The 120,042-nt window shown below is 39.3% G+C and overlaps 2 protein-coding genes across 15 annotated transcripts; one reads left to right on the top strand and one right to left on the bottom strand.

The window, feature by feature from the left end:
* Nucleotides 1-17,950: 17,950 nt before the first annotated feature.
* On the bottom strand, nt 17,951-114,176 carry KIDINS220 (kinase D interacting substrate 220). 14 transcript variants are annotated; one of them, XM_059891831.1, is made up of 33 exons: nt 114,018-114,176; nt 108,070-108,213; nt 99,797-99,895; nt 98,536-98,634; nt 94,529-94,627; nt 93,533-93,634; nt 89,996-90,094; nt 88,335-88,532; nt 86,531-86,629; nt 84,346-84,444; nt 83,233-83,331; nt 81,932-82,109; nt 78,928-79,092; nt 77,742-77,921; nt 76,587-76,752; nt 74,778-74,929; nt 74,329-74,618; nt 73,050-73,190; nt 71,983-72,226; nt 71,728-71,816; nt 70,137-70,281; nt 68,043-68,205; nt 49,170-49,348; nt 47,840-48,066; nt 45,441-45,554; nt 44,657-44,713; nt 38,356-38,388; nt 32,717-32,845; nt 28,210-28,308; nt 26,271-26,504; nt 23,851-23,931; nt 19,465-19,522; nt 17,951-18,406 (listed from the first exon to the last, which is right to left on the bottom strand). In XM_059891831.1, exons 2-32 carry the CDS (start codon nt 108,175-108,177, stop codon nt 19,466-19,468), a joined length of 4,224 nt encoding a protein of 1,407 aa, XP_059747814.1. In that variant the 5' UTR covers nt 108,178-108,213; nt 114,018-114,176; the 3' UTR covers nt 17,951-18,406; nt 19,465. The 14 variants fall into 14 exon arrangements, with proteins under 14 accessions (XP_059747814.1, XP_059747813.1, XP_059747815.1 ...); XM_059891830.1 differs by having other exon boundaries at nt 17,951-18,333; XM_024999548.2 differs by lacking the exons at nt 17,951-18,406; nt 19,465-19,522 and adding an exon at nt 113,331-113,426 and having other exon boundaries at nt 21,232-23,931.
* Nucleotides 92,141-92,942, top strand: LOC784521 (small ribosomal subunit protein eS6-like). Its single transcript, XM_059891833.1, has one exon. It carries the CDS (start codon nt 92,146-92,148, stop codon nt 92,824-92,826), a length of 681 nt encoding a protein of 226 aa, XP_059747816.1. The 5' UTR covers nt 92,141-92,145; the 3' UTR covers nt 92,827-92,942.
* Nucleotides 114,177-120,042: the final 5,866 nt, after the last annotated feature.

The raw sequence follows: 120,042 nt of genomic DNA, 5'->3' as shown, positions 1-120,042 counted from the left end.
ATATTGTAAAGTAAAATAAATAAATAAACAAAACTGAGATAAAAAAAAAAATCCTACCTGAACACGATGTATTGTTACTTTTTATAGACACTGTCGCGTTCTGTCAGCCAATATTTTGCTTGGAATTTTTGAGAATGAAATAGAGCTGTGGTATCTTGTGCAGACCTTATCTAATTTTGGAATCAAGGTCACACTAACCTCAAACAATAAATGTCAGTTTACATTTACTCTTAGTCCTCAAAGTCATGGATAAATCCTCTGAGGTAAGCAGACGTAAATCTTCCATCCTGTGGAAACTGGGTTCAGAGATGTGACTTGAGTGAGGAAAGATGCACAGCCGTTCGCAGACAGAGCAACTCGGCCCAGTGTTCTACTGAAATGGAGAAGGGGCTTTTGAATTTAAAAGGAAATAGCATTCTTGTCCATAAAAAGAATGCTTGTACTGTGGAGCTTTTCTTTAAAAAAAAAAAAAATTTCAGTGTTAATTATTTATGGGGCTCGCTCTCCACAGTGTGGGCATGCGGCTCCAGGACCACGCGGAGAGTCAGTAGCCTGACTTGCCACCCACCCTCCCTTTTTGTGCTGATGGGAAGGCGCCTCCAGGCTCTGAATGTCTTTGTTCTGGTTGATGACGCTGCCAAGACTTCGGATGTCTTTCTGGTTCATCATAAAGATCATCTGGGACAGGGGCCATGAGATGGGTTGAGAAGCTCAGCGCAGATACTGTGTTCAGTGCCAACCACGGACACAGGCACTCTGAGTGGCACCAGCCCAAGGTCACAAGAATGCCAGGGCAGGCTGCAGAGGACACGTGTAGACAGAGCTGAAGCAGAGTAGAGGGAGGAGGGGAGTGCCCAGCGCTGTGGCCGTCCTGGCTGGGGGCGCCAGGCTCGGCAATGTAGGGGCACTGGCCCAACGGGGATGGGGATCAAGGTTTGGAAACCATGTGGAAGCAGGACGCTGCGGCTGTGACCACCATGCAGAACCCTTGAAGGCCCCCTCAGCTGAAGTATAGACTAAAAAAATACATTGCTCACTAGATCCTGAGAAAGTCTATTTGTCAGCCTGAGCTCAGGCTGGGAAAGAAATAGCTCCCTTGAAAATTCATGTAGGTAGATCTGCCCTCAGGTTCAAATATATACTACCCAGTTAGTTTCAGAAATTCTACTGCCAGTGTGTGTGTGCTCAGACACACAGTCGTGTCTTACTCTTGGCGACCCCGTGGACTGTAGCCCTCCAAGCTCCTCTGTCCATGGGGTTCTCCAAGTAAGACTACTGGAGCGAGTTGCCCTCCTCTGGAGGATCTTTCCAACCCAGGGATCAAACCTGTGTCTCTTGCACCTCCTGTGTTGGCAGGCAGTTTCTTTCCCACTGTGCTAATGCCAATAAATTAATATAAAGTGGGGTCCCATCTAGTGATGCTTCTGGGGTGTTTGGCAGTAGCAAGTGCAAAACTTCTCTGGATGGAAAAGTCCTCCATATAGACCGCATACAATTCTCATATTTAATGGCTCGCTGAAAGTTTAAAGTAAATTTTTTTTAAACCACTGGAAAACAATTTACTATGAGCAAAAGAGTCAATAGATACAATGAAGAGAAAGATTAGGAACCAAAGAACTATAAAGAATGAGAATGACTGAAATGATTAAAGAAATCAAAGAACTAATTGAAAACATAAGACAATCCCAAGATATTGAAATTGAAAACGATGCAAAAGTTAAAACCCAGATGAAAAACCACTGGAGCATTTCTACACACTAACAACAAACAATCTGAAAAGGAAATTAAGAAAACAATTCAATTTACAATAACATCAAAAAAGAATAAAATACTTAGGAATTAACCAAAGAGGCAAAAGGCACGCACAGTTAAAAGTATAAAACATTGCTGAAAAAATTAAAGAAGACATTTAGAAATGGAAAGATTTCCCATACTCATGAATTAGAGAACGTAATATTGTTAAAATGACAATGCCATCTAAAGCAGTCTATTAGATTCGAGACCAATCCATGTCAAATCAAAATGATGTTTTTTGCAGAAATAGAAAATTCCATCCTAAAGTTCATATGGAATCTCAAGGGATCCTTAAGCTAAAACAGTCTAGAAAAAGAACAAAATTGGAGAGCTAATGTTTCCTGATTTCAAAACTTACTATAAAGCTCTAGTCATCCAAGCAGTGTGGTGTTGGCATGACCACAAACAGAGTGATCAATGGAGCAGACTAGAGAATCCAGAAACAGACCCTCACATATGTGGTCAAATGATCAACAAGAATACCAAGACCATTCAATAGGAAAGGCCAGGCTTTACAACAAAAGGTACTAGAAAAATTGGATAGTCACGTGCAAAAGAATGAAGTTGGACCCTTACCTAATACCATATACAAATATATTAACTCAAACTGCACTAAAGGCAACAACATATAAGACCTAAAACTATAAGACTCTTACATGGCACAAGCCTCACAACACAGGATGTAGCGATGGCTTCTCAGACATGACACCAAAGGCACAGGCAAAACAGATGAATAAAAACAGACAAATCGGACTTCATGAAAACTTAAAACTTTGTGCATCCATTTACGCATTATCAACAGAGTGAAAATGCAACCTATGGAATGGGAGAAAATATTTATTTGCAAGTCATATAACTGATATAGGATTAATATCCAAAATATGTAAAGGACTTTTAAAACTCAACAACCACCACCAAAAAAGTAAAAAACCAGCCCAATTCAACAATGGGCAAAGGCAGATTTTTTTCAGACTTAGATAATGAACTTAGGGCCACGAGGGAAGGCAAAGGGGGAGAGTGGGCTAGATTGGAAATTTAGGATTGACATGTACACACTGCTGTGTTTAAAATTAGATGACCAACAAGGACCTCCTGTATAGTACCGGGAATAGTGCTTAATATTCTGTAATAACCTAAGTGGGAAAAGAGTTTGAAAAAGGATACCTGCCTGTATACGTAGAACTGAATCATTTTGCTCTACACCTGAAATTAACTCAACAGGATTAATCAGCTATATTCCAATATAAAATAAAACTAAATAAATAGCAAAACAACAAAATAGAATTTTACTGCTACACTGATCCGATATTGCTGGGTGAGTAAGCTTTGTAAAACCTAGCAGCTTGGACTTCCCTGGTGGTCCAGTGGTTAAGAATCCACCTGCCAATGCAGGGGACATGCATCCAGTCCCTGGTCAGGGAAGAGTCCTCATGTCAAGGGGCAACTAAGCCTGTGCCCCACAACTCCTGAGACTGGGCTCTACAGCCAGTGCTCTGCAACAAGAGAAGCCACCGAAGTGAGACCCCGCCCACCACACCCAGAGAAAGCCGAAATGAAGACCCAGTGCAGCCAAAAATTAATAAATAAAACTTAGCAGTTTGAAAACCATAGCTTTGACTAGATGGACCTTTGTTGGCAAAGTAATGCCTGTGTTTTTTAATATGCTGTCTAGGTTGGTCAGAGCTTTTCTTCCTAGGAGCAAGCATCTTTTAATTTCATGGCAGCAGTCACCATCTGCAGTGATGTGTATGGATGTGAGAGTTGGACTATAGCGAAAGCTGAGCGCTAAAGAATTGGTGCTTTTGAACTGTGGTGTTGGAGAAGACTCTGGAGAGTCCTTTGGACAGCAAGGAGATCCAACCAGTCCATCCTACAGGAAATCAGTCCTGAATATTCATTTCAAGGACTGATGCTGAAGCTGAAGTTCCAATTCTTTGGCCACCGATGCAAAGAGCTGACTCATTGGAAAAGACCCTGATGCTGGGAAAGACTGACGGAGGGAGGAGAAGGGGATGACAGAGGATGAGATGGTTGGATGGCATCACCAACTCAATGGACATGAGTTTGAGCAAACTCCAGGAGTTGGTGAAGGACACAGAGGCCTGGCATGCTGCAGTCCATGGGGTTGGACACCACTGAGCGACTGAACTGAACTAGCAGCTTAAGGCAGTGAATGTTTCTCACTTTCTCAGTTTCTGAGGGTTGGGAAGCGAGAGTGGCTTTGTTGGGTCTCTGGATCAAGTGTCTGTTCTCTCACCTCGAGGCTGATGACTCTGGAGAATCAGCTTCCAGATTCCGTCTTGTGGTCACCTCTGTTCATCCCCAGCTGTTGGCCAGAGACCCCGGGGCCTCTCTTATGGGCCAAGCACAGCAGAGCAGGGCAGCTGGTGTCCCCCGGAGCAAGGCAGGGAGAGAACGTACAGAAGCTGCAACCTCGACTCACCAGATCTCGGGGATGACAGATCTCCACTATCGGTCATACAGACAACCTGGGCACAAGGTAGGGGGCACCCAGGCTGCAGGTGCACACAGCAGGCACAGGTCTCTGGGGCCATCTTGGAGGGTGGCTACACAGTGTTTTTATTAAGAACCTTGGCTGAGGGGGTGCAGTGGGATCAGGGCCTGCCTGGGGGTCTTGATGCCTTTGCTGCTGGCGACAGTGGAGGGACCCCACGGTCTGAGCAGGGAGCCAGGGGGCCCGCAAGGAGCAAAGGGCCAACTTTCTACCACAGGCACCATTTTAGAAGCTCCTTGGAAACATTTGGTGGAAATGGCAGCGATAATTTTGGCTGTGTGACTCCTCCAGGCGTGTCTTGCTGTATCACTAAACTCTCAGTTTAGGAGTTCTGCCGGCATTTCCTCCAGCTGATACGATGTCTAGATGTCTACGATGTCTAGATGTCACTGGTTTACATGTGTCTTTTTTTAGTCGTAGCCAGTGCATTTTAAACTTATTAATAAGACCACAATTAACTTAGCTTTTTGAACTCAAGAAAAAGTACCATACTAAGTAACCTCAGATCATAGAACATCATCACTCATTCAACCATTTTACCTTTACTTTTTACATTTTACTTTTCCCAAATATTACTTTCACCTAATTCAATACCTAATTCTGGCTCTACGCAGAACCTCAAACTGGAGTAAATAATATTGTCACTTCCACAATGGGAGGGGTAATTTTGGCATATCTCAAAGACTAGATAGATAGAAGATAGATAGATATGAAATCATACTATTAAATATTTTGGACTTGAAATGATCATTCTATTAAAGAATGAAATGGCAAGGTATAATAGCCAAGGATAAAATTCATTTCTTTTTCCTTACCCGGCTTTCATATGTATGCAGCTTGTCTGGGGGGAAATATTTTGATTACTGGAAACATACTATACAGCATTAATAATGTTCTTTAATCTCACCATTGAAAAAGACACCCTTCAAGTTCAAGTGATCCACTGAAGTAGATAAAAGGACCAAAGTTCTGGAAATGTTGGGCTATTTCTACACCTTTACTCACAAGAAAGGGATCGCTTTTGTGTAGCATCTGCTAATAGATAAAGACAAGGGACTTGAATTCTAAGTCTTATGTTGATATGCAATCTAAAAATAGTAAGTATCGATTTTTATACACTTCAACATTTTCTGTATCAGGACTTTGCATTCTTAGTTATAGGCGAGAGCCCAAGTTTTCTGAGATTCCATAGCCAAACCATCAGTGAAGTAGAATAAGAAGGAAAAAAAAAAAAAAACTCTTACTGGAAGCCATATGCAAGAGAGAGAGTGACAGTGTCTGAAAAGAAAGCCATTTCTATTTTTTACATCTTTTTCACTACAGTAAGGGTGTAAATTTTAACTGACATTTCCCAATGAAGAAAATCATCCTGCAGGGGAAAAAAATGGAGGCAATCACATACCAGAAGTATGTGGAAGGCTTCAGCATTGAGGGAAAAGATCTGCTTGATTTCAAATATTTTCAGCCAAGACAGAGCTTCTGTGCAGCCCCTGGAAGGAGGAGGTCACAAGCATTTGACCCTCGGGAGGTGTGGACAAGCACGTGCCCCAGCCAGCTCTCAGTCTCACGAGAAACTCAGCAAGAGATCCTTTGAGCTCCATCATGCTGTCTATAATTCTGCCCTGGAGATGAACAGCTCTCTAAAATCAGTCTGGGTGCATCTAGCATGTAGCAGAGCTATGTGTTCATCCATTTTTCTGCCATGATAGCATCCTAGCAGACTCTTTGTCTTCCTCATCCCTGTAGTCCCTAAAGGAAATCAACCCTGAATATTCATTGGAAGGACTGAGGCTGAAGCTGAAGCTCCAATATTTGGCCACCTGATGCAAAGAGCCGACTCAATGGAAAAGACCCTAATGCTGGGAAAGATTGAGGGCAGGAGGAGAAGGGGACGACAGAGGATGAGGTGGTTGGATGGCATCGCTGACTCAGTGAACACCAGCTTGAGCAAACTCCGGGAGGTGGTAAAGGACAGGGAAGCCTGGCGTGCTGCAGTCCATGGGGTCCCGAAGGGTCAGGCATAACTCAGTCACTGAACAACAGCAATCCCTGTAGTGATCTGTGACAGTTTGTATGTTCCAAAAATAACCGCAAAAATATTTCTACATGGTCAGCAACAAGAGCTGAAGCCTGTCTCCTGCCCTTGAAACAGGGTTGAACCTTGTGAATGCGACGGAGAGGGTGCTTTGTGAATTCCAGGGCTGGGTCATAAGAGGCGATTTAACTGCTGCCTGGTTCTCGCTCTCTCAATCTCAGGACATTCACCCTGGGAACGTAACTGCCATTTTGTGAGGAAGCCCAAGCTGCAGAGAGAGAACGTGTGTGGGGGTTGACACCTATAGCTGCCACCGCGTCACACATCAGACATGTGAGTGAGAACGCCTCTGAGAGGCCTCCAGCCCTGCCACCATCTGACCGACCACTACGGCATGGAGACCCTAAGTGGGAACACCTGGCTGAGCTAGGTCAACCCTAGGACAGTTGGAATAATACTTATAACCCAGGACTATAAGATAAATATAAAAATATTTATAAAATATTTAATATAATATTTTAAAAATCTTTATAAATAACAGCTTATAAAATTGTTCTGCCAATCAGTTTGGGGGGACTCCTTACACAGTATTTGATACCCTGAACATCATCAGAAAAGCTAAGACGTCACATCGTTTAAGAGTTATATAACCTTTTATTTGGCTCATGCCATGTTATGATCATGTACCTTTGAAATAAGGGGAAATAGGATCTTTAAAATTAATGTCTAGCCAAGAGTTTAGTTAACAAAGAATTAAACTGTACTGTTGATTGGTTCTTTGTGTAAATACATCTTAATGTTTGGGTTGAGAGGGGCCTTATGAAGGACAGTTTGTTGTAGGAAAGCAATTCTGTACGTGAGTTTAAGCATACTTGTTGCATTGTCTCTGCAGATTCTATTTTTGTTTACAATCTTAAAATGTCTGTTAGCAAAAATGGATGGATTTTCAAATAAAATGCAGCTTCCACAGAAAAAAAGAATTATAATCTCCAAATACTTTTTTGGTATAACTTCCTTAAAGGATTTTGAAAAACCATCTATCTACTCACATAGTTTTAAGTTGCCATCTAAAATTTTTGTTACAAGTTTAAGTGTCTGCAAAATACATTTGCACACAAACTCATTACGTTATTCTCTTAAGTGTATCAGCACAATTTGATAGCAGTGATCACCCGTATTTAAAGTACAAGAGCCATTTCTTCTTTAGAAGTCGAGAATTTCATATGGTTTCTTTTTCTCCCTGAACTACTGTTACTATCCCACTTCACCCACAAAATTTTATTCTATATAATGTGTGTTTGCATTTGAAAATCATTTACTTAGTATCCTACTGTGCCTTTCTCCATCTTTGGCTGCAAAAATATAATCAATCTGATTTCGGTGTTGACCATCTGGTGATGTCCATGTGTAGATGGGAATACCAGACCACGTGACCTCCCTCTTAAGAAACCTGTATGCAGGTCAGGAAGCAACAGTTAGAACTGGACATGGAACAACAGACTGGTTCCAAATAGGAAAAGGAGTACGTCAAGGCTGTATATTGTCACCCTGCTTATTTAACTTACATGCAGAGTACATCATGAGAAACGCTGGGCTGGAAGAAGCACAAGCTGGAATCAAGATTGCCGGGAGAAATATCAATCACCTCAGATATGCAGATGACACCACCCTTATGGCAGAAAGCGAAGAAGAACTAAAAAGCCTCTTAATGAAAGTGTAAGAGGAGACTGAAAAAGTTGGCTTAAAGCTCAACATTCAGAAAACTAAGATCATGGCATCTGGTCCCATCACTTCATGGGAAATAGATGGGGAAACAGTGGAAACAGTGTCAGACTTTATTTTTCTGGGCTCCAAAATCACTGCAGATGGTGACTGCAGCCATGAAATTAAAAGATGCTTACTCCTTGGAAGAAAAGTTATGACCAACCTAGATAGCATATTGAAAAGAAGAGACATTACTTTGCCAACAAAAGTCCGTCTAGTCAAGGCTATGGTTTTTCCAGTGGTCATGTATGGATGTGAGAGTTGGACTGTGAAGAAAGCTGAGTGCCGAAGAATTGATGCTTTTGAACTGTGATGTTGGAGAAGACTCTTGAGCGTCCCTTGGACTGCAAGGAGATCCAACCAGTCCATTCTAAAGGAGATCAGCCCTGGGATTTCTTTGGAAGGACTGATGCTGAAGCTGAAGCTCCAATACTTTGGCCACCTCATGCGAAGAGTTGACTCACTGGAAAAGACTCTGATGCTGGGAGGGATTGGGGGCAGGAGGAGAAGGGGACGACAGAGGATGAGATGGCTGGATGGCATCACCGACTCGATGGATGTGAGTTTGAGTGAACTCCGGGAGTTGGTGATGGACAGGGAGGCCTGGCATGCTGCAATTCATGGGTCTCAAAGAGTCAGACATGACTGAGCAACTGAACTGAACTGAACTGATGCCTTTCTGCAAAATAACATATATATATATATGTATATGCACATATGTATATTGAAGTTATAAATATTTTTATTTCCAGTTATCACAAATCACTCAACATTTAAACATTTTTATAAACATTAAGATAATATTTTATAGGAAAAACATTTTTTAATGATATTGGTAAGACTGTTTTTCAGTTATTTTAAGAATCCAGGGATGAAGGTTACTTTTGTATAGAATGAGCCAGAGTTCAGCATGAATTTTAATACTGGTGTTTTTACTGGAATAGATTTAAGTGCCAAGAAACCTCATATTAAAGAAGTAGATGGAATTGGGTGCTCTTTTGATAGAACATAAACTTCTTCTAAGTTATATGCTAGAAATTACGTAGCAATTCACTCTCAAACCTTATTTTTAGTGTTCTATCCCATGACAACTTGATTCCATCTAGCTTCCTTTTTATTGGTAGCGAAGAACTGGAACTCACCAACTACAAAGAGTTCTAGGGAGCAAAAGGAGGAGGGGACTTTAAACCGCCCATTTAAGCTCGCCCTCTAGGGGGCGCCCCTATGCCCCCAGAACCTTCGAGGGCCTTTGAGAGCCCTGCACAAGTCTCTTCTCTTTAGGGGCCTGTTGGTAGGTAGCCGGGATGTAGCTCACTCCTCTAAATCACTTCACACCTCCCCAGGCTTTCTAAATAACTGTCTCCTTTCCTGAGCTCTCTGACCTTGCAGGTTGATTCATCAGGACAGAGAAGAGAGATGCATGTATTCATTCTTTCTGCCCTGATGGGTATGAAGTCAGTAACTAGTTAACAGAAAGCCTGAGGACTTAGATTTGGCCACATGAGCGTCCTATACTCTGAGGACCAGCCTCAGATGGCTCTCCTCCTGGGATCATTTAAACAGGAACATCATTGCTTTTTGAGTGTGCTCAATGGCTGATTTGCTTTACTGATATTTCCAGAAGTCCTTTGGAGGAAAGGCTTTAATGAAGCAAGGCCCTACAGGCTGTTGCATGGAATAGTGTCCTACACATTGCTCAGGGGTACAAGAAGCCGGGTGGGATATATTCAGAAGAGTCTTCCCCGGTGGCTCAGCGGCAAAGAATCCGCCTGTCAACAAAGGAGACACAAGAGACGTGGGTTTGATCCCTGGATTGGAAAGATCCCCTGGAGGAGGAAATGGCAACTCACTCCAGTATTCTAGCCTGGAGAATCCCATGGACAGAAGAGCCTGGCAGGCTAGAGTCCGTGGGGTAGTGAAGAGTAAGACACGACTGAGCAACTAAACGACAACAATATTTGGAAACGACTGCACCTCATTTTCTCTTCTTGAAGTTTCAAAGCACACATTAAAAGGTCTAAGAAATTATGTAACAAAAACCTGTTTGACTGGACTTTCAAGACTAATGAGACCACAAATCCAGTTTTTCGTGTAACACCCGCTAAGGCCCTCACCTAAAGAGACTTCCACAGAACCTCCTCAGAAAGGCTGAACTGATAAATCTCATAATAGCTTTTGGGGAGAAGCTGTTTCTCCGAAAGCCCCTTTCAACTGGTCCTGATGTGGTGAGGCCTCAGACTGTGCGGCTCTGCTGAGCATCCTGTGGGGCGTCAGCACGCGTGTGTGTGAGATGAGCTGAATGGACTCAACTGTGAAACTCTGAGCATCCTGTGGGCCATCAGCACGTGTGTGTGTGTGTGTGTGCATGAGATAAGTTGGATGGACTCTTGACTGTGCAGTCAGCACATGTGCATGTGCGTGTGTGTGTGTGTGTGAGAGAGAGAGATGAGCTGGATGGACTCTTGACTGTGCAACTCTGAACATCCTGTGGGCCATCAGCACGTGTGTGTGTGTGAGAGAGATAAGCTGGATGGACTCTTGACTGTGCAACTCTGCTGAGCATCCTGCACGTGTGTGTGTGTGTGTGTGTGTGTGTGTGTGTGTGTGTGTGTGTGTGTGTGTGCTGAGCTGGATGGACTCGACTGTGCAATTCTGCTGAGCATCCTGTGGGCCATCAGCACATGTGTGTGTATGTGAGAGATAGAGATAAGCTGGATGGACTCTTGACTGTGCAATTCTGCTAAGCATCCTGCACGTGTGTGCATGTGTGTGTGTGTGCTGAGCTGGATGGACTCGACTGTGCATCTCTGCTGAGCATCCTATGGGCTGTCAGCATGTGTGCATGTGTGTGTGTGTGTGTGTGTGTGCTGAGCTGGATGGACTCAACTGTGCATCTCTGCTGAGCATCCTATGGGCTGTCAGCATGTGTGCATGTGTGTGTGTGTGTGTGTGTGTGATGAACTGGATGGACTCTTGACTGTGCAACTCTGCTGTGCATCTCGTGGGCCATCAGCACGTGTGTGTGTGTGTGTGTGTGTTTGTGTGTGCTGAGCTGGATGGACTCGACTGTGCAATTCTGCTGAGCATCCTGTGGGCCATCAGCACATGTGTGTGTATGTGAGAGAGAGAGATAAGCTGGATGGACTCTTGACTGTGCAGCTCTACTGAGCATCCTGCACGTGTGTGCATGTGTGTATGTGTGCTGAGCTGGATGGACTCGACTGTGCATCTCTGCTGAGCATCCTATGGGCTGTCAGCATGTGTGCATGTGTGTGTGTGTGTGTGTGTGTGTGTGATGAACTGGATGGACTCTTCACTGTGCAACTCTGCTGTGCATCTCGTGGGCCATCAGCACGTGTGTGTGTGTGTGTGTGTGTGTGCATGTGTATGTGTGCGTGTGATGAGCTGGATGGACTCCTGACCTCCACGTCTGAACATCCTGCAGATGGCAGACAGGCAAAGCAACAGGCCTGCTATTTGAGATTTTGACATGTGTACTTTTGGGGATGTTGGGAATGTTGTAATTTTCCAGTGCAAACTTTGACGCTTTGTTTCTGGGTCACAGAGAAAACACCACCTTTCATCTCCAATTACTGTTTTCCTCAAATCCACGCTATTTTCGTCCAGTTTCCTTTGAAAGACCAGAACAAACGCTAAGCCTTTGATTTCTCCATTTGTCATTCAGAGTCATGGTACAGATTTTAAAGTCTTACCTTATGTTCAGTTTGTCCTTCAGGACACGAGACTTGCTCCCAATGTTACCTCTTTTCCCAGCCCTTGTCACAATGTTGGAGTCACAGCACTCACCTTTATCATGATCATGTAAATGACCAACACGCTGATCATCAATATCATCTGTATCTTGTTTAATTTTCAAGGCCACACGCTCACTTTTGATGTCACTTCATTCCAATCAAATCACTCTTTATATATTTCACATAAAAAATTGACTTCACATAACCTTTGCTATTCTTTGCTCCGAGTAATGATAATTCCTTTTAAGTCAATGCATAATAATACATTCTTCTATTTTTCAAGGCTGCTAGAACAAGATTAATTTAGACAATGTTGAGATTAATGCTGCTGCAAGTCAAAACAAGTTGTGACATGTTGGAAAACATTCGGAATCTCATTTTTAATTTACAAATTAAGGGCACTTGAATCTTTCAAGGTCTCTTTGGAGACCTTTATGCTCTGAATGTTGTTAAGTACCAGACTCTTGTGCTTCCATAAGTTATACAATAACCCTCTTAATCACTTATCACTCATTAAATTTTTCTAAAATATTTGAGAGCCAGTTATTTCAACTTATGGCAACTCTTACAGTCATAAATTCCATTAACTTGCTGCACACCAAGTTCAAGTTTGACCCTTGGCCCAGTACCTTGCATATGGCAGTGACAAATGGGCACTCCCTTGGGTTGTGATAAGCTTTAATGGATACCCCAGACAATTACATTTCAGGAGAAGATGTTGTGCCAAGAAGGAACAGCATGTGAGGAAGAAAAGAGCATGCACCTGGGCATGGGAGGAAATAAGAACAAACTCACAAAAATAAGGACCATCTGTGAATTTAGTTTCCTGAAGACATTTGTTAATATTCAGGAAAAACTAGGGAAATGAAAAACTTTAGCTTAGAAATCAATTTGCACAGGAATAAACTCCAAATGACTCAAATTGGGTACGTTGAGTGACAGGGGAGTCATCACCACCAATGAGCAGGAAATGAACTCTGTGTTTTAGGAGGCTCCATCAGCATCGTGTGCAGTCTGGAATGAAGCGGGGAGAGGGAGAGGCAGGTGGGAGGTGGCTGGATTCAAGGTGGAGGGACCCTAGTGGGGTGGTCTGGAGAGACACTGCAGAGACCTGAGAGCCTGGTGATGGATGCAATGAGGGGGTGGCAGAGAGCGGAGGCAAAGACATCTCCAGTTCTGAGCCTGAGTAACAGAGATAATTATGGCACCCATGACAAGGAGGAAAACCCAGTGGGGAGAGTTGGTCTGACGGATGGTCTTGAGCTTTGTTTTAGACAAGCGGCACGTGAAGTGACAGCTGACATCTGAGGGGATACATTCAGCTGGTGACAGAGGAACGGGAGGTTGGAATTCTAGGGCGTGCTGGGCACATGTACGTTCTCCCCATCACATCCACAGTGTCAGGGCCTCCATCATAGCTGTCTTCTTGCATCGTCTCAAAATACAAGGCCCCTTGTATTCATTATCAATCTCTTGTGTTCACTCACTCCCAGCCCCTGAGACCTCAGTAAAGGCTTCATGATTGTCATAGCAATCCAATTAGACCTGTTCCTGGGGAGGTTTAGTGATTCAGTAAACCAAGAGAGTCTTTTCTTCCTGTGATTTTCTTGTGATCACAAAAGTACAAGTTTTAAAAAATAACTCAAATCCAGAAATATGTCAGAAAAAGTCCCAACTCTTGCACAAGTTCAACAGGAGACATATAATGCATAGTCATACAAACTTTGCAATGAAAATTGGCAACAACCCAATATCCAATGAGGTAAACAGATAAGTTATATATATTCATATAATAGAATACTATTCTGCAGTGAAAAGTAATGACTTACAGCTGTGTACATCACCAGGGTCAGACCTCACATACCGTGTTTCCATCAGCTGTCAGTGTCTCATTGCTTTTAGGAAACATTGAAGGAAAAATACTTCCGTTGATGCTATGGGGTTTCAGTGATGGGCTTAATCAAGTTAGTTGTCTGGCAAGGTCACATTTAAATACACAGTTGCACAGGCATACTCTGACACACTCCCCACCCTGCCCCCCAGCACCAGTTCAGGAGCTCCAGTCAATGAGGACAGTGGAACCAGACAAGAGGGTTCGTTTTGAGATACACAAGGATTTAAAGGCCCAGGTAGCCTATAAAGCTGGGCTCCTTTACTGCTGGCTTTGAGGCTACCAAGCTCAGGCAGAGAGGACCGAGAAAGGAGAAGAGCTTCCTGGGAAAACCAGGACTTGTCCTGCAGAGCGTGAAGACGGGCATGTTTAATACTCTCCACTAACATTTTCTACAGCAATGGAATATGGGAAACAGAAGCACTGCAGACCCATGGAGGACAGAGTGATGGCTAACTGGCAGAAATGGAGTGGGCTGGAAGAATCATTAGATTTGGAGCCAAAAAACCAGGGCTGGGGTCTTGGTCCTGTTTACTAGCTGACTGACCTTGGGGGCAGGGGAATGGAGGGGTCTCAAACTGCCAAGGCTTTGGTTTTCTCACAGTTAAGATAATGATGTCAGGAGTTTAGGAAACAGCCATAAAAATCTAATGCATTGTTGTCATGTAGAAGTTATACATCTGTGTTTCAGACTCCTTATCTCTACGCTGGGGGCAATGACAGCATATACTTACTAGGACTTAATATGTTAATCCATGTGAAATGCCTATAACAGTATCTGGCTTGAATAAGCACTCAAATTATTAAGCAGGTAATTATATAAAACTAAATTGTCACCCACCACCACCTCAATCCACTGTCAACCCACTAATATTGATGTCTATTGGTTTCTTGCATTTAGTGACTAGCTGACATTAAGAAAGACAGAAAGTCTCATTTTGCCTATTTTCTTCTTAGGAGACAGTGACCAGAATCATTAAAAAAAAAAAAAAAAACTGCTGCAGTAATGATTTTTTAGATAGGCAATATATATATTACTTATCTATTAACATTTATTAAGTATTAGTACTTTTAATAATAGAATATAAAGAAAAATACATATAGTGGTATTTAAGATTGCAATCTAACACAGAATACTGACAATAGGCATATAGAAGGGCAACTATTTGAAAACCATATAACAAGACTGCAAATAAAATTAATATATCCAGTACTATGTACAACTTTAATGTGATGGTCTAATCCATGAATGATAATGGGGTAAAGAATGTTAAAAAAAAAATAAAGATTTTTAAACTAAAAATTAAACATTTTCCAAAATAACTAGTAGGAATAAAGATGTTTGATGTTTAAAAAAAAAAAAAAACAGAATTTTCCCTATATATGTAATTTACACAGCTATAGATTTTTTAAAGACATTTTCTTAAACCCCAAACCCTTTTTAAAACAAGTAGACAATGGTAATGGTACAGCAAATTAAGCTATAGTTGAAGTGTATCTTGAAAGAAGTGTAAAAATGGACTCATCCCCAATTAGCTAAAGAACAATGCAGATAAACGTAATATAAGAGTGGGCCTTCTGAAGTCCACTGCCTGGGCTTGAACTCTAGCTCTGCTACTTAGAAGCTGTATGACTTTGGGAAATTACTCAGTTTTTCATTTGTCAATTGAGGATAATAGTAATTAATTCATGAGGTTGTGAAGTAGTTACATATAGAGATTATAGAGCAATATGAGGCATATGTGTTCAATAAATGTAAACTTTTAAATTATAATAAATGTATAACATTATCCAAAATGAATATAGAATAACTGATATTCAACATCAAATGTTAAATGTGGGAGATCAGTTGACTATAAATCATCACTAGTCCATTACTATTGCTAAAGATACAACTCAATGTGACCACGGCATAAAATAATGTCTCATCAATCCAAACAAGACGACATCAACTGTGGGATGTGTCATTAGTTTAGGAAACATTGAAGGAAAAATGGGAATATCAATGTTCCTATTGATGTTATGGAAGATATTTCAGAAAAGTCAAGGTGTGAAAAACTGCACCTTGAAATTGATGAAATACCAATAGGAAAAAAAAAAACTGGAAAGTAGTCAACAGAGTTAGATTGCAGATGAATTTGTTTAAAAACAAAATAGTAGACATAAAGTCTTATTTTTGCACTGCTTTCTAAGTGTGGGAGCTGCATTTCCCAAATGGGAGTGCCCACTAACAGGAATTTAACTTCTGTTTAACTCCCAGTCCCTGTGCCGGGAGGAGGGGCCTCCCAGGACCACATCCTGCCATGTCTTCCTGGTATAAGGAGAAGCAACCAGGTCCTGTTGCCACTCTTCTAGGAGGAAGCACGTTGAAAGGATAGATTCTTGCAACAGTCAGTCTTGCTCTATAATCAAATTTTAAGAATCAGGAAGATTATGGATGGTCAGAGTCTTTGGATAAAAAAGGATTCTAGAGAAATTGTGAAACGTAATTCTTTTCGTTCTTAACCTTGCTTAATTTTCCCTGCAGCCTTCTTGATATTAGAAACTTATGAAGTTCCTCAGATGTATGGAAATAACTAGTTGAAAATTCTTTCCCTTAAAATCCTACAATCTTCCAGGTTCGGTGTTATGATTTTAATAGAAATCGTACCAGCATGAAAACTGCATACAAAGCAAAAATTAAGAGATGCCTTAAAAAAAAAAATACTGCAATTAAAGTTGAAAACAAGATGAGTCACAGTGTTGAATCTGGAACATTCATGTCAGGTATCTACGTGGGAAGATGCCCATGAGCTACCAAAACACTCACTCCTTCTCCAGGGCATACAGTTCACCTAATTCCGCAGCCACCCTTGCAGCTCAGCATGACCAGGAGCCTTAGGAAGGCCAGTGGAATGGGCAAATGCCACTTCCATACCTGGACGATATAAACTTCCCATGTGTGGGCCTCACCCCTCTCTCCTCCCCTTGTATCAACAGAATGCAGAAGATGAGACAAAGGACCCTGGATTCAGCTTTGGGAGCTGGTGGAAACAAAAAGTGAAGAAGCCTGGGCTCCTGAATCTTTGTCAACTTAGGCAACACTGAACTGTTATAGGAACAATCAACAAACCTCAAATGTATTAAGTCCATGAGATTTTGAGGTGGTTGGAACAGTGGTTAGCCTACCTTAATAAAGAAATTTTCAATCCACACATAATGGCCCACTCAAATATAAAACATTCAGCACAGAATCCCAGTATAATTTATGTATTCTAATTCAAATTTATCAGAGTGGTGAGCCTGAGATAAGGAATGAGAGACAGCAATGAGCAGTGGTCAATGAAAGTAACTGTCCCTACTGGGGGGAAAAAAGAACGTTGAAAATTGGAGCTGAAGAAAAGGTAAACCTACGTATCAGATTTGGGGGGATGGTCTTGACGTTATCTACCCCCACTGTAATGACGTGGGCAACTTGGGCTCAGGGAAAACATGCTCATTGTTGCCAAGTTATACGTAAAAATATCTTCAGTATCCTGAAGTAAAATGTCGAACTGAACCATTTTAAGTTGATTCTGTAATTAATTTATAAGACGGGCATCTCCACAAAGGACTAGACAAAAGGCTAAGGCACACGGGGACTGTAAAATACACCCACGTAGGGCAGACAGCCGGCACTTTACTGTGACAGCATTCATCAACATGGGCCATGGGTCTTCCTCTCTGAGAGTTTTTAGCAATGCGTGATATCATGTCCTGAAAGATTCCCAGAGTCATAAACAGAAATGTTTATATGGTCAGACAGGTAGCAGATGGGTATAAGGTGACAGGGAAGTGGGGAGGGGGGAACTTAATATTGTTAAAATGACAACACCATTCATTGTATTGAATGGAGGGGAGGGCAAGGTCTGTAAGAACTACAGCATAAACATACTGTCTGAAGGCATTCAAATTCAGTATTTTTAGCATTTGTGGGCAAACTCTCCTAGTTCAGGTATTTCTTATTCACTCCCTTATCAAGTGCTGACTGTGTGTCCCCTGGCCATCTGAAATCAGGCATTCTTGAGGTTCTTTCCCATTCTAATACTCTAAGGAGTGTTTTATGGTAAAATGGATGAACACATGACAACCAAAAAAAAAAACCTTAAGACACAAAAAGAGTGAACTCAGGTAAAACATGGAGGGGAAAAACTCAAAGAACTCAAAAAGAAAATAAATTCTTTGAAAATAAAAAGAGTTTAATTTGCATTAAGTATAACAATATACAGTCTATAAATTCTCTGAAACACAACTAAAGAGTGCAAGTTTGGTAATTTTGAAAATAACAGTCTAACTTTTTACTAGACACTTGACCAAGAAGATGATATAAGAAATGTCAAGTTATATAGGAGTTTATTTACATGCATTTTGCTATACATTCAGGCTTTTACCTAAAATTTTCTAAAAGAAACACTTCATCAAATTCAAATTTTACAACTATGTGGAACAAAGAAAACTGGTAGAAGTAACAAATCTCTCTTCTTCAACCAACCGGAAGCAGGGTCACTGAGTAGTAGGTGGTCTCTTCTTTACCCCCTTGTATTTGGTGAGGAGCCAACAACTGTGAGAAGGTAACCGAATTGTCAGAAGGAATGGTCTATGAGCAGGGTACTAAGACTTAGAGCCCCTGTCGCCTTGAAAGAAAATGAGGTAAATAAGTACAAAACACGTTAAAATTTAGAGAATGATGGTGGGTAATCGAGATGATCTTATTTCAAGCAACTCAATTTGAGTAACAGGGAGCATGGAGTTCAATGTTTTTTTAAAGTAAAATTTTATTCAAGTTCTAATAATCATTTGATAGATTGTGTTTTGTTAAATCTGGGCAAAACTAAAAAAGGCTCATATTATACATCACTGGTGTAAAGAACACTGTACGTGCTTAGCAGCTTCAGTCGTGTCCAACTCTTTGCAACCCCATGGACTGCAGCTGCCAGGCTCCTCTGTCCATGGGATTCTCCAAGCAAGAATACTGGAGTGGTTGCCATGCCCTTCTCCAGAGGATCTTTCCAGGGATCAAACCTGGATCTCTTACATCTCCCGCGTAGGCAGGCGGGATGTAACATTACACAAAGCATATTAACCTCAGGAAACTAAGGACCTAACTGTAGTCTCTGTAAACGAGCTGATCACCCTGTATAGACATTGTCAGAACATTCTGTGGACCTCAAGACAGTCCCACTGCCTTTCTTGTAGAGTATTATTGTAATTCACAGTTCTGGCCAGTTTTGGTTGGTTCTCACTTCGGTGAGGTCAAACCATGTGCTGTTTTACTGACTTTGAGGAGTCATTCTACTAATGGTCTGGAAATCACTGTTTGCCTTTCTTGATGGATCCATTTATTCCTATTAATTCCTTATTTTTTAATGTGTCACTGTAACTGGAGATTCAGAGCTCACCACAGAGCCAGCCAGACCTGTTCAAAGAACTCTTGCCCTTTTAAGAAAGCTCTCATCCCCAGACCAGGGCACAGCAGCATGGCGTTAACCAAGGCCGTGCTTTACCATTCTACTTAAAAGGCTTTCACCATGTCGGTGACAGTGGTGGTTGATTTCTACCAACTGTTTTAGCCATTTCTTACTTTTAACCGTAATTCTTTTTAAAGTGGTGAGAATATTAATTCTCTTCTTGATAAGAACTGTTTCAGTGATGGCTTAAAACTAATGACTTTGATAACTAATTTTTTACATACCTTAGCTTAAACTGGATCCCTCGGAAGATCTATCTATCTCAAAGGCAGCATTTTCTTCCTAGGCATGAAAGGGTTTGAGATATGTAAGATTTTAAATTTGCCTTCTAGTTAATCAGTCTCAACCAAGGATTCTCAACCTCTCTGAAGTGATGAGCCATTAAAAGACCATCCAAAGGGAGGCTCTCAGTTATAGATTAATTTATGTTTCCCAATTCATTTGCGAAATTATGGCCTATGCTTAGAATTCTGAGTTAGGGAAGGGTTAAGGGCACCAGAACCTGGAAATCAAAAATGCAATCATTTCAGGTAGCCCACCCAGGCTGGTCACCCCCCAACCCCTACCCCAAGCAAAAAAGTCCCATCGGCTGTTCCTTCCCTTCTGCCAAGTGTCAGCATAATTCCAGAAGGGCAAGCAGTGAGGGAGCCTAGATATATATATTCAGTCTCAAGTGTAAAGAAGTTAATTTCACGGCTCCTTTCTTTTACCAGCTTATTCCCTCAATATCACTCCATAAAGTTGAGGTGACAGTGCCCTCTGGTTCTCCTTTCCTGGTAGCTGTATTGATTTTACTCAAGAGTTAACCAGGAATTCAGGGATTTTTAACCTAGGATACTTCTAAACAGGCTGAGAATTCCTGGTATAGCCAAAACTTATATAATCTTAAAACCTTTTAAATTTAGTATTTTAGCCAGAAGGATAAGGGATTTAATTTCATTCACAAATATTCTCTAATACTTAGTATTTATAAGGAAAAAAGTCATGATTACAAATATATTTCACTCAGAACTATAGCATGCAGGTAATCTAAAGAGTTCTCAATTTAAGAATTTTAGCAAATAAGTTTCTTAAATTATTTGGCTAGGCAATTAAACTTATTCTGACTGCTGTGTAAAACTCACATAAATAAAATATAAGACAAAAACAAGTTTTCATGTTAATATTGAAAATGGTTGTTAGGAATTTTTAGTTTCCCCAAATTTGAGAGCTGATCCTTAAACACTTAGCATCATGAAAACTGTATCAACTGAGAGAGCATCAGTTCTTTTCCAGTCTCTTCTACAGAAAGGCCATTTTCACAGGTACCACCCCACACGTCTGTGGTCAATGAATCTGCCTTAACATTAGCTACGTGGACAGAATTATCTGTGGCTTAAAGTAAAGGTGAAACAGTTTACAAAACTCGGCAAGATGCTAACTGAGGCAGACTCTTAATGGACTGGCAAATTTAGAGCACTGATTCTTTTCTGTCATTTTTCACCCAGTTTACAGCAAAGTTTTGCATATGTGAGAGTCAGGCTGGGCTACAGGTTACAAATAGATACAGATACACACACACACACACACACACACGACACACAGACTCGAAGGGATGATAGTGCGACTCAATAACCCATTTGGTTTGTCAATTTCTAAAGCACTGTGAAAAAGCAAACTTTTCCAGGATGCTCATGCAACAAATTAAACTGACATCCTCCCAGGATCTGGAAAACCCACTTCTTGTGGTTACAGAAACGCACGGTACTGAGCTGCGCTTGGACACTATGCTTCACAAAAGCACCATTCAGACGCTGGACCTAATAGCCATGCACTCCAAAAGACCAGGGAGAGTCACTCAGGACACTCCTGCCAGCTGTGTGACTGCTACGTGAACCTGAACGTCTTCAACGAACTTTAGACCTCTGACAAAACAAACACACAAATTACTTTTTTATTTTTAATCAAAATGTGAATCATCACTGCAGTGAATAAAAATTCATGACTCAGAATAGCATGCAATTCTTTTATTGTGTTCTAAATCTATTCGTACACTTAATACTCTGGTATTAACTTCACAAACAGAATAAAGAATACACTACAATGATATTAAGCTGCATCTACTCACCTGAAAAGGAACAAAACATTGCCCCTGAAATAACTGCTGATTACACAATACTGCAAACTAATAAACACTATAAATACTAAAATGTTAACATTTCAACATATAACGTCAACATTCTGCCTTCTTTTTTAATTGATTAAAACATTTGTTAAGGTCATGCAAAATAAACGCTTCATGGAAATGTTAGATTACACTCAAACAGCAAGGCAATGAAACCCACAAGAGGCAACTTTTTAATGCGACTGGTCAAATAAACAAACTATTCTGCATGTCAGTAAAAATCCGGTTAAGTGGAAAATGTCAAAAATGTAACCCCGCATTTAGGTAACTGCTCATCTAGGATCTCAACATCTACAATCCTATTTGTGACTGAAGATTATTGTGCTACATGGATACGTTATGTTAAAAAGGCCAAAAAGATGTCAACACATGATGGCAGGGGGTATCTCCAGTCCACACCACATTTCAATGGGACCGTTCGCTTAACTCTGCTGTCAGTAAATGAAGTCACACAAGATTCATCTTTTACCCTTGCTTTGTTACATGTCTTTAAACTTGTCTTCTAGAAGTGTTTCATATGAACCTCCCCCAGAATTCACATGCTGATATAGGGACAGGTCTCTTGATTTAGAAAGAAGAGTGTCTAGGTCATAGGGAGGTGATGCCCCTCACCCCATGGGCCAACCTACTAGCCACTCACAAAGGCCCAGTTTCTGGGGCTCTACTCTGGACACTGTTGACTCACTCTTTTATCAACTTTTAAAGCCCTCTTTATATTTTCTACTTACAATTTTAAAACTCTTTGATAAGCAATCTGTTATATAGCACACAGTCTCAACTTACAGAGCATTAACCTTTAGTCTCTAAAGGCTATTCCATGACTTTTCACCCCTTAAGAGCAAAATGTGCTTCTGGTTCACTCAGCATCATGTCTTCCCTCAAATATTTAGTGAATGAATGTTCCTCAAAAGGAGTCTCTAGCTTGTTACTTTTGTTGGCAAATTCAGTTTATAGTTAATAAATTTTCTGACCTATCTGTATACTCAGATCTTGTCTTGCAGCTGTATGCCAATGAAAGGTGTCATAACAATAGTGGGATTTTATGCTTCTAAGTACAAAGACAATGGGGCTGATGGATGAGCCAGGCTTTCTCACACTTCCCTCTGCTGTACAGTATATGTCTCTTTTACCCAAGATCTTCTCATCCGTGAAGGCTTTGTGAATGAAATGGACAAAGATAACATGCACAGATGGAGTCACTAAAAACTCAGGTCAGTCCTGTCACAGGGGCACAGTCATGCTATTCTACTTGTGCTTGTTCTTCTTAAAGAATGCTCTCCCTTTCTTCTCCAAAACCTGTACTATCGGAGGAGGCTACTGCGTGGAGCTCTGAGGAGTCCTTTGAGAGCCTCGTGTAGCTGGAACGCTGGCCTCGCTTGTGTGCCATGCTCTTCAGGTTCTCATTCTGCAGAGCGGTGGAGTGGGAACTGGAGCCTGACCTCAGGAGGACTTGAGGCGTCTCCCTCAGCCCCTCCGTCTCATCGGAATTCTGGTTGGCTCTGTTAGCCGGGGCACTGTTGTTGTTCAGGGTCACGGTGCTGGGGGTGCGATTCAGGTTGTAGGATTTGTGGCATGCTGGCCAGTTTTCCTCGGGGCTGCTGGCTATCAAGCTGCATTCAGAAGGGCTCTTCTTGTCCTCGGAGCAAATGGACATCCGGGCTACGAGGGGGTCTGGCAAGCCACTCAGGCTGTGCGGGACTCCCCGTCTTCCACTGTGGGGGTCATCTTCGAGCTCTATGAGGTTGGCCTTTTCAAGCTGGGAGTCATCTGCCGCCTCGTTGTGAAGGGAGTGGTTGGGCGAGCTCTCATTGGACCTCACTCCTGAGTCAGAGGAGTCCTTTTTGTCAAGGAGGGCATCTGACAAGTACTCTTTGGCCTTGATGAAGGTTCGAATGGGCTCTGCACTGTGCTCTGGAGACTTCAATGCTCTCTCTGCTTTCCCTTCAGCTTTCTTGTCTTTGTCGTCTTTGAGCAGTGGAGTGTTGTCTGACTCTTCTGTCCCAGACTCGTCTTCGTCACTCGGGAGTTTCTGATAGCGCAGTCCACCTCCCTTCAGCTTCAGGTCTGTCTGGAAGAGACTTGACCTTTCTGAGGACTTCTTGCCTGGGAGAAGCTTACTGCCTGACTGATCAGATTTTTCATCTTCCTCGGTAATAGGATCCAGGGGTGAGGCATCATTGGTGGAAACTCCTGATGAGGAATAATCTATAACATCTCCCCTCTTCATCAGAAATGACTTCCGTGTATCATCTTGCTTTGGTTCACTATCCTTCCCTTTCTCGGGTTCTAGACTAGAGTGAATGGAGCCCCCGGATGAACTCTGACCCATATAATACGTGCTGTGTGGAGAAGACCTGCCACTCATGGTTGTGGAACCTGTGCCCCCTTCTAACTGAGACATCTGAGCAATGTACTCTCTATAAGCGTCTCGATACTCAGCCTGCACCTTATCAGTAAGCTTTGAAATTTCAATACTGGAGTCCTGGGAAGTGAGACTGGAAAGACTTGGGGTTCTGCGAGTTTGTGACTGTGAAGACAAAAAAAAAAAAGAAACAATAATAATTTAAGAATTCAAACAAACCAAAAAAAGGCAAAATAAACATGAGCTTAGGAAATATATATATATATATATATGGACAATAAGAATTGTTAAAGTTATTAAAAATACCAAATTCTTTTAAAAGAATTCTGTATAACACAGTTTAACAAAAGCTGTGAACTTATGAGTAATTTTAGTGTTATTAGAAAGCTTTATATAAATTTTAATAAAATTAGTTTACTGTTAATATTTAAAAGTATAATTTAAGGTTATATTAACAACCTTAGGACTTGCTTTTATAATTTCAAACTTTTAAATTTATTTAAGGGAAAAGTCACCTTCATTGATAAAATATAAAAGTGCCTCTTAGAAAAGAGAAAGAAAATGAGAGTTAAGATAGGATCTCAAGAACAAAATACTCACATCTTCAACGTATGTTAAAAAGAACCTTTTTCAACTTGCACAACATGAAGTTTCTGTCAAATTTCAATTCAGAAAGAGTAAATGTACTCAAAATGCAAAACAAAAACAAAAACAAAAAATTTTAGAGCAAAAGTATAGAGTGAAATGGAGAAGATGAATATTGGATCCAAATGAATAGAAATGGAAGCCACGAGGTCAACAGTCAGGTCCAAGTAAACAAAGAAATAAAATATTTTTAGACGTTTGATCTCCAATGTGAAGTTTTAAGATGAGAATTGCTTTAGATCCCAGAGAAGGTAATACACAAGGAGTAAGAAGTAAAGATTAGGGGAAAAAAGGAAGGAAATGGAGAGAAAAGAATCAAGGAAGTTTGAGAAAGGAAAGAGCCAAGGTTGAAACAAAGCAGAAATAAGGTAGAGTCTTCCTTGTACAGGGAGGAAATAACCTAGCTCGCAAGAAGTTTCCCTTAGACCCAGTGAACACTGAAAGGACGATGCCACTCCCTCACGCCAAGTGCAGTCTTTGTACCCCTCCCAAGGATCCATGAGGGCCAAACTGTTTTCCTAAGCATATGAAGATGACCTTTGCCTTTCCACTTGCATTCTCACAATAATGCACAGTGGAGTCCCCAGAGGTTCCCTCATGTGTGACCTCCTGAGACTGAATGCTGAAGCAGCTAAGGGAATCTAGCTGACTACTATTAAGCCAGGCATGAAAGATTGGTAACACAATTATCATTTTCAATAAATATGTTTTGTTCTCAAAAATAGTCATTTTTCATAAAAGTGTCATCTATGTTGGTTTACACTGGTTTAAAAGATAATTGGTTTAAGTTTCTCAGTTTATTTCTAATATGGCAAATACTGAAAGATAAAACTTACAAAAACAAAAGTTCTTTACGGGTCCTTCAATAATTTTTAAGAGTGTAAAAGAGTTCTAAGATTTGAAATAAGTTTGAGAGTAGTGGTACTGGAGAGAGGCTGGGAGAGCTGCCAGGGCATGGTGGGAACACCAAGTATGGAGGATGAGGATTTCTCAGGAAATGTTCAAAGGAATTCCAGAGAAAATAAAGGGATCACTGTTGTTCAAACACAGAGATAAAACGGTCAAGTGTGGACTTAATTTACTGAAAAATATAGAAATTTTTATCTTAGTTAATACACAATAATAAAATGCTTTCCCAACTTAAAGAAACAAGATTTATAGTAGGTAGAAAAAAGTTACAACAACAAAAAAATATTTATATTACCAAACTAAACACCACATCCTTACAAACGGCAGGCCTAACAGGCGCTGCTTTTTCTAAATACAGTTCCCTTTCCATAGAGCTCTTTGTAACTACTTCCTGTTTTTCCTCCCCGCTCGTCTTCTCCGTTCTGTGCCCTGCTCTGATCTCTTCCTCGCTTGTTTCCCTTTCTCCTTCTGATGTTCTCTCACTTTTGTTTTTAATCCTGATCCTCGCCTGTCCTTTCTCTTCTAAGAACATCCAAAGAGTGAGCCCCTCCACGTCTAACATCAGATAATAAAAAGGAAATGAATATCCGTAAAGATGTACCTTAAGCCAACGCTTACTGAACTGAACAAGAAAATAGCAAGTGAAGGATGAATTCAGCTAACTACCTAGAGAGCCCAGTTCCTATTTACCTTCAATGCTTTTGCTCTATTTTACTGTTTTCACAATTCTTATCAACTTCAGAAATAATGTCACTGTCTCTGTTTTACTGACTGTCCTCTCCAGAAGAACACAGCTCCTGGAGAACAGGGCCGCCTCCCTCCACCCTGTTCACTTGGGGACTCACTGAAGAGTTTCTAAATGACTACCTGAATGCACCAACAGAATCCTGGCTATTTCAACCCCGTCCTTCCTCTTCGGCTCATGTAAATAATGGCATTCCAGTAAATACCTGCCAACTCAGGTTGCTGTGGCGAGGAGCCCCTTCGTCCAGGCCGAGCGTGTTCAGCTCTTCAAAGCTGAAGTTCAGGGTGTAGGGAGCCTGACTGGAGAGCTCGGTGTGGGGCAGCTCGCTGTGTGCGGAGCGACGAGCAGGTTCACCGTGAGGAACAGAGCTGCTGTTTTCACTCAGTAAACGTGGGTCTTCAGGGACCACTTGGTTTTCTGCATTTCTCATTTCTAATATCTTAACAGTAAACAAAGTCATCAATATCCACATGGACAAATCACATTTTGGAAGCTTTAGAAATTATTTTAAAAATTAAACACGAAGTTATTATGACGGAAATGAGAAAGCAAACTTCCTGTAAGTGAATTTCAAATAAATTTCTCCTATATCTGCTTATCTTTCATATTAACAATACAACTGACCTTTGAATGACACAGGTGTGAACTGTGCAGGTCCACTTACTCACAGATGTTTTTCGATAGTGGAGATGGCAGTTTTTACTACGTGGTCCAGGGCTGCCTGAATCCACAGATGTGGAGAAGCCCTGGATATGAAGGGCTGACTCCAAGTTGTCAGTGGATTAACCTCCAAATTGTTCAAGGGTCATCTGTACTAAAAGTAGTACAGCTGGCCCTCGGAATCCAGTGGTTTTGCATTTGCAGAATCAACCAATCACAGATTGAAAATATTTGGGAAAAAAAGATTTCAGAAAGTTCCAAAAATCAACACTTGAATTTGCCATGCACTGGCAACTATTTGCACAGCATTTACACTGTATGAGGTATTGTAAGTAATCTGTAGTTGATTTAAAGTATATAAGAGGATGTGTGTAGTGTACAAATACCTTGCCGTTTTACAGAAGACTTGTGTATACAAAGACTTTGGAATCATGGGGGTCTCAGAACCACTCCTCCACCAGATACTAAAGGATGACTGGAATGATGACAATCATCGTACATACAGTACACTCTAATTTGGCCATTACATTACTAGTGTAACGTAACATTAAGATGAAGCATGACTGGAGCGTGTCACTGAGCAGCAGAGCTGGACGGCAGCTACAGCAGTAGGAGCTACTGCAGTGGGGCAAGGAGAGCTCTGGACAGAACTGGGCTCAATTCCGAAAGCAGCACGGACACATGGGCATTTCCAGCCCAGGAGTGAGGGGGTCAGTGGATGGGAAGATGCGAATAGGAAGCCTCAGGAGTACCGGGATGGGGAGGGGTGTTTTCTGGCCGAACCATCTTGACAGGACTTATGCTGGAGGCAGGCCAGGGGTCTAGCACATCACCAGGGGCGGCGGGGGGCGGGGGAGGGAGGTGGGATGAGGAATTTGATCAGATATTGAAGGTGATCAGACATTAAGGGTAAGGTTCTTTCTAAACTGACTTTAACAGAATTCTTGCTACAACTTGGCAACACAAGCCCAACAAGAACAGAAACCAAGGTCAAGGCCTACAGGGTTACAGAAGCCTGACTGAATGAGGTCAAGGAGAGTGTCTTGGTCAATGAAAGCACGGAGAATTGGCAGGTGGTCTCTCTCCCATATTTCCAAGTGAAATGCCAAAAAGCAAATATTGCTAAGAGCTGCTGTATATACTCTACATAACAGGACATACAGGAGCCCTACACACAAGTGTAAAATGTCATTCTTACATGTTTTTTAAAAATACAGGAAAATATCAGTTTAGACCAGTACTTACTGGCACTTCTTTTATAAAATGTTGTAAATCTACAAGTTGGGGCCTGGTGCCATTCTGAATTTTAAGACATTCCTTTCTTTCATTAACAGACTACTAGTGACTATATAACATCCAGCTGAAGACTAGTAGGCGGGTACTCTTTCTGCCCCCTTCTGATGCCTATGTCAGAAGCTTTCTCTATCTCCTTTATACTTCAATAAAACTTTATTACACACACACACACAAAAAAAATATCTTACTGTGCTTCTAAAAAGATGCCAGTCTCCAAAATTCATATTCATTTCCTTCTTCAGTTCATCAATGTTACACTGAGCCAACACACGGCCATTTATGTTCGCCTGAATAAAAACAAACGTAAGATAAACAAAATGTGAGAAATTATGAATTTCCAGTGATTAAAAAGCACATTTATACTAGAGACTAGAATACACTGACCTAAAGAAGGTTATCATCCCATGTAATAATCAGTAAACAAGCAGAGTCTGAACAACATAAGTCACTCCATACTTTCCCAAGCGTTTCAGGCACTCAAGTAAAATAAATCACAAGGATCAACCTCAGAGCTAAACCCAATTATTTCCGAAACTACCTACCCTGCCATGAGCAGTAACAAAACTGTTAACTTTTCTCCTCTAATCCTATAAAATCTGAGCACAAAGGCAAGCTGCTGGGAGGGGACACAGATGTCCGTCAGCATGCTGGTCACTCACTGACAAAGTTCTAAATGAAGTGAAAGTCGCTCAGTCGTGTCCGACTCTTTGCGACTCCACGGACTATACAGTCCATGGAATTCTCCAGGCCAGAATACTGGAGTGGGTAGCCTTTCTCTTCTCCAGGGGATCTTCCCAACCCAGGGATTGAGCCCAGGTCTCCTGCATTGCAGGCGGATTCTCTACCAGCTGAGCCACCAGGGAAGCCCAAGAATTCTGGAGTGGGTAGCCTCTCCCTTGTCCAGCGGATCTTCCCAACCCAGCAACTGAATTGAGGTCTCCTGCATTGCAGGTGGAATCTTTACCAGCTGACCTACCAGGGAAGCCCCGGTAAGCCTTCGTTTACTTCTAAATAAAGTAAGCACTGACAAACATGTTCATCAACTACACCAGATAACCTCAACCACCACAAATGTCCACCACAAGGTTCCCAGTCTATTAAATGCACAAAAAATGATCTTATCACCACTGGGTCTCTGATGAGGAATGATAGAATTTACTTGATTAATAAACAGGCAGTTTACTTATTTTACAAAAATACAAAACCTGACTTTATTAACTGTGGTAAAAGTATTAGATACCTGTGTTTAAAATCAATAGAATGCCCAGTTTCCAAATTAATTCTGAAGAAAAGACTGTACGGAGCAAGCCTATGGCAGGGGTCCTCTGTGGAAATGCAAGGAGGTTAGCAGTTCTTAAGAAACCAACTGCCATGATGGGCTTTAAACAGCAAGGGCCTGTTAGCAAAGAGCTGAGCAGGGAGAAAACCACTGTCCTGAGGGAAATAAAATCCCCACAAAGGATTCATGTGGAGGCCTCACTCTCTCCTGACTCTAATCAAGCTGCCTAGAGGAGACAGTAAGGTCAGTAGCTTGGAAAGGCAGTGCTGGACACTTTTGCAAATGGGAATTAACTACATCTGTGAGAAAACCAGTGCTATCTGAGCATTTCTGACCAAATGTAGGTTATGGTTACTAAGATAGTTAGTATCAGTCAGTTCAATTGCTCAGTTGTCTCCAACTCTGTGGGACCCCATGGACTGCAGCACTCCAGGCTTCCCTGTCCATCACCAACTCCCAGAGCTTGCTCAAACTCATGTCCATCAAGTCGGTGATGCCATCTAACCATTTCATCCTCTGTTGTCCCGTTCTCCTTGTGCCTTCAATCTTTCCCAGCATCAGGGTCTTTTCCAATGAGTGAGTCAGGTCTTTGCATCAGGTGGCCAAAGTATTGGAGGTTCAGTCAGCATCAGTCTTTCCAATGAATATTCAGGACTGATTTCCTTTACGATTGACTGGTTCCATCTCTTTGCTGTTCAAAGGACCCTCAAGAGTCTTCTCCAACACCACAGTTCAAAAGCATCAGTTCTTTGGCACTCAGCTTTCTTTCTCTCACATCCACACGACTCTCACATCATACATGACTACTGGAAAAACCATAGCTTTGACTAGATGGACCTTTGTCCACAAAGTAATGTCTCTGCTTTTTAATATGCTGTCTAGGTTGGTCATAGCTTTTCTTCTAAGGAGCAAGCGTCTTTTAATGTCATGGCTGCAGTCACCATCTGCAGTGATTTTGGAGCCCAACGAAAGAAAGTCTCTCGCTGTTTCCATTATTGCCCCATCTATTTGCCATGAAGAGGTGGGACCAGATGCCCTAATTTTCATTTTTAAATGTTGAGTTTTAAGCCAGCTTTTTTACTCACCTCTTTCACTTTCATCAAAAGGCTCTTTAGTTCCTCTTCACTTTCTGCCACAAGGGTGGTGTCATCTCTGTATCTAAGGTTACTGATATTTCTCCCAGAAATCTTGATTCCAGCTTGTGCTTCATCCAGCCTGGCATTTCATATGATGTACTCTGCATGTAAGTTAAATAAGCAGAGTGACAATATACAGCCTTGACGCACTCCTTTCCAAATTTGGAACCAGTTTTTTGTTCCATGTCCGGTTCTAACTGTTGCTTCTTGACCTGTATACAGGTTTCGCAGGAGACAGGTAAGGTGGTCTGGCATTCCCATCTCTTGAAGAATTTTCCACAGTTTGTTCAGATCCACACAGTCACAGGCTTTGGCGTAGTCAATAAAGCAGATGTTTTTCTGGAACTCTCTTGCTTTTTTTGATGATCCAACAGATGCTGGCAACTTGATTTCTGGTTCCTCTGCCTTTTCTAAATCCAGCTTGAATATCTGGAAGTTCACGGTTCGCGTAACTTGACTCGGAAAATTCTGAGCATTACTTTGCTAGCGTTGTGAGATGACGGCAATTGTGTGGTAGTTTGAGCATTCTTTGGCATTGCCTTTCTTTGGGGTTGGAATGAAAACTGACATTTTCCAGTCCTGTGGCCACTGCTGAGTTTTGCAGATTTGCTGGCATATTGAGTGCAGCACTTTCACAGCATCATCTTTCAGGATTTGAAATAGCTCAGCTGGAATTCCATCACCTCCACTAGCTTTGTTCGTAGTGATGCTTCCTAAGGCCCACTTGACTTCGCACTCCAGGATGTCTGGCTCTAGGTGAGTGATCACACCATCGTGGTTATCTGGGTCATGAAGATCTTTTTTGTGTAGTTCTGCGTATTCTTGCCACCTCTTCTTAGTATCTTCTGCTTCTGTTAGGTCCCTACCATTTCTGTCCTTTATTGTGCCCATTATTTGTATGAAATGTTCCCTTGGTGTCTCTGATTTTCTTGAAGAGATCTCATCTTTCCAATTCTATTGTTTTCCTCTATTTCTTTGCATTGATCACTGAGGAAGGCTTTCTTATATCTCCTTGCTATTCTTTGGAATGCTGCTTTCAGATAGATATCTTTCCTTTTATCCTTTGCCTTTAGCTTCTCTTCTTTTGTCAGCTATTTGTAAGGCCTCCTCAGACAACCATTTTGGCTTTTTGCATTTGTTTTTGAGGATGGTCTTGATCACTGCCTCCTATATAATGTCAAGAACCTCCGTCCATTGTTCTTCAGGCACTCTATCAGATCTAATCCCTTGAAACTATTTGTCACTTTCACTGTATAATCATAAGGGATCTGATTAGGTCATACCTGAATGGTCTAGTGGTTTTCCCTACTTTATTCAACTTAATTAAGTCTGAATTTTATAATAAGGAGTTCATGATCTGAGCCACAGTCAGCTCCTGGTCTTGTTTTTGCTAACTGTATAGAGCCTCTCCATCTTTGGCTACAAAGAATATAATCAATCTGATTTTGGTGTTGACCATCTGGTGATGTCCATGTGTAGTCATCACTTAGAAGAAGGTGTTTGCTATGACCAGTGCATTTTCTTGGGGCAGTAAGACAGTATATATGTTTGTAATTAACTTTTTAGATGCCATCCTTTAAAGTATGTAAATACTAGATGCTGTTGTTAAAGTTCTACTTCACTGTATGTCTGATAGAAAAAGTATAACTTAGTAGAAATATCTATTAAAACTGGGACTCAGTTAGCCCTGTACATGGGAAGACATCCTCGAAATCTCAGGTTCATGGTAATTACTGGAACTGCAATAAAAGATCTAGGAAGAACAGAACCTCTTCAAATGTGTCAGCCTTGCAAACCCAAAACTCATAGGTATTATCAAACGGGACATGATCAGAGTCCTCTAAGACATGAAAGTGAGAATTAGAGGGACATGAAGAAGTGTGGTTTACTTGGATAATTGTTAAATTACAAATATTACAACTAAAGAAAGTGTAACAGAAAAGGCTTTCAAATGTTCTATGCTGCATACTGCAAATGTAAGTAGTTGTTAACCTTAATCTGAAATCCTTTAGAGCTTTCAATCAATATTTCTCATCAAGCACTTTTGACTTACATGAGATCATTGTGAAGTAGCATTGTAACACAGCACTTTCTTTTATCCATCTCTAAACTAAGGCACAAAAGGGCAATTTTAGGATACAAATAGTAAGAAACCTATTTCCACCTGAGCTTTCCCATCTCAGCAGAGAACTCATCTTTGATAGCCTAAATACAAAATGCTCGCTGTCCACAGAGCCCATCTCCCATGCCCTTGAGTGAGCAGGTAAAAGTGCAGGTCACCTTTTTGATGGTTGCACAGTACTGAGGCAGCATGCTCTGGTCCAGCCCTTCAATTTGTTTCAGTTTCTCACAAACTGCATCCACGTTCATCGAATTCAGTGGTATTGTGCCTGAGGCTGGGCCTGATCCCTAGGTAAGTCGTGGGAAAATACATGTATAAACAGCATTTAATGTCAGATATATGCAGTCATGTGACAGAGAAACACTTATGAAGTTACACTATAAAGTACTTCAATTAAAGATACATTTTCAAACTTAAGTAAAAACAGTGAATGTGTGCAGCATGGGACATGCCATTAGAGAACAGATTTAGCTACTGTTTACCTTAAAGAGTATCTTTTATTAGAGCAGATATAGCCTGATCAAAACCACTTTTCTAAGAAGACATAAGTTCCATGAGCCAACCCAAGGCCAACTTCAAGAAAGCCTAACCTCAAACCTCAAGAGAGAAAGGTGTAGCCCTTAATAACAGAAAGACAGGGGCTTAAAAAAAGAAAAGGAATAGGGGGAATTACTGATGCCTATAACATACAAAAAAATATAAAAGGTAAACCTATGAGATAATTTTAAAAGTGCTAACACTCAGCAGCTTTAAATGTCTTCACAGATTACCTTAATAGTCTACAACAGCTCAAGTTTTCAGATCTTGATCATATTTTATATCCAAGAGATCTTGGATAAGAACCTATACAATAATCGTGTAAATGTAAACAACAGTATTACTTAACACATGTGGAAGTAAATATAATCCATCAAAATTCAGTCTCATTTAAAATAAAAATCAAAATAATAAACCTAGTGTTTACTGAAAAGAAAAATATTTTCTGAATACAGAGACATACTAAAGAGGTATTTGCCTGTGGCTAATTACATACGAATCTCCTCAATTACAGATGTGGTCACTGGGGTCCAAAGAGCTAAGTTTTGACTTCAAACTCACAGAATAAACAGCTAGTTAGTGGTAGATTCAGACTGGAACCCTAGCTTAACAGGTCTTACAACTTTCTATTTTCTTTGTTGCCATTGTCTATTTTTAAAGAGTTTATAGAAACTATAACCAAAATAAAGAGAAGACAAGCCAACTAGTATAGAGGGTAATGTTACAAATGATCTGTCTTGTTTACCAGTCAATTTAGTCTTAAAATGATAAATATAATTTATCCTATCCCCAAGGATGTGTCAATTTAAATTTTCTACTGCCTCTTTTGTTATCATCAAGAGAGAAGTAGACTATGACAGCCAAAACTGCCTGGGAGCTACTTGTTAAACATTATTTGTAACATGAAAGCATTAACATAATACTCTATTATGAATTGATAGATAAATATACACACACAGTATATAAATAAAATATACCTAGTTACATATAAATATAGCTAGCAAATGAGACCATACTGAACAGACAGTAAGGTAGTCATTTTATAAGAGGGAGCCTCAGGAAGTTTACAAATGTAAGATAGTCCCATAAAAATTTGTAAATTAATGATTTGGAATATTCTATTTCTGCTTTATTGACTATGCCAAAGCCTTTGACTGTGTGGTTCACTATAAACTGTGGAAAATTCTGAAAGAGATGGGAATACCAGACCACCTGATTTGCCTCTTGAGAAATTTGTATGCAGGTCAGGAAGCAACAGTTAGAACTGGACATGCAACAACAGACTGGTTCCAAATAGGAAAAGGAGTTCGTCAAGGCTGTATATTGTCACCCTGTTTATTTAACTTATACGCAGAGTACATCATGAGAAACGCTGGACTGGAAGAAACACAAGCTGGAATCAAGATTGCCGGGAGAAATATCAATAACCTCAGATATCCAGATGACACCACCCTTATGGCAGAAAGTGAAGAGGAACTAAAAAGCCTCTCGATGAAAGTGAAAGTGGAGAGTGAAAAAGTTGGCTTAAAAGCTCAATGAAGATCATGGCACCCGGTTCCATCACTTCATGGGAAATAGATGGGGAAACAGTGGAAACAGTGTCAAACTTTATTTTTCTGGGCTCCCAAATCACTGCAGATGGTGACCGCAGCCATGAAATTAAAAGACGCTTACTCCTTGGAAGGAAAGTTGTGACCAACCTAGATAGCATATTCAAAAGCAGGGACATTACTCTGCCAACAAAGGTTCGTCTAGTCAGGGCTATGGTTTTTTCTGTGGTCATGTATGGATGTGAGAGTTGGACTGTGAAGAAGGCTGAGCACCAAAGAATTGATGCTTTTGAACTGTGGTGTTGGAGAAGACTCTTGAGAGTCCGTTGGACTGCAAGGAGATCCAACCAGTGCATTCTGGTTGGAATGCAAGGAGATCAGCCCTGGGATTTCTTTGGAAGGAATGATGCTAAAGCTGAAACTCCAGTACTTTGACCACCTCATGCGAAGAGTTGACTCATTGGAAAAGACTCTGATGCTGGGAGGGATTGGAGGCAAGAGGAGAAGGGGACGACAGAGGATGAGATGGCTGGATGGCATCACTGACTCGATGGACGTGAGTCTGAGTGAACTCCGGGAGTTGGTGATGGACAGGGAGGCCTGGCGTGCTGCGATTCATGGGGTCACAAAGAGTCGGACCACGACTGAGCGACTGATCTGATCTGATCTGATTTATAGCTTGTGTTTAATTAAATATAAATTTAAAATATGCCATATATTATATAGTCTGAAGTTCACTTACTTCAAAAATACTAAGTACAGCACAACACTAGTATTTCCACGATTTAGTTTTCATATTTCTATACATAGTTCTATTTTCTGCCTGGATGAGAACAGCCAATATTTAAGTGTTAATTACCCACTATGTGCTATGGAAACTTTAAATGCTTTCTATGAATTTTTAATAACCATATTTGTTTTTCCTTTCTTTTTAAATAGGTTTATGTGAAATATAATTCACTAACAATTCTCCAATTTAAAGTACACAATTCAGTGATGTTAAGTATCTCCTCACAGCTGTGACACCATCACTACACTCAACTTTAAGACATTATCAGAGCCCTAAAAAGCAATTCTACACTATTAGCAGTCAACCTTCATGCCTCCCAACACCCAGTCCCAACCCCTAGCAACCACTGACCTACTTTCTGTCTCTGCGGATTTGCCTATTTGGGATATCTAAACAGAACCACACAATCTGTGACCTTTCATAACTCACTTCTTCCACTTAGTATATTCTCAAGGTTCATCTATGCTATAGCATGCATTCATACTTCATTCTTTCTTATTGCTGAACAGTATTTATCTTTTAAATGATCTTTAATACTGTTTTTCAAATGTTTTCATTCCTCAACCTATTTCTTCTTTCTGGGTACATTTATACTTCTCTACATTTCCGTGATTAGATAAACCACAAATGCACAGTTTGATCATACTGGATTATAACTGGATTATAATGATCGTACTGGATTATAATTCACAGAATTAAATGCCATGAATCCACACTGATATAAATAAAAAGTTGAGTAAGTAAGTAAATGAGGAAGAAGAGACAACTTTTACTTATAGAATTCCAATTAATAAATGTAGAATGGAAAGGAAAATTACCACCTGGAAAACACAACAGAAGCGGTGGTACACAAGACACCACTAAAATTCATGAGAAAAGTACAAGGAGGAACAGGATTATCTGCAGAGTTTCAAAGTACCTCCCCCTAAATATTCATTCATTACAAGGGAAAGACACACCCTGACAGTGTTGAAACCTAGCAGATGCTGCCCTAACCACATGACTGAGGTCCATATGACCACTGGGAAGATGCAGGCCCTCACAGACCCTCAAATGTGACACACAGAGGACACACATCACGTTTCTGTGGGTCTCTTGCAAAGATGTATAATCTCCTTCTAATCATTAGGAAATGGTGAACAAACCCAAACAGAAGGGCAGTCTACAAAATATCTGATCAGTATTCTTCAAAAGTTTTACGATCATAAGAGACAAGGAAAGACTGAGGAATTGTCACAGATTAGGAAACTGTAAGGAGAAATAACAAAATACAACTGGACTGGATCCTGGACCAGAAAAATGAAATTAGTGGAAAAACCGGTAAGATTAAAATAAAGCCTGTATTAAGAATATTGTACAAATTTTCATTTCTGTTCTGGAGAAATACACTACAATTAGGAAAGATGTTAATATTAGGGGAATACTGTTTTTGTATCTTTGAAGTCTAAAATTATTTTAAAGTAAAAAAAGTTTTTAATCACAAAAAGCTTTTTAATTGTGCTAAAAAGAACAAGTATAACAGACATGGAACTGATTAACTCTGTCTGTGTGGGGGCAGGGGAAATGTAAAATGTTAGAGAGTAACATTGGAGAAGGCAATGGCACCCCACTCCAGTACTCTTGCCTGGAAAATCCCATGGACGGAGGAGCCTGGTAGGCTGCAGTCCATGGGGCTGCTAAGAGTCAGACACGACTAAGTGACTTCACTTTCACTTTTCACTTTCAGACATTGGAGAAGGAAATGGCAACCCACTCCAGTATTCTTGCCTGGAGAATCCCAGGGACAGGGGAGCCTGGTGGGCTGCCATCTGTGGGGTCGCACAGAGTCGGACACGACTGAAGTGACTTAGCAGCAGAGAGTAACATTCCCTTTAAGAAGGGCCTCAGAAAATTCAGCAAGACAGACACGTTAATAAAGACACTACTCTTTCCTCTGAAACAGGAAACTCCACATTGTTTTACTTTCATGATCCTTCAAGACTTCTACATTTTATCACTTGAAAACATATTTTGTCCCTCATTGGGGATTATGTAGAAGATACATATTATTTTTGAATGACTTTTAGGAGTTTTCTAAGAAAAAGACACACAGGTACCCTGTAATTCCATCAAAGCTATAGTTAGACTATTGATTATTTGTGAGTTGGATCTTATCAAGATAAGGAGTAGATTATTAATATATTAAAATACAATATGCTTCTTTGAATAAAAGAGAAATGGTAAATACTCGCCCAGTTTTTTCTAAAGTAATCATATACAATGAAATTATTTTGAAACCAAATAACCCTTAGTATCGAAACAACAATCTTTGGATGGAAACCTCGCAAAAGAGGAAAAAGTACAATAGTTGACAAGGAAAAGGTATATTCAATAATTCAATCTGTTAAGTTCTTAATAGAAAATATTACTTAATACATAGAATGGTAATACTTAAGAGTTTATCATGCATATTCTTACTTGAAATTTACCTGTTACAAGTCAAGGAAAGTTCATTTCAGTATATATCACAATCTACTAAAAAACTGTTTTTCTAACACAGAAAACTGAATGCAGAAGATGTTAGTTTGCTTAAGACTGTTAAATATTTACAAACTTCAAAATATAGACAAATCAGAATTCCTACAGGTCAAAGTAAAACAAAACATTTAAATTACTTTGATGTAATTATATTATTTTATATTGTAAGTAGATTAAAACTACACTCTGTAACATCATCATCTTCAGTAAATTATCAAACAAGCTTAGAATTGATTAGCCAGAAATGAGAGCCATGCAGAGGCTGAAAGCAGCTATTAAAAATAAACCCAAGGCACTAAAATGAGCACAGGTTTATAAACAGCCCAGCAGGAAGTTGCCAATGATTGCTTCTAACAGACTAAAATAAGAAAAATAAATAAGATTTCACTGAAAGTTTCTGTACCTGTCTCTGTTTGTTAAACCCAGAGTCACACGGCTTTAAGAAAGGAATAAAACAGAATGAAGGACACGAGCTTAAAGGAAAACATCAAATACACTTTTGTGATAAACACAGGCAGGACTTCTGTCACTCTGTTTTCCCACGACTCTGAACACACCATCTCTATAGCAACACAAAGGAACATCCGTGCACAGGCACACACACACCACACACACACACATAATTTAATTTCATTAACATGTGCTTGGTAATTTTAAAATTGTACTCTCAAATTTAATATTCTTCCTGTTAGAAGAATAAGCCATGGGCCATACATTCAACAAGAAAACCAAATAAATCAAATTTGCTATAAAAAGTCAATACTCCTACTATAAACAATTATTTTAAAAATTAATTTTTAACATTCTGATTAAAAAACTACAACTATTAATTTCAGATTAATTGCAACCTTTAATAGTAAGGTTTAAATACTTGGAATTCACATGATCTCTTCATAAAACATTTTCTAGTCACACTAATAGTTAATGTTCAGAAATATACTTTTCAGATTTAGGTTTTGTTTCACTGGGCATGCACTGAAGTATCATTTGAAAAGAAAGGCCATAAGAGCCTAGCAGCTCAAGAAATCATAAGTGCAACAGTGAAAAAATATTGGCACATTATCAGTAGGGTAACTATTTTACTAATGCAGTTTTCTTTTTTTATTTTTTGTTTTGGCCACACTGCACGGCTTATGGGATCTTAGTTCCCCAACCAGGGATTGAACCTGGTCCCTGTCAGGGAAAGTCCAGAATCCTAAACAGTGGGCCAGTAGGAAATTCCCGATTGTAGCTCATTTAAATCCCTAATTCAAAGCTGACACACTGCTATCAATTATTGTTCTGCACAGATTAGGCTGGTGGTAAATATTCTCAAAATAGTTCAAATAATCTAGAAATAACTAACAATGTTGAGTCAATTTACAATGTTCTTTTAACATGTTCACTATCTGGAGCACTTCATGGGAACTCTGCTTTCTAGTTTACATATTAAACTTACTATAGGTACTTTTTTTAGAAAGTTACTATGAATATCTGTGGAAACTTGAAAAAATATCAAACAGGAGCACTGATGAGATTACAGTTTTCTAAAAGATACCAAAACACAAAAGAAGGCTATTGTTATCAAGTTGGAAAATATAACTTTCTCTTCAAACTACATGAGAAATAATACGTAGGTTAAAGCTGACAGATGAGGTTTGATACCACATGCAAAGGGCAATCTTTTTAAAAAACTCAAGTTCAAAATATGATTTTGTTATGTTTTTTTTTTTTAACTTTTAACTGTACTCTAGGATTTCAATGGTATCAATATTACAATATCCTATTTCTTCAACAGTGTCTCAACCAATTTAGTTGTAGTTTAGTGTTTAGGAAAAATGTTTTCTTGAGCTGAAGTCTGGCACACAGACTTTGAAGCTGGAAGTGAATACAGTTTTTCACTATTTATGAAAAGAAAAAAATGTTAATAATTTTCCAAACTAAAGCAGTTAATAAAAATGCACTACTAAATTGCTTTAGACAGTGTGAGTGAATCTCCAGAGATAAGGTCCTGGGGGCTGGCAGAGAGCACCCAACCTAAGACTACAGGGAAACCTGAAACATGCCTTGCCTTACCCATGGCATCTTTAGCTTTCTCGTCCAAGTTTGCTCCTGAACAATGACAGGCATCCATGACAGACAGGCATGATTTGGACATCCATTTGTTTCAAAACAGGTTACTAGTTCTAAACCAGTGGTGGAAATAAAATGATCTACAGTGGAGTCCCATCTTTTTTTCACTTGGTTATTCTACCAACTGGATTCAGTTTAATGAAAACCAAGCCTTCATTTCTAGGACTTTATTAATTCAGTAATTTTCATCCATCTCTAAAAGTAATGGCACATCAGAAGGCAGGATACTACTGCTCTTAATAATGCCTCTGAAGTTCTTTACCATCCAACGTTGTGCTAATCAGTTTTATGCCTTTTCAGTGAAGCAGCTGATCTAAAGCTACCAAGCAAACCCTGCAGCAGAGAAGGTCGAGAAAGAGTGACTTGGTAGCACTGATCATTCCCCTCCTTGGCAGCCCTCCAACTCATCAGCTCCAGGAAGCCAGAGTTTTCATCAGTTTTGTTCACTACCCATCCCACTGCAGTAGTCAAACAGTGGATGATCACACAGGCACGTGAAGGACTTGATGGTAAGTAATACAAGGAAGGATACAAGGATAAAGAAATCCTCCATTACTCTTTCCTTTGAAAACATCCTCTTCAAGGAAACATTCCCTGCTTTGAAAAATGAGTAGTCACACCGTAAATAAAAATAGACCGAATGTGACTCTTTCAAAGGGCAACTCTCTGAAAGACCACAACAAAATGCCACTGAGGGGCTCATGAATGGCCCTCCTTGCTGGGTTCATCCCTTCATGGTGACTGGGTGATGTGAATGCTGCTACTTCCTAGAGGGGCCTAGACTGAAAGAAGGTAAAGGCAGCAAGTAAAATTCTCCCGGAAAGCTTTCAAAAGTGTAAAGTATTTGGAGCATTCAGACAACCTGGAAATCCTTCTCAATTCTAGGAAAACAAACTGATTCTAGGAAATCAAACCACCTTTGGGGGCCAGAAAAGCATCAACAGATAAAGGGCCAAGTTAATCTAAAATGACTGGCGTGTGGGTGCACCACTCCCACCACTGAGGAGAGGTTATTTAACACAGTTTTAGTTTCTGAGTCTTTAAAGTTTCATGGAATTTGGATGGTAGTAATAGTAATAATTATTAAGTAATTCAAGTATGCAAAGGCTGAGTAATCCTTAAATCAGACCTATGAGGTAAGGCCTGCTTTTTCCAGATGAGGGAGTATCAGAGAGCTTAAGTAATTTCTCCAAGGTGGAGAGCTAATCACCAGGGCCTATTCACCTTGAACACCAAGCTCCTGACCAAGTCAGGCTTAGTATTAATGGAGGCAAAGGGGGCAGCACAGTGGTGAGGAACGCTTCCAGGTACTGGCCATGCAGATTCCAGTTCTGCACCGAGGGCTCCCTCCTGTGAGCCTCAGGTCAGGTACACCTACAGCATGGTGCTGGACTAGACCATGGGTACTGGTGTTCTCTGGGCTTCCCAGTGGCTCAATGGTAAAGAATGGTAAAGGAGACGTGGGTTCGATTCCTGGGGAGGGGAAGATCCCCTGGAGGACAGCGTGGCAACCCACTCCAGTATTCTTCCCTGGAGGCTCCTATGGACAGAGGAGCCTGCTGGGCTACGGTCAGTGGGGTCGCACAGAGTCAGACACGGCTGAGCACAGAGCATGAGGCTCCCCCAGAGGCAACGCAAATCCGCCAAGGTGGAGGCCAGAGTTCTTGTTTTTACTGGTTTCATAAACTTAAATTCTGATTGAGATTTCATTTCTTAAAAAGTCTTTTCTGCTTTGAAAGTCTGAAAAACACGAGTCCTTTCTAGCTCTAATATCCTGGGGATCCTATCTCGGGCCCAATGTTAATGTATTCTTTGTCAGTTTTCTAAGATTTGGCACTTATTTTCTCTACTATACAATCACAGAGGAAGAAAGCCAGCACAGAGGCTTACATTTTGCATCTTCACCTTCATGAAACACCTGGACATATCTGTAATTTATCTGGTAAGTCTTGGCTGGCCTTCACAAGTCACAGTCATTACAGTGTTCCTGAATGTGAGAAAACCCAGTTGTTTTCATAAGGATCCACTTTATAAAGGTTGATGAGAAATTTCTTGAGGTTAAAAAAAAAAGATGAGACCATCTATATTGAAAAGATCACAGAGAGCTGGTTAACTCTCTGTGATCAGGTGTTTTTTTTTTTTTTTTTTAACTCATTATTCTGTGTCCTCATTGACAATTTGTCCAAAAATGTTTATGTAGCTCCTGCTTATCCATAAGCAGCTCTGGTCATCAAGTGCTGCCCATAGGGGGACAGTTGAGTGAACAGACGTGAACTCAGTCTGCAGTCTTATCTCAGGAATTACAGTCTTTTACTACAGGCCTGGCAAGTCATAGGAGCCATGAAGGGCTAAAAAAGTTTACATTAACTACTTCTGTGCTGGTTCAGTTATAAAGATCCCATAAAATGTTCCCCTGGATAGATACTTCTCCACATTTCCACCACTGTTTTTTTAACATGGCTTTGAACTAAGTCTCTACTTGGACTAGTCTACTGCAAAATAAATGCTACATGCTACTGTCGTTAATTTCTTATAGGCAAAGAAGGCTTGGGAAGCAACTATTATTCACTAAGCAGATTACAAAACTATCACTTAATATTAAAAGAACAGCAAATCCTACAGTTATTTTACTAAACAAAGGCACTAATATATTCAGAGCATGTTTACTCTTTGTTATTGGGCTTATACACACAACTTAAGAATTGCATTATTTCCCCTTCCCCAAAAACTCATTTTAAAACTTGCCTAATGCTCCTTCACTGGTCCCTGAAATTACAGACACCTTTTACTTACAAGTGTTGTCCTTAAGGATGGGAATAGCTATTTCAGCATGTCTCTGTCATTAAGACCATCAAATTCTTCACAGGACCTAACTTTCATCAAAAGTTTGCTGAGGAATTTCAGCTCAGACAATTGCATTGCATGCATGAATCTATGTATTAAAGACTCACTGACTAAACTAAAACTCATTCTTGCATATGGTGGCAATGATCCATGGACTAAAGATTCCTCTAACACCCAAATGAAATTACTATGGTTTATTGTGTCTATCATTCGTGGATAATGAAGTCTCTCAAACACTTCAGCTAAAATGTTAATGACTTAAAAAAGAATAATCAGCCCCTCAATGAAAACACCAAAATGGTTCTCTTTCTATTTCACTAATATTAACTCAAAGAAAATTAAAGTTACAAAACCACTGCCTATTCAAGTGCATGTTTTAAGTTAAAAATTATGCATAAATTCAGGATGCACTATTTCACTAAATTAATTCCAACTGCTATGCCACGTTTCTTTATATTAAATTGATGTTCACATGGGCATAACATTCTGCAAATAAATCAACAGAACTGAAAAATACAAACTGGGTTCTTAAAATTCCTCATTGACTGAATGAAGATTCTAAGTCGCATCATATTAAATGTACTTATTAAGTACAAAGACTTAAATAATAAATATACAAAGTGACTTCCTACAAAAGTTATTTTTTTTAAAGAAACCCATCCTAAAGTGTTGGGGGAAAGTTTTAAATAATCCCCTTTACATGCTGGACTAGCTTTGTTTATCTGGAAATTTTATTTTAATAAATACAGTTGACCCTTGAACAACACAGGTTTGAACTGTGCAGGTCCACTTACATGCCGATTTTTTTCAGTGGTAAATATAACAGTACTAACAGCAAAGAATCTGCCTGCAATGCAGCAGACCTAGGTTCTATCGATTCCTGGGTTGGGAAGATCCCCTGAAGAAGGGCATGGCAAACCACTCCAGTATTCTCACCTGGAGAATTCCATGGACAGAAGAGCCTGGTGGGCTACAGTCCATGGGGTTGCAAAGAGTCAGACATGACTGAGCGACTGACACCCAAACACACACAATCTGAGGTTGTCTGAATCCAGAGACACAGAACCACAGATCAGGACGAAAGATTTACACTGGAGGGCTGACTATAAGTTCTAGTTTCTAATTTAGACTCCTAGGATTTTAGGCTGGTAGGAGGGTCAGTGCCCCAATTCCTGCACTGTTTAAGGATCAACTGTATATAGATAAATAAAAGTAGCACTGTAGCAGCACTGAATTTACACTAAGTGTGGGCACTGAGATTAAGCATGAGTCACTGAGGATCCATTCCTGGTCTACATCAAACTAGTTCACAATGTCTTTTTTGTAGTCTCAAGGTCAATTATGAATATTTTCAAAAATATTCTACATGTGCAGTACCAACTTCAGGAAAAAAAACAGGCAAATGTGAAAATAAGGCCCAACATTAAGGAACAAATACCACCAAGTGAATGCTCCTGATGGTTGCTGGAAGAACCCCTTCCTTACTGGACGACCAAAAAAGAAAAAATACAAAACCTACCCCACGTCATTGAAAAAGGGGAAAAGCAGGAGGAAATGAAGGGTAAAGTTAAACATTAGCTTTTTAATTAATCCGTGAGCTATAATTATTAGTACTCAGCTACTCTACACTAGCAGCCCATCACACCAGAAATGCAGAGTTAGTGAACTGCTGTCATCACGATTAAGAGTCGTTACTGCTGCAAAAGCGGGAGAGGCTCGCGGTCCACACCACAAGACTACTCCATTACCCTCGAGGAGTCTGTGGGTGAAGAAAGGCCCTCAGCAGCATCCTCCTTGATAACTTCCTAGCAACACAAAACAAGAGTGTGGGTGAAAGGTGACGGGCTGAGCCAAACAAGGATGATGAATGAACAGGATGCTAAAATAATATGTGACAGTGACACCTGAATGTGATCAGACTCTTTTCAATGATATTATTTTTAAATTTAAATAACAGTTTAAGTTCTAAAGCTTTTACCTCCTAATTAAAAAAAAATTAGCAGGGAAATGTCTTTCTTTAAATTGGTAAACTAAGTTTATCATCAGTAACACGTAGAATTTTAGGCCCAAATGTATTTCGCTTTGGATTTGAGTTAATAGTACATCTGGATAATTTCCTTGCCCTATTTAATTCCTGCTATTCAATAAAAGTGTTCCTCCAATATATGCGCTACTTTTTATACATAGGGCTAGCATATATTTAGATAGATAAAGATACCATATATGAATGTGCTTTAAAAAGAAATCAGATATAAGCAGATGTAAAAGTTTAGTTGTAAAAGTTTGATAACAAACAATACATTTTAGGCCAGAAACTCTGGTTGTAAACAACTCGTCATTCATTCCCTGAGGCTGCTAGTCATTTTCCTTCCATAGATCCTGACCAAAATGAAAACAAAATACATTTTGTGTTAGTAATAGGTTATGTTTCTTGAAACTATTTATAAAATAAGTTGTGCTTTTACTACAGAAAGGAAATAAGCAAACTTCTATTGCTGACTGTAATACTTAATTACCCTTTTTTATACTTACTAGGCCATTGCTCTGATCTCTGGGCAAATTCGTTTTTACTGATGGACGTGAGATGAGATGGTGGGAGCCGCCAGGGCAGTACCTTGGCGTGTAAAGGTAGGGGGCAAAGAATGGCTATGGAGAAAACACGTGACAAAACAATTACCAAAATCAAAGTATAATGAGCTTTATCAAATGAAACTAACCAACAAAATACAACTCCAAATTTTTAAATGCAAGTGACAAAACAGAAGAAAAAAATGCCTCACTCATATTCTATAAGATATCAAACCCAAACTTAAGTCATATTATTTAAATTTTTATATTGTTGATTTAATACAATCTTTTTATAAAGCAACTAAAGTTTTGTACTTTACAAGTTGACACCAGAGTTTCTCTTTACATTTAACACTTTTATGGGCGGTTTACCATGTGTCAGGTTCTAAGTGATTTACAAATACAAATATTAACTCACAATCTCACCCAAAAAAAAGCAGAATAGAATCTCAATTGAGTATTATTCTTTACCAAAAAAAGATTAGCCTTAACTAAGACCAAAAAAACAGTCTGAATTATTTAAGAACCTCCTAGCATGGATTTCAGGAATATTATTACTCCAAGTTGCTAGATTTTACTTTATACCCTGGAGTTTATGCTATCTGCTAAATAAGCAAGGATATTATTTAAAAGGGAAATCCACTGTTTAGAGGAAATCTATAACTATAGGATTTATCTATAGCCAGCTTCATATAAACCGGAGCTATCAGATTATATGGGCTAAAAATAAAGATTAAAACATATTAAACTTCATTACACTGATGTAACACCTTCCCTTACCTTTTTCATTCCTGCCATTTTAAGAAAATTGTTCAGCTTTTAACTTTCAGACAAAAAATAACTAAATCTAAAAGCATAAGAATTTTTTAATGTTTTAAAAATAATAAAACACTACTAAAGCATCGTACATCATTGTTGTTCACATGAAATTAGTGAACACAAAGTCTCCACCTAGATGGTATGATAATTACAAAAAAAACTTCTTGGTCTCAAAACATCAAATGTCATCTGATTATTGGTTGAGACATTTATGTAAAATTACAGCAGATTTCAGGACTGCTAAATAAAAACCTGAATTTCACACTTCCTAGCACTCAGTTAAAGTTTACAGAGATGAAGTATGTTATCAAATGCTATCATTCCACCTTTTCCTCCTTATTTGAGTAAAAGGATGGAATAACATTCATAAGACCTCTAAAGATGGTATACCTAATTACTTACATGGCTACCATTTCTCAAAAACTGAAAAATTTAAACTCTAGAATTTCTTCTTTGCCACGTTTATTCAAATTTCTCTTTCTAGCTTACTGAAAGTTTATTTAGGCATGCATTGGCTTCTGTGAATGCTGCTGCTGCTGCTGCTGCTAAGTCGCTCCAGTTGTGTCCAACTCTGTGCGACCCCATAGACGGCAGCCCACCAGGCTCCCCCGTCCCTGGGATTCTCCAGGCAAGAATACTGGAGTGGATTGCCATTTCCTTCTCCATCTGTGAATGCTAGCCCCTATGTTTTCTCACTTCAGACTAAAGAGGGAGACAACAAAAATAAAGAAACAATGGATTTTAGAGTTCAGTTGCAGAAAATATTGGGTTGGTCAAAAAGTTCATTCAGGCCTTTCCATACCATCTTATGGCAAAGCTTGAACAAACTTTTTGACCAACCCAATATAATAGTAGGGCCGTTGTTCTGTTTTCCTACAGAAAATATTAGTGTTCAAGACCATTAAAATGAGGATAGCTTGGAGCTACTAAACTCGACAGGGTCTGAATACTGCTGATAATGAATTTGTGCTCTCATCATTTGAAGTAGAAAATTATATTTATAGTATGAAAATAATTATACATGACTGAAGGTAGTGTGAAATAAAGCTCTAGAAATAGACTACATGCTATCTGGCCAATAGCATCTGAGTCCTCCTTCAAGCACTAGGACCCACCATTATCTCACATTTAAAAGCTGTATCACATTGAATATAGGTTTACTGAACTAAAAATTATCATTGTTTTGAATGCCAATATAAGTTATTATACAAGATACAACAAATGGAACATCTGTTTAGAAACCAAGAGAATTTCAGATTGCTTTGAAGCTCAGAACAGTCACTGCTGACCCCACAGAGTTCACTTTCTTATCAGGACAATAAATCAAAGCAAAAAGCATCTCTACTATTCAGACTCAATTGAGATCTAGAACCTGTTAAGATTCAAAAATCTTCTGATTTTTAAAAAATATTACATTCAAACAACATTTTTTGTCTTTACAGCTAAAGTACAGTTTCAAAATGGTAACAGACTCCATTAGCAGAACACTTCTAGCCTTTTCCTGGAAGAAATTCTTCAATTTAAGATGCCGGGCACTTGCTTACCCTGTTGTAGAAGGGGTGCTGGGGTCCTGTCATGCCGCTGTAGTAGCTGCTATGAGGCTGCGGCGACACAACCCCTCCCCCGAATGGCCCATTGAAGGAGGTGGACGAAGAGCAGACAGACGCTGGCTGACTGTAGCCGGACGGCGGTCGAGGGGGAGGCTCGTGCAGAGGTAGCGGGGGATACGCAAGTCCTCCGATATTAATCTGGTCTCTTGCAGCACGAACATCTAAGAGATTAAATGATACCCCAGAAGGCAAAAGAAAATAGAACATTAGTAACCAAAGAAAATAGAACATTAGTAACTAGTCCAATTACCACTTCCTCCTTTAGTTACCGGACAGAAAACATGACTGATTATATCACTCTTGCCAAAGATTCCAACTGGCTTTACAGAACAGACAGGGAACTCTGAATACTCCACAGACATTCTTAGTAAGAGGCACTCAACTACTTCGCATAAAAGTTTTTTTCACCATGTGAAAAGTCACCAACGTCTGTATTCTCTTCGGTTACCAGAATTCTGAATTTTTTTTCTGACTTTTCAAGGTATTTGTGCTATCCTAACAATTCTTCTGACACAGTTTTGCTAAATATTAGCAATTCATCCTTGTGTAGTAAGTACAATGTTAGCTAAGACTGTGGGTTTGCAAACCATATGACACGTCCACCTCTGAACAACCACCAACACTTCCACAGTCAGAAAATACACCTCAGACAACTTATAACAGGTATTTTAAAAAAGAACATATGAAAATACAGTGTCTCTCCCTCTCCATAATTCATGGAAAATGCAAAGGTGGGTCAGCAGTACTGTATCACACAAACGAGTGTGTGTTTCAATGAAGGTTGAGTGTGTGTTTTCGTGAGCATACAGCAGTGCCTCAAGAGCAACTTTAACTTATCCAAAACCTTCACGTTATTATCATCAAGTTCTAGTCCACAGATTTAACCTTTGAAAGGAATATCAACTTTCTTACTGCTCTGGATGCAGATCCCTATTAAAGACAGAAGACTGGTGACAGAAAAATCACAGTGGGTTGACAGCTTGAAGTGGTAACTGTGTAGTAAAAGGAATTTGATTCCAGTGATGCTTCAGGTGTGTAGGCTGGGAAACATAATAAGGTCAATTTAACAAACAGCATTTTCCCAGCGTTCCCAAAGGATGCTGAGACGCCCATCTTCAGTTTCATTAACTCTCCCCGGTGGTGCTTGGTTCAATATTTCCCATTTTTTTCTTGGAGCAGGAGAAACTTATACAGCCAAGTTAGAAACGGGAAAATTTTTTAGCACTTCCAGAGAGGGCAAATTAAATTTATTACTGATACCCACCTGCAATAATCTCCCGCAGTTTGGGGTCCAGATTTACAGTGCATGGCAAAAAGGTTTTCACATCTCGAGCCACAAGAACTGGGGTCCTTGAAGACAAAAACACTTCAAAATTTCTTATATCTCCATCTATTTCAAGCAGTGGCTCAACATCTTTAGTTGTTGGAATATTCTTTGATATTCTTCAAACAAAAAACAAATGAAGATGGTCATTATAATCATTATTAGGCAAATTCTGCATGGAACTTAAAAATGTGTTATTTATAAAAATAAATAACACATTACCCAGTTTGCTCTCATTAATTTTTTTAAAGAAAAAGGAACAAAATAAATGGTACATTTTCAAAATTACTAAGGCGACAAGTGTGAGGTTAGAATTATATTGCCTTAACCAAAAAAGAAGGGAATGGCAACCCACTCTAATGTTCTTGCCTGGAGAATTCCACGGACAGAGGAGCCTGGTGGGCTACGGTCCATGGGGTCACAAAGAGTCAGACACGACTGAGTGACTTTCATAACCAAAGGCAGAATTTGGGCAGGGAAAACAGAAAAAGGACAGTAACATGTTAATGATTACCTCACAGTGAAGACTGAGTTACCACTTTACACACATGAACAGTGGCCTCAGACAAACTCAACAGTCTGCCTAAGTCACGTGACATGAGAGAATCTAACTGACTCTAAAAATCATGTTTTATTATAAAATGTCATGGCTCTTTTTTAAAAAAATTTTTTATTGTTTGGCTGCACCACATAGCATGTGAGACTTCAGTTCCCTGACCAGGGGTCTCTTCCTGTCTCCTGTGGCAGAAACATGAAGTCTTAACCACTGGACCACCAGAGAAGTCCCTAAAATGCCATGATTCTTGCAAAAGAAAAGAAAAATAAAGAATAATTTCTAAATAAATTATGCAAACTAGAAAAATGCATAGATTTTTCCATTTTTAAAAAAGGTTTTATTTTCTATTAGAAAATATAAAGTAATCTATGCTTACTATGCTGCTGCTGCTAAGTCGCTTCAGTCATGTTCAACTCTGTGCGACCCCATAGACGGCAGCCCACCAGGCTCCCCCGTCCCTGGGATTCTCCAGGCAAGAACACTGGAGTGGGTTGCCATTTCCTTCTCCAGTGCATGAAAGTGAAAAGTGAAAGTGAAGTCGCTCAGTCGTTTCTGACTCTTCCCGACCCCATGGACTGCAGCCTACCAGGCTCCTCCGCCCATGAGATTTTCCAGGCAAGAGTACTGGAGTGGGGTGCCATCGCCTTCTCTGGTGCTTACTATATAAGCATACATATAAGACAAAGAAGTACAAAAGAACAGAAGGGGTTAAAAAAACCACATAATTTTACCAACCAGACACAATAACTACTAATATAGTATCAGTCTATTTTTCATTATGCATAACTTTTTACATAGCTAAATTTATAAGTAAATCAGGCAGAGGTCTTAAACGAAAAAAAAGTGACATTCATTAAAAACTACTTTAAAAATTAAAAACACTTCTATGTTGAACTATACAAAACTGCCAATTTTGTAGGTCAAAATGGTAAACTACTGACAATTCCATAGGTTTCAACCCACTACATGCAAGGTCATGGGCTAATCTGAGGCAGTAAGTAAAAATACATCAGAGAGAGAGAAAAGAATGGAAAATGTGAAGGAACTTAAAAGACAAGGAGATGGATGGAAAAACCTGGATATAACCCAATGTCTGTTAACAATGAAGAGATAAATAATTTGTGGTATATCCATATAATGGAATACTACTTAGCAATAAAAAGGAATGGACTTATTTATATATCTACAACATTGATAAATCTCATAGTAAATTATGTTGCGTGAAAGAATATAGCAAATAAAGAACAGCTGTATTTTTTTCATTTATACAAAACTAGAAAATAAAAACTAATCTATAGTGACAGAAAGAGGATAAGGGTTTGCTGTGGAGTCAGGGATGAGGGGAGAGAGGCAACAGGAGAGACTTCATAAGAATGGGAGGAGACTTTTGGAAGTCACGTGTCTTCTCTCTTGGTGGTGGTGGTGATTTGGTGGCTATAGATATATATCGAAACTTCAGGAACTGGACAATTTAAATATGGCCATTTCTTGTATGTTGATTACACCTCAAAAGCTATTTTAAAATCACTGTAAACTTGAAGATATCCTCAAAACACTCAATTCCCAATTAGCTAATAATATTAACTGTGAGATTATAGTAAGCCTAGTTTCAGAGAAACAGAAAGATTTTCCTGCCCTTCAAAAAAAGTAAAATGGGATCTGACTCTAATACTGGTTACAGCAACATGATTTCTCTGGGACCAGCATTTTATTCCTCAGGCTCACCATTTGACTAGCAGCCATTTATTAAAAGCCATCTAAGGGGAAATCCAGAGACCATAATCAGCAAACAAGAACAGAACAGGGTGCTGGTGAGGAAACAGGGACAGCAATTGCATCTTAATGAATTTTAGGAAGTCCCTTTTATGGGGTCATGCACATGTGCACAAACCAGAACAGCCCTCTGAAACAGGATAGCGTGTGTGCGAAGCTGCTTCAGTCGTGTCCAACTCTTTGCTACCTCAGGGACTATAACCCGCCAGGCTCTGCTGTCCATCGGCTTACTCAGGCAAGAACACTGGAGTGGGTTGCCATTTTCTTCTCCAGGGGATCTTCCTGACCCAGAGATGGAACCTGAGTCTCTTACGCCTCCTGCATTGGCAGGCAGGTTCTTTACCAGTAGCACCACCCAGGAGGCCAATAAATTAAGCTGACTTTCAAACCAATTATTAAGTATATTTAAAATGAAATGGAAAACTTAAGAGAATGGTTTCATGGAATCCCCAGATTTCTGCAAATCACTTTGCAGAAACGGCCAAAGTATCAAGAGCTTAAACAGTTAAAAAGGTAGTTTGTCTATTTCAGGGGTTTAACATAAAATGCTAAGAAGAGAAGCTAGAAAGATTTAGATAAAAACACACAGCTGACAAGTCACATGAAACAAATTAACTGAATTTTAATGCCAGCTCTGCTTAAGCTTGAATGTGAACAGTGTTCTCAATATGATGAACAATACTGCTGTTCACAAGCCAACAGTCTACTGCTGGTTTCCAGATTGAAGTCTCTATTCTAACCTTTTGAGCTCAATACATTAAACTCTTTTACTGAAGGAGATATTTATGTAAATGATAATCTTTTGGCAGTAGGCCACCAAAATCATATGTGCTTTTATTTTTCAGATGTTTTTCCCAAAGGTTAGTATTTAAAGAATTTAAGTAACTTCACTTTTCAATTAACAGTGAATTTAAATTTCCAGTATTATGAATCATGTGAATTAAAGTTGCCAGCAGTTAAATGGCCCACAGAAAGCATTATAAAGCCTCAGGCATCAACGATCTCCCAGTAAGTTTAAATGCACTTTCTTTCTATGCTACCAATCTAGCAGAACTTGTTAATGCCAACGTCAATGTAAGTCAAAAGCATTTTGATTATAAATGACAGTGGTTTCTAGGAAGTCCGTATTAATTCCTTGGCAGAAAGTACATAAGCCATTCATATCACTTCCATTCAAAATAAGGTTTTAAATTACATGGAAAAAAATTCTATTTTAAATCAAAATATAAATAGGTTCTAAGATCATCATTATCAAGGTGTTATTTACCATATTTTGTCTAAAAGTAGCTGCTTGATAATGTCATTATTTAATCATAAGAGGTTAAAAATTAAGATACATTTTCTTTAAAAATTTAAAAACGGAAAACTCTTCACTGCCTCAGAATTTTATTACTTTGATCAGTGAGTGCACATTTGCTAAATTCTCTCTGTGCACAGAGCGAGCACCATGGGCATCCTGGAACACAGATGAAACACAGAGACAGAAAACCGCCACTCAGCACTGTAGCCAAAGGGTCAGAAACAAAAAATAAAATGATAAAATTAAGCCCGTTACTATCTGGAGACAATCAAAACCCCTAGAACACGTCAGGAGCTGGCCACACTCTCCCCTTCCTGGTCTTAACCAGGTTAATTCCTACTCATCCTCTGTCTCTCCACTCAGCTCCCCCTCTTCAGGGAGTCCTCCGTGAAACTACACTGTATTCCTCTACTACAAAGCTCAAACCACATATGCTTCCTTGCATATACATATCACAATCAGCATGTTGTTATTCAAGAGTGAAATAATTTTATTAATGCTTATCTACCCTGCTAGAAGATAAACTCCATTAAAGCTAAAGACAAGTTTGGTTGTATATTTCGAATGCTTAGCACATAGAGCCATCATATCACTTTTGCTTAATAAATAATCTGCAGAGTGAAAAAACTACACACAAAAAAGTATTGCTCCCAAAGAACTCTATTCTTTTAAAATAATTTTCACTTTAATTATCCTTTCTGATTGGAAAAAACCTTGGGCTTGGGAAAAAGTACATTGACCCATTCCTGTTAATTTTTGCACATGGTGTGAAATAAGGGTCCAACTTCATTCTTTCACATGTGGAAATCTAGCTGTTCCAATATCATTTCTTGTAGACTATTCTTCCCCTCAATGAATGGACTTGGCAACCTTTCTACAGCTTAACTGGCTGTAGATGTGAGAACTTATTTTACGTCTGGACTCTCAATTCTATTCCATTATGTCTCTCCTTATGTCAGTGCCACAGTGTTCTGTGGCAGCTTTGTAGTAAGTTTGTTTTTTTTTTTTTTAAATTTTTGGCTGTACCCTACAGAATTTGGGACCTTAGCCCCCCGACCAGGGATCAAACCCATTCCCCACGCACTGGAAGGCAGAATCTTAAACAGTGGGCCACTAAGGAAGTCCCTGTGCTGCTGCGTCACTTCAGTCATGTCCAACTCTGTGCGACCCCATAGACGGCAGCCCACCAGGCTTCCCCGTCCCTGGGATTCACCAGGCAAGAACACTGGAGTGGGTTGCCATTTCCTTCTCCATTGCATGAAAGTGAAAAGTGAAAGTGAAGTTGCTCAGTCGTGTCCAACTCCAGCGACCCCATGGACTGCAGCCCACCAGGCTCCCCCGTCCATGGGATTTTCTAGGCAAAATTACTGGAATGGGGTGCCACTGCCTTCTCCAAAGGAAGTCCCTGTAGTAAGTTTTAAAATCAAGAAAGAGTTCTCCAACTTTGTTCCTTTTCAAGATTGTTTTAGCTATTTGGGATCCCTTCCAATTTCATATAGGTCATTCCTGATAGCTCAACTGCTAAAGAATCCACCTGCAATGTGGGAGACCTGGGTTCGATCCCTGGGTTGGGAAGATCCCCTGGAGAAAAGAAAGGCTACCCACTCCAGTATTATGAATCTAAGGATCAGGTTTCAGCTTAAAAAAAAAAAAAAAAAAGGTTACTGGAATTTTGAAAGGGATTACACTGAATCTGTAAATCACTTTGGGTAACATGGACAATATTTAGTCTTCCTATCCACGAACATGGCATATCTTTTCATTTCTTCAGAACTACTTTAATTAACCAATGTTTTGTAGTTTTCAGTGTACAAGTCTTTACCTCAATGGGCAAAATTTTTCCTGGATATTTTATTCTTCCAGCCACTATAGTAAATACAATTGTTTTCTTAATTTCCTTTCAGATTGTTCATTTCAGGTGTATAAAAACTCTCAGCTAATTTTTGTGCTGATCTGTATCCTGAAACACAGCCAAATTTATCAGCTCTATTAGCTTTCTTGTGAAATTCTTTGGGATTTTCTACATACAGCACTACGTCATTTGTGACCAGAGGTATTTTCACTTCCTTATTTCCAAATGGATCCATTTATTTCTGTTTCTTGTCTAACTGTGCTAGCCAGAACTTCCAGGATAATGCCGATCAGCAGTGGTGAGAGCAGGTGATTTAAGTCAACTGAGATTTCTCTAATAGGATCTCACAGACTGGGGCTTGAACAATATTTATTCCTCATGCGGTTTGAGAGTATGATCAGGTTCTGATGAGAACCCTCTCTCTGATTTGCAGCTAGCTCTATGATTTTTTTTATAATGACATCAATTCCATCATAAGGACTTGCCCCTCATGACCTCACTAAACCTCCCAAACGTTTCACCTCCAAGTACCATCACACTGGGGAGTAAGGTCTCAACACATGAATTTTGCGGGGTACATTCTGCCCATAGCAGGAGGCACCCTTGTCCTATTCCTGTCTTTAGGGGGAAGCTTGTCATTTTGTCATCACTGAGTCTGTTGGCAGTGGGCTTTTCCCCACGTGCCCTTTACCATGCTGAGTAAATTCCCTTCTACTCCTAGTTTTCTGTTTTTATCCCAAAAGGGTGTTGTATTTCATCATATGTCTTTTGTGCCTCCCTTGAGTATTCTGCAATCCTTTTTATTTCTGTAGAATGAGTGGTAACATCCACAATTTCTGATTTTAGTTAATTCTGTCTTCTCTTTTATTTTTTCCTGTCAATCTAGTGAAAGACTTGTAAATTTTGTTGATCTCTGCAAAGAGTTTTCGTTTTCACCAATTCTCACTGATGCTACTTTATTCTCTATTTTATTTATTTCCACTCTAATCATTATTATTTCCTTTCTTTGGCTAACTTTGAAATTTTTAAAAATTTTCCCCACGTGCCCTTTACCATGCTGAGTAAATTCCCTTCTACTCCTAGTTTTCTGTTTTTATCCCAAAAGGGTGTTGTATTTCATCATATGTCTTTTGTGCCTCCCTTGGTCAGAGGAGCTAAGATCCCAGAAGTCACTCCATAGCACCAAAAATCCTGATAAGGCACTGACTTCATGCATGGGCATTATGTAAAATGTTCTGAGTAAGGTATCCCTTTCTTATATAAAATCTAACAGAAAAGATATTTAAATGCTATAAAGGGAATTTTTAAAAACTAGTATTTTATATAATTCCTATCTCCCAACATCCCACGAAGTATTATTTCAGTTTTTAAAATGAGGAACTTGAGGCTCAGAGAGGTTAAGCAACTGGCCTGACATGGCCTGGCTGTAAGGGGAAGAGCTGGTGGGTGTGTCTGCCGATTCACAAGCCTGTACCCTGCTCCTTGCACTGGCTCATGATTCTTAAATTAATGATTTACATGTTTTTAACTCCTTAAAAATATAAAGTAGAATGCTGTTACATATTATAACACACTGAAGAAGACCAACACATAAGCCTATGTTGGCAAGTTATACTGGCTTTTTGTTTCAGTTTTTTTGCAGACTTTTGAAATAAAGTTTCTCCTCCATATTTGTGGATGTATTTAAATTCCTTCACTGTTTTAAAATACAGGCTAGCACTTTTCTGCTAACAAAATTATGCAAACAAGACACTACTACTACTCCACCCCACATGCCTGAGCATGGAATGCAAAAGCCAGTTAAAAAATAGCAATAATAAAGACATGCTTCAAGTGATAGGACCTCGTCAGAGAAGCAGCACCCAACACTTCATCTATTATTAAAAAAAATGTGAGCAACTGTTAGATTATATTAATGAGTCACTTAAGAAGTAAAATTCCCAATTAAACTTTCACATTTCTGAATTACATTAATTGAAAATACCCCACCGTTGCAAAGCAAGTTTAAAAATTGGTTACCATCTGCATCTACTCATGATTTAGAATTTTCTTGATATTACATTGTCAAAACTGAGTACAGAAACAAATACACGTGTAAACCAATGCAGAACTGCAACCATCGTCCATACACTTCAATTTTAATAATCTTCAAAACAGCTCATTTTCCCAAATGAATTCATCAGGAAATGTTATAATTTCAATTAATTTCTATTCATTCTGCTTTATTTATTGGGATTCAGCATAAGACAGAATCTGCAGAAAGGTTTCCACTAGCAGGGGGAAAGCCTGAATCATATAAGTGATCAGATGACAACAAAATGGTGATTTCAAGCTAGAGTAAAGAGAAAACTTCAGTTGAGAGGTTAAGAGAGAGGCAACATATTTCACAACAGGCTCAATGAAAACAGTTATCACTTATAAAAAAGCAAAGCTCATTGTTTTAGATCAAAAGTTTATACGATATTTTAAAATATTCCAACAAAAGTAAATAAGATCCAATTTCTTGCACTGTGAGGTGCTAGAAAGCAATAAGAAAATGTTCATGTTATTGTCGCCTTTAAGAAATCTTAAAAAGCGACTAATCACACAGTGATTTACTAAAAAAAATCTGCAATAAAACTTTCAATAACAAGCAGAGAATGAAGGCTCTGCACTCAAAGTCTGCCTATAAATATGTCTAAGGTTAAACCAAAACTTCTATTATATAAGTTATCTTAAAAGTTTAATGTTTAATTAGCATGGAACCCAAGAGCTACATTAGTATTTTAATATAGAAACACAAATTTGTAAGAAGATTAATTTAAAACATTCTTCATTTTCATATCTACCCTTTTCTCAATCAACTTAATGAAAACTATACCATTCAAATACTCATTCATTTGTTTATGATCATAATTCTCAGTGCTTACAAGTGTCCTTTCTTTAAATAAGCCATTTAAAGAATGGCTTTCTTTAAAGAAGCAATTCTTTAAATAATAGGAATTAAAGCTGAACTTCAGAGACTAAAATATTCATTAAACTCAGTGTCTTTCTTGCTTTTCTGCTATGAAAAAGGGAAAGCAAAATGCATTAGCTCTTATTTCTCCGTCAACCACGTTAACCATGTTTCTGGTGAAATACCGCCCCCTTGTGGACTTTTCGGACATTGCAAACAAAGGCCACATGCTTCAAGGTTTTACATCAGCATCTCACCATTATCTTAGTATTTCCACTAGGGAGCATCTTCTAACATTAGAAGATCCCCTGGAGGAGGGTACGGACAAAGCATTCCAGTATTCTTGCCTGGAGAATGCCATGGACAGAGGAGCCTGGCAGGCCACAGTCCATAGCGTCACAAAGAGTCGGACATGACTTGAAGCGGCTTAGCATAGCACAGCATTTTTATTATACGTTACTTTTGTCTATTCTTACATTTTGAAGAGTCTTAAAAGTATTGTACATTGAAATGCCAAAATTACAAACCTCTACTGAATAAATAATTTCAGGAAAAAATTGATCTCTACCTGATCTCTAATGGTATATTTAATCTTTTTGACAAATCTGAATCCTTCAATAGGTTTTTTAATATAAATGTGCATAATATGCTTACTGTACTATAAAATAAACTATAAGCCTGCAGAGGTAATGATATTTTTATTTTACATATTAAAACATTTTAGAAAAACTGATTTTTAAGTACTGTTTTCAAATATTTAAATATTTTCAAATATCAAAGCCTTAATTACCATATTTTAGTTTTTCATGTTAAAGTTAGAAACACACAACTTTGAAACATTTAAAATTCTTTCTCTGTTCTACATTCGTATAAAATACTGAAAACAGCATTATGAGTTTAAATGAGAAAATATTTTAAAAATCAATTTTATCCTATTGAAAGCAAAAGAAAAGTTATTAAAAAAGCTACCAAGGAAAAAATTACAGCCACTTAGTGTACATAAAAATGGTCTAAAGGCTCAGATGTACCAGCTGTTTAAGTGCCAAATACCACAACTGATTTTTCTTAAGCTTTCCATACAAAACCTGCTGCAGTTAGCAGACACAATCAAAACTGAATAAAGCATTGATTTGGGGTTTTACATAAGTTGGTTAGAAGTCTGCCTTTTTTAAATGGAATTAAGATAAATTCCATTCTCTCAAAAAATGTCTGCTATAACATTCCCATTGATACCCAATAAATGATTCTAAATATTCATTTGAAAATGAATAAATTATATCTGGAAATAAAAATAAAATTAGTTCACTTCTGTCTTTCTAATATTTCAGACCAGTTGTCTAGCTCTGTAGTCACAGACAGCCTGCTGGCTTCCAGAAATAGGAAGCTGTAGCTCCAGTAGCTACAGCTGTGTGGTCTTAGGTAACTCCCACTCCCTGCCTCCCAGAGTTACGGGTATTAAACGAAATAATCTAGGTAAATCCATATATTGAGGGCTCAAGTAATAGCACTAGCTAGTGCTTTTATTAGCATGTGCCCAGCATGTAATAAACTCTATAAATATTTAATGAATGAACACAATCAAAACGTTCAGCATAACAAAAACAGAGTCCAGCTAAGTCAAAAGGCCTTTCTGAACAATACTGACAACAGCCAGTAAACAGAAACAGAAGTGAGAGGAACTTGTCTAAAAGTGTGCTGATACAAAGCAACTACAAACTGTGGCATTTATGAAAAGATCATGAGTGTAAGAAACCTTGGAAATGCAGCTGAACTCACCTACAGGGAAACACCTATGAAAACACTGCTTTGCTTTCACTATCACCTGACAAAAGGCAGAATCTACTAGGTGTTAGCTGAAATACGTCATCATTCAATCTTTGTGTTCTGAAAACTTTCTCTGTGCCTTACCCAGGGATCCACTATTGTAATAACAAAGGAAAATGTTCACCTACATTTAGAATCAAAGGACTAGTCTGTATGGATAGTATTCAAGATAAAATGTGACTTCTCACTTACCACCTTCCCCCACGCCATGCTTTCCCCAAAGCAAATGTCATCATCATATTTCTTTATTCTTTCAGAAATACCTACCACCGCCTACTCTATGTCAAGAATGTCTAGAAACAAGGAATTTAGCAAGGTTTAACGAAGTTACACTTCATGGAGTTATCAGTCTAGTTCAGGAAACAAATATTAAAAGAAACTGCAATGAAAGTATCTATTAAAGACACTGAATGCTACTACGAGCCTGGTAGCAATGATAAAACAAAGAAGTTGCAAAATATATAAATAGGTAAACTCAAAAAACAGTCAAATATGTCTCATTCTGTTTCATTTTATTTCCTCCAAACAAAAGTAGAGATATTTTTCAGGCCTATCAAAATAAACTAAAAAATTCTGCCCTTCACCTTTATTTATCTTTAGGAACCTGAGTTTTCCAAGTAATTTCCACATAGACAATGAGTAAAAATAAACAACACACAACAAGAAATGCATGTTTAACTGTCAACACTACATCTATTTACAGGCATCTTTGTTCACGGTTCTTTGAAGGCTCAATCTTCACATGAAACCTTGCAAATATACTGTTATTTATTTTATCCTGTTAAAATGTGATTTCTATTTTAGATTGTAATCTTTTTTTTCAACACAAACCTGCTTAGTTTCCTTTTCTATATGGAGAATTATTTCACGAGCTTGCAAAGAATTTGATGAGGGTTTTTTTTTTTTTAAAGATAAAAAAGAAAGTAGAAAAGAAATAGTGAAGTTGCTCAGTCATGTCCAACTCTTTGCGACCCCATAGACTGTATCCTACCAGGCTCCTCAGTCCATGGAATTTTCCAGGCAAGAGTACTGGAGTTGCCATTTCCTTCTCCAGGGGATCTTCCTAACCCAGGGATCGAACCCCGGTCTCCCACATTGCAGGCAGATGCTTTACCATCTGAGCCAATAAAGATATTGATAAAGTACTGAACTCCTGAAAAAAGTGTTTACATTATATATACATTAAGGGCAAGAATATTCTGGGAATAAAAATTGAAATTACAATTACACAAGATAGTAAATTATTAACTGTGGAATGATGACAACACCAACACATATCAAGAATACAGAATTTCATTAGGATTCTCAACTACTTACAAAAAACAATAAAAGGGCATGCATGAAACAGTATTGGGAATAAATATTTACAGTATTTCAAACCTAAATTAAGGAAAAAATCATCAGTACAAGAATGAACTTCATACCACAAGTAAGACAATTTCCTTACAAATCTAAACTATCAGCGTCCAATTCTTTACGTTATTCAGATTCATAACTTCCGTCCACATGCAAAGGAAACAAGCCTGTGCATCATCTGGGCCACGTGATGGCGGGGGGAGGGGTATCAGTAATGACCCAGAACTTGAAGGAAAGAGGAAGGTAGTTAGTGAGAGCGAAGAGAGGCGTGAAGTAGCTAGAAGTGATAAAATTAAGCTTATGAAAAGTTTGGCTGAGTATCATCCAACATGATGTTTTATTATGAAAAATGTTGTAAGTACAGAAACACTACTCTTTGAACAGTTTAAATATACTGAACTTTAGATGAATTTTATAAATTAGACGTCTATAGTGTCTACTCAGCAAATAGCTATTTTAGGGAAATGGAAATGGCTACCATTCTGAAGCTCTCTCAAAACTCGATTGCTCTAAAAAAAATCAAGTACCAAAACAAAGTACAACATTATCCTACCACAAGCCTAATTCTGACCACATCATTCTAAGTAAAAACTGGCTGAGCAGTGTCAAAACAGACATTTGAAGCAGTACCTTCATGGAAGCTACTTAAATTGATCTTTCAAAAACCTCTATCATCGCTTAAAATGCTTAATACTAAAAAATACCAGAAATAAAGTTTTATACTAAAATAATGGGGTCTAAAACTCTGCAATAAAAGTAGACAGAAAATCTTTATCTACAGTTTTTATTTTGCTCCTTTTCTTCTTACTAAATGTATGTTAACAAAAAAAAACCCCTCAAATGATCTAGACAAAAGCTTTTAGCTCAACACATAATTGCAAGAAAATTACAATAATTGTACCAATTAAAATAATCTTGAATGAACAGTATGTCATCTTAATGTTCCAATGGTTTACAGAGGGATCTACTTAATTAGCTGAAATTGCTTTCCAGTGTTAGTATCAAATGTCATTTGTTAAAAGTTGAACAATTTAGAAAATAATTTAACAAAGCAATTTTACCAAACACCAAGAACCAACATTTTCTTTTTCAGCTGAATAAAGCAAGCAGATGTGTCATCAAATTGCTATAAAAATAAATGAGGCTTTTTATGGATTAAAAAAATTTTACTACTAGTGTTAAAAATACTATTTTCTGATTGTTTTTACCAAATCAGATTTCTTTAATAAAATAAATGAATATCAATTATATACTGCTGCTTTCTGTCTGCCATAAATAAAACATTTTATTATTCAAATGACAAGCAATAGCATCAAAGAACTCAACCATGGTTAACTAGAACAGTCATCTGAGTTAGTCTAACATATTCCAATATGGTTTTTTGATATACTGATCAAACTGTCTCCCTATAGTTTTTCATTTGAGATCATCTTAAGTCAATTCCTTAATGAACTCTCAAAGATTCTTACTAAATTGTCTTTTTCTTTCCCTTAGAATAGCTACAAAGGCATATAGGACACAGTCATTTCTTTAAAAAAAAAAAAAAAGGACACACATCTCAAAGTCACCCTGCATTCTACCCATTCACGGATGGCAGGCCCACCAAGAGATGAAGTCTAATAGATTAACTTAATTGCAAAGCAAAGTTCTCATTACCTCATTATACCTCCAATATACAATAGTCTATATTTACAGGCATAGCATATTCTCACTACAAAAATTCACTCCACACTATTTTTATGATTAAAAATACACTTTCGCCCAAAACTTTTCTTTGACAAATGTTCTATTTAAAAACAGGGTCAAATTTTACCATTATCTTTGAACTACAGGTGATAATATATTTTCTTTTGTCTATATGATATATTTTAACTAATTAAAATGTAAATTTCTGAGAACTTCCTCGAACATTAGGAAGGCATGTAAGCTAAGGCTCAAGTGCTGGAAATTAGTGTGAAAGTTTTAAAAGGGCAAGTAATTATACCTTTTAAAAGGTCTATTAGCAAAGAACGTTAGTTTTAGCCTGAAAAGCTTTCTATCATCCAGAAAGCAGTGTTTCAGCCCATTATTGATAAAACTTGTTAATTGGCTAATTGTTTGAGCCATCACATTTTTACTTTATTCCAGTCATTTCAAATGTGTACATTTTACTTTCAATCAGAATATATATTCCTCATATACTTGAGTGATGAGGGACAAAAGATATGTTGCATATAATTTACCCTCTAATGGTTTAGGAAAAAAACATGTGTGTGTGTGGTGTGTGGTAATGGTGTCTTTGGGAATGCTGAAGTATTTAGGTGTGAAAGACACTTTCAGATGGTTTGGCAAAAGAAAAGGGTATGTATGTGTGTAGATAAGTGCCTGTAAGTTCCTCAAGGGCATTAGATGCTTTGCATGTTTGTCCCTCTACCCTACCTCCTCAGGCAGCCCCTGGAACACATAAAAGCACAAAGGACACAATGTGAGCCCTAACCTACAGTAAAGACCCACACTAAACACACATCACATGAAGAAAATGTACTAGAATGGGCACACTATGAAAACTGCACCTTTCGTACCCGCTTGCTCCGTACCTTTAGAGGTACTGGCTGATTCTGACATTAGAATCAACCAGTGAATAAAGTGTGGTTTGTGATTCATTCTGCCACCACGGAACAAAATAGTAGGTTTTTTTCTTAGAGCTTTCAAAAGAGCCATGTATAGATACAAAATGATTTTCAATTTGCCATGTGTGAAAAGGTTACTAAAATCACAGGAGTGCACTAAGGAGTACAGCTCTTAGATTCATTTAATTCAAATTATGTCCCTAAGTAAAAATGTTAACAAAGCAACATTTACTGAACAGTCACTGTGGAGAACAAAAGGCATGGGAAGAGGAAAATTTTTTAATAAGAACCAGGTACTTCATCTACACACACATACATATTTTCTTTTGCCAAACCATCTGAAAGTGTATTTCACACCTAAATATCTCACCATGAATGTCCCCCAAACACCCTTAGCATACTGAAGGATATTAACATTAACTCAAAGACTCAAATTCCCCAACTGCCCACAAAATGCCCTTCAGTGCTCTACTCTTATGATAGATTTCAATCACAGCTCACACACTGCATTTGGGCTGTGGGATCTCTTCAGTCTCCCTCAGTGGCCAATATGGAACCTAAGCCAGTTGCCTTGTAGCGTGTTCCACATCTCAGATTCATCTGGCCGTTTCCTCATAATTAGGATCACAGTAAAACACGGCTGGCAACAAGAGCACATAGGTGATGTGGTACCTTCCACCGCATTTTATCTAGAGTCATATGAGCCTGATGCTGGGAAAGATGGAAGGCAAGACGAGAAGAGGGTGGCAGAGAATGGGATGGTTAGATAGCATCACTGACTCAATGAACACGAATCTGCGCAAACTCCAGGAGATGGTGAAGGACAGGGAAGCCTGGCGTGCTGCAGTCCATGGGGTTGCGAAGAGTCAAACACAACTTAGCGACTAAACAACACAATGCTATGCCTCCCATTAGATGTCAGACTTGACTATTTGATTAAAACTGGTGACAAGTCTCTCCCAGCAAGGTCATTTCTTCTGTGGTTGCACATAACCTGGAGAGTGACACTTTGAGATCACGTGGGTCTCGTGTTCCCCAACAACTTCCCCCCAGTAGTTTTTGCAACCACTGATGATCCTTGCTTGAATCAATGATTATATTGGGGATTAAAAAATAATAATTTTTAAATTTCACTCATTCCTTCTACATTTATTAGCTGGCATTCTAAAACAAAGAATTATTCCTTGTTTGCTCTCTTCTAAGTATTACTATGGACTCATGGATTTTTTTTTGGTGATATGTTATAACCCATTACTATCATTTTCCTTTGTGAAAATGGGCCCAAGTTTGAAAGGTGCTCCTTCAGACTACATCCTGTGGCTATCTGTGCAAACCGGGCTGTCCTCGAACACATCCTTCCTTGGTTTCTGGCACAAAAATGCAGACTCCCCTTGAGCTTTCCCTGCTTCTGACCTGGAATTAGCCATTTCTCCAAGGAGTCCAGCTCCAGGTGGGCTCACAGTTTGGGGATATTTTTGCTCCCTTTCGCTGGGCAAAGCAAGGGAAAATCTCGTTTTAAATTATGAGCTAATAATTTAACATTTCCAAATCCAATATGCTTTCCAGATGGCTCAGCAGGTAAAGAATCTGCCTGCAGTGCAGGAGACACAGGCAACCTGGGTTCAATCCCTGGGTCAGGAAGATCCCCTGGAGGAAGGAAATGACAACCCATTCCAATATTCCTGCCTGAGAAATCTCATGAACAGTGAGGCTGGAGAAGAGTCTTCAAGTCCCCTTGAACTGCAAGGAGATCAAACCAGTCAATCCTAAAGGAAATCAACCCTGAATATTCAATGGAAAGACTGATGCTGAAGCTGAAGCTCCAATACTCTGGCCACCTCATGTGAAGAGCCGACTCATTGGAAAAGACCTTGATGCTGGGAAACATTGAAGGCAAAAAGAAAAGGGGGCGACAGAGGGTGAGATGGTTGGATAGCATCACCAACTCAATGGACATGAATCTGAGCAAACTACAGGAGATAATGGACAGGGAAGCCTGGTGCACTGCAGTCCATGAGGTCACAGAGTCAGACACCACCTAGTGACCTAACAACAACAAAATCCAATCTAATATCACAGTGCTCTTCCTGATTTTTTCCATTCAATATTGGTATTCCCTTCTCCCAAAGAGAAAACACTGGCTTCCAAGAATAGCAATTTATTCATTCATTTACTCTATCTTACAATACATGCAAAAGGACTTCAGGAGTACAATAATACGATTAGCAACAATAAACCTACTAAGTTCAAGATTTCGTTGTAGCTAATTTTGTCCTCAGTATATTCTACTAAGAATAAAGAGTCAAGAGAAAACTGAGTTCCAAGGTGTTTGTATTAATATTTTTCTGTGTGGTTATACTATCAATTTCATATACCATTAGCATCAATTCTTCCTGTTTATATTCAATATTAGGGTTTGCTTTTTTCTATCCTTTTTGAATTAGTTTTTTTAATATATGAAAGGCAAACCATATAAAAATACACATTCAGAGTACATCTCATTCCCCATCTAAGCATCCTCTTCGGGTAAACGTTTTTATTAGTTTGTTTTTTCCTTCCTGTAGGTTGTTTTATTTTTTCACAAAAAATAATACATATTTACATATTTATATGTAGATATCCTTACTCTCCCTTCTTTCTTACGCAAATAGAGCATGTTATATACTCTCACATTTTGCAGTTTTCACTTACTAATGTATCCTTAAAATTTCTCCATATCAAATCATAGTTTTTTTCTCATTTTCTACAGTTACAAAACACTCTATTATGGTAGATGTGCCATTATTTATTCAACTAGTGTTTCTAAAAACATGCAGTTAAGTTATGGTGCTACAGATAAGGTCACAATAAATAACATAATAAATAAATAAGGTCACAATAATGTATAAGTATTTTATCACTGTGGAGGTGTGTGTTCAGAGTAAATTTCCACAGTGGGATTGCTGGGTGAAAAAGTAAATACATACTTACTTGTTCACCATTGTATTTCCAGTATTGGCAGCAGGGCCCAGCAGACACTTAATAAGCTTTTTTTGATTAAACTGAATCATGAATTTTTCTGAGAGTTTTAAAAACCTTTTGATATTTTTACATCTCTCCTGCTTCTATTTCCTGAGGACACAGACTTTCTCACCAAGTCTCACCCTCTTCACAGACCACACATGGGGCCAAGGGCTGAACTCTAAGCACACAGCCCTTAGAACGTGAAACACTGTCAATGCTTTTGTACTCCTGAGACACAGGAAACTTCTAGGCATCACGTTCAATTATATGAAGGTGAAGGGATTGACTTGAGTCCTGTTCTGCACCAAAACCTAAAACTGTGCTCATCCAGCAAATATTCATTATGCAGCACCTCTTACGATGCAAATGTTTATTCATGAAACAAAACAACAGTCTACTACACAACCAAGGAAAAAACCAATCATGTATCTCATAATAAAAAGAGGAGTTCTAAGATATCAAAGAGCAGATGCATCCAGAAACACTGCTCTGCAGGCCCCTGGCAGCTGTGGACCACTGCCATCTACTGGAACACCTACTTCACACAGCCCACACAGTTTACAATGATTAATGTTGCATAAATTGAACATATAACCTCAAGAGCTCAAGTGTGTAGACAAATACTACAACCATCCTCTATATTCTAAAATCAGTTATTTACCTAAAAATATTAGATAAAATATGTACATGAAAAATGGGGATTGGAAAATAATGAAAACCATATGCTGACAATACTCAAGGATAAACTATTTACAATCTTAAAAATTAAATATAGAAACTCTACACTGAATGGTTGGTCAGGTTTACTATTTCATTTACATGTTCAAAATAATGCTTCAATTACACTAAGTTTTATACAATTGCATAGCTCCCCTGAATTGCATTTTTTCCTAAGAGATATTTTTATTTAGAGTTGTAACTGAAAGCTATGAAGGTATTAAGTATTCTGGTAAACAAAGAGGATTATAATTTTGTTTGTGAATTTGACAAGAAAGTGGTACTCTTAAAACCTGACATACTTGACACTACACTGAGCCTTGACTGTGTTTTCCCAGAAAAAACTGAATCAATTTCTTTATCAGAAGTAGATTTTAAAAGTACTTCAAATGACTATAAAAGAACAATAAATTCCTTTACTGTTTAGCGCAAAGCACGTTTACCAGCCCGTATTCACAGTTCCCTGGGTCTTCCAGATACAAAGCTGTGAAAACACTTGCACTAATGATTTGGAAAATGTGACCTCCTCAATATTCTATCAAGACACTTAGAATAAAAAATAAAATGGACAATAAACAATGTTTTAAGGTTTGCCTTTTGTATATTTAAATACATAAATTTAATAGGACTATTAAACATCTTTTATCATATAGGTTACACAAGAAAGAATCTATCCAAATAAAGCTGTAAATTTTACATGATGGGATATATACCTGTGCTAACACAACTCTGAAATTATAATGGAAGAATTACTAACGAAAATGATTAACCTCAGAACTCTACATTTTATACATATTATTTTGCATTCATTTTGCTTTGTATGCATTTTTTCTTAAGAGTCAACTCAATTTAAAACAAATTTAAATATAAAAAGGTCAGATAAAGTACCTTTCATAGATGGTTTTTAATGTCATTTGATCTGGGATACCTTCGGTCTCTTCCAAATACAATATGAGCCATGAAGTTCTGTACGGCCACTGCTCAGTTAGGTTGATCCAGCTAGCAAGCCTATCCCAGTTGAAACTTATCTGGTTGGCTCTCAGTAATCGTCCTTTAAAGAATACAAAAACATTTTAGAATTAATAGGTATGTAACGTTATGTTAAGCCAACCATTCTGTATATTCACAAATAACCAACTTCCACTGTTTTTTAATTTGCCACTTAACTTACACTATAAATTCACACCTAATATCTATCTGGCTGCTAGGAGAGGACCAGGGGGATGAGTATAGAGTTTCAGTTTAATGGGATGGAATGCATTATGGAGATGGATGGTGGTGAAGGTTACACAAATAGTGAAAGTATTTAATACCACCCAAATGGACCCTGGTTAAGATGGTAAATTTTAAGTGTATATCATTTAACACATTAAAAAAAAGAAAAAAAAATGTAATTTGAAAATTAAAGCAGAATAGCAGCATGTAAAAATCTGAACTTCAACATTTTCAATTATAAATTAATTATAGTTATACAAATTAGCATAAAATTATTTTTATACAAAGAGAAAAATTAAACCTGAGGTGAAATTTTTAAATCATCAAATTTAAAAATAACAGTAGACCACTGACAGTCGATTTTCACTATCGAAACCAACACTGGTTTTATTAGACACACAATGCAAAATAAAACTGGTGTTTGGCGGTGTATAAACACAGTCCATCCTTTTGTTTCTGGAAGGGAATTGCTCTGTTGATGTTGCACTGCCGGGGACCAGCCCCGGCTGATCCAGGGTATTCGAAGGAGAGACGGCGTAGGCGAAGATCAGGAAACAACTGCTTAATTAAATGTTAATTAAGGATATAAAGAGTAATAGAATGAGGATAGCTCAGTGAGGAAATTCAGTGGAGAAAAGAGGCTGAAATAAGGATAGCTCAGTGAGGAAATTCAGTGGAGAAAAGAGGCTGAATAATTCAGCCAGAAGGTAAGAGAAAGAACGACATGGGGAGACCAAGTTTCGGTGAACAAGGCCCGCACTTTATTTTTCAAAGTAGTTTTTATACCTTAAGTTATGCATAGAGGATAATGGGGGAAGGGGTAGAGTCTTGCAGCAAACCAGGCCTTCTTCCTGCAAACTTATCATATGCAAAAGCTTAGGTGATTTGCATCATCTTCTGGCCCGGAGGCCTGTTAACATTTTAAGACCTTTTCTTCAGAAAACTTATTTTTCTCTAAAGGTGACTGGTCAGGAGCCACCCTCCAAAAGCATTAGATAAAGTTGCATTCCTACAGAGCAAAGGTGTGGCGGGCTATAACAAGAAAAAGAATTAACTCAAGGGTCCCAGGTTACAAACATTAAAGCTACTACTTACACCAATTATATTAATCAATACACTGCCAGGGACACAGCAGTAAGGGATATGGAGACTTAGCAGCAAACATTGGCCCAACAAGTGAAAATCCCTTCACCAATACAATTTCTAATCAATCTTAACTGCTCAAAGGAATCTGTATTTAGACAGTTTAGAACATCTCCTGCCTCTCACAGTTGGGAGGCTCTGAACAATCACATGTGGCCGGAAAAACCTATTCAGGCAGGCTAGAGGATTTCCAAAGGAGTTTGTAGGTTAAACACTGTCACACCCAGGAATTATTAACTGGAGCTGTAAGCTAACTCTTTTTTCAGAGAGGTAGTGGGGGACAGCCCCCCGTAAAGTCAGAGGTGTAGGTGAAAGCACAAAGCAGAAAGTAGGCAGACTCTGGTTTTGGGGGTATATGCTCGAGAATTTCCAGGGGGACTCCTGAAGCTCGATCCCGCCTTTGTGTATGCCGAGCCTCCTTCCTCATGACCTTTGTCATGGGCGGAGTTCCTCACGCTGGCTACTGGCAGTGATAGAATTCCAGTTGAGCTATTCCAGATCCTGAAAGATGATGCTGTGGAAAGTGCTGCACTCAATATGCAATATGCACTCAATATGCAATATGCTGGCTCCCAGCATTGCACCTTACTGTCTACCACACAACACTAAGACAAGGAAACTCACCTGTCACAGAAACAATGTTGAGCAGTCTCCTCATGGTCTGCGGGCTTATGTCACTGAACCAGTCCTCCGTAACCAGCAGTTTCGTGAGGTCGAAGGACATCTGCCGGGTAATCGTGCGCTGCATCTGCCTTCTTCGGTAAGTGTCCTGAAACGGGGTAGCATCAGTGAGCGTGAGCCCTCACTTCAACCCTGAGAGCTTGAGGCTCTTTTGAGAAGTTAATACATGTCTATGTCAACAACAAAAACAATCCAAAATTTCAGTCAAAGAGGAAGATAAAATAGTACAAAAAGTATTATTACTACTCCCTGAAGTAGAATATATACTGATCTCTAAAGTAAGTATTTCTAGCAAATGCATCAGAGACTATAGTTTAGCTTTGGGTGTACCTGATTTATAGTTGTACAATCAGAGAAAGCTCAATGCCTTGAAAAATATAAATAAGCTGAACTGTATAAAGAAAATTCAATTCAAACTCTTATGGGAGCTCAGTATCTATAGGAACTCTGATAATAAAGCAAATAACCCCTTGCACAGATTTAAGGATTCAGCATTTTGATTTTTAGGTTATTTTCAAACGTGACAGTTACCGAAAGGGCACAGCTGCTGTATCCTCATGTCTAGTAAGAATGAAAGGCTCTCAACTGGGCAGGGATCCCATCCAATCAGGAGAAGCAGGCACAACGAGGGTGGTTCTCATCTAAGGTCACAAGACAGGGGAACCCAAGGGGCCAGGCTCCCAGGACAGAAATTCTAAATGGCAACTCATACCCCACTCTTAATTTAGAGTTGTCAATTATCCTTCATAATACTATTTCTGCATCCATACTTGTACGTGGTAAAGGCATAAAATCAAAATACCTGAAGACAGTTTTTAAAATGTAAAATGTCCCAATTAAAGATTTGCAAACTGGGGGGGCAGGGCGGGTAGTGGAAAATATCACCAATGCTAGCCCAAGCTCGCCATCCATAAGCAGCATTGTTACCATCACTTACCTGCAAAGGTATATCTCCTGTCTTATAATAGCCCCAGTTCTTTACAAAAGGCTCCTAGGATAGGGCAGGGCAGGGAAACTAGTGTCTCCCAGGAGACAACCAACAGACTGGGAAAGGCACACAAGGTCACTACGTGGGGATAGAAAAAAAGAGCGCACACCTCACAAATATTAGGGCAGGAGGTCAGCCAACAGGACAACACAGCAAAGACTGGTTCCCACACCACAAGCCTCTCCCCCTTACAGCTGTGCTGACAATGGCCCCTGGGACAAGCACAACCTGACCTGGGATGAACCTAACGGTTCTCTGCCCCCAGTGACATCACCTGGGCAGCTTTCAAATCTCACTCTCAGAGGTTCTGATTCAACTGGTCTGGAGTGGGACCTGGGTTGACAGCAGGCTGGGAGAGACCGGGCACTCCTATATAATTTACAGTTATTATGGCTCTAGGTTCAGACATTCCCTGAAAAACCACCAAAGATAAAATATACTTTATGAGCTCAATGCAGTATTTATAAAATAAATAAGTGGCCTTACCTTGGTTTTACTTAAACAACAGCAATACAAACAAATGGCTCAAAACATACACTATCTTACCCGTCTATTGAGGGCCGTCTTGCTACCAAGTTTTGTCATCTCTCCAAGGCTGTTTTGTGAAACTCTTCTGTCAGCATCTTCCTGCATCCCTAAAAGAGTTTATCAAGAAAGCACCATTTGTCCTGAAACTCTGCTGTAAATGATACTTAAAGAGTTGTGAAATTTGAACAATACTTTCCAAGGTAAGAGGAGATGCAAAATGAAAAACTATGGAACCACGTCAAACCCAAAGTATCCGAGGAACTTGATCTTTACCTGTATTATCCGAGCATGGAACATCTCCATTAGTTGTTGAAGTTACAAGAAATTTTCTTGCACTGCTTAGTCCCCGGCTGTTGAGGAAAACGGGCAGATGAACTATATTGCGCATATAGTCATGTCCATTGATGTTTGAGTCACGAAGCACACTATTGAGGTTCTGATTAATTGCCTTTATGATAATATGTGGATCACTTGCAAAAATGGCAATGAATGGGCCTTTTGAAAACAGAACTCGGACCTGTGGTAGAAGAAATGTAAAATCACAATAAAAAAATTATCCAAAGTAATAAAACCTCTCTTCAAAATCTGTGTTACCCTTTGTGACTACATTTTAAAATAGCGTTTCCTTTTCATTCAAATGTTATTCTATGTGAAAACAAATTTTATTGAAGTTTCAATCTTTTTTCACCACCTGACAATTTAACATTTGACAGTGATAGAATCTCTGAAGGAAACAACTAGTCCTGTCCTACTTTGAGACACTCAGATCTACATAAGAAGTAAGATCCACAAACATGAGAAATACTCATGAGCAGACATGATGCACTGTAAGAGCAACACACATGAGAAACACTCATGAAGTACTCCTGAGCAGACACGGTGCACTGCACACACTGGTCTAGTAAGATCCACACACATGAGAAATACAAGCAGACACAGTGAACTGCACACACTAGTCTCTGACCACAGGCACACACCGCTGCTTATACCAGACCTTACAGAAAGCCACAAACCTTTCTTACTTTTTAACAAAAACTCCACAAATTTTGTGGTTTCCCCACCCCTATCTATATTCTAACCATAACCATCTGTAGAGAAACGCTGGAGTCACACCCTGGACTTTAGAGACCCCCCTACTCACATTTCCCCTCACACTGCCATTAACCTAAAATTGGTTAAATCTGCTTGGAATGAAACTTCTGCTGTTTCTGCATAAAACACACAGTTGTTTCTATAAAAGAAAAAACAGTATTCAAATTCCACTTGAAATATTCATGAAGCTGTTCCTCTCAGCTGCCACATATGTGACAGTTAAAAGTTTCAAGACGGTTAAGACGTACAGTGTCCAGCATCTGGAGTACTTTGTCCTGCTCACAGGCATCTAACCCATCGATGATAACCACCAGCCTTGTCTGATTCTGAGTGAAGCTGTCAATGGTTTTTGCCATCCTGGCCATCAATTCCACTTCACACTTAAGAACCTGTGCAAAAGAAAGGATACACTGCGCTAAAGATTCGAGAAACTTAAGTACCTCTCTTAAAGAGCCTGAAAGTCGCCTACTAGGAGAAAAGAAACCCCAAGTGCTTGCTGCCAGCTGTGGTTCCACTTAGTGGAACTGTAGTGAATGTGTCACCATTTACAAAGTGCCTTCATCTAAATTAAAGCATTTCTTACAAAGAGGTAGACAACGTCATATCCATTTTAAAAGGACAAACTTGGCTGAAGTGACTTACATGCCAAGATCACATACTCTGAAGGTCAGAAGACAGATTAGAATGCAAATCCAAATGGTCTACATGCCACACCACAACTGGCTTCCTGATGACATGTGACCTTGATCAAAGGAAAGGGCTGTGGATAATTGTATAAAGTCCTTTTTTACTCTAAAAGTACATTCCTATCTTCTACGTTTTGGTGGTTCCATTTGTCTACTCTACCAGGCTGCAGAGCAACCTAAACATTAGGTAATAACTACCACCTGAGGGATAATCTGCTAATTCTTTGCTGTTGCTATTTAGCTGCTAAGTTGCGTCCGACTCTTTGCGACCCCACGGACTGCAGCACACCAGGCTCCTCTGTCTTCCACTATCTCCTCAAGTTTGCTCAAATTCATATCCATTGAGTCAGTGACGCTATCTAACCATCTCATCCTCTGCCGTCTCCTTCTTTGCCTTCAATCTTTCCCAGCACCAGGCTGTTTTCCAATGAACTGGCTCTTCACATCTGGGGGCCAAAGTACTGAAGCTATAGTTAACTCTACGAGGATCTTATAAAAGTCGATTTTATAAAAAGACATTACTGTTAAAACTTTTTCCACACTACACATGCATTTTTCATAGGAAAAATCTGGATTAAAACTAAAAACAAGTGCAATTCTCTAACAGTTAGAAAACAGACTCCCTAAAAGCCCCAGTGATGATGATCATGAGAGCATATTCACATTAGGACTATTTTCTTTTCTTTTTTTTTTTTTATTTTGGTTGCACCACACAGCTTGTGGGATCTTAGTTCCCTGACCAGGGATCAAACCTGGGCCCTTGGTAGTGAAAGCAGAGTCCTAACCACTGGACCGCCAGAGAATCCCCAGAATTATTTTCTAACAAGCAAAGTGTGCTTACTTTCATGAATCCTTCACTTTTCAGTTTGTGCAGTTTGGAGGCAGCATTATGGAGGCGTTTCCTTTGAGAATTCAGAAGTGAGTCCAGCACCTGCCACCATGTTCGACAGTTCAGCACAAACGCCAACCCCACTATGGACGCAATTGATATGAGGACAGCATTCACTGTCATATGCTTCGGGTCAACTCTGAATATAGCCAGAAGAGTAATCGCAGCAATAATGCAGCCAAAGATGAAAAGGAAGATGACAAAAGATGGGAGACAACACGTTTTTTTCCATTTCTTTTTACCTGTAAAACACGACAAATGGTTTTAACATCTCAAGCATCCAGAAAACCCCAATCATTACAGGGACAGCATATGACGAACCTGCTGTTCATGTTTCCAAGCATTTTGTCCATCCCATCCTCAACCACTCCATATACAGTAAGAAGAGAAGAAGGTCCTACCCTGCGTATCTTCAGTCTTGAACACTCGGAAAAGCCTGGTTGCCAAAAAGCCAAACTCTCTTTCACAAGCATCCGAGAGGGTGGCGATCATTTCAGCCATTGAAGTTTCCCCACCTACGCTGGACAGTCTATTATAATCTGTAAACAAAAACCTTGGGGAAAGGGGAAAGAAAATGTTATGCCGCTACCTAAAGAAACAGTTTCAACATACATTATGTCTATCATGTAGCTCCTGTTTCCTTCCTGTCTCTGTCAAAACATTGTTTTTAAAATTCTATTTGTAATTAGGTATCTTCCATTTCTAACAGCTTATATTCTTTTCTTAGGAAAAGACAGTAACAAAAGTTAAATTAGTAGAGTTATATGAAGCAATTCTGACTAAAAGCAGAAAAGGGAAAAGGTCATGACAGAACCTAGACAAAGGAGCCAGACATCTCCCCAGACCTCATGACACAACAATTCAACAGTGGCGCCCCACATCAGTCAGAAAAAGCCGCACAAAGGACATTCGGCAAACACCAACTGAAGAGATTAGAACCTTGAGAAAATAGTAATTAAGAACTTAATGTCAAACTCAAGCTTCAGAATGTCCTATTTATAGCTTACTCATCTACCAGGGGTTGAGAAAGAAGTTATATTCTTTTCCTAGTTGTTCTGTGAAATAACTGAATTATTTGCATTTTGAGCCTCTGAATGGGTATTACTTCTGCATTAGTTCCTTTATTCCTTTATTCCTTTCTACTGCTAAACTCCCATCTTAACCCTATAAACAGGCATTGCTTTCAAAATACAATCCAGGATCACAGTGTCCTCTATGTATGCCTGGTCTTAATTAAATCAATGCTATTTTAGTTGTTCTAACTTTTTAAAAGATAATGATCTCATTAATTTTAAATGCTTTTAATTTATGTAAAAATATCTTCCCCAACTTTTTTTATTCTACTCTGTATGTTTTCTTTTTATGTTTTTCATTTTAACTTCTCATTTTAAATCCTTTTCTTAACATTTAATCCTATATACCATTTATTTACCTGTTTTATTTTTATCTTCCTCTCATAGTTTTGATGTCTTACCAGGTTTGGTCCATTCACTTTCAGCTTAACTTACACATATTTTATCTTACAATAATTTCTAAATTCTTAATCTTTGCATATTTAATTATTTTACTAATTTCTGTTGAATTCCTTTTGCTTTCAGTTCTTTAACCTTTTTTTCCATTTTACTTTCCTCTGGGGCCCTCCGGATTGCCTTTACTCTTTGACTTACAAGTTTCTCATCTTTTCTGAACTGTTTGCTTACCTTCCCATTATCATCATACCTGGTAACGATATCATTATCATTTGATATGATGATAACTTTAGAGGAATGGATAAATACATATCCACAGGTGAGGAAAGAACAGCTCAGAGCACATGCTGAGTTGCCAAGGCCACACCCTGATGTCAAGAAGTTCCAGGACTCCATCCTAGACCCAGTACTCTTTACTGATTTGTCCAAAGGATGGTAACAAGTATCATAAGGGGGGAATGTGGAGCTTCACTCAAATAAAATCTGGCAAATCAAAGTTAAATATAATTTTTTATGAAAAGGTGTCTCTGATCTGTAATATACAAGAGGGAGATGTAATATGAAGAGTTTTCCAAGTGTATTTGACCAGGGCATTTTTGTTTTATTTCTCACGTTAAAAAAGTTTAAAGGACCAATGTTTTTTTTTTTTGGTCTCTTAAAAAAACATGAGAAAAGATGCATTATCAACTTTCATTTGCTTCATTTTATTAAAAATTACTTCTGTCAAAGGGACCAACTCACCTCACAGGTAGAGCTTTAGTGGTTTGCTCTGGCAGCTCAGGTGGGTTCACAAACATCAATTTGAGGAGGAGCTCCAAATAGCCGATATGTCTTGCCAATCTAGTACTGAGGACCCAGGCCCAATTCCAACTCTCTCCTTCCCTCCGTCCACCAAAGTAAATGACAACTAAAAGTCAAGGTTTAAAAAAAAATTATCCAGAACAATCATTAGTCAAGCAGCCTCTTTTCTGCAAACAGTCAAGTATGAAGTAGTGACAGGTAAGCTTACATAATTTTCACGGTCCCTTGTTATTTCCTAACTAGTCCTCAAAGAATTCCTCAACTAATTAACCTCCCCCAACATACATCTGGAGCTTCCCAGAATCCACCTGCCAATGCAGGAGACGTAAAAGATCTGCGTTTAATCCCTGGGTCAGGAAGATCCCCTGGAGTAGGAAATGGCAACCCACTCCAGTATTCTTGCTGGGAGAATCCCATGGACCGAGCCTGGTGGGCTACAATCTATGTGGTCACAAAGAGTTGGACACGACTGGGCATCTGAGCAACAGCAATAGCAAAAACATATTATCAGGTATGTGAAAAACAGAAAGTAAGCTGACTAAAATATGACATAATAAACACAATCAGAAGGATAATGCCTTAAACCGAAGCATATCCTTTAGTTTAGATTCAAATGTAAGTATGACTGGTTTTATCTCTACTTGTGACTGCTGAAGTTACCAACAGTAAACCTATTTCCTTTCCTGCAACTGAAGACACTCCTAAAAACAGGGATTATATATATTTATTACTTTGCTTTTAGATAAAATAAAAATTACAGTCATGATCCAAATGATCAAGAGCATGCCATTATGTCTATGAAGACTTATTTTCAAAAAAGATTCAAATATAAATCATTAACATAAAAAAGGGAAAGTAATTTAAAGTTCTGCTTCAATATTAACAAGTAGTGCACTAGCTTTTAAAGTTTTGCTAGGCAGGCTGGGGACAATGCTCCTCTAAGCCAACTTACAAACTAGCAAAAAATCAATATTCTCACCTAAATAGGAAAACCACCTGGAGACTTTAGAAGACAGACACAGATACAATTTTAAATAAAACAATGAGTTCTGACATTCTCTACATTTTTGAAAAGGATAAAAGGCAAAGACTTACTAAAAAATATATACAAAACAGCCAAGAAGCTCAATGACACTGCAATTCCAAGATTTAGGTCTACTGTAAAAGCAAACAATAAACCAAGCCCTCCACAAAGGAGCAGGGTCAGAAACACCACAAGCCATGAAAACTGAAACAGAGGTTCAATCTGTTGTCCTGCAAAAGTTTTCATTTCATCTGAAAGAGAAATTAATAAGAAAACATTATTTAAGAAATAAAACATTTGAAAATTTCACATTTTCACTATAAACATTTACCTAGCTAGAATGTTGCTACTTAACCATGCTAACCAATGTTCACTTTGCTAAGTATCTCATTCCTTAGGGGCACATTTACCCTTGACCCTTGCCCTACCCACTCTCTTGCTTCCTACTGAAAAGGCATAAAATCCTCTCTCATATATTCCCATCTGTCAAGGTTTTGTTGATATTTTGAGATTTGTATTATGCAACCAACAAAGTATTGTTTCCATATATAAAACTAAAAAGTATTACTTTGCTATGTGTCTTCAGAAAACACAGCATCTCCACTTCTCTGCGCCTCCTCACCGCTTCTACCCCCAGTGCCATTTGAGGATCACTGCTCTTAAAGGTGAGCCCAAATGAGCCTGGGACAAGTCATTCATTCCTATTGCAAAACTTAGTTAAAAAAAAAATTTAAACGTAGAAGAGCCAGTGTTGGGGATAGTTAAGAATTCAGTTCTGTGCAAAAAAAAAAAAAAAATTTACAGGCAATATTGAAACCTGTCCTTGAAGAAACGAGTAAGATTTTGCCAAGCAAAAGGAGTGGGGTCTCAGGTCAGAGGTGGGGGGAGATGTCTAGGAAGCTCCTACAGAGGAGCCACTCAGTGTCTGGTCTGCACCTACCAGAGCAGCCATCTGTAACTACAGCGCTGAGCATGCACAAGAGGTAGTGCTGGCAGGTGGGAGCACACGAGCTGACATGTCTGCAAAGGGCCCTGGTTTAAGATACCTATAGGTTTAAGATATCTATAAACAGTGCAGGCAGGAAATCTGCTACAGAGGGGTTCTAATGCAGTGGGATGTTTGTTTTAGAAAGAGAACTCAAATGATTGGGTGGAGGATCAACCACATACCCGTACATAAAACTCTACTTTTACTTAAGAAACACACAAGAGAAAACCTTGTTATATACACAGACACTTTATAAACAAGCCCTTTACCTTCTAGTTTCTTGAGTAAGAAGGATTTACCACTTCCCCACTGTGCATACAGGCCCACACAAATGGGCGGCTGCATGGTAGGCTCACTGAGAATATCTGCCAGGGCACTGCTGTACAGATCGTAACCAAGCATGTCACCATCTGTCTCGGTAGGAGACAAGTGTCCTATAATTATAAACACATGATACCCTAACATTAAAAAGAGACATTATTATTATAAAGGAGCATCAATTCTCAAGTATTAATTGTTTACTCAATTAAAGGAAAAAATAGGTTGAAAGTGTTAGTTGCTCAGTCGTGTCTGATTTTCTGCAACCCTATGGACTGTAGCCCATCAGGCTCCTCTGTCCATGGGATTCTCCAAGCAAGAATATGGAGTGGGTTGCCATTCCCTTCTCCAGGGGATCTTCCTGATCCAGGGATTGAACCCTAGTCTCCTGAATTGCAGGCAGATTCTTTAACATCTAAGCCACCAGGGTTAGACCTGTGTAAAAATAGGTTCAAAGGTTAATAAGTTAATACCATATTTCACAGAACTTAAGATACCTACTAATTACAAGAGGCATCATTATTATGTTCAACTGAGAGAAGAAGAAATGTTGCCAAATTATGACACAATGCTTTCTCACCTACCAATTATAAGACAAAGTCCAACTTCAAGGATACTAAAATGTGGAGTAAAGTATATTATAAAATCAATAAAAAGATTAAAACAGAAACTAGTCCATAGGAATCAATTTAATATGTACAGTAAAAATAAAAATAAGGCTATAACATGTTAGTTAAAAACACAAGAGATAAGCAGAAAAAAAATATTCTATGGTTCCAAGCAGAAAGGGTCAATGACTAAAAAAATAGCAATTCTCCCCAAATTAATCTATCACTTTAAGGCAATCTCAATAAAAATCAATGAGAATATTCTAAAAAATTAAAAAGCAAGAATAGCTATGAAAAAAATTTAAAGGCTACCAACAATTAGCTCTCTTTTGAGAAGAATCAAAATACATTCTAAAACTACAATAATTACAATACCATAGAACTCACACAGGATATTAATGTAAGTGGCATGTCTAATCAGTGGGGAAAGGATGAATTAGTAGGTGGCATTGGGAGAAGTAAGCCATTCTTTTTTTTTTCCTTCTTTTTAATGAAATTAAAACTCTACATCGCATACTACAACAAAAATAAGTTTCTGAAACAAAAAATTAAACGTAAAGAGTAAAACTATAAAAGTACAAGAAAATATAAGAGAAAAACCTTTAAAAATCTTTGTGTGGAAAAGAGCTTTCCTTCTCAATATAATATTAAAGCCAGAGCTGCAAGAAAAGGTCAACAAACTACAGATTTATATACCTTTCGAATGGGGAATAAAAACACTCCCATCACCATAAACAAAGAATAATCTGGGGAGAGAGATACAATATTTAGCTGGATTCAGGATCAATATCCTTAAAAACACAAAAGTCAATTTTATTAAATACTTAAAAAAAAAAAAGATGACAAAGGGTACAAAGAGGAAAATAGCAAAAATGCAAATAGGCTATAAATGTTATTCAAAGATCTCAATCTCACTAATAATTTTACAATGGAAATTAAAATGAAATTTTTTTATTATCAATCTGATTAGCAAAGGTCAATAAGAAAGCTGGAAATATCCAGTTAGCAAGGTTGTAGGGAATTGCACAAACGTGGCCTAAGGAAGAAGAGATTGTTACAACCATTTTGGAAAGTCTATCAAAACTGAATACCCAGTGACTTGCCAGTTCTACTTCTGGAAGTTTATTCCAAGAAAATAATCCTAAAAATAAAGAGTTAATGGATATTTGTACAAATATGTTCACTGAAGCACTAGCTTTCAATTGCAAAACAAACCAAATATTTATCAATAAAGAACTGAACATACTATTAAAACTCTGAAACATTATGCAACAATCATTTAAAACTTTTATAATACGGTATCTCAAGTTTTTTTTAAGGCTATATACATAGTATAAAACATTTTTAGAAATGTAAAGAATTTACAATTTGTCCAAACAATGACAAATTAGGAGATAAGGGACAATGGGAAGACTGCACTTTTTTTCTACTATATTTGTGTTTTCATCCTTAAAATTTAATGTATGCATTATTATCATCAGAAAAAATATTTTAAAATAAAAAACTCAATACAATAGAATCATACTTAAAAACAAGATGTAAGTAAACAGCAAAACTGGAAGGTGGCAGGATTCTACTCTCTCCTGTTGGTTTCTAGGACTACCATGTCTCTTCTTAATTTGAGTAGAAAATCGCCCCATATTTCAAAAGACCACATGTGAATGATTAGATTCTCATGTGCATCCTCTACAAGCAAAAACTACTTTAGTACAATATTCAAAGCATTATGCTAGGTGTTACGGAGGATACAAGATAGGAAGAAAGAATACCTGCCCTGAATAACTTGGAATCTGGGAGAAAATGCTAAAAGAAACAAAATAAAGGCCATATGTAATAGGTATTTAAAAAGGATTATTAACACAGTGCTTAAGTACTCCAATGAGGCAAAACCTTTATCTGGTTAGGCAGATCAGTCAAAACGTCACTGAGAAAGAGACGGTTGACCCAAGCCTTGGAGAAAGAGGATTTTAACAAGAACATTCTTGGGAATGGAGCGGGCACAACAAAAGCAGAGGTAGAGAGCCACTCACTGAAAACAGAGCATGTTTGATAAAAGAACAAAGTTTACCTGAGACAATAACAGGGGGAAGATATTTTTAGAAAAGTAGGCTAGATTTTTTAAGGTTTTAAAAGCTACTGTTGACTCTGAATGTACTTAATTTAGAATGCTCCAATATAATGCAAAGGAACTCTAGACAGGAAGAAGTTACTTTTCTACAGCAAATAACATTTTCAACTTTTATAATCTCTGGTTAAGTGATAAACACAAAACTGCTGTCATTCTCTTAATTTTTTCATAGACGTTCATTTCTTAAAACCTCAGGCAGATACAAAACCCAGTACTTACTGGCTCCAAATATTTGAGTTAAAATACTTTTCTGATGGCTACAGTCAATATTGTAGGGAGTCTCGCCTGCTTTGTTGGGTCTATACAGTAACCGTCCATCTTTGGGGTTTCTTAAAAGGAGTTCTGCCAGTTTCCGACTCCTCCCACGAATAGCAATGTGCAGAGGGGTGTCTCCTTTCTGTAAACAGTGAAGGGACACTTGAACTTCCCCATTTCTCATGGATATATACAGAATAACATTTTTCATATTTCTACAAAATAACAGAATACCCAAACTCTCCGTATTTTTCATATGAGTTTTTATTTCTATCTTCCTTGCAATTTTCTTTCTCTAGTTCCTTCCCTAGCTTTCCTTGGGTATTCTTTCTCCCAGAGCCTCCAGAATGAAAGAGCACAAGGAACAGGTTTCCCCTGCAGCTTCCCACAGGCCCTGGATCCACTTCTATCATAGGTTAATGGTACTTCCATCTACCATTCAGCTACTAACTGTCCACCATGTCAACCGTCTTCCTCAACTAATTTATAATTTATATTCTATTTCACAGTGCTCTCGTCATCAGTCTACACAGCATCTCAGTCCATGGTGGTATTTCACTACCACAAGTGAACTTGTCTTTCCCTATGCCCTTGGTCACCATCATCGTCTTTCTCTACATTCTCTGCCTTGGAGTCCTCTCTGTTGTATCCATGTTCTCTGCCTACTTACCACCTCTTCATTCCCTCAGCTTTCACCTCTCTCAAACATCAACCTGCCTTCTTCCCTTATTAGAATCCCCATCACTTTACTCTTCATATCCAGCACTAATGAAAACTATCATGTAAAAAAGAAATTTAGTCTGCAAAGTATTCTCCACCTTTTACTTTACAAACATCTTTTAAAGACAATGATCCAAAAGCTAACAAATGGAATTCTAAGTTTCTGCCCACTCTGGTCGCTCTAGAACATTAAATGATGTGCCACGTTCTTCCTGTGGCTTATCTTGATTCTTTCCTCTTGTTTCTCTGCAACAAGATCCACCCTGATGACATCATCCTTGCATGGTGCTCAATGCAGCTCAGCTCCCCGTAACTGATCTGAGCCACAGAGGGAACATAGGAAGCAACTTCTTTAACTGAGCCTGCCCACTCCTCAGCACCTCTCAGAACAGCCAAGATCTCACAGGATCCAAATCCCACTCAGATATACCCAGTCAGTAGTCTCTCCTTCCACAAAATAACATGAGACTCCCCTAAGTCCACCAGGTATACAGGTTGGTCTTACCAACTGCCCTATGCTCTCTGCACGAATATTTTATTACTACCTTATCGACAGCAGACACTTTGGCTCCTTTATCCAGCAGCAGCTCTACCACTTCTATGTTTCTCATCTTGGTAGCCTTTATAAGGGGTGTTTCGCCATCCTGTCGGTACAGATAAAAAGGTTTGCCAGATTAATACCTTTAGTCTTTAAAGTCATATAAACACATGTCAAGAAGTCAAATATTCACCCAGTCTATACTGAAAATGTTCTCAAGAAAACACAGTTGCAAAAACTAACAAGAAAGTGCTTTTCCTTCCATAACCAACCACTTGTATCAAAATACTTGTATGTTACTCAGCCAAGCAAGGGATGTACCCACTACTTGCTTATTAAAGAATGATCTAATTGCATTCAAAACCAAATTAAGAGAAAGAAGAAGAGACCACAGTTTAGCACTGAATTAGGAAAAAGCAAAATGTGGTCAGAAGCCATATGTGGTCAGAGCAGCTGACACACAGTTCCAAAAGAAAAAAGATTCCAAGGAGCCACAGCCTGCAAACCAGAAGGTATCCCAGGGCACTGCAGCCACCATCACTGGTTCAGATAACACTGCTCCAAATCTCTGGTAGATGAACCAGGGCTGTATTATGGGTGCTTCCATAAGTCTGTTTTATTCAGGAAGAACTCCTGCCATTTCATTTCAGAATTTCAAATATACTTTCCTCAAGAACAACTACTACACAGAAGGCCAAATATAATCACTGAGGTCTTACACAGTTTTATACTTTTCACATGGAGTAAAACAGACTAAAGTGGTTGGTTTGAGGAACCAATAACCACACAAACTGATCTTTTAAAAAGAAACATGTTCGGCATTCCAAACAACAGGAGCATAAAATAATTCTGGGGAAATGATCTGGCCACAGTTTATGAACAGCTGATACTGTGCTTTCTGAAAGTATCTAATTAAAATAACAAATTACACAGTGTATTCTGCTGTGAATACACAACTCCTAAAAGGATATAAAGCTATTCCTCAACTTAATACAGAACACTACCAGTAAAACCCCTGTCATTCTAATATCAAACAGTTGTAAAAACTTAAAAAAAAAAAAAAAGCACTACAAACATTCAGCATTAGGTATTGCTAAAAGGATGGAAATGTCGTTTATACCTTCGTGCATATTTCAGTGTCAGGATTGCACTGTAAGATGTCTCTCACCATTGTTGCATTTCCTTTCTCAACAGCCCAATACAAGGCAGTTTTACTGTCCTGTATTAATTTAAAAAATCAACAAGCACTTCATATAAGACAGAATATTAAAAATTCATCAGTATTAACATTTCTGTCAGAAAGCATTAATATATTTTACCAAGCAGCAGCATAATAGAACCAATACAATATTGTAAAGTTAAAAAATAAAATAAATAAATAAATAAATAAAAAGAAAAACAGTACAGTGGCCAAATCATCTACTTTTCAAAATTCTAAGAACCTATGTAATTGAACATGCAGATGTAAAAAAAAAAGAAAAAGAATAATATTAATCCTTATTGTACCTTGCATTTACTTGTGGGAAATTCTTTACAAAAGAAGTGTAGGAAAACTTAACACTTCTTGATTAGGAAGCAGCAACCCCACACAGCTGATAGGGTCAACTACGCTTCTGGAATGCAATTAGGTTTCAGGACCCACCCCACACTGAGTTGGAGGTCTTCAGGACTTGAGCTGTGTCCTTTGAGAAGTCACGTAAATATTCTGACCTTGGCTTGTGGCTTTTCATCTGCCCAATCTTTTCAAAAGATAATGCATGAGAATGTACTACACAAACATAAGCTGAATTGTTTCTGTCATTCTCAGCTTTCTTAATCTCCACCCATACCCATAAACTGATTTTCATCAGATCCTTTAAAATCCTCTCTAGTTCAAACACCAAAAAAGATTCAAATGGATTTTGAAAGCAGAGCTAAAGAAGAAAAACAAAAACTGATTAAAATGTTGGAAAACAGAATTGACAGACACAAAGGAGTTAGATAAAAGTCAAAATAGGTGATCAAGGCACCTACTTTCAGTGAAAATATGATTTTTTTCCCTCAATGAATGACTTTTGGCCACTATCACACTGTTTGCTACACCAAGATTTTCTCAACACAGTTCCCTTCTCAAAACCGCACACTAGCTTCTGAACCTTCTGAGTTTGACACTCTAACCTCTCTGGTCCTACATCCCTTTGCACTTTACTATCTCCCATCCCACCCTCCTTAACAACCTAATTTATTCACTAGCTAAGGACTACAGTCTTTCACATTCCCACTTTCCTGAACTTTCTCTTCCCATTATTCTACTATTCTTGCCTGAATTACTCAGCCTTTCTTTATCCAAACTCGACCGATTTTTCAAACTAGTTCAAATTCTACCTTCCCTCAAAAGTTCTCCTTAATGCCCTCTTTCACCACCTCCAGACTCTTATATTTGAATCTTCACTAGGCAATCAACCATACACTGCTGCTGCTGCCATTGCCTTCTCCACAACCATACACTATCTGATATCAAAAGTGGGCATCACTTTTTATGTTCAGATAAAAACGTAAGTTTAAGTATAAACTAAATGAACTAAAACCTTCCGAATTAAAATACATGTTTCGTACAGGCAAGAGATCCATGTTAAAAGACTCTCATGGCATTTGGCATAATGTTTATTAGTTTGATTCAAAAATGGATTTGTATACAAGGAAAAAACTGAGCAGAAATACAGACTGTCCAACAGCAAAATGGGTTGTAAAGAACAGATTTTTCTTTTTTAATCTAAAGCTTCTGACATACTGAATAAATTTACAACTTCAGGAGTGCTTTTACCTAAAATGAATAACCTTTATAGCTCTGTGAGCTGTGACTGCCTTAAACAAAGTCCATAGGCGCTACCAAGTGGTCCTGAGAAAGGCAAGCAAATGGGGGAAAGGAGATGAAAGACTAAAACAAAACACAGGAATAGAAGAACAATACACGGATGAAGAAGACAAACAGAGGGAGAACACTAAAGAAAACAAGTCACACACACTCAAAGTGCTGCCATTTCTCAGTATTATAAACTACTAATTTCAGGATTGAATATATTTAGACATTAATAAGGGAGGTGTACTTGAAAAACATGAGCTTCTTTATGGTTCAATTCTATCTAACTTGACATTAATACAGAAATTTCAAAATAATGGCAGTGAAACTTAGTAATACAGGCATCCATTAAATATATTAGTGTTTATAAGTTTAACTTCATAGGAAAACTCAAAGAATGACATTATGATCAACCAACATATACGACCAATTACAGTCATAGATAACAGTCTGTAATCACACACACCTGTCCTCTAATGTCGATATCAGCATATTTTTGGAGAAGTGCTCGAACAATTTCCACATGACCACCTCTGACAGCACCAATTAAGACAGTATCTCCACTCTAAAAAGACAAAAAAAAAAACCAACCATAGATAATTGATGAGGAAAACAAAATATACTGTTTTTAAGTTAAGATTAATCATATATTAATACAATAAAATTTTTTTGGAAATGTCTTGGGAAAAAAAGTATCTCAGATACTTTCTGTAAACAACAAAGTTTTTAGGTAACTAGTATTAATACCTGATATTAATAGCCTGTAGAATAAGGGAGAGAAGACTATACATCAAAATGAGGACATTTATATCTGAAATTCCAGGACAAAACTTTAGAAAGGTAAGTCACCCACAACAATAAGCCATTCTATTTTGAAGGCACCCTCTCATTACAAATGTAAATTAAATAAAATGACGCCATGACTGTCAATGAACCAGATGAATCTTTGGAAATTACATAACACAAATCCCTTGGAATCATGCTATCTGACAAAAGCCACTGACTCTAAAGGAAGCTGCAAAGCTAGAGCCATCTGTGGGTTTATAACCACATTTAATTAAGGGAGAAGGTTGGTTCCCAGAACAGAATCTATATTCTACTTGGCATTACAGGCCAAGAGTGCCCAGGACTGACTCATTCCTCAATATAAGGTTTAGATGAAGTTCATTACCTCATAAGGATAGCTCTGCCCTGAAATTATATTCACCAAGAAATAATCATTATTAATTATATCTTTCCCTACTTCAAATACTGTAAATGGCCTTTTTTTTTAACTGCTAAATTACAAATCAGTTATACGGGTTTGAGTTGGATCTTTCCATGAGCTATGGTTCATCTCAATCCTAAGTGGGCCCCAGTGGGCTACAATTCAAGATGCAGGCCCTTGAAAACTGAGCCACGATGTAACATCTTAACTACTACATTAAAAGTATAAACCCATGGCAGAAACACTTTGAGAATATTAGCATTAATTTGGGTTCAAACTAGGATATTAACACAAGGTTCTATATATTCCATTGCTTACTGTGCACCATGCACTATTCTAGGCTCTAGGAAATAAATTAGACAAGGTCCCAGCTCTGGGAGAATATATAGTCTAGAGGAGACTCACAGACAACATACAATAAACAAAAATAAAAAACAAGACAAATGTAATGCAAATAAAAGAGAGTGATGCAACAGAAAGTGACTGGGGAGTGACTTTGGTCACTGGGAATTCAAGACAGTGTACAGTGTCATGTGTACAGTATGGGTCTTTAACACAGGGTAGATGATGGAACCATCTGAGATGGAGAAGTCTGAGGGGAAAGCAGGTTTGGGATCAAACAAACAAAATATCTGTTTTGCTGAAAATTAAGAGGACCATTAGACACTCACGTGGAGAGTTTAAGTGGAAATGGACATGCAAGTGTATACTTCTGAGAAGAGGTCAGAGCAAGAGATACAAACTTGAAAACTCTATTAAGTTTAAGGGTGGGACCTGAAGTCTTAGAACAATGAACACCAACTATGAACAAGACCTACAGTAAGGATGATTTTAAGATCACATTATCAATAACAATATTATTTTTTAAAAACTGAAAAGAAAAAAAAAAACTGAAAAGAACACCCTTCACAAAGATTAAATATGTTTTAACTTATTAGTTTTAAAGGTAGAAATAAAACATCTTAAATATGTTATGCAGAAAGAATCTTGAAAGGTGTTGAGAAGTTAAGGTACCTTCCATCAACATCACCACTGGAAGACAAGTTCTAAATAGACAACCTACCCTATCAGGTATGTTCACATATGTCCCAGCGTCAAGGAGATCCTGTACAATTTCTGTATGTCCCTCCTTCGATGCAATCATCAAGGCTGTATTTCCATCCTTATCTGTTAAATTTACATTTGGATTTCGCTTCAAAATTTCTTTCACTGACTGTGTGTAGCCTCCTTTTACTGCCACAATAAGTGCGGTCATTGAATTCTAAAGAACAAACAAAAAAGTCCAATAAATTAGTCATTTCAGACAACTTAATTTATGCCCTAGTCAAAAACTGATGTTTTCAAATAGGTGACCTGTAATTAATAATTATTTCTGATAATAAAATGCCAATGTAAATAATCAGAAGTGATCATACCAAAAGTGGTCAGGAAGCATATTTTCCATTCTTGAAGATGTGTTAGTCCTCTTCAGTTGGGAGGAATGACATTAAAATCTTTAAATGATAACCTAAATTTGGACTCATTTACAATGAACAAATCCTCTCACAAAAGTATTGAATGGTAAAATAGCTGACAGGATGATTCAAAATTAAACACATTCTAAATGAAGTAATCCAAAGTCAGGTTAACAGACTTCAAACAAGTAACAATCTATAATAAAATCTATACGAAAAACGTAAGTGAAACAATGAATTAAAAAGTACAGAATATTTCAATAACAGTATAACATATTCTTCTTTCTTATAGTGACCCAGAAACCACATTTTCAAAACTGTCTTATTTTTAGTTGTTCTTTTAAAAACTTCACATTTATTAACAATAAATCACCTAATACAACAATCTGACTCACTGCAAAACAAATATTAAAATTTATTCTTGAGACTTTTATCTAGTTTGAGATAGCATGCAATTTCCTTATAGAAATATTTTGGTTGTTATATCAGCCCCTGGAACTAAGCCATAACTCTCAATATTAAATAACATAGCCTTCTCAGACTCTTCAGCAGTCAACATAGAGACAGGCCACTTATCCACTTGATAAACTGGCCAGAAAAGAGGCAGGTGAACAGTATGGCTTCCAGGGTCGGGTAAGAATCATGCTCTGTCTCCACACAGCACTAACATATTCCACGCCCCTTGAGGGTCGGCAATTAGCAGCTTTGCCACCATGGAAAATAGGAGGAGCTGGTTGGTATTATGCCAAGAAGTCAAGTATGACTTAGAGCCCACTCTTGTTACACTGCAGCCACAGGTTTGCTAGCAACTCTTCTCAGAATCCCTTATGATCCACCTCACATAATCTAATAATTATGTTAATAGAAGACTGTATTGTTTCTTGTGCATAAACATCATCTCCTTTAACTATACTCATAGAAGTTCAAGAGAAAAGTGATGTGATAGTCTCCTCTAGTACCCCCAGCACATTTGGCAGAGGCCAGGTACAAGCAGGGACTCAATAATGAATCCATAACTCCTAGTCGCTAAGATATACTGAACCAATTCTTAAGCTGTCTAGGTTTTGACCACTGATTTCTGATATTTTAAAATCTATCAGAGAAGGAAAACAAGTTACAGCTTAAAATATCAAAAATGTTTGTTTTTCTAAGTATTATTTAGATACTGTAGGGAAAATTTTCTAGACATATGCTAAGGAAAAAAATATTCTCTCTCTCAAAACTAAAAATATCTCTCTACTATCAGCAGTTAAGTAGAAAAGATACTTACAGCTCCTTCTTGATCAACATCAGCTCCCATGGCTAATAAATGTTTTACACATTCCAAATGACCTTTTCGTGCAGCCCAAACCAAAGGGGTGGTTCCATACTATTAAAAGAAATAACAAATTTAAAATTATTATTGAAGATATATTAAAAGAAACTAAGCTCTCAACATGAATTTTAATAAAAATCACACTGAGTATTTTAGATTACAGTTTACACCAATCATAATTTTAAGCCTAGGTGAATCATATTTTTCTTATTTTATTTCTCCCAAATAGATGGTTAACCACTGCATGAAATGTGTTTCACCCAACTTAAAGTTTTATAATAATTGACAATTTTTCATCATAAAGTCATACAGCCTTTAATTTCCAACACACTTTCTTTGCTTCCCATATCTTGTGACATATGAAGTCAAACAATTTGACTATAGTCAAAAATAGTAACAGCTAAGTGCCAAATATGGTTCTAACTAGTTGACATAGGTTAACTCGTGTAATCTTCATCACAAGAGTAAGTACAAATCACAATATCACATTTTAAACAGATGAGCAAACAAGACCCTGAGAAGCTAATTACAGGCTCGATGTCACAAAGCTACTAAGAGGTGGAGCAAAATCCATGAACCCAACAAGCCTGGCTTCAGCCTGTGCTCTTCACCACCACCCTAGATTTACCTCTATGTCTGATAAAATAAACGTCAGCTGAGAAACGGCACTCAAAAGCACGTTCTGCTGCAACATGACTCAAAAGCCATCAGAGAATGTAAATCATGCATAAAAGCAATGCTTTACCTTTGGGGGGATTCATGTGGCAATGAAGAGACACAGGAACACTTGCAGTGACATTTGACTACACTGGAGACTTAGACTGACATGAATGCTTAATGAATGCCTACTTTTTATAACAGCCTTGACTAAGAGAACTTCTGTGTGCTACTGGAGGTATGGACAGTGAATACTGACAGTACAGAAGAGGCATCCACGTTGACTGGGTAAGTTAAGGAGACTTAACAGAGAAGATAACATTCCAACTGAGCCTTGAGAAAATAAACAGGAGTTCATCAGGCAGAGGAGGTAGTAACATTCTTAACAGAGGGAAAAGAATAAACAAAGACACACACTTCACAGAAATTCATAAAAGTTCACAGAATGGTAGACCATCTTCTGCATCCAAAAGTACAGTGTATTTGGAGAGCGATGGCAAGAAGTGAGCCTGGGAAGAGACTGGGGTCAAATTGAAAAATCTGGGCTTTGAAACCAAAGATGCTAGAAAAGCTCCCCAAAAGCAAGAAAGAATTAAATTAAATTACAATTAAACATTTCTCAAATACGTGGGCTGTGCTCAGTCATGTTCAACTTCTGCCGACTCCATGTACTGTAGCCCACCAGGCCCTTCTGTCCATAGAATTTTCCAGACAAGAATACTAAAGCAGGTTGCAATCTCCTCCTCCAGGAGATCTCCCCAACCTAGGGATCAAATCTGCATCTCTTGTTTCCTATACAAGCACGCAGATTCTTTACCACTATTGCCATGTGAGAAGCCCCATTTGGGGTATTAAGGATATTTTAAAAAGTGAATAGGACAAAATCCTGGGGAGCTTTCTGGAACTGATGGCACATGAGCTGAGAGTGAAGGATGAATAGAAGTTGAAGAAGAGAAGGAGAGGCCACTCCACACTGTGAAAAACTCAGGAACCTGCATCATCGACAGCCAAGCAAAGGTAGTCTGTGGTAGAGACCACAGGAGAAAGGGAGGCAAAGACTATCTTTATGCATCATAACAGGGACTGACATCCTTAGGATTTTAAGTATGAGAGAGAAAGAACAAAACTTAAATTTTAAAGATCATCTGGGGTTTCCCTGATGACTTAGTGGTGAAGAATCCACCTGCCAGTGCAGGAGACATGGGTTCGATCCCTGGTCCAGGAAGATACCACATGCTGTGGAGCACCTACACCTGTGCACCACAGCTACTGAGCCTGTGCTCTAGAGTCCGTGCTCTGCAACAAGAGAAGCCAACACAATGAAAAGTCTACGCATCGCAACATAGAGTAGCCCCCGCTCGCCACAACTAGAGAAAGCTCACGAGCATCAGTAAAGACCCAGCACAGCTCTTTTCCATGGCGCCGCGGAGGCTGTCAGCTGCTTCAGAATGAAGCTGAACATCTCTTTCCCAGCCACTGGCTGCCAGAAGCTCATTGAAGTGGACAATGAACGAAAACTTTGTACCTTCTACGAGAAGCGTATGACCACAGAAGTTGCTGCTGATGCTCTGGGTGAAGAATGGAAGGGTTATGTGGTCCGAATCAGTGGCGGGAATGATAAGCAGGGTTTCCCCATGAAGCAGGGTGTCTTGACCCATGGTCGAGTTCGCCTGCTACTGAGTAAGGGGCATTCCTGTTACAGACCAAGGAGGACTGGAGAGAGAAAGCGCAAATCTGTACGGGGTTGCACTGTGGATGCCAATCTGAGTGTTCTCAATTTGGTCATCGTGAAAAAAGGGGAGAAGGATATTCCTGGACTCACTGATACTATAGTGCCTCGTGGCCTGGGTCCCAAAAGAGCTAGCAGAATCTGCAAACTTTTAAATCTCTCTAAAGAAGATGATGTCCGCCAATATGTTGTGCGAAAGGCCCTAAACAAAGACGGTAAGAAACCTAGGACTAAAGCACCCAAGATTCAGTGTCTCGTGACTCCACGAGTTCTGCAGCACAAATGCTGGCGTATTGCTCTGAAGAAACAGTGTACTAAGAAAGATAAAGAAGAGGCTGTAGAATATGCTAAACTTTTGCCCAAGAGAATGAAGGAGGCCAAAGAAAAATGGCAGGAATAGATTGCCAAGAGATGGAGGCTGTCCCCTCTGAGAGCTTTTACTTCTAAGTCTGAGTCCAGTCAAAAATGAGATGTTCTAAGAGTAACAAATAAATAAGATCAAACATCAAAAAAAAAAAAAGACCCAATACAGTCATAAATTAATTAATTAAATAAATTTTTAAAAAGATAATCTGGCAACAATACAGAGAAGGTAGATAGGACCCAAGATAGAAAGAAGAGCTACAACAGAAAATTTCAAATAATGAAGCTAGGAAATCAACTCTACTTTCCTGAGAATAATGACTGTAATATAAAAGACAACGGAAAGATACTGAGTACCAATTTAGGCTTCCCTGGTGGCTCAGACAGTAAAGAATCTGCCTGCAATGCAGGAGACCCAGGTTCGATCCCTGGGTCAGGAAGATCCCCTGGAGAAGGAAATGACAACCCACTCCAGTATTCTTGTCTGGAGAATCTCATGGACAGAGGAGCCTGGCAGGCTACAGTCCATGGAGTCACAAAGAATCAGACACAACTGAGTGACTAACACTTTCAATACCTATAGGGAACCCATCTATGAGATGTATGACCTTATAAAATATATTAATAAATATAAACATAAGATACATCAGTGCAGCCTCATGAGATCATATAAAAATCCTGGTAAGTCAGACACACAGAGTAGACACAACATGAACTGAACCTGGAAGATCCTGTTGACCTACCTTGTCAGAGCAGTTGACCTTGGCACCATTTTGCAGTAAAAGTTGCACTATATCAGCATGGCCTCTGCCTGCTGCCCAAATGATTGGGTAGACACTGTACTGCTGGGAGACAGTCAGACGGGCGGGGAGGTAGACAGGGAGGGAGGGAAAGAAAAAGTCTTTTAGGTTGATATCTATAGCACACAGTTGCTAAGAAGAGTAAATAACACAGGGAGCAATACAAGGTAGTATTTTTTTTAAAAGTCAAGTCACAGACCATTAAAAACACACATAAATCTCATAATATGTAACTGAGAACTGAGATGTACTCAACCTTAAATAAATATATATTATGAACATATTTATTTTTATAAATTCAACACACTTAATGTAATTATCTAGCCAACAGGTAAGACTAAGAAGAAGAATGTGAAACCTTTCTTTATAATCCTTCTATCAACCTGAATAAAACTGATTTTTTCCCAGCTGTATTAAGGCATAATTGACAAATAAAACTGTAAGGTATTTGAAGTGTACATGATGATTTGACATACATTTGCACTGTGAAAGGAGTCCCCCCATCAATAAAATGATTACTTAATCTGCAGTCAGAGCAAGCTTCATGCAAAGCAGTAATGCATGTATTATGACCAGTAAGAATGTACAGAAAACTGGCATGAGTATTTGGTAAATGTCTCTCTTCATTAAAAGAGCTTAGGTTAAGAATGCATACCCATAGAACACAGGAAAGATGACATAAGGATTTCAAAATCTCCTTTTGAAATGTTATATAGCTGTAACTAACATTTAAGTTGCTTTTTTGTTGATAAAAATTGAAAAAAAAGTTTGGCTTCATAAAAAAATTCCCTTGTGTTTTGAAATCGCATTCCGAATTATTATTTTTAGTAAGGTCTATATCATTTTACCCAATATGAAGTCCAAAGTACAACCAATATTAAGTATTTCCTAAAAGAACTTACCACATCTATTACAGACGAACTTTTTGTTAATGCTTACCAGACCAGTAACACTTGGATTGGCACCATGAGAAAGCAGCAGCTCGACCACTTCAGTACGGCCTTTATAACACGCCCACATAAGAGCCGTCCATCCTCCCTTCAGGGAAAAAAAAAAGGGGGGAGAGGAGGGAAATAAAACACTGGACTGTCTCCAAGGACAAAAATGTCATTAATGAAGCTTCTTTTGTGAGCATTCTCTATAAAACCACTGTTTTATGAAATCACTACTATGTAGTTCTAATACCCAACCTCCCCATGGAAATACACAATCATATCTGGACAAAGTCCAATCTCTTAAGTCCAGTAATTACTTCAAAGTTTGTATTATATTTTTGGAAATTGATACAGGGAACATTCATATTGGACTCTACTGAATTTCCAAGATTTATTTTGGCTGTTTAAATATTTTCCTTCAGCAAACATTCTATGCCCCTAGATACTCTCCTCCTGGTGTGAGTCTAGCTTTTTTCCAGAGACGGATTCCAGCCATCCCATTCAACTCCTGCATCTAAACCCATCCTATAAATTCCAGATCGGTATCGTACCTCTTGCTAAAAAAGAGAAGATACAAATATAGATCATGATTTCCAGGGGTGAGCAAAGTCATTAAGTATGAATTAACAGCATGGTAACTTCCTATTTTCCAAGCTACAAAGCAACATTCTTAGTTTTAGCAGTGTTCTCTTTAGCTATCATGCAATTCAAGAAAAGAGACCAATGTAATCCAATTATACTAGGAAGTGAATGTTTTGTTTGCTTAAAAAAGAAAAGTATTTGGACCAATCCAAATTTGGATGCAAGAATATAAACCACTTAATCCTCTTGATTCTGTTTCATCATCACTAAAAGAGGTAAAATAAAATAAGTTGCTCTAATCTGAAAAAGGCAAAACTATGGAAAGGAAAAACAGACAGTGGTAGCCACGGACTGTGGAGTGGGTGGAGGGGATGGTTATAAAGAAGTGGCATAAGGGTACAGTTGATGCAATAGAACTGCTCTGCACAGAGCTATGGTGGATGAATGACATCACAAACGTGTCAAAACCCACAGAACTGAACGCCAGAGAGTGAATTTTACTGTATGTAAATCTTTAAAAAATCAACTAGAATGTAGGAAAGACAGACAGAATACAGACCAGGATGAATTAATTATATTACAAGTATATCACACAATTACTTAGAAACTGATCCAGGTAATGTCAGAAAGCAGTATTTTGACTGAATTCTGTAATGCTACAGACAAAAAGAACTGTATACAAACACTGTATTTATTTAGTAGCAAATCTGTTTCTCTCAGGGTATGGGTTAGAAATTCTGAAACTATTTATTTACTAGAGTTGAACAAATAAATAAATATTCTGTGTAGATAGTGAGAGCCAGATTTCTCACAGTCAGAAGAGTGTTACAAATTAAGAAAATGGGGAAGGCTTACTGTAGACTGGGTTCACAGTTATCAACTAAGTCTTTTCATTAAAAAAAATACACCCACACACATCAACTGAGTCTCTTTATTAATATATACACACACACAAAAATATACAGAATAGACGTATGTGACGTGTATGCAAGAGTTATGTATTTTCTACATCTATCCACTGAGGAGGACAAGCAGCAGAGACATCCCAGTAGCGATAAGTATACCTGACAATTAGATTATTGGTTTCTAAATATCACTTTTGAATATCAAGAACTAGGGCCCCTTGGGAAACTGATTGATTCCAAGAGGAAGAATCACGGAAATAAGGCAGGGAAAATATATGATGAATCTGAACCTGAAGCATTTTGTAATACAAGAAAGTGAAAGTGAAAGTCGCTCAGTCGTGTCTGATTCTTTGCAACACCACAGACATTACAGTCCATGGAATTCTCCAGGCCAGAATACTGGAGTGAGTAGACTTTCCCTTCTCTAGGGGATCTTCCCAACCCAGGGATCGAACCCAGGTCTCCCACATTGCAGACAGATTCTTTATCACTGAGCCCACAAGGGAAGCCCAAGAATACTGGAGTGGGTAACATATCCCTTCTCCAGCAGATCTTCCCAACCCAGGACTCGAACCGGGGTCTCCTGTATTGCAGGCAGATTCTTTACCAACTGAGCCATCAGGGAAAGGAAATGCTAAAATATTTATCTACATATAGATATTTATTTAGAGACACAGAGAGAACTCTTCTTTAATTTCAATAACTAAATGTAAAGATATTATGAAAATATAAAAATATATTAATTCACCTGATAAACTGGTATGGTGCTTTTAATAAAATATTGGGAACTAGGTAATTCCATGAATTTCTCTTCTACTTTACATGCCAATAAGATAAGAACACTACATTTTCCTCCTGCCTATCAGGTATCCATCCTTTGCCTAGGTTACTGACATCATCACCTTCTCTCCCTAAACTTTTATAGTGATGTACTTCCATTTCTTTTCAGCAAAAGGAAGGATACAAATAGTTCTGTATCTTTCTATAAAAATAAGTATACCAATACCTTCACTGAGTTTTGAGAATAAGTCTAATACTGTAGAAGCAAGAACACTGTGTAAATTATATTAATACTGTAGAAGCAAGAACACTGTGTAAATTATATTGTACAGTATAATATTAAATGAAAGGTGGTGGAATGCTGAAGTTTCTTAAAAATTCAGGTCACCTGGACTTCATAAAGCATCAGCAGCAAAGTAATATATGTTTTATCAAGGCAGTTCAATTTCAACATTTTGTAGAGTAAGAAGCCTTCATGATCCTTTTCTTCACCTCTATGCTTTAGGTACATGCCAAGATCAAACAAGAACTAAGATGATTAAGAATCAGATCTTGAGAAACTTGTAATGTGTACAGATGGCATATCCGAACAGTTACATTTTTAAAATAAACTTATATTATTCTGAATACCATAACTTTAAGCAGTGAAAATATTTTCAAAACTATGTCTCTCTTAAAGTTCTTAAAACAATTCTCTCATTGATACATTATAAAGAGTAATGTGTTGTCTTAACAATATTTCAGAAGTTTAAACTCTGAAATAAACAGAAAATGTGATTAAGAGTATTCTAAGGAGGTACATTATATCACCTGGGTTTTAAAGCATTCTTGAGGGGAGAAATATCAACAACCTCAGATATGCAGATGACACCACCCTTATGGCAGAAAATGAAGAGGAACTAAAAAGCCTCTTGATGAAAGTGAAAGAGGAGAGTGAAAAAGTTGGCTTAAAGCTCAACATTCAGAAAACTAAGATCATGGCATCCAATCCCACCACTTCATGGGCAATAGATGGGAAAACAGTGTCAGACTTTATTTTTGGGGGCTCTAAAATCATTTCAGACGGTGACTGCAGCCATGAAATTAAAAGACGCTTACTCCTTGGAAGGAAAGTTATGACCAAGCTAGACAGCATATTGAAAAGCAGATGCCAACAAAAGATCCGTCTAGTCAAGGCTATGGTTTTTCCAGTGGTCATGTATGGATGCGAGAGTTGTACTACAAAGAAAGCTGAGTGCTGAAGAATTGATGTTTTTGAACTGTGGTGTTGGAGAAGACTTTTGAGAGTCCCTTGGACTGCAAGGAGATCCAACCAGTCCATCCTAAAGGAGATCAGTCCTGGGTGTTCACTGAAAGGACTGATGTTGAAGCTGAAACTCCAATACTTCGGCCACCTGATGTGAAGAGCTGACTCACTAGAAAAGACCCTGATGCTGGGAAAGATTGAGGGCAGGAGGAGAAGGGGACGACAGAGGATGAGATGGCTGGATGGCATCACCGACTCGATGGAAGTGAGTCTGAGTGAACTCCAGGAGTTGGTGATGGACAGGGAGGCTTGGCGTGTTGCAATTCATGGGGTCACAAAGAGTCGGACACGACTGAGCGACTGAACTGAACTGAGGGTCATTTCAATGCCTGACCCTAAAAACAACGTCACCTGACGCACAAAAATACAAGACTTCACAAATATCTATTACTGTTACTAAGACTGCAGCTGACTGACAACTATAAAGCACATCCATACCATATCCCGGTGTTCCAAGCTGGCCCCGCACTTGAGCAGCTCGTCCACAACGTGCAGGTGCCCTTCTTTTGAGGCTGATATAAGCGCTGTCCAGTTATCCTTAAACATACAGACACAAATGTTATCATTTCAAAACAAACAATAACATTCCAAAGTCAGTTAAATTTGAATTTACATACCAGATGATCATACCAAATTGACATGATCTGACACACTCTAAGCTACTCTGAAATAACACTGAACCATAAGCTCAGTTAAGAATCTATCTAAAAAAAAAAAGAATTTCTCTCTCTACCTATTGACTATAATGATGTAGAAATGGCTTCACAACTCTTGTGCAGTCTTTTCACTGGACTTTTAATCACTGTGTTTTTTAAAAAGGAGAAAAAATGAGTATCAAAACCTCAAAGTTAATCTGTGTGGCTACAACCACTATTATAAATTGAAATTCAAGAGCCTGTAATTAAATAAAAAAGCATATTTACAAACTATTAAACTAAAACCATCCCATGTGATGTGTTCAGAAACTATGTGATAAAGCCTTTATTTTTTAAAGGCTGCAATTATCCTATCCTTTTATTCACGTGTACTGTCATTTAATTCAAATGATCACTGAATTACAATCGTCAGTTTAGAATCATCAATTTTAATTATAAAGACAAACAGAAAAACAAATATGGCTATGTGACCCTGAAAAATAATTCCTCAGAAACAGAGAATTAAGCCTCTCGAATAGTGATTTATCCTTCACAAATGGTATCAGAAGGGACCACATCTTTCTGGCTTATCCTAGGTAATGATGTTTATAATAAGAAGATACCATTATGGGGAGTTACTTAGCAGTATGACTCTTTACATGGATATCTTCTAGGCAGGCATTTAATTTTGTGTGTGTGTATATGTGTGCGTGCCTAATCACTCAGTCATGTCCGACTCCTTGCAACCCTATGGACTAACAGCCCACCTGGCTCCTCTGTCCGTGGGATTTTTCAGGCAAGAATACTGGAGTGGCTACATGTGCTCCTTATTCAGTGAGTGCTATCTGTACATAAAAAAATACACAAAGAGCTGAGACTGCTCAATGAAGGTAAAAATTTCTCTCCTATACTATCGTTTTTAAAAAATCGAGTTAGCATATTACTGAGTAATGTTGATACACAGCAGAAGTACAATCTGTAATCTATTACTTCTGAATCACTTCGTAAAACCAAGCAACAAAGTTAAAGAAAAGAAAAAGGCAAATGAGTAAATCAATATATACCAAATCTTCCAGATTACAATTAGCGCCATTCTTAATTAATTCTTTCACTATTTCCAGATTGCCTTGTTCAGCAGCTATCATCAACGGAGTCTGGCCACACTAGAGACAGAAGAGACACAGAGATCATTCAGGATGCTGCATGTTAATTAAAACACCAGTTAAATATACCACCCATACATTTCCATAATGTTAAGCTCTATTTACAGCACTTAATTTACAAACACCTCTGAATTCAACTTTTCCATTTACTAATAATATGAAAGTCGAAGAGAAAATGCTTTTTTTTTCTTACAATAGCATTCGTAATCTGTTTTGGGCACTGCAATTTTATTCAAAATAAGCAACGTGTATAATACTAGGCACTGAAAAGCAATTTCCACAATAATCTCAGAATATCTATGGCAACCAAATCCTCTAACAATACAGCTAGAATATGATACACAATGTGGTTTTGCTGTGTGTATAAGACGTTTTTGTCAGGACCAGAGGGAGAAAAGTAAAACAGTAAAAACAATACAGGTGCTGCAATATCGTGGAGTTTTTCGGAGCCTTCCCTTATAACCTTAACTCATTACACTAAAGTTCCTACTAGCTACAGCAGCGCTGTCCAGCCTGTCCCCAGAATGAGTCTCGGCAGTTAAGACACGGGCTCCCGCAGCCCTTAGACTGCGGGGCAGGGCCTGGACAGCTGGATCCTGGGACAGGTTCCCTCCAGCTGTCAGCTTCGTCTATCCCAAGTCCAGGATGCACACGATCATTTTCTGTACATGCCGTAACATCAAACAGACCAGACGCTCTGGGCTAATAGTGATAGTACTAAAGGTGCCAAAACATACCAAGGTATAAGGAAAAAAATTACACCAAAACCTAAGTTCCATTTGATAGATTAAGCACCTACTTACTGAATGTACATCAATGTGCAGGAAAACATCAGTAATTTTTTTTAAATGCTAATTTGACAATATCCCACTGCTTAAAATCCTTAATGGTTTCCTAGGCTCTTCTGGGTAAGAATCGAAGTCCTTACACGGCCTGCGGTCCATGAAAATCTACCTTGAAACCTATGCCAAGCCGTTTCTTCCTCACGTCTGCCCTCAAACTGTATGCAAGCTCTTTCGCACCTCTAGATCCCTCTACCACACCCAATTAACTATTTCCCACCTGGCATCTCTTGGGTCAAACACCAACCCAGCAGGGGAGCCTTGCTAACCCACTCTAATGTCGTGTACCATGCTAATCCTTGTTTGTACTTACACGTTTATTTGCATGATGAACAACTATTACTGTGTTTCCTCTAAAGGCCCTAAACTCCCCAAGGGTGGGAAGCATGTCTGTTTTGTTGAATACTGAAACTCCCCCATAAGGTGCAGTGACTGCCACACAGGTGTTCACATACTTGTAAATGAGTAAATGAGTGAGCAAAATACAGAAGAATTTACAAATCTACTAATGGCAACAGACGAACAAGCAAATAATCCTAGTAACAACACATGCTACTGTAAGAATACAAGTATAGAGAAACACAAAGACTGAGTTAAGGTACACAAGTAAATCAAGTTACATACAGACACTCATATAATGATGGATGCTAAATTACATGTGGTAGTCACATGTCATTCAACCAGAGTCACTACAGAATGAGATATTATGCATAAGTAGATTTTCCAAGTGAAAAATTTATCCTTTAAATTTATATTTTATTATAACTTTATAACCGTTTTTTTTAAAGTAACATGCACATTGCTACTTGTTAAACAGATTAACTTAAACATTATGTTTATGATTCTGAGTCATAACTACAGACATCAATCATTATACCAGCCTTGCCTCTGTCAGCGCTAATGTCTCTGACTTCCTTTCTACAGCATGTTTCTGCCTTCTAATTAACTAGGATAAAAAAAAATCCATTGGTATAATATATAAATTAAAGCCAACTAGGTGAATCTATGGCCCTAAGGATACAGAATGATCTCTGCTCGTTTCCAAGGCAAACCATTCAATATCACGGTAAATCAAGTCTATGCCCCGACCCCTAACACTGAAGAAGCTGAAGTTGAACAGTTCTATGAAGACCCACAAGACCTTTTAGAACTAACAGCCAAAAAAGATATCCTTTTCATTAGAGGGGACTGGAATGTAAAAGTAGAAAGTCAAGAAACACCTGAGGTAACAGGTGTTGCTTGGCCTTGGAGTACAGAATGAAGCAGCGGAAAGGCTAGTAGAGTTTGCCAACAGAATGCACTAGACATAGCAAATACCCTCTACACATGGACATCACCAGATGGTCAACACCGAAATCAGATTGATTATATTCTTTGAAGCCAAAGATGGAGAAGCTCTATACAATCAACAAAAACAAGACTGGGAGCTGACTGTGGCTCAGATCATGAACTCCTTATTGCAAAATTCAGACTTAAATTGAAGAAAGTAGGGAAAACCACTAGACCATTCAGGTATGACCTAAATCAAATCCCTTATGATTATACAGTAGAAGTGAGAAATAGATTTAAGGGACTAGATCTGATAGAGTGCCTGAGAACTACAGATGGAGGTTCATGACACTGTACAGGAGACAGGGATCAAGACCATCCCGAAGAAAAAGAAATGCAAAAAGGCAAAATGGCTGTCTGAGGAGACCATCATGAGAAATGCTGGGCTGGAAGAAGCACAAGCTGGAATCAAGACTGCCGGGAGAAATATCAATAACCTCAGATATCCAGATGACACCACCCTTATGGCAGAAAGTGAAGAGGAACTAAAAAGCCTCTTGATGAAAGTGAAAGAGAAGAGTGAAAAAGTTGGCTTAAAGCTCAACATTCAGAAAACGAAGATCATGGCATCCAGTCCCACCACTTCATGGGAAATAGATGGGGAAACAGTGGAAACAGTGTCAGACTTTATTTTTCTGGGCTCCAAAATCACTGCAGATGGTGACTGCAGCCATGAAATTAAAAGACGCTTACTCCTTGGAAGGAAGTTATGACCAACCTAGATAGCATATTGAAAAGCAGAGACATTACTTTGCCAACAAAAGTCCATCTAGTCAAGGCTATGGTTTTTCCAGTGGTCATGTATGGATGTGAGAGTTGGACTATGAAGAAAGCTGAGCACCAAAGAATTGATGCTTTTGAATTGTGGTGTCGGAGAAGACTCTTGAGAGCCTCTTGGACTGCAAGGAGATCCAACCAGTCCATCCTAAAGGAGATCAATCCTGGGTGTTCATTGGAAGGACTGATGTTGAAGATGAAACTCCAATACTTTGGCCACCTGATGCAAAAAGCTGACTCTTTTGAAAAGACCCTGATGCTGGGAAAGACTGAGGGCAGGCGGAGAAGGGGACAACAGAGGATGATGGTTGAATGGCATCACCAACTCCATGGACATGAGTTTAGGTAAATCCAGGAGTTGGTGATAGATAGGGAGGCCTGGTGTGCTGCAGTTCATGGGGTCGCAAAGAGTTGGACACAACTGAGCGACAGAACTGAACTGAAGGATATAGGACTTGCACATCAGTTTTCAAAACTGCAATTCCAAAGACTTGAGCACTTTCTGTTCACCTTCTGTGGTCACAGGCACATTTCCGATAGTTCGCAAAGACAGATGCTTTTAGAGTATGAGGGAAAAAATAAATTAGATGTGTATTAAAAAACCATAATATAAAAAGAAAGTTGGTATAAACGTGATTAACTAGAAACAAGCTAAATGAGACGTGAACAGTCATAAATTTCTCTTGCAGAAACTACCATTTGTCTACCCAGTATCTAGAGTGACAGGATTTTGTTGGGGGTGGCAGTTTGCTCAGCGAAAAAAACCTACATTGTTCAGCTTTACTTGCAGTTGGAAACCATCCATGCTACCACTCTAGTGAGATCTTCCAGGAAAGCTTGGTAATTAGACCAACTCAGCTGGCCTGTGCCCTTTTCCTTCTTGCCTGATATGTGGACACAATGCTGCAGTTGTATCAAAACAGCTGATGGGAATAACTGGCATGCAATGGAGTGACCAGAAGGGCAGAAGGAGCCTGGGAAGATACCCTGAGACCTCAGAATGGCTCCTCCAGCTTGTCATTACATGAGAAAAGTAAGACCTTAATTTGATTAAGCCACTATTTGGGGAGCTGTTATATGCGCTCAAAAGCAATCTTTAACCTTTTGTAGCTTCATTATCCAAATAAATAAGTGATTCTCAGGAAAGGCTGCCATAAATTAATCCAAAAAGACAGAATGATATTTACCTTGTAAGGTGTGCCTTATCACAAAACATATTTATTCTATTAGTTCTGGCTTAATCCATCTAGTAACTACAGTTGTACAGATAGTGACTTAGAAACAGTCATGACAACGTGATTCTTTTACTTCAAGGTGAATCACTAAAGGCCCCTTCCCTACCTAACCTGCCACACACATCTCAGCAAATCTCAAGTCCATTTCTTTCCCCAAAAATGCAGGATCACATAACTCATAGAACCCCTACCCTACTGGTAAGAACCTCAAACCAAAACACACCAAAACAGAACACTGCCATGCCAACTGAAGTTCCCCACAGCACATACCATGCTTTATCTCAGCTTCCCAGAAGCTACAATGCAAAAACATTTCCTATTTATCACCTTTTTGGCCTTCCCAGTTCCTAGGTAGCCCCACTTGTGTGGGGCTGTGCTGTGTTGTGCTCATTCGCTCAGTCATGTCCGACTCTCTGTGAGGATAGCTACTTCTTCCAATAATTATAGTGAAAGTAAAACATTTTTAAATTCTTCTTTGAACTTTCCTTCAGGGTCTCTACTTGTAAGCACGTGACAAAATTCATCTCTTGAACTTAAGAGTCCCATTTCACTTTCTTCAACAAGAGAATAATGTTCAACCTCAACACTATACCCTATCAAGAAGAGCTGAGAGTGACTTTTTGCTCTTTTCAAAAATAAAGTTAAATTAAAGCCCTTTACTACTCTACAAAAGGCAAAGACCTGCCATCATAGAGAATATTCATAGAAAGGGCAAAGACTTGCCATCATTGACAATATTCAGAGGCCAAGAATTTTATCTAGTTTACAAATAAAGTAGAAAGGAAAGAAGGGAGAAAACTGGTATTTACTAATTGCAACTGATTATATGTTAAGGATGACAACAGGCAATTTCCCCCACATTATTTTCTTTTATTGATAACATTTAAGAAACCTTTAGAAAACTGATAACCAAACACATTAAATGAGGTAATTAAGTACTTCACTTTTTAAAGATGAGAAAGAAGGAAAGTCTAAGCAACTCTTTAGAATTCTATATTAAATTTTATCAGAAGCTGTAGAAGCAAAATGCTAAAAAACAAAAGGCCTTGAAAAAGTTACTTTCTCTATAACCTTCACATTGAGCCATAATTTAACAATGCCAGGTTGCTTCAAAGTAGTATTTTAAAACTCCAATTTTAACTGACATAATACTAAACTAGAGGTAAATATCATTAAAACTCCTTAAATGCTACTATATGCCTGATAACATGTTAAGTTTTTTATCAAATAGACTTCATTCTTTGTGTGAATAAGATCAATACAACTTTGTGCTTATTGTGTATTATTTTTCTCCTTCCAAGTGAAGCTATTTCTCAATATTCCCAAAGAAAGTATCTATGAAGTAAAGCTTAATCTTTTTAACTATCATTATTCCAAATATATTAATTAATGCCAATAGAATGACTATTTCCATAAGCAGCTCTTTTGAAACAATGAACAATCTCCAATTACAAATTTTAATCTTATTTATGTGTAACAACTGTTAACTATTCATAATCATAGAAGGGAATAATGATGTAAACTAACCAAAATACAGTTTGTGCAATATATAAACATTGAAAATACAGGCATCATCATTAAATGAACTTATTCTTAAGACTCAAAGGAAGACAAAAGGGCATAAACAAATCATAGCCTGTTTGATGTTAGAACAGCGTTTAATGTGGATTTCACCAGGAAGTATCTTCAGGCGGAATCTGAGAGATTAAGTTATTTATTTGTAAGTTGAGATAAATAAGTATAATTCTTTACAGAACTGCTATGCAAATTAAATGAGCTAAGTATACAGAACTATTACCATACTTACATAAATACTGAATAAAACATGAGTTATCATAATTGTATTACTCAAAATTTTTATACCATGATTTTTCAATGACAGCTAGTATTTAATAAAATTAGGTACTCTGTCAATCATAATAATAATGTAATAACTGTTGATTCAGTAGCTTTGAAAACATTTATAATATTTGCATACTCATGTTCATGCAGCACTATCCACAACAGCCAAGAAAAGCAAACAACCTGAATGTCTATCATTGGATATATGTATAAATACAACATGGTACCTGCATATGAAAGTCAAAGTCGCTCAGTCGTGTCCAACTCTTTGCAACCCCATAGCCTAAACAGTTCATGGACTTCTCTAGACCAGACTATAGGAGTGGGTAGCCCTTCCCTTCTCCAGAGGATATTCCCAACCCAGGGATTAAACCCAGGTCTTCCTCATTGCAGGCAGATTCTTTACAAACTGAGCTATCAGGGAAGCCCTTCTACATATAATGGAATAGTATTCAGCTTTAATATGGAGGAAATCATGTCACACACTCCAACATGGATGAATCAACATGTCATTTAGGATGTTATACTAAATGAAATAAGTTAAAGTCACTCAGTCATGTCCAATTCTTTTGCGACCCCACAGACTATACAGTCCATAGACTTCTCAGGCCAGAATACTGGAGTGGATAGCCTTTCCCTTCTCCAGGGGATCTTACCATCCCAGGGATCGAACCTAGGTCTCCCACTTTGCAGACGGATTCTTGACCAGCTGAGCCACAAGGGAAGCCCAAGAATACTGAAGTGTGTAGCCTATCTCTTCTCCAGCAGATCTTCCCAACCCAGGAATTGAACCGGGGTCTCCTGCACTGCAAGCGGATTCTTTACCAACTGAGCTACGAGGGAAGCTCAATCACAAAAAGATAAACACTGCACAGTTCCACTTATATGCAGTGCCTAGAGTAGTCAAATTCACAGAGATAGAAAGTATAACAGGAGTTACCGGGGCTGGGGTGAGGGGAACAGGCAATTGTATAATGGCTATAGAGTTTCAGATTTGAAAAAATTCTGGAGATATTTCACAACAATGTGAATTACTTAATACTACTGAACACTACTGAACAGTACACTATGGTTAAGACAGTAAATTTTACTTTTTCCCCACTGTAAAAAAAAAATCATAAAGAAAATCCTGCAGGTCTACACACACATAAGTGCACACATATACATACATATACATTTTTATAAAAATAAAATCAGTCCTTATTCATCTTATTCACAGGCAAAAAAAAATTACACTGTCTTGAAACTATAGTTCTAATAAAAAGAATTATTTTCCTTAAGTTTTATAAAATGTACATACTTTGCCACTTAAAAAATTCATACAAAAAGTTTATTAGTCCCTAAAATGTTGCAGCTCAGCTGTTCATGGTAAAATTACCATTTTATCTGCTAGGATTGTTGAACACAAATATCTAATACAAGTTAATGAAAACAGTAAATATTTACTCCCCAATCTTAGTAAACAGAACACACAACCTATTTAGCCGTCTCTTAAAGATGCAGGTCTTTAAAACCCCAAGGTGTGTATGATAAACAACTAAGGAAGACAGCTGAGGCTCCAATAAAGAAAATATTTCAAAAAGCCCTAATAGTGTCTGGTTAATATATTTTTTCTGGTTCATCTTTCATAAAAAGACTGCGATTAGAAGCCCTTCTAATCGCAATCTTTTTATGAAAGATGAACCAGAAAAACAACTAAGGAAGACAGCTGAGGCTCCAATAAAAAAAATATTTCAAAAAGCCCTAATAGTGTCTGGTTAATCTATTTTTTCTGGTTCATCTTTCATAAAAAGATTGCGATTAGAAGCCCTTCTAAAGTTTTCTAGACATACTTTTGATTTTGGTAATAATTCTTGAATCATTTCTGAATAGTGATTATTCTATCTGGAAAAAAAAGTCAACCACAATTCTCAATCATAAATCTAAATCATTAATTCAATGTTCAGTCATTTATAGAAGTTCAGGTGTATTTCAAAGGTACAGAATTCAAAGTACTTTTAACTGTGAGAAGTTATGTCAATGTTACTGAGGGTGAGAACTATGTATTTCTTACTTACCTTTATCCTTTTAGCACAGTGCCTTGCACTTACTTAGTAGGTAGTCCACAAACATTTGTAAGAAGAACTAAACTTTAGAATCTTGGTCTTACCTCATTTCTCTCATCAACATCTTTGCATTTTTCAAGAAGAGCTTTCAAAGCAGGAATGTTTTCTTCTTCTACATAATTTATTACACTCTGTGATATTAGAACTGACATTTTCACAGAAAGCTATAGTTTTCTTTATTCCAATACCTGTTAAAGCAGATTAGACAAAATACATGTAATTTGGGATTGAGGAAAAAAAGATACTACTAACTATATCTTTCCTAACTTTAGGCTTGTACAAATACACCTCCACTGGCAGGAGTGAAAACAAGGCCCCAAAGCTCAGCTGTCAAAATGTGCAACCCCCTCTTCCCAAGACTCAAACTCATCTCACTCTTAACTCATTATTGTTGTTCAGTCACTAAGCTGTGTCCAACTCTGAAACCCCATGAACTGCAGCACACCAGGCTTCCCTGCCTTAACTCATCCACACCCCCAAACTCCAGATCCAACCCCAAACTCACCCCTCATCACCCACAAACAAGAGAAAGCACTACACTGTTCCCCCTGTTATATAATCCCAATCAGTAAATAGCCACTCCAGTTCCATCCTTCTAAGGCCAAAACCTTGGAATTATGAATGACTCATCACCTCCTCTTACACTCTACATTCAATCTACCAGCAAACCTTTTGGTTCTACTTATAAAATATATTTCACATCTGATTCCTACTCACCACCTCCATCACAACCACCCTGGCCCAGTCACTGTGACCTCTCACCTAGATCCCAACTGCTCTCCCTACCTCTTTTTTTGCCTTCCTGATGGTCTGTCCTCCACAAGGCAACCATAGATATCTTTTGAAAATGTAGGCTGGGCCAGAGCTTCTTAAATTATCATATTCATGAGAATCACCTGGAGAGCTTGTGAACAGATGCCTAGGCCCTTCCCTTGGAGATTCTGACAAGTAGGTGCGGATGCAGCCCCAGCACCTTTAACAAGCTTCCAGGTGATGCTACCACTGTGGTTGCTGACTAAAGAACCACACCTTAAGCAGTCCTGAGTCAGATTCCATCCTTCCTTGCTCAAAGTCCTCCAGTGGCTTCCTAGAGCCCTCAAGGTAAAAATCGAATGTTTGACCTTGGCATAGATGACTGTAAGTGACAGGGTGTTAACATTGCTGACCTCATCTCCTACCCCTCTCCCTCACCTCGTCACTGCTTGAACACGCCAAGCACTGTGCCACGTCCAGGCCTCTGGCTAGCTTTTCTGTCTAAATTCCTCCTCCACCAGACCTGCACACGTGGGTCTCTCCCACATGAAATTAATATGAATATAATTACAGAGACCATGTGCACCCTAACTTTTAATTTTACACCTGGTGAATCTGGTTAAGGCATAGAAGAGAGTTCTTTGTACTATTCTTACAAGTTGACTGTAAGTTTACAATTACTTTGTAAACACACACACTGACATATGTCTGACAAAGTCCTTATTTGGATCAAATATTTTTCTCAACACAAAATCCCACAAGACTAGAATAAGTAAAGAAAAGTAACAGACATTGAACCATTATTTAAAAAACTGAAAATCTTAGATTTTCAATCTTGTTACCTCTCTCCCCAATCCATTATGTGGACTGTATGTATATCACTTTAAGACACATAAAACTTAACAGTCATCAATCATTGATAGTGACTAAGATTAAGACTTCAGACACAGATTCCTTGAGACTAAGATTAAGCAGAAAATGGTAATAAAATTTTTTATAAAACCAACTTAGAAATTGAAGCTGCACGCCTTAAGCTACCAGAAAGATACTCTTTAAACAAATCTAGTAAGGAAAGATGATCTTTGTTATATAACTGAGAAAATGCATGCAATTCTACACTGCTGTAATTGAGTAACAGTCCGATCTAACAGTAGTCTACTGAAAGGCTATAATCTGCAATGCATTATGCTTCAGGTTATCACTGGTAAGTTGAACAATACACTATTCCTGCCCTACAGAGTCTCGGCGCACTTTAAATTACTGGAGGAGAAAAGGGGTACTGGGGGAACGAACAGCCAAAATAAAATTGGTAAAATATTGATAACTGTTGGCTGGACTTGGGGGATGGGTACGTGAGGGTTCATTAGGTCAGGGGTCCCTCACCCCCATACTGGGGCCTGTTGGGAACCAGGCCACACAGCAGGAGGTGAGCGAAGGAAGCTTCATCTGTACTTGAGGCCACTCCCCAGCACTGGTATTACCACTTGACCTCCACCTCGGTCAGATCAGGAGGGGCATCAGATTCTCACAGAAGCATGAACCCTACTATGAACCGTGCTCACGAGGGATCTAGGTTGTGGGCTCCCTATGAGAATCATCCTGAAACCGTCCCCCACCCCCAGATCCGTGGAAAATCTGTCTTCCGTGAAACTGGTCCCTGGTGCCAAAAAGGTTGGGGAGCGCTGCATTAGATGCTGCTCTGCTTTGTGTATGGGCGGGGCGGGGGGGGGCGGCGGATACTAGGGCAGACCTTACTGATCGTTGAACATTACATGCCTGAAATCTGGTAATCTCTGCATTCATCCACCCGTCGCTTCTTTACTGTTTAAATTTCTTAATAGGAGCAACTTCACAAGTTTCACCTTCACAAATTCAGAAGTACCTAAAACAGTTTCTTATGCATATGAAAGTGAAAGTGAAGTTGCTTAGTCGTGTCGGACTCTTTGCGACCCCATGGACTGTAGCCTACCAGGCTCCTCTGTCCATGGGATTTTCCAGGCAATAGTACTGGAGTGGATTGCCATTTCCTTCTCCAGGGGATCTTCCCAACCCAGGGATTGAACCCGGGTCTCCCGCATTGTAGACAGATGCTTTACCGTCTGAGCCACCAGGGAAGGCCACGTGCATATGAAAAGAACTGATAAATGTTGTCTGAACTGAATTTGATCAAGTCACATCACATTTTATTAACTGAACAGGACAAAACCATCTGCCACAGCTGACAGTTATAAATGACTCCCATCAGCCAGACTTCTAACAAATCAAGAGTTTGATCGCAAGTGTGCCCATAAATCAGATGATGTTTTTGGAAGGGCCCCATCCCTCCCTCAGAGGTTTCTTTCATCTCTGCTTTCCTTCTTAAATGAATCCTTTAAATAGGTTCTATTCTCACCTATCTCAAATACACACTATTCTCACCTATCTCAAAACAGACACACACACCCCCATTCTCCACATGAGAACACGCACGCACGCGCACACACACGCGCGCGCACACACACACACACACACACACCCATTCTCCATATGAGAGCATCCTCTGCTCTTGTCACTCAGAAATTACCTGTAAGCTTCAAACGATTCTCCCCTTCACCTTTAGAAGACCAGGATCTTCCCCTCCTCCGGACAAATTCATTTGCCCAACTCATCCCACCACCCCCACTCCCACCGCCTCTGCCCAGAGACAGCCTAGAGGTCTCAATTTCAAAGTCCCTTCCCCCAGGGAGGTTTCCCTGACCACCCACCCTCCTCCCAGACCAGTTTAGGGCCTGCTCTCTCCCTCCTTTCTCTACTACCATCAGCCATATCCAGGTATGAGCATATGAGGACATGTGACTGTTCAAAAAGATAAGCTTAGCCAATCAGATTCCTCTCTCTAAACCTGGAAATTAGAAACCAGATACCCAGTCATTACAGGCCAAGAACAAAATGTCACAGTTTTGAGGCAGCCAGGCAGCAAAGAGAGGACTCAACAGATATGAACCGAGAAAATGACTTCTCCAGAGAAAACAAATGAGGCCGCTGAGAGAGCTACAGAAGGTGGGAGCTGCTTTAGATCCCAATTTCTGGCTGATTCTCAGTCAGTCCTATAAATTACCTTTTCCCTGAGGTAAAAGAGTAAATCTCTGTTCCCTGCCTTCTAAACAGCCCTGACTAACACAGTAACAGAGAAACTGACAAAGAACTTGAGCAAAAGCAGGGAAGAAGGGGATGGACACTCACATGATCCCAGGTAAAGCTTCCCCCAGTAGCGTGTGCTGCCTGGAATCAGAACCCTAGAGACAGACAGTCAGGGAACCACCAAAACAGCCTAAGGGAGAGGGGACAGGCGGTAGGGATGGAGAAGAAATGAGAGACAGGAACTTGAACAGGATAAAATCCCCATACTGGACCCTTCGACCATATCTAGAACAAAGATTCTGGATGTAGAAATTTTAAAAATTATGTGATTGGAAATGAAAGACCAGGTCAAAGATGACTAGATACCAAACACCGGTGATGGGAAGATGGTGGTCCCATTAACAAAAAGCAAAGTCAGGAGAAAGTTTCAGGACTTTGCTCTGCTTGGTTACTGCCCCCTCCTTCCTCACCACCCTTGCTAGGTGAACAAGACCAGGCTGAATGTGAGGTGCTCCAAAAAACCTCAGTTGGAGAATCCACCTAGGATTCAGTTCAGTTCAGTCACTCAGTTGTGTCCGACTCTTTGCGACCGCATGAACTGCAGCACGCCAGGCCTCCCTGTCCATCACCAACTCCTGGAGTTCACTCAAACTAACGTCCATCGAGTCGGTGATGCCATCTAGCCATCTCATCCTCTGTCGTCCCCTTCTCCTCCTGCCCCCAATCCCTCCCAGCATCAGAGTCTTTTCCAATGAGTCAACTCTTCTCATGAGGTGACCAAAGTATTGGAGTTTCAGCTTTAGCATCAGTCCTTCCAAAGAACACCCAGGACTGATCTCCTTTAGAATGGACTGGTTGGATCTCCTTGCAGTCGGATTAGGAAAAACAAATCTGGAAATCACTCAGAGTGTAAAACAAAGGTTCTCAAACTTGTATGCAAAGTTGCTGGGGAAGCCTGCCAAAATACAGATTCCTTGGGCTTTTCCCCCAGTAGATCAGTAGATCTGGGGCCCAGAACTGACATTTTAACAGGCACAGCAAAATGATTCTGATGAAGGTTTCCATGCTGGTAAAGCTAGAGAACAAAGAACACAACCTTGCCTCCGCATTTCTCAACCTTGGCTCTGCATCAGCTCTCCTCAGGCGCTTAAAAAAAAATTCAGACGTCTCACCCTCAGTGTCTTCCAAGTTGAGGCACTGTCAAAAGGCATTAGAATTACCCGTCGGAAGGTGGAGATGGGGGGTAGGAATCCTGAGCCACACCCCAGGTCTGCTGAATGGGAATTCTGAGGGTAAGGCTAAGAAAGCCACATTTTTAACCGGTGTCCCTAGCGGCTACCAAAGACGGCTCCATAGTTATTAATAAAAGAGGTTTAAACAATAATAGGTTTAAACCTTTCTATATGTCAAAACAATCTGAAAGAAAACTAACCGAACGTCAATGGCTGACAAAGAAGTCGCTTCGTTATAAAGAAATCATGGAAGCATCGTAATCAATGGCTCGCTGATACTTAGCTGAAATAACGGCCTGCAGTGGACAATGGAATAATGGAGCCCGGTGAGAAAACAAAAAACGAGAAAACCCAACCACCACGCCCTTGGAAAGCCCAGGGAAAGGAACCTGGGAAGCCTGCCTTAGCGCGACCGCCCAAGGTGGCAGGTTCTCGAGGTGGTGGTGGGTGTGCCTCCGGCTGCCCCGTGAAAAACAAACGAACCAAAAAAAAAAAAAAACCCCACCTGTGTCACACACATCCTCCATCGCAGCCCCAGGAGAGGCTGACCACCTGGGACAGCAAGTCCGAGGCCGTCCCAGCGCCCCCGGCAGGCGAGGATCCGCCCCAAGAACCAGGCCCCGCGCCCCCACCCGCCCCCTACCTTCCCCGACCCAGCCTCGCGCCCTGCGTCGCCCCCTCCTCACCCGCCCACGCTCCCTTCCCCACACGCGGCCTCACCCTTTCTCAGCTGGCCTTCGCTCCCGCCCCGCCCGACCGCCGCCGTCTCTCCCGGCTCGGCGACTTCCCCCTACAAACCAGGGCTTCTTTCCTACCGGCCTCGCCCCCCTCACCATACACACACAGACACACACACACCGCCCCTCCCCGCGGACCACCACACTGACCGTCTCACAACCTGGCCCCAGAACGGCGCCCACCCCTGAGGCGGAAAGGAGCCGCTTTGCCGCAGGTGCTGTCAGAAGACTACAAAGGGGGTGACGGCGGCTTTCGACGCCTTCCCCTCACCACACCCGGCGGCCATTTTCAAGCTATCGCCCAGAACTGACAGATCACGTGACGCTAGGCTGCGGGGCGGGGAGACGGCTGGCCACGCCCCCTGCCGGCTGACCAGGGTGCCTGAAGGAGGCCGGGCTGCGGGCGCCGGAGGGGCAAACCGCCCTCTGCACATTCTCTCCAACCTCCAAATAGATGTATTTTGGCAAGCGCCCCAGACAGTATATAACTCATCGTCACTGTCACTCTTCATATTCTGGAGAGTTTATTATCCCTGCTCACCATTATCATCAAAGCTTATGCAGGGAAATAAACCGCAATCTTTAACTTCAAAACACATTGCCGGTGGAGGCCGGCTGAAATCCCTCCCGAACCCAGAGCCCCTGCGGGGTCTGTAATCCTGGCGCCAGAGCCACCGCCTGCCCGCTTTCTTATTTCCACACCCTCCGCCCCCCCAGCAATACCGCAGCCCAGCCTCACCCCGGCCTCCGCACAAGGGACCTCTGACCTGCCTGCGGCCAAACGTGATTGACAGCTTTTCCACTCAGTTTCCTTGACCACTGCCTCCTAGAATATTCCCTTCCCTGGGCTTCTGTGAGTCTGATTCTCCTAATTTTTCTCGCATTTCGCCTCCCTCAAATTGGTTGATTGTTTCCAGGGTTTAAAGCTCAGCGCTGGAATCCTCAGCCTCCGACCTGGTGTGATTCTCTGGTGTGATCACACCTGATGTGACCCTGGTGTACTGACGCTGGCAGGGGACCTGCCTCCTGTCTCCCTCCACGACGACAGGAATTGGGAAGATACACACCCCCTCCTCTGCCCCTCCCTGATGTCACCCAGTCAGCCCACTGCCTGACGATAGCCACTTTCATCACCCCTAATCTGCTTAAAGGCTTCAAAATCTCCCCAGCAGGACTATATCAAAAGCCCCCAATTACCCTCCCCTGCCTCTGCTGGCGCCCCACTGTTTCCCCAGGAGATTGGGAATCATGTCACTTGGATTAAACTTCTCAGCAGCCTTCCGTTTCCACAGAACAAATTCCCGAATAGAACTTAACACACGACCTGGCCCCTGCCAAACATCTTGCCATCCTACTGTGCACCACTCTCCCCTGCCCCCATCCCAGGCTGGCAAGTTCAGTTCCTGGAACATCGGGCCATACTCGGTCTCATCTCCACTTTGTTTCCAGAGTGCTGTTCTCTCTCCCCCTGGATATTCCTCTCCACCTCTTGTCCAGCTGAGTCCGACAGATGAATTCTTTTTGTCTTTTAGGAGGTGGTCTAAGAGGTCCTCTCTTGTGTAGCTTTCTGTGTGACCTCAAGAAGAGTTCATGATTCATCTTCTGTTAACTTCTATTAACTCTATTAACTTCTTAGTCTACAGTCCTGGGGCACAGGAGGTACTAGAAAGTACTTGTTAAAGCATGTTTAGCCTGTCTCTCCCCTACTGTAAGTTCACTCCATCATTATTCCACACCAGTTTCCCTCACCTGGTTTAGAGTAGTGAGTGGTCTTGGCAAGCCTTCAAGGAAGAAAAAGCACAATTTAAGACTCTATCACACACTTTGGGTGCCCTCTCATGGTCCCAGGCATCCACACCTGATGTGGGACTGGATGTTGGCTTTTTCCATAAGTTGTCAGATTGATTCATTAGGAGATGCTTTTCAATAATGCCCAAACTTGGTACATCAGAATCATCATCCTTAGTTCATTAAAAAAAATCAAAACTGGACTCTTGCTGGAGATTTTAAAAATATCTCCGTAGCTGATGCCAATGAAACACCATTCTCAATCTTCGGTTTTGTCCCAGTGTGTCCAGATAAGTGATTTCAAATGTTAATGTCCTTTTTCAGTGTCAAACAATCTTTTGAGGACCTGCACAGGAGAGCAGGTGGCCTTTTAGTAGGACTGTTTGTGAGAGCAACAGGGGAACTGGAATCTGTGGTTTCATAGGGATCTATGGCCCCAGTATGGGAGCCAGGGCTTTCATCATAATGAACCATCTGAAAAATCAGCAAGGATTTGACAGGCTTTCTTTTGTTGTTATTGTTGTTGTGATGTTCTTTTACTTATATTTTAATGAGTGCATTTTAATATTATGGTGTCTTTTGTTGTTGTTGTTCAGTCACTCAGTTGTGTCTGACTCTTTTGCAACACCATGGACTATAGCACGCCGGGCTTCCCTGTCCTTCACCATCTCCCAGAGCTTACTCAAACGCATGTCCATCCAATCGGTGATGCCATCCAACCATCTCATCCTCTGTCGTCCCCTTCTCTGCCTTCAGTCTTTCCCAGCATCAGGGTCTTTTATAATGAGTCGGGTCTTGGCATCAGGTGGCCAAAGTATTGGAGCTTCTGCTTCAGCATCAGTCCTTCTGATGAATATTCAGGGCTGATTTCCTTCAGGATTGACTGGTTTGATCTCCTTGCAGTCCAAGGGTCTCGCAAGAGTCTTCTCCAACACCACAGTTCAAAAGCATCAATTCTTTGGCTCTCAGCTTTCTTTATAGTCCAACTCTCACATCCATACATAACTACTGGAAAAACCACAGCTTTGACTATATGTACATTTGTTGGCAAAGTATTTGGTGTCTTTTGTAATCATATTTATTTTATCAATCTAAACATATTGTGAGAAAAGAATCGTAGGTCTTACCTGTCTGCCAAAAAGGACTGTAACGCAAAACATGGTTAAGAATCCCTGAGCAACAATATTAAAAATGAGATGAGACTCACTAGACTTCCTGACACCTTCTAAGATACCATGCACGAAAAACTGCACTCTCATCTCTCAATGGTTAAATTTGTTTCCAGCGTTCCCAGTACTGGGAAAATCCAGGTTGCTGTGGTTCTAAGAACATTGTCTATACGTTAAGCCTCGCCTTTGAGTTTGTTGACATTCTGAGCTACTCCTGAGCACAGATTGGCTCTTCCCTAGAGATTTTGACAGGCTTTCTGGATGAGTTTATGGAACCAAAGGGAAAATGTAGATTATGTATCAGCAGGTGGACACTGACAGGTCTCCATGAGGTGTGTGGGCTGGGAAATGATGCCTCAGGGACACGGGGATCTCAAGTCCCTGAGCACTCCCCCTATGGAACATCTCTTTGAGAAGAACTGCCCCCATGACCTCACCTTCCAGCCTCCCTCAACACTGCCACCCCCAGCTCACCCCGTAACCTCTCACTCCAGCAGCACCCTCTGGTTGGTGAACCAGCTGCTCCATAACAAGCCCAGGGGACTGGTTTTAGGCCGGCTCCTGCCCTCCAGGTATGAACCACGGGAAGAGGCACTGAACAAGTGCAACCAGGGCGCCAGCCTTGGGGCAGCTGGACTCCAATGGTAGGTGAGAGGGCGGGGTGGGGCAGGATGTGGTGGCTCTCCAGCTTAGGTTGTCCCAAGCACCACACCACCACAGTTCGGGGGTTGTCAGACAAGAGCTTTGCAAACCCCAGTCTAGAAGTGAGACATTCCTTCTCAGACACTGACAAAACAACTGCCCACGCTGCCCAAACCCCCTCCCTGCCTCTTCCTGCCAGGTAAAAATCCTGAAGGTATTCAATGTACAAATCGTCCTTTTAGAAACGTTTTCAAAGCAGTCCACATGACAGCCTGGAAAGAAGCTGTTAGAAACAGGCTTTCCTTTAGTGAACATTTGAGTGTAGGAGGAGGGTGGGGTTCAAGGATGGCAGGAAAGTGGAGGAATCCTGGAGGGGGAGTGGGTTTATGGACTAGGGTCCCCCTTCCATGGGCTTCACAGGTGGTGCTAGTGGTAAAAAAAAAAAAAAAAAAAAAATCACCTGCCAAAGCAGGAGACGTAGAGACATGGGTTCAATCCCTGGGTCTGGAAGATCCCATGAAGGAGGACGTGGCAACCTGTTGCCCTAAAGGTCCAGGAGCAAACAAAGAGAATGAAAACAGAACACAGAATCTACTGCAATGGGTCAGGGGACCAGCAGCCTCTATTCAATTGAGAGGCAGAGTCCACTCTGAGTCCAGCTTTTATTCCTAATTGCAGACTACAAAACTTTCTTTGATCTATCATTCCCAAGACACTGCTGCTGCTACTAAGTCGCTTCAGTCGTTTCCGACTCTGTGCGACCCCATAAACAGCAGCCCACCAGGCTTCCCCGTCCCTGGGATTCTCCAGGCAAGAACACTGGAGTGGGTTGCCATTTCCTTCTCCAATGCATGAAAGTGAAAAGTGAAAGTGAAGTCGCTCAGTCGTGTCTGACTCTTAGCGACCCCACGGACTGCAGCCCACCAGGCTCCTCCGTCCATGGGATTTTCCAGGCAAGGGTACTGGAGTGGGGTGCCATTGCCTTCTCCTTCCCAAGACACTACATTGACATAATCCAGCTCTCCTTGTTTTTTGCCCTAGGCCGTTTCCTTCTGAGATAGTCTCAGGAACAATCAGCAAGTGCGTAGGCAGTGTTCATACCTAATGCAAAGCCAACCCGGTGTTCCAAGGTCCATGCTTTCATGATCCCAGTCATGCTTCCTTCTGGGTCTGGCCTTAGGGTTGTAACAAGGCTATTATTCTAAGAAAAACATGAAAAATAATCATCAGCACAGTTTCTTGATATATGCTGTTTTTCCAGGTGAGGAGATACCCCTCGTCCAAGGTAAGAGAAACCCAAGTAAGATGGTAGGTGTTACAAGAGGGCATCAGAAAGCAAACACACTGAAACCATACTCACAGAAAACTAGTCAATCTAATCACACTAGGACCACAGCCTTGTCTAACTCAATGAAACTAAGCCATGCCCGTGGGGCAACCCAAGACGGGAGGGTCATGGGGGAGAGATTTGACAGAATGTGGCCCACTGGAGAAGGGAATGGCAAACCACTTCAGTATTCTTGGCTTGAGAACCCCATGAACATTATGAAAAGGCAAAATGATAGGATACTGAAAGAGGAACTCCCCAGCTCAGTAGGTGCCCAGTATGCTACTGGAGATCAGTGGAGAAATAACTCCAGAAAGAATGAAAGGATGGAGCCAAAGCAAAAACAATACCCGGTTGTGGATGTGACTGGTGATAGAAGCAAGGTCTGATGCTGTAAAGAGCAATATTGCATAGGAACCTGGAATGTCAGGTCCATGAATCAAGGCAAATTGGAAGTGGTCAAACAAGAGATGGCAAGAGTGAATGTCGACATTCTAGGAATAAGTGAACTAAAATGGACTGGAATGGGTGAATTTAACTCAGATGACCATTATATCTACTACTGCGGGCAGGAATCCCTCAGAAGAAATGGACTGGCCATCATGGTCAACAAAAGAGTCCGAAATGCAGTACTTGGATGCAATCTCAAAAACGACAGAATGATCTCTGTTCGTTTCCAAGGCAAACCATTCAATATCAGTAATCCAAGTCTATGCCCCAACCAGTAATGCTGAAGAAGCTGAAGTTGAATGGTTCTATGAAGACCTACAAGACCTTCTAGAACTAACACCCAAAAAAGATGTCCTTTTCATTACAGGGGACTAGAATGCAAAAGTAGGAAGTCAAGAAACACCTGGAGTAACAGGCAAATTTGGCCTTGGAATACGGAATGAAGCAGGGCAAAGACTAATAGAGTTTTGCCAAGAAAATGCACTGGTCATAACAAACACCCTCTTCCAACAACACAAGAGAAGACTCTATACATGGACATCACCAGATGGTCAACACCGAAATCAGATTGATTATATTCTTTGCAGCCAAAGACGGAAAAGCTCTATACAGTCAGCAAAAACAAGACCAGGAGCTGACTGTGGCTCAGACCATGAACTCCTTATTGCCAAATTCAGACTTAAATTGAAGAAAGTAGGGAAAACCACTAGACCATTCAGGTATGATCTAAATCAAATCCCTTATGATTATACAGTGGAAGTGAGAAATAGATTTAAGGGCCTAGATCTGATAGATGGAG

Source organism: Bos taurus, chromosome 11 (assembly GCF_002263795.3).
Source record: "Bos taurus isolate L1 Dominette 01449 registration number 42190680 breed Hereford chromosome 11, ARS-UCD2.0, whole genome shotgun sequence".
NCBI classification, from domain to species: Eukaryota; Metazoa; Chordata; class Mammalia; order Artiodactyla; family Bovidae; genus Bos; species Bos taurus.
The sequence above is the reverse complement of the archived record's forward strand: the minus strand, read 5'-3'. Positions and strand labels throughout refer to the sequence as shown.

Bases quoted from the DNA above. Each gene is read 5' to 3' on its own strand.
- LOC784521 (XM_059891833.1), top strand. From the start codon at position 92,146: ATGAAGCTGAACATCTCTTTCCCAGCCACTGGCTGCCAGAAGCTCATT.
- KIDINS220 (XM_024999548.2), bottom strand. From the start codon at position 108,177: ATGTCAGTTCTAATATCACAGAGTGTAATAAATTATGTAGAAGAAGAA. The intron at 93,635-94,528 runs GTAAGCATTAAC...ACTGTCTCCCAG, and splicing joins ATCCAAGTGTTACTGGTCTG to CAGTACAGTGTCTACCCAAT. The intron at 82,110-83,232 runs GTAGTAATAAAA...CACTGTTTACAG, and splicing joins AAGTGTCTGCTGTCGATAAG to AAAGGAGACACCCCTCTGCA.